Here is a 144,179-nt window from a genome sequence, read left to right on the forward strand (position 1 = left end):
CTGTAATGAGATCTGGCACCCTCTTCTGTATACATAATATAATAAAATAAAGAAAGAAACAAAGAAAGAAGGACAACAAAAAGAAAAGACAGCCTCTCACTCAAGTCTTAATCCAAAAGACACTTTTCCTATGAGTAATTTGTTAATGAGATTGCCTTGCTTAGGAAGGGCTGTGGAGAGAATCTTACCTTTCTCTTCTCACGTTCCTACTCGTCACGAAGTGAATGTCTCAATCAGAGGCCTATGGGCATCACTAGGAGCGCAACTCACAGAAACATGTGGTGTGTTCTGAAAGTTTTCAAATGACATCCAATGATTGACAGGCTGTCTTCTCCTAACTCAGTTTCAGTGTGCTCCTGACTGACTGTCTGTCTGCCTGCCTGTCCATCTGCCAGAAGTAATTTTGTTTATCTATCTATCTAATCTAGATTTATTTATTTATTGCTTAGAGCAGACAAGCACACAGTTTGGCTGGTCTCTAGAAAGAACATTGAGCTGTGCCAAGCTCTTTCCACAGGCTCAGAACATACATTGTAAACAATTCTCTATATCACGTTCTGAGTCAGACACTGAAAATCAGACCTCTCACTCATGGGAATAGCTACATTGATATGATTTTCAAATAAGCAAGGAGTTCATTCCTAAATCTCAAAGATGAACAGACCTCTAAGGCTATGCATTCATCTCTTGGGTCTGCTAGAATTTGAAAAAAAAAGTGCTGTGAGCTGACCCAGGTAAGATTCTCCTGGATGACCTGAGTAAACACGATTGTCCCAGTCAGTGCTCTACTGCTGGGAAGAGATACCATGACCATGGGAACTGTAGAGTCACTGGAAAAAAGATACCATGATGACTCTTTTTTGTTTGTTTGTTTGGATTTTTTATTTGTTTGTTTTGGTTTGGTTTGGTTTTTGGTTTTTGAGACAGACTTTCTCTGTGTAACAGCTCTGGCAGTCCTGGAACTTTCTTTTGTAGATCTGCCTGCCTTGGCTCCAGCTTGCTGGGATTAAAGGTGTGTACATGTTCATTTCTTAATATATCCTTCTCCTGTCCTCCTCCTTCTCCTACTCTTCCTCCTCCTCCTCCTTCTTCAGCTCAATTGGGTTCCAGCATGCATCAGTCCCTCTATCAGCCTTCGAAGAGCTGAGGTTACAGGCAGAAATCACCATATAGAGCTTTTCTTTCCACTCGATATACTGAACCACCACGCAGTTCACCATTCTTTCATCCCCTTCCCCCACACTCCCACCCAGGAAGGAAGGTGCTTTAACCAACTCCTAAACTAGCTGGACCACATGCCTCTGGCTGAGGACACACCATAGGAAAGCCATCTTCTCTCACTTTTATGGGGCAAGGGTTAAAACACATACAATGCTGCCAGTTGTGCTGAGTGGGGCATAAGTAAGCTTTGGCCCTTGCCTCCCAGGCCCTCCTAGGCTAATTCCTGGGGAGACAATAGCAGGTAATGGTGTTCATTTCCACAGGCATTGCATAGTTTTTCTTTAAAGAGTACATAATCACATTTCCAGCTTGGCAAGCCACTCCTTATCTGGCTCCACATCAAACACTCTTTCCCACCTTCAGTGTGAAAGCAGCTCAAGAGACTTAGGGGACAACAGGGGACCACATTTGGCCCCTGAACTAATCTTCTGACCCCAGGTTAGGTAGCATCCTGTATCCCAGTATTGGCAGTTTGGGGACATGAGCCCCAAGACCAGGGGAGAGAGAGACCCCACCCTCAGAAATAGGCAGTAGCCAGGGACACTTGGGCTGTTGATTGGCAGGAGAACTTGTCTTGAATCCCTTTGGCCTGTGAGAGGTGGAGTCAAGTCAGCTCCCTGAAGCTTACTTGAATGTTTTTACTTTACAAAAAGAGATACAAGTTTTAGATATATTAGCATCATCACTGTAATCTATTGAAATCCACATTGTAGAAAAAGCAGTCGACTCACACCTTGGAGGAAAAGCTTGGGTGGCCCAAAAATGATTCTGGCTTTAAAGCACAAACACTCTTTCCAGAGGGCTGGGTACATCAGTTAGACACAGATGTTTTTAGCATGATTGAGAAGCACTTAAGTATTTTCTTAGAAAAAAAAAAAAAACAGAGGAAATTTAAAATATTGAGCTTGTGACTATGATGTAGTCAATGCTTTACCAGGTCTAGATTAATAGCTTGTCAGAGTTCCACTGATTAACATTAAAACTCAGACTTTTAGGAATTTATAGTATAGACCTTAATTATCAAATATATGTTGGGGTTTTTTTTAATTTAAAAATTTTAGAAGCCTGGTGTTGAATACAGTTAGTAGACATAAGTAGTTAGAGAGGTATGAGGGGGAAATAGCCAGAGGCATCTGGAAGTCCAGACTGAACCAGGCCATGAGAGGAGAGAGAGAGAGAGAGAGAGAGAGAGAGAGAGAGAGAGAGAGAGAGAGAGAGAGAATGCAAAAAGAGTACCTGAGAACCCAGAGAAAAAGAGACCAAGAGACTGATTAGCCTATATGGCTGGGTTACTGACAGAGAAACTGTGCCTTGGTGGTTCAAGTTCAAAATAGCTAGCAGAATCTGACAGCTTTTCAATCCATATAAATAAGATGATGTCGGCTGTATTAGTCTAGATTTCCTAGAGGAAGAGAACTGATAGAATGAAGATAGATAGATAGATAGATAGATAGAAAGAAAGAATGATAGAAAGATAGTGTCTTAGTTAGAGATTCTATTGCTGTGAAGAGACATCATGACCAGGGTAACGCATGTAAAAAAAACATTTAATTGGGACTAGCTTACAGTTTCAGTGGTTTTGTCCATTATCATCATGGCAGGACATGGCAGCATGAAGGCAGACAGGACGCTGAAAAAGGAGCTGAGGGTTCTACGTCTTGATCTGTAGGCAGCAGAGAGTGAACTGAGACATATTTCCTCCAACAAGTCCACACCTCCTAATAGTGCCACTTCCTATGAGCTAACGATGGCCAAGGCACAGACAGACAGACAGACAGACAGAATACATATGTATGTATGCACATGTACATGGGATTGGTTAGAATGCCTTACAGGCTATGGTCTAACTAGTCCAACATTGACTATCTACCAAAACAAAGTCCAAGAATCCATTGGTTATTCAGTCCATGAGGCTGGATGTCTCAGATGACCTTTAATATATCCCATAATCCTGAAGAAGTGGCATCTAATGCCAATAAAAGAATGGATTTGTCAGTGAGAGGAAGGCAAGCAGGCAAAGAGCAAAGCTTCCATCTTCCATGTCCTTTATACAGGCTGCCAGCAGAAAGTGTGGCCCAGATTAGAGGTGGATCTTTTCACCTCTACCCCAATAGAACTGTATTAAAAGTGGATCTTCCCACCTCAAAGATCAGGATTAGTAGTGGGCTCTTCCCACATCAAATGATTTAAACAAGAAAGAAATCACTCACTGGTGTGCCTAGCCATTTGGGTTTTAGTTAATTCCAGATTTAGTCATGTTGGCAACCAAGAATAGCCATCACATCCACCAAGACATTTTCAGAAAGCCTTTAAATAGAAAAGGTAAAATGCCCAGGACTAAAGCACCCAAGATTAGGCATCTATTACTCCATGTGTCCTGCATCTCAGACATTGATGAAACACTGATGCTCTGAAAAAAAAAAAAAACCAGTAAGAAAACTGAGGAGGAGGATGCAGAAAATTCTAAACTTTTGACCAAGAAAAGGAAGGGAGAAAAAACCCTCCAGTAACATATTGCCAAGAGGTAAAGTTGTCCTCACTGAGAACTTCTATTTCAAATCTAAATCTAGTTGCAACGAGTAAGGTAATGCCATATTGTCCCAACTTTTTTGTGTCTACATAGACACTCCTCACCCTTTCTCCAACAGCGACATCTACCTTGGCAAAGCATTTGGCACTGTCCATGACCCCAACTATGGTCCAGATGTATTAACCAAAATATGTGGTGTCTATGCAAGATTAAACATAAAATTAAAAGAGCTAAAATAACACATAAATCAAAAACAACTATTGTGGAGTGTCTGGAAAATACTATGAGCTTTGCAAGGAAACAGATATTAGGCCACCCCAAATACCTCACTGGTGTATCCCCCACCTTGAGCACTGACATCATTGTGATTTTGTCTTTTTAAAACACAGTATGCCTCAGCTCCGCTCAATCTCCAAGAGACTTCTTCAGATGCACAGGCCCACTTTTACACTGGCCATTACTTTAAAAGACTCAAAACTTTTCACAGATTAATCAGCATCTTTGACAATGACTAGCTCACGTGGATCATTTCATTTGGAGGTCCCAGCTCCATCTCTATGGAACTTAGCCTTGTTCCCTGCCTTCCCTCCCAGGTAGAGTTATTGAGGGGTACCCTCTGATAAACCTTTCAGGGATGTACTCCTCTCACTGAGTCCAAAGAATTGTGGAAAGGCAGCAATTTTCCCAAACATGAAAACAGATAAAATCCTTCTGACCCTCCTAGGAAGTAAGTCTCTATACTGAATTCAGTTCTGGTTCTGATTAAAGAGGAAAAGGCCAAAGAAGCCTCACTGGGATTAGGAAAGAAAATTGTGAGGAGAACTTCTTCCTCAGTCCTCCCATGCTAAATTGGGGTGCAGTAGTGGGGGACCTGATATTCTACTTCTGTCTAATTTGAGAAACAAGATTTCAGTTTTGCTTGGATGAGTGGATGGCCAACTGTGTGAGCAATTGAATGTATGATGGAAAAATTTGGCCCAAGGAGTTGTTTGATTTCTTGATTTTGTTGCTTGTGTTTCTGTTTTGTCTGGCAGAGGACCTGGGCTGTACTCACAATGATTGACTGGTATTCTGACAGGTTTTCTGGATTAACTGGCCCTCCTATGATGTGATCCAGCCATTGCCAGGGCAGTTTGGCTCAATGTCACAGGACCCCAGGTACCTGGACCAATTCCCTTATATTGATCAACAACTGACAGCATTCAGACCGGCCCCTTGGAGACCTGCCCAGAGACCTGATAACATCATATTATGTAAAGTCCTCTTTAAAAGAGAACCCTCCCCTTTATCTCTTTCTCCCTTTCTTTTTCTTGCCAGAAGATCATGCACACCTCCGTGCTCTCTCTCTGTTTCTCCTTTGCCCTCTCACTTTCTCTTTCCCTCTCTTCTCTTCTCCTTTTCCCTTCAATAATAAAACTTTTCGCGTGAGCTCTATCACATGGTGAAAATGACACACTCGCCTCCCCCCACAGCTGCCACAGAACCATCTCACTCTGCTACATGAAGCCTAAAAGTTTCCCAGGAAAGCGTTTTCAGTCTTTCTGTTAAAAAAAATAAATAAAATCTATTTTGTATGTGTGGATGGAAACGTGTGACTGAGGTAGCCACATGACTGTATTTCTGACTGATTTTTGAATGCTTGAGATTACATGTTATGACGTCTTGGGGAAAAAAAAAACACAAAATAGGTTAAAATGCTGAGTCAAAAGGAAACTCCCTGCCATAGGAGAAAAAATGGCTACCTATAATGCCCATTGACATACTAGGTAACTGAGCCAAGAGTGGTCAATTTATAGATTTATTAACTGAAATGGTTCTGCAATAAGATAAGACATTTGACCTTCTTTATGCGGAAACAAGGGGGTAGTATATAGACTTAATAAATTACTATTTCTATATAAATCACTCAGGATTATAATATGGCTGTGCTCAAATATCAGAACTACAGGGCCTTAAAAATGGCAATAGATGCAGATGCAGCTATCACTGCCCTAGAAAAAACTGTAACATGCTTAGAGGAATTTCTCTCCTCTCTAGCTGAAATAATTCTCCAGAATAGAAGATGCCTTCACCAAGAATTTATTCAATTGGTCCCCCTGGTTATCATTCCTGCAACAAGGGGGCCAATGTAAGGCCTGAGGACAGCAATGCTGTTTTTATGTTAACTGCTCAGTGATCATTAGAAACTCCATGGCCCCACAGAAAAAGCAGATCCATGGCAGAGAAAGGCAGCAGCAACAAGGAAACCACCTTGGTGTCTGCTTTAGCTAGTCCCTTACTATATTGAAAGGTCAAAGCATTGGGAAAGTTGAGAACCAGGGGCTTAGAGAATGTCTCTCCTTATCGAAGGTCTATTCAGGATAACAAAGACCAATTTATGCCTAACCTCATTTTTACTTACATATTGGTAAGTTTTAAAGGGGCTGAGGAGGGTCCCCAGTCCCCTCACAAGAATTGGTGAAAATGGCTTTTTCTTTAACACCTGAAAAGAGGCAACTGAGTCTTCCTGATGGGCCCAGCTACAACAGAAGTCTATGTTCTTAGCTCATGCCTTGGCAACTACCCTGAGGCCACTGGGGAACTCACAAGGGGGACAAAGTAAGTCAACCATGATGCTCCCTTCCACCAGAGCTCAGCCCAAGTCAACTCTGCCAGGGGCCTCTGTCAATTGCAGTCTGGGGCCACTGGTCACAGTATCAACCTGACCCTTAGCCAGCTACAAGGACATGCCTCATCTGCCAACAGCCTAGACATTGGAGATCAGAATGCTTCACGTGGGCTCATCTTCTATGCCATGCTATGGAGATCCAGCCTCACTGACACTGGTATCTGACTCTTCCGGCCTTTGAACTCCTAAACCTGGCGGAGGACTAATGGCGCCTAGACTTAGTGACACCCATTCCCCTCTCCAAGCCTGGGGTGGCACTGTAGGTAGTGGGTAAGTCCATTGACCTTCTACTGGACTCAGAAGCTATTTAATCTGTTTCAACTTCTGCCTTAGGTCCCACAGTTCCCTCACCAATTCCTTTCACAGGGTTGGATGGGACCTTCTCCTTCCCATTTTAGAGAAACCTGGGAAAACTGTCTCATTTCTGTTCACTTACTCATCCTTCTCAGATCTGATGGTGTTTGCCAGTTTTACAGCTCTCTCCCAACCCCAAGCACCTTGGCAGCTAATTAATAAGTTTCCTGTTAAAAGTACAGACAGGTGTGCCTCATTCACAGACCCCATGGTACAGGATAAACTGGTTTCAGCTGTAACTTCAGTGGTTCAGAGTTTTCACATTGACAAATGCAGTTTTGATAAACTGATAGAGCATTGACTGCAGACAGTCTTTAAATTTCTGTGGACTTTACTGGTCCCAGCTTTTAGAGACAGGTTAGCATTAGAGAGGGTATGGAAGACTCCCTCCTCCTTCTTAACTCACCCAACCACTTCCATTCACTAAATTTCCTCTGGTTATAGATTTTTTTTGGGGGGGGGGTACCAAAATTATTTATTTGAAGAACTGGTACAAATTAAAGAACTTAAGCGGATGTTTTGGTGCGACTTATAGGAACGATAAAGGCAGCCCGACATGCATGCACGGCCTCAGTGACTGGTAAAGTCACTTGTGGCTTTGGGGAAGTTAGCTTAGCTCTCCTCACTGTGTCCCAGGGTGTGCTTGTCAAAGAGATATTCTGCCAGGCCAGCTTCAGGGCTCCCATCTGGCGGGGGTTGGTCACGTGGTCACCCAGCTCTTTGATGGATTTCACCTGCTCATTCAGGTAATGGGACTCAATGAAGTCACACAAGTGGGGTCATTTTTGTCGGTGGCCAGTTCGTGCAGTTCCAGTAGTGACTGGTTCACACTCTTCTCCAAGTGCAGTGCACACTCCATCGCATTCAGTCCGTTCTCCCAGTCATCACGGTCTGGTTTCTTGATATCCCCAGGAAGATTCGGCCGCCTCGTTTGGTTCTGTAGCTTCATCAGCTTCTCAGCATGCTCCCTCTCCTCATGAGATTGGTGGAGAAAGTACTTGGCAAAGTTCCTCAGAGCTACATCATCCCGATCAAAGTAGCAAGACATAGACAGATAGACATAGGAGGCACACAGTTCCAGGTTGATCTGACGGTTGATGGCAGCCTGAGGCCTGGTGGTAGTTCTGGCGCACTTGTGAGGGAGATGCAGTGGTCATGGCAGCGGAGGGGTGAGGCGTCGTGGCAACGCTGGAGCGACTGAGCGACAAGGTTGCAAAGGGTTCTGGATCAGAGCAGCCGGCTGGGGTCAGAGGGGTCCAGTGCTGGTTCCTTCCAGCACTGTTGAAGCAGGAAACCTCGGCTACTCTGGGCGAGAACGTCCCTCTGGTTATAGATTTAAAGATGTGTTTCAGTGGGCTAAAACCACGCCCTAGAAAACGTTCATAGCTTTTAACCCAACGCCACAGCTTTCGCTACGACACCAAGATGGAAATCTGTTCCAGTTGTTTTACAGACACTTGCAGGTTTCTGCAGATCCACCCCTCCTGCCAGACTTGTGCCAAGGACAAAGAGTCAGACGCCCTCCAGGTATACCATCAGCCACTGCATCAGCTGAGGACACCAACTGGGTGAATACTGGCAGGTTAACTTCACCACTTGCCCACTCATAAAAACTCCATAATTTCCTGATGTGTTAACTCTTTCACAGCATGGATTTACATCTCCAGAGAAACTGATGGCTCTTGTACTCCTGGAACACATCATCCCTCAACTTGGCATGCCATCCCCCAAGCTCCTGGAACATCAGTGCTGGTACGAGCACTCCAGACTCAAGGGCATCTGCTCTTTTGTCTGGCTCATTCACCCCTGCCTCTTCTGTGCAACCAGGACACTTCTCTGTTCCATTCTTTCTGGAAGTTATCACTTTTCCCATGGCTAGCCCCATTCACAAGCCCGACGATAACAACCTATTTTTCCCCCTGGAAACCTGCCTTCTCAGCTCCTTCAAGGGAACAGATGCCTGAGGTCTCCACCATGACAGCTAACTTAATGCTTCTTGACTCACATGTCTGGCTGTGAGTGACCCCAACTCCCAACTTCCCCTCCCCACCTTGTCTCAAATCAGCAAGAAGCAGTCTGGAGAATTCAACGCCCTCAACCATTCCCAACTTACTATCCACAACTCCCCTTTTTATAACAATCAAAAGGGAGGAATGCTAACATTCAAACACACCTCTTGGGGACCTGGCCCACCTGCCAAGCATCATGAGAAAGTCTGCTTACTTAAAGTCCTCTTTAAGAAACACACCCTTCTCTCTATCTTCCTTGTCTCTTGCCATGAGAGCACTCATACAACCTCTTTCTCTCTCCCTCTTTTCCTCTCTCTCTCTTTCCATGTTTAATAATAAACTTGTCATGTGAGTGCTATAGCAAGGTGTGAGTGACTTTCCACCATACCCCTGGGCTCCAACCAACCAAGGTCTCTCTCCTGTCATTTAAAAACAAGAATCTTCAGAGGAAGGGCAAGGTCCTTAGACTCAGGAAATAAGCACATTTCCTGTGTTTGAGAAAGAAAAACACAGATGCCTTAGAGGACACGCCCAGGCTGTGGAAGGACGAGAATGTGACTAGCCTAGCTTCAGAGAAGTTTCCAGACCTGTACAGAGGCATGCAAGCTGAACAACTTCAGCTATGCTGTTCGCTGAGTCACCACCTGTGTTGAGATTAGCTCTGCAGTGGTCCAGCTGCTGTGAATTCATCCCAGCTCCCATCAGTAACTCCTTAACTTATTACTGTTAGTAACCCCAAAGAAAACCACTGGTTCCCCAAGTTGGAGCTTTGTGCTGTTGGTGATTCGGTTTGTCACAGTTTCCATTTCTGGGGTGAGTGTGTGTGTGTGTGTGTGTGTGTGTGTGTGTGTGTGTGTGTGTGTGTGCCTCTCCCCACGTAAAGTCTCTTACAACACTAGTTTTCATGAGACCCAATCAGTTTGTGTGATCATGTCTTGGTTTGATATCAGAAGACAGAGTGGAACAGTGTGACAGACTTTACATGCAGAAGTATTGTCCTCCTGTGTATGGATGCTGTCTTTGTAAAGGACACTCTGTAGAAATGTAGGGAAGGATGATCTTTACAAATTCAACCACTGATCACGCCCCAGTCTGGAGAGGAGGTGCAGAACACAGGGAAATCTGAAGAAGTGGGCTTATGTGGTGTTTTGAAGAATGGTTTTCATGTATTTGAATGCTAAGTCATCAGGGACTGCCACTGCATAAAAGGATTAGGAGATGGGTCCTTGTTTTGGTACATACAGATTTGTTGGAGGAAGTGTGTCCCTGGGGGTGGGCTTTTGAAATTCAAGAGCCCAAGCCAGGTCCAGTGGCTCTCTGTCTTCTGGTGCCCTTGGATCCTTATGTAGGACTCTCAACTACAGTCTGCCTGCACATCGTTATGCTCCCACCATGATGATAATGGACTTAACATCTGAAACTGTAAGTGAGGAACCCCAATTAAATGTTTCCTTTACAAGAGTTGCTGTAGTCATGGTGTCTCTTCATAGTAATGAAAATCCAAACTAAGATAATGTGATTAAATTGCTACCAATCCACAGAAATAGCTTAATGACTATATGAATTTTTTTGGGAATTGATTCACAACACTGGAAACTTACAATATAGAAAATGGGGATTGAGGCGCGATCCAACACTGCTCTCCAGAGAGCTCTGCCCTGATCAGCACCAGCATCCAAGACTAGGAGGCAGCAAAGAGACTGAGCATGAATGTCATCTCAGATCTTAAGAGGTTCCCATGTGGACCTAGCAGTTACCTGCTGCCCCATTAGGGCTGGTGCTTCAGAGTAAGGCATAGACAACCACCCCTACAGTAAGATACCCTACATAGCACTTCCCAAGCAAGGCAACCTGATTTACAAATTACTCATAGGAAAAGTGTATTTTGTGCTAAGAGTTGAGTGGGAGGCTGTCTTAAAAACTAGGTTTCTGCACAATACACCTTACCTTGCAATCATTAACATTCTGCAGAGACAAAGAGGTTCTCAACCTGTAGGTCAAGACCCCTTTGGGTGTTACATATCAGATATCCTGCATTTCAGATGTTTAAAGCAAAATTATGATGCTATGAAGTAGCAATAAAAATAATATTATGGTTGTGGTCAATACAACATGAGAACTGTATTGAAGGGTCACCGTGTTAGGAGGTTGAGAGTCACTGGGCTAGAGCAGAGTGTGGTATGTATAGTATGCTCTTACCATCATATACTTGATTTCCAGTTTCAGAATTAAATGTATGAAGGTCTCTGTTTACTCAAGAGGAGACTACATGACTTCTGAGTCATACCAATGGTGATTGCTATTCATAGATTGGTATTTATAGTTAGTTTGATATTTATACACACAACATACTCTACTTTCTGTTTTTTTCCAGTGGTTGAAGACAGAAGTGTTTGTAAGGTGGTTTTGCTAAGCAAGAAATGCAATACATCTTTAAAAAGTATAAACAAGCAGTTTGCTGCTGCCACTTTGAACCCTAAGGAAGATCTCACTTACTATAAACCAAAAAGAACTGAAATTCCAGTAACCTGAGTCCTCTGCAGAGTTGGTCCTTGGGGCTTGTTTTGATACTTAATCTGTGTGTTGGGACAAAGTGCTCTGCCTTGATGGAACAGTCATGTGCTGCTTTTAGTCTTTCCTGGTACAGCAACACTGTCTTCAGAGGAGGGACAAGGATCCTTAGACTCAGGAAACAAGCAAACTTTCTGTGTCTGAGAAAGCTTAATTCCAGAGTTTTAGAGGATGAGCCAGGGTGTAGAAGAAGGAGAATGTGACTAGCCTAGCTTCAGAGAAGTTTCCAGACCTGTCCAGAAGCCTGCAAGCTGTACAGTTTCAGCTGTGCTGTTCCATGAGTCACAGCTGGTGTGGAGGTGGGCTCTGTTGTGATGCAGCTGCTGGAATTCATCTCAACTCCTGTAGGTAACTCCTCACCATACTCCTGTTAGTAACTCCAAAGAAAACCAGTTGGATCTCTGTGCTGTTGGTACGTTGGTCTGTCATAGGTTCCATTCTTTGGTGAGTGAGCGTGTGTGTGTGTGTGTGTGTGTGTGTGTGTGTGTTTGTGCCTCTCCCCAGGCAAAGTGTGTGGTACAACACCAGTTTTCATAAGACCCAATCGGTTTGTGTGATCATGTCTTGGTTTGATATCAGCAGACAGAGTGGAACAGTGTGACAGGCTTTGTCTGCACAGCTGTTGTCCTCCTGGGTGTGTGCAGATGCTGGCTTTGTAAAAGACACTGTAGAAATGTAGCAAGACACAAATTTTACAAAGCCAACAATTGAGTTGATCAGGCCCCAGTCTGGAGTGGAGGTGCAGAACACACGGAATCTGAAGAGGTGGGCTTATGTGGTGGTATGAAGAATGGCTCTCTTCTGCTTGAATGCTAAGACATCAGGGAGTGGTACTGCATAGAAGGATTAGGAGGTGTTTCCTTGTAGTAGTAGGTGCAGCCTTGTTGGAGGAAATGTGTCATTTGTGTGTGTGTTGAAATTTCAAGAGCCCAAGCCAGGCCCAGTGTCTCCCTCTCTTTCTGTGCCTGTGGATCCTGATGTAGAACTCTAAGGTACTTCTCCAGTATCATGTCTGCTGTGTGATGCCATACTCCTTGCTATGATGACAATGGGTTAAACCTGTGAAACCGGAGTTAAGCCCCAATCAAATGCTTGTTTTCCTCTATCAGAGTCGCCATAGTTACGTTTGTCTCTACATAGCAATGGAACACTAACTAAAGCAGCTTACATTTCTTTTTGGATGACATTTGCTTTTGCATCTCAAGTTGATCAGTTGGAATTTTTCTAATCCTTTCCTCTTCCTGCAAGTTCCTGCATTCTGCAGTTCCTTAGACTTTGGTTTTAATCCGGTCTTAAGGAGTCTGACTTAACCAAGAAGTCTTGATTGAAAACAGAATAGTGCAGTTACCAGGGAGTACTGATAGTGCAAACTTGGACACCAGGTCCAAATTTGAACTATGCACAACATACTATCAGCACTTGAGTTACTTCTCCAGCTTGACCTCTGTGGCACACAGCTTGTCTTCTAGTCTCTGGTAGACTCTACTCCACTACTGCTGCTATTCCTGGTAGTCATCCCACAGTTTGAGGATCTCCAAATGCTGGGGTCTTCTGCTCCAAATGCACTTTCAGTAGTAGCCTATCCTGAACTCTCTTCATGGACTCCAGTCCTACTACACAGTGCTTAGCCTCAGCTGATCTCCATGACCCCTTCACACCTTCAAAACTAGCACCACCTGGGTGGATATTACACTACCAAGTTTGACAGCTCCAGCTCTCCAACATAAAATAACCCAGCAAAGATTTCACTTTAGTAGTTCTGGTATCTTGTTCATCACAGCTGATTTTTCAGTCCCAGATACCCAGAACCATTGATTCTTCATTCAAATGTCCCAGTAGAGTCTGCTTTCCTAAAATTCACATGCCAGGCCTCCATTGTCTGCACTGCTCAACGTTCTTATCTTCCAAGTACCGAAAGAATGGCCCAGTTATCTCTCAACACTCGATGGCTTTTTTAACCCAAAGTTCTAAAGTCCTTTTACAAATCTCCTCAAAACCCATAGCCAGTCTGTCACAGCAATACCACACTGTCTTGGTACAAACTTGTCTTGCTTAGGGTTACTACTCCTGTGAGGAAACGTCATGACCAAAGGATCTTGGGGAGGAAAGAGTTTATTTGGCTTCCATTTCCAAATTACTGTTCATCAGTTGAAGGAAGTCAGGACAGAACTCAAACAGGACAGGAATCTGGAGGCAGGAGCTGATGCAGAGGCCATGGGTGGTTGCTGTTACTGGGTTGTTCCTCATGGCTTGTTCAACTTGCTTTCTTATAGAAAAGGACCACTACCATGGGCTGGGCCCTCTCCCATCAATCACATGTCTTACAAGGTGGCCTACAACCTAATTTTATGAAAACATTTCAAAATTGAGGTTATCTCCTCTCAGAGGGCTTTAGCTTATGTCAAGTTGACAAAAAACTACCCAGCACATACCTTATAACTACCAGTTTTTTTTCAATATTGCTATATTATCTGGCATCTTTGTTAGAATGACCTGTGAGTCCCTCTCATCAAGCTTCAATTTTATATCACTGTAAATGATGTCATAACTGGCCATTACAAGCTACAGTCATTAAAACAATATGTTTAGCTTTTTTAATATGAAATATTTAACTATATTATGAAGTTTGCTATAAGACATTTCCTGTGTTTAATAGTATTCAAGCATTTATATTCATTTTTAGAAATTTATTAGAAAGCTGGAGAGATGGCTCAGCAGTTAAGAGCACTTGCTGCTCTTGGAGAGGATCTGGGTTCAGTTCCCAGTACTAACAACCATCTCTAACTCCAGTTCCAGGGAATCCGATGTCTTCTTTTGGCCTTTGCAAGCACCAAGTACACATGTTACATACACAGGTACACACAGGCAAAATACTCATACATATTAAAAGTAAAAGTCAATCTTTAAACAATGTGGCATCCCATTAATGACACATAATAATTGGTTTCACGATGATGTTTTCAAATATGTGTAATATATTTTGGTGATATCTACCCTTCTATTTCCTCTCATGTCCCCTTCCCACTTCCTCCAATTGGCTTCCTCTTCCCAATCACTCTTCCTCTACTCTCATGTGAAGTTTATTTAAAAATTTTTTTGACCCAATGATTCCACTTAGGGTTATTCATGAAGTCAAGGTGAGGAGCTGTTTATAAGAACATGGGGTCCTTCCTAGTGGCCACACCACTGAACAAAATGTCTCTCCCCCTCCAGCATCATTAACTGCAGATAGATTCTAGGGAGCTCTGGAGCTACATGAGCCCCTCTCCCTCCGTGAAGGGAAGGTTGACATCCTGCTCTTGTGCAGTGATCAAGCAAGTACTCAGAGCATCTGAGTTCAACACTAGAACAGTCATGTCCTGGCTAGAAATCATTGTTCTTTCACATCCCTTCTCCACTCTGTGAGAGTTTCCTGATTCTTGGATGGGGTAATGGAGATGTCTTATTTCTTGAATGCTTTTACCTTCATGTCTTGGGCTCATCCTCCTGGGTCGACATTTTGGTGGCCTGGTTGGGGAACTCTCCACTTGCTTCCATGCGCCTCTCTTTCCTCTGTGGCTTGTGGCAGTTCATGGAACAGTTCATGGGAAGCTGATGATTTCCTTCTGGAAAGATTTTCCAGAGAGATCCAAAGCTCCAGACTTTGAGTCTGAAAGTAATTAGCCTTTTACACCAACAGACATGTCTGCAAAGTCACCACTTAGCTTGTACCCTGAAGTACCATGAACCCTGACAAATGAAGGTGGTTTAGAGTACAGGCCACCCAACAACTTCTCTGAAAGATCCATTTCTTAGGGCCAACAGCTACTCAATTGCATGTGGCACAGAGGGAAGCTAGACAGAAAGAATAAATGGGCAGTCCTAGTTGATTATATGAAAATACCTTTTGCAATGGTTTTTGGAATGAGTGTGTGCTAGGATCCCCTCTAAGGGCCAAGACAGGAATGCATGCAAGTGAGGAGTTTGGAAGCTTGTTACATTCAGTTCTCATTGTCTGAGAAGACAGTATATTGAACTGGCAGCAAGACTGTCAAAAGGTCAGTGTTGGGGGGATGGGAAGATGGCTCAGTGGGTAAAGCCTTTGATGATTACTCCCATGGTGAGGTTGTACCACTGACTGGCAGGTGGCAGATGTAATTTGGGTGATATCTTGGACCCTTGATGTTAATCCTTTAAAAAAATTCTAGAAAATTCTAGACAAAGCTAAAAACACACCTCTATCAACATATTCTCTCTCCAGGAAGCCTGATGAACTCATGTATAATAACTATTTTATAATTCCTGAGGAGAGAGGTGAGTAGAGTTGTATGTAAGATATCCTTGCAGGGTTTATTTCATTACCAAAGAAAGCAAATGTCTATAAACCATCAAACAATGTGACATATTTACTGTGGGTAGAATTTTCTGCATGTTGGCACAAATGGTTGAGTTTAATTGCACCAGAGAAAGATAGTGAAAACTTGCAAAGTGATATGGAGCTGGTAGAAGGACAGCTATAAGTGAGGAAGAAAAGGTTGGAAGTTTACAGTGATGCAAACAGGCTTGATTCCATGGAGTGCCTGGACCATTGGGAGGTGAGAAAGAGAAATTCTTGTGGTCATCACTGACTCCCCAGACAGGAAGACCATCAAGAAATCACCCACCCAGTCTATCAAATTTGGTGGAGTTGCCTTCTGTGGATCTAGGTAATACATACTTCTCCTTTCCCTGTGGTACTTTAAGAGTTCCTTGAGTCAGTGGCTCAAATTTGCCACGAAGATCTTCAGATTTTTGGTTAGATCCTCATCATCTGTCCATTCATTCATGATACCTCCAGCTTTAAGACTAATTCGTGTTCAGCTCATATTCACAGTGTTCAAGATGAAGGAGTGCTTTCCACTGATGTTAAATCACTAGGAGGCACCAAAAATTTGTCCTTGTTCATACTTAGAAAGCTTGATGATCTGTAAAGTGGGGTGACCTGCAAACCACATACAAAGTCATCTTTCTTCACTTTTGATAGATCCATAACCTCCCCAAAGATCAAGACTTTCCCCACTGGCTTATGATCCAGTATCATTCCCACATGACTTGGTTATCCATTGGGTACCATATGCTTCCCAGGTTGGGCCAATGCTCAGCTCTTTTACACAGATACATTCACTATCTCATGCCTACATGTGTTCTGCCCTTCCTCTCTCTTGCCTACTCTCTTTGCTTATGTACTCTGTCCTACACTTACCACAGATCTTGTTTGTCCCCAGATTGTTGCCAGCTATCATCTTCCTGAGCTCTTGCCCCAGGTATTCCAGCCTTTGAATCAAATCTTTCCACACTTGAGTGGCATGTGCTGCCTTTCCTAGGTCACCCAATGTTGTGGCTTTCTTGTCATTATCAAACAGAAGGAAAGACACCTCCATCCACTGAGCACTCTCCTTCACACCAGGGCTGTCGAGGTTTGGTATGAACCTTGTCAATGACATTACAACTAAGCGTGTGTGTATCTGTGAGAGAAACATGCAGGAGAGGTCCAAAGTGGGAGCAGAAAGCATCAGGACTCATGGCTCTGAGACACCCAGATGACACCGAGAATCCCTCTGAAGGACAAAAGGGCAGGAAAAGAAGCCCCTAGTCAAGATGTCCACCATCTTCTGGATCTTTATTTCTGTGCCATCTTTGACTGTCTTAAGGTGGTAGGACCCCTCAGATGCACACATTGGGCCAGGGGGATTTACCTCACAAGTTCTTTTAGTGACTTTTAGCAAGTGTTGAGGAATAAAATGTATCAGAATGAAATAAATCACATAGCATCTGTATTTCTGGGACTGAAAATCTACTGAACACACAGGAAATAGGAGGCATCACAGAACACTTGGTAAATTCAACATGGAACCTGGGAGTTCAGGAAAGGCCTCCTGGAGTAATGCTGCAACTTGGCCTGGGAAGGGGGAAATGTCACATGTGAGCACAGTGCTCACCCGTGTTCCCACTGGGTCCCTTCACACAACAACACTGGGCATAAGATGTCAGATTCTCCCATGTTAAACTACACCCCTAACACATTCCCAAGAAGAGATCTCTGTCTGTGACCTGCTTGAGGTCCCGATCCCTCTCCCCTTCCTTAGGCAGTGGTTCCCAGCATACTATGGCCCCTGGTCTCCCAGACTTTCCCAAACAGCAACAGAAGACACAATGTCCTAAAGCTGTTCTGTTCAGCAGACTGCACAAACAGGCAGGCACAACCTAATGAGGATGCACACATGCACTCTTCTGTGTGGGTGTGAGGCTGAAACCTAAAATGAATAATAATTTAAAAGGAACTTTTAACAAGTTTTCAATATAATGACACTAAAAAATGCAAAAGAGGTATTTAACAAAATCCTCTTTCCCTCCAACATACCCCCAAAAACTTCTGTTCGATGTGGACTTATGGAGGTTTGGAGACTTCCTTTCCTGTCCCTTCCAACCAGCTTCCTCTTCCCTTCTCCTCTCTGCCTCTTCTACCACCTGTTCTCTTCCTCTCTCACAGTCCCCACCCCCACTTTCCCCTTCTTGCCACTCCTAGGGCTTGAATTTGTCCTAGAATGTCTGAGATCCTTTCTCACTCAGTAAACCTCACTGGAAGATTTGCTGCACATGAACATGAGCCCTCCGGAGCAGAGCACGGGATTTGTGGTTGTGAACTAAAGTCACAAACACTACACTTTGCTAAATCAGATGAATAAGCATCAATTACCTGTAGAAAAAATCCACTCAGAAGTTTGAAAAAAGGAAACTTTTTTTATTTTTTCTAAAGCAGAAACAGGGAATCATTAAGGTGATTTCAAAGAAAACAACCCTGATATTACTTCAAAATATACATAAATAGATAATACTATAATAATGATAAAAGTCTTAGAAGGAAGTATTTATATACAGACCTCTGGATTTAGTAAGGAAAACATTTTTTTATAACCTCTTACAAAAGTGTCACCATACTATTGATTAGACAAGGTCTCTACGAGGCTTGGGACTCACCAAGTAGGCTAGACAGGGTTGCCTCTGACCCCAGGGTTCCCCTGCCTCCCCCTCTTAGTACTGACAATAAAAGCACACAGCACCATGCCTGGCTCTATTACAGGAGTTCTAGGGATCAATCCTAAGTCCTCCTGGTTGTAAAGCAGGCCCTCTCCCACTCAGCTATCGCCCCATGCTTTGGACGCACAGGACTTTTAGTAGTCAGCAAACATCCAGAATTTTCTGGAGATAAGGCCCATGTGCTCCAGGAATGACTTGCAGGAACCTGGACAGAGGCTGGTCCATACTGCATGAAAGAGAAAATCCAAAACTTCTAAAACTGGTAGTGAAGGACCATGCGTGTGAAGCATGGGAAGGATACCCAGGGAAAGGGGCACAGGCCTTGGCAGATGCCCAGGGATGAAAACTACACAAGGCCAGGGTTGTGATGTTTGAGTAAGAATGGCCCCCTTGCTGATAGATCTGAATGCTTGGTCCTCAGAGAATAGCACTAACTGGGAGGGATTAGGAATGTGGCTTTGTGTGAGTGGGTGTGACCTTATTGGAAGAAGTGGTGTGTCATTGAGGGTAGGCTTTGAGTTTTAAAAAGCCCATGGCAAGCCAAGAGTCTCTCTCTTCCTGCTCCCTTTGGATCTGGATGTAGAACTCTCAGCTACCATATCTACCTGTGTACCACCATGAGGATAATGGACCAAACCTGTGAAACTGTAAGCAAGTCTCAATTAAATGCTTTCCTTTATAAGAATTGCCATGGTCATGGTATCTCTTCACAGCAATAGAATACTGAGCAAGACAATGTTTCTCACATTAGTTCCATGGCACCTGAGAAGAAGTTGAGCTGCCTGGGCTCTGTGGCTCTGGTGTCCCTAGGCCCCCCACTCCATCTCGTCCCTCCCCGACACAAACTGGCTCCACCCTCAGACACCCTAGGCAGCTGAAGCAGGGCAGTAGGTCAAAGGATAAAGACGGTGCTTTTGGGCCTGTGTGGCAGTTAATGAGAGAAGCTCTCAAAATTAAGCATTGTCTCTACAAAGCCTGGTTCCCTCAATTTTCAGGGGAGATACAAAGAGGATTAATCTGTTTGCTCATTTTGGAGACTGTATTTCAATTACAAATTTCCCCCCTTCCCTATCCTCCCTCAAAACCTTCCCATATACCCCTCCCTTCTCTCTTTCAAATGCATGGTCTCCTTTCCATCAATTTATTTCACCATATATGTATTTGTATATATGTATATATTTATACATATATATCCCCAAATAGAAGCTGTTGAGTCGATACAAAGTTCCTTGCATGGATGTTTTCAGGGCTAATCATTTGGCACTGGACAACCAGCTGGTGTGCTCTTCTCTAGGGAAGGACACCTCCCCTGCTCCCAGCTTTACCCATTTGCCTGTAGGTCTCTGTCTAGGGTTGAGTCCTCCTGGGCTCCTCACACCCCAGCAGTTGGTATGGTCATTGCTATCCTCCTTGTTCAGCTAACAGTAGCTCATAGTCTGGTTGTTGAGACTTCACTGGTGTGACTTCTGATGTTACTCATAGCAGAGTCCCTGATCCTCTGGCTCTTCTACCCTGTAGTCTGAAATATTCTCTGAGCCTTAGGTGTATGTGTGGTTTTCAGATGTATCCATTGGGACTGAACTCCACATCACTGCATATTGATTGGTTGTGGATTTTTGTAGCAGGCTCTGTCATAAAGAAAAATTTTCTGGATGGGTGTTGAAGCCTACACTTAACTTGCAGTGCCCTGTGTTTCATTCCCATCACCTCACAGAAAAAATATTCAGGTCTAGATTGAATACTAAAGAGAGGAGCCATTTGGGGAAGAACAGGGGTTTAGGAAAGAATTGACAAGAATTTCCCATGTGCTCTGTGATGGTTCACGCTGTCAACCTTGAATTGTTTTTTCTCAAAATGACAAGCCCATGCAGGAATCTATAGGAACTGGTACTCAGTGGCACTGGTGAGCAGAAGGGGCTATGGCTCAGAGGAAGAGAATTTGAGTTGCAATCATTGGGATCTGGAAGGAGAGGAAAGAAAGGAAAATGAAAGCCCTTTCTTTCTCAAGCAGTAGACGACAACATTCTATGTAATAAATGACATTCTATGAGTTTATAGTCAGACATGTAAGTATTGTAAATTTTATATTTTTATTTAATCTATTTTGTTTGTTTCTTTCTTTGTTTATTTATTTTTGAGACAGGCCTGGCTGTCCTGGAACTCACACTATAGACCAGGCCTGGCTTCAAGTTAAGAATCCACCTGCCTCTGCTTCCCTGGTGCTGGGATTAAAGACATGCACAATTATCTCTTGACTGAAAACCATTTTCAAATTTACATATATTTTGACCAAATTCTTCCCCTCCCCCAAATTCATCCAGACACTCCTCTCCTCCCACCCACTCAACTTGAACTTCTTTCTCAAAACCACAAGCCAAAATGTCAATAAAAGTACAAATGTCCAAAATCTAGAAAGTAAAATACATTACCCAAAAAGAAATTACAAAAGCAAAAGACAACAAAAAAACCAACTGTAACTAATTAAAACACACACACACACACACACACACACACACACACACACACACACACAAACTGTGGCATCCATTATTTGTTGGTCAACTCCTCCTGAACAAGTGATCTTCCTTGGAGTGCTATTTATATCCAGTGTCATTTTCATTGGATAAAACTGATTTTCTCTGTCACAAAAGGTATAATTGACAGTTCAATTGTCAGCCTTAATCCTAGTGGGTAGATTTACATTCATTCATTCAACACTCATTCATTCTTCATTTTAAGAAACTATAACAAGAGAAAACCAACACTATCACATCATAGTAAGACAATACAGAGAAACAGAAGGAAAAGAGCCCAAGAGTCAGAGACAAACTTGTTCCTCTGGTCAGAAATCCCATAAAAACACTAAACAGGGTTCCCTGAGCTCTGAGCATGGATATGTTGGAGATATCCCATTTAGTACTGAGTGTTCCAAGGTCTCCCAATGACTAATGTCTGGCTGTGGGTCTCTATTAAACAAGGCATTTAAAAACAGATTGTCATGCATGCATACATGTATTTTGATCATATTTATGACCAACACTCTCTCTCCACTCCTTCCAGATCTACCCTCACCATCTCCTAAATTCGTAAAAAAATAAAAATAAAAATAAAAAATAAAAAAATACCTTTTTCTAGAGACTGGAGATATGGCTCAGTGGTTAAGAGCACAGCTGCTCTTCCAGAGGACCTGGGTTCAATTCTCAGCACCTACATGGTGGCTCACAACTCTCTTTAACTCCAGTTCTAGGGGATCCGATGCCTCTTCTGCCTTCTGACAGCAGTGCATGTATATGGCAGACATGCGTATGTGCAAGCAAAACACCCATAAATAGATGATAGAAGTAAACACTAGAGATGAATACATATAAAACAACAATAAGTATTTAAGTTAAAGAAAGAAGAACTTAATTCTGCTGACACTGAATAAGGCATCTTCATGATGGTTCCTGAGCCCTGGGGGGCAGGGAATAGTCCTATATGACCCATTTGTGGAGTCTTTATTGTCAATCTGAGACGTAATTGACTTTATCATTTGATTGGGGGTAGAGGGTTCAGTTAGGAGATGATATTCTTCTGACAGAGGGTAAGACACCAAAATTTTGCTGGGTGTCTATAAATCTGTGTCTCATCATCAGAGAAGGTGACGGTGGCTTTCAGTTTATGCAAAAGGTCTTGCCCCAATCCGTTCTCTGTTGTTAAACATGTTTGTGCTATCTCCAGGAACTGGGACCTACTTACACTTTTAATTTTTTTGGAACTTTTATAATTTTTCTAATATCTGGGACCTACTGGGTGACAAATCATATTAGCAGTTGTCTTTAAACTTTCTAAAATCACCTATTGAAAATTGTTTCAAGTCTCCTTGGTCAGTGTTGGACAGAAGGGAAAATCCATTGTGTCCAAGCTGTGTTGTTTGGCAGGGATCCCCCAGCCTGTCCTGGGGTGGATTTTTTTTTTTCATTTTTTTTTCAGAGGATGGTGGATGTTGAGTTTTCCAACTACTAGTTGAAAAGAAGACACAAATCATGAGAGAGAAAAGACTGGAACTTAATCTTTTCCTTCAGTTTCAGCTCAAGAAAACTTTTCCCCGTCTGAAGGGCTGTTTAGATCAGACACAGGGAGTGGAGGGAATGCTCACCTGGGAACTATTTCCCCCTCCCTGTGTGCATTCACTTAGATGGCAGAGGGCCCTGAATGAGAAGTCTGGCTCCTCCTCACCTCCTCACAGAGACCAACCCTGACCATGAGCAGGAGTCAAGCAATGAGCCAAGCAAGTGCTTCCACTCAGGGAGGACGGGGAGGGTCCTTGTTTCTGTTGTTTTGTTTGTGTTTGTCTCTGGGTGACTTGGCAGAACCAAAAAAGATTCAAGTCCCCAACAGAAATTCACGGGTCTTAATGCAGGGCATTCTCATATGAGAGAAAGCCACTGGCCAATACAGAGAACCAGAACTGGCAGAAACACACACACAGACCCATACCCAGACGCAGACACACACACACACACACACACACACACACACACACACACACACACATACCACACACATACACAGTGTAAAGACAGCCAGTGGTGACCAGCACACATTCATACACCTGAACAGACAGGGAGAATCCAGGACATACCAGAAGGTTCCCAACACTGGGTCAGTGGCCTTGTCAGACCTCTGCTGTATGTCCACAGAGAAGGAGCCTTAACCAAACTCACCTCCAGACGTGATAGAACAGACAACTTTCTAATTTGTTTCCTTTTGGGGTGGAGATGTCAGACTCTTCTGAAGCATTAGGCAGCAATTGATCAAAGGGAGTCCTGGGGACCAGGAACTCTGTTTGCACACTCCCTAGGACAGTAGCTCTCAACCCTCCTAATGCTGTGACCCTTTAACACAGTTCCCCATATTGTGGTGATCTCCAACTATAAAATTATTTTTGTTGCTCATTAATAACTCTAATTTTGCTACAGTTATGAATTGTAATATAAATATCCAATGTGCAGCATATCTGATGTGTGACTCCTTTCAAAGGGCACTTCAGCAGCCAAACGGGGTTGACCCACAGGTTGAGGACCATTGCCCTAGGATCTCCTTGACCACCACAGTCTTATCTATAATGAGGGACTCTGAGATCACCAGTGTCTTGAGGTCTTGCTCTGGGATGAACTTGGGACTTCTAGAAATGTGGGGTTTTCACCAGAGAAACATGCTCAGACAATGGAATTAAGTCAATAGAAACTCTTTATTAGTTGGTCAGCAACTACATTGAGTATTTGGGATCCCAGTGTAGCTCCCACCCTTTCTCAGGTAGAGCTTTTAAGCACCAGAACCATGTTCTGGGTTGACATACTTTAATTAACAATAATAGTTAGCTAGAAGTACAGAAGCTAAAAAGTCGGGTTAGTACGTTCAGAGACTTTCCCTTAACTCTGGGCTTGAATGGATCTGGCCTTTGCTTTAGTTTTGGCAGGTGATGCTGTCTATGTGCTGAGTTTTACAGCCTGAGTAGCAGTTCCATCATGGAGTCAGTTTTGCTAAGGTCTGGGGCCCTGTTCCAGTTACCAGTGAATTCTACTAAACAATTAGTTCTGGATTTCCATTTCCTGTGATTAGTTGTTACAGGTTTCCTTTAGTGTTACCTGAGGTATTTGAATATTGCCAGTCTACTTAATGCCACTAAATTTTACAAAGTAATTTGGGTGAAAAAGTCAGTTTTAAAGTTCTAATACTTTAAGAACACAACAGTATAGCATAAAATCCAAGGATCATTTAGGCGTGGTGGCACACACCTTTAACCTTGATGCTGGGGAAGTAGAGGCAGGTGGATGGATCTCTGAGTTCTAGGCCAGCCTGGTCTACACAGTGAGACTCTGCTTCAAAAGAACTTGTTTTCAACAGTACATTATAGATTTTATACCTTCCATATTTTATTTTACTTTTTACTGATATTCACTGTGTGTATGTGTTAGGTGTATGTATGAGTGCTAGTGTACCTGTGGAGTCAGAGGAAACTTGTGTTAGTTCATTCTCCTCCATCACAGGTTCTGGATGTGCAGAAGCAGCTTCTCTGCACACAGTGGAGAGCAGCCCTGACCCAGAACCTGCATCAGGAGGATGTGGACTCAGTAGCACCAGCTTTCCAGGACCTTCTGGCTCTCACTGCCAGATTGTCATGGCAGGGGCAGCCAGCCTGTGGGACTGAGCAGCCTCCGGGTTCTCTGTCTGCAGTGTGCATGAGGGCATTGCTGGACTGCCTGGTGCACGTCACAGAAACTAACCTGTAATAACAATAATATAAATATCACCTTTTCTGTTGTGAAATAGTCCTTTTCTATCATGTAAAGTCACAAATAAATAATAGACACATTCTTTCTTTTGTTGAAGAGAAGGCTGCCTAGTACATGGGTGGTTATAATAAATATCTATTATAAAATTAATATACTTAACAGAATTTAACTCCTAGCCGAATACAGTAGGGAAGGTTGGGTCTTCCTAGTGTGTCTCACACTGACCTAGATACTGATCAGTTATATATAGGAGTAAAATCTTCACACTCCCACTGAGGAGATCTGGTTATCTTGTGTTCTATTTTAGGGATGTGTCATAACCAGGTTCTTTTCCAAGAAGTTCTATGTTAAGGGCAAAAGAAAGCACCGAGGAAACACTACAGAGTGATAAGAAAGACCCAGGCGAGTAGCACAGTTTGAGAGAACATGAAATACTATGTCAGCAGCATCATGATTCATCTGGTTGAGACTGATGGAAAGGGAGATGCTGTGGATGTCTTTCTGGATGCTGTGAATATGTGTTGCTCTGATTGGTTGATAAATAAAGCTGTTTGGCCTATGGCAAGTCAGGTTATAGCTACGTGGGAAATTGAAGGGAGAGATAGGAAGAAGGAAGGCAGAGGTGAGAGAGATGCCAATCTGCTGCCCAAGGAGCAACATGCCAGCACATTGGTAAGCCACAAAACACATGGCAAATCACAGATTAATAGAAATGGGTTAATTTCAGATATAAGAGCTAGCTAGAAAGACACCTGTCACAGACCATACAGTTGTTAAATAATATAAGCCTCTGTGTGTTTAGTCCGGTATAAGCAGCTTCAGGACACTAGTGGGAGAGATTTGTCCCAACCACTGGCCAGGCAGGACACAAGAAAACATCTAACTACATTTGGCTGCCCAATGTGTTGGCTTGAGTTTCCACCTAAAACCTGAGAGAACTTAAGAGATTCTGAAATGGAGCCAAAACCAGCTTCTTATTCCATGTCTCATGTGGGCTGGTACAGACACAGTGCAGCATCTGGGCTTGAGCACAGCATGGCAGATTCCCAAATTGGTACACAGAGCTGTCTCCTAGCTATGCAGCATGCTATATGGTGGATTTAGCCTTTACTCATATAGACAAAAAGGGTTTATGCACCATCTGCATGCTCCCTGATGGCAGCATGGGCCCCAGAGTTGGTGGGGTAAGAGTGATTCTCCTGTGTACCCCTGCCATGTTGAAAAGCTGAGATGGGTGGAGTCAGCAGCCAAGGCTTCTGCTTTTTGTCCTGGCCATACAGTTTAACAGTTTAAAATCCCTCCTGGTCAGAGAAGTATTATAGATTCATAATAAGACAGATTCAGATGGAATAAAACTCTAAATGGTTTACAATGTGTGTAAAAATGTATGTAGGCTGCCTTTAATCTCAGCACTTGGGAGGCAGAGGCAGGCAGATCTCTGCGAGTTCGAGGCCAGCCTGGGCTACAGAGTGAGTTCCAGGAAAGGCACAAAACTACACAGAGAACCCCTGTCTCGAAAAGCAAAAACAAAAACAACAGCAACAAATGTATGTAGGCTTAGAAGAGAGAGGAAAAGGAGTATATGCGGTTATATAAAGAAAGAGATAGTTTTAAGAAAACAAAGTCTTTAAAGAGACAGTAAAGGTAATATAAAAAATAAGCCAAGTAAAGATGAAAATCATATAGAGTCTGGATTATATTGCCTTTGGGAATTTTAACTGCAGAAAGACATTTGGTTAAAAAGGCTGCTGGGTTAAACCAATATGTATATTTCAAAGGTATCTTGACTGCAAAATTTGGATCAAAGGATATGTTGCTTTGGAAAGGAGGCTCTGCTTTTGTTTCCACAGGAAGCAAGAGGCTATAGATTTGTTCCAGGTTAATATGGATCACATTTGATCAAGCCAGACCTCCTGAACTTTAATAGATGGTACCTATCAACAAAGGTTATAGCCGATCTTCCCAGGACTTGACCATTATCTCAGATTTTCTAGGATCCCTGTAAGATTGCCAGTGCCTCCAACCAGTAGGAAGTAGTATGAGAAGCTATGCCCAAATTTCCCAAAATATTGTTTATAAGTGTTTATTTTTATTTAAAGGGGGTTGATTATAAATGCAATCTCTTTCTGGGTATTATATATATGGTAGGATGAAAGAGTAGATTATTGAATCTACTTTAATAGAGCAACAACTTGTTTAAAACGATTTACATTGCTATAGATTTTAGTTTATTATAAATTTAAAGTTAATTTTGTTACATTGTATGTATATTTCTACTCTTGTTTAAGGTATGTTTTTGTAGCTCATTTAAAATTGTAATGAATAATTAAGATATACAGATTAATAATTAGTCATCCATGATAATCAAACTTATAGACATGTTAGTTAAGTTTTCTAGGTATACATAGCTATATTTCAATTGGGTAGGTAATCTTCAAACACTTCAAAGACTTACAGAATATGGCATTTAAAATGTTTTAAGAACCTAGACTTTTCTGGACAATGACACACGTCTGCTCCTGGCAGCACCAATTTACTTCAAAGAAGATGATGGGCATTGAAGAAACTCCATATAGAGTTTGCTTTCCTATAGCAAAAGTTAGCCATTTGGGTAAGAAACTGTTCTTATTTGGACTGCTTGACAAAATGTTGTATCGACTGGACATGCATGTATCGACCCATAGAAAAATGACCATTAAATTTTGCCAAAACAAGGTGTGATGGTTCTTCAGGTTCCTGCTTCACAGAGGAGACTGCCAGACATTCTAGAGGACACAGGGAAAAGTGACTGAGAGACTAGACCAATAGGCTGAAGATGAATGCCCCAATGTTGCAGAGGAACTTTGGGTGGTTGTCCAGGCCAGCTGTCTCTGTCATTCTAGAGTTTTGGAAGTTGCTTACAATACACATCCTGTTTACTTAGGTAATATTATATTCTTCTGCGGTCTTTGATGTAGGTAAAGACTAGATAGTTATAATTTTCCTTGTTTGTGATAAAAGATAAATTAGATATGAAGCCTTAGACTCACAAACATAGGTTAGATAGAATATTTTCTTTAATTTTGCTAAATACAAATAGACTACATATTATAACTGTAATTCCTGCTTGATAACTGCTCTATTATAGGTTATTTTACTATGTTAAATTAATAACCTTCTTTTTTGATTAGATAGAAAAGGGGACGTGCTGTGGGATTTCTTCCTGTATGCTGTGAATATGTGTTGCTCTGACTGGATGATAAATAAAGCTGTTTGACCTATGGCAAGTCAGGTTATAGCTAGGTAGGAAATTGAAGGGAGAGACAGGAAGAAGAAAAACAGAGATGAAAGGGATGCCAGCTGGCTACCGAGGAACAACGTGCCAGCAGACTGGTAAGCCACAAAACACATGTCAAAACATAGATTGATAGAAATGGGTTAATTTAAGATATAAGAGCTAGCTAAAAAGAGGCCTGCCATAGACCATACAGCTTGTATATAATATAAGCTTCTGTGTGTTTACTTGGTTGCAAGCGGCTGTGAGACTGGGTGGGAGAGGTTTGGCCTGATTGCAGGGATGGGCAGGGCTGGAGAAACCTTCTGACTACAGGGAGAGTGGCTGCACCAGATGAATTCTCATGACCTTCTCTGGAGCATCTTCAACCTACAGCAAGGACACAGATCTACTGCAGGGTCTGAGGACAGCCTGGGTCAGTTCTCCTGGGTGCCCAGCACCAGTCATCTCCACCCCACAGCCTCCCTCACAGAGGGACATCCAGTTCTCTCCTCCATCTCTCCTGGGCTCTGCATCCCTGGAGTCTCTACTGTCTTTCTCCCTTCTTTCCCATGCCCCAGAGTCAGCCCAGGCCCTGCTGCAGAACTGAAGTTCAGAATAAAGTGGTAATGGCTGGCTCTGCTTCCTGACTTGGGGCCTGATGGGAGGGGCTTGAGGAGCAGGGAGAAGCCCTATCCAAAAAGGGCACTGGATTCTAGCTATCCCAGCCATGAGTGGGGTTCAAGACGTAATTTCCCTCTCATTCTGAAAAATCTCAAAATCTGAGAGTAGTACACATAGGTGTATGTGTGTGTGTGTGTGTGTGTGTGTGTGTGTGTGTGTGTGTGTGTGTGTATGACTCTCCCTGCCCCACCTTCCCAGATGGGAGCAGTAGACTCCAGCAGCAGCTCAGTCTCACAGGCTCCAGTGTGGACTCTACTCCAGAGGTTTTGGAGGCAGCTGCTGCTGCTTGACTCATTTCTATTTGATGTGTGTGAGTGTGATCCTGCATGTCCGAAAGTGCACTGTGGGAATGCCTGGGGTCTGTGTAGTAGAAGGGGCTGGATCTCCTGGACCTGGAGCTGTGTGGTTGTGAGCTGCCATGTGGGTGATGGGAATGGAACCCGGGTCTGATGTACAAGCAGCAAATGGTCTTGCCCCAGGGTCATCTCTTTATATCTTCTTTATCATTGTCTGTGGGATGGAATCTTCTGCCCTTTACAAATTGAGTGGAGCTGCTATGTGGTGATACTGTTTTCCCCAATATATTTTGCCCCCTAATAAACTTGTCTGTGGTCAGAGAACAGAACAGCCACTAGATATTGATAGAGACCAGAAAATGGTGGCACACACACCTTTAATCCTAGCATTCTAGAGGCAGAGATCCATCCGGATCTCTGTGAGTGCAAAGCCACACAGGAAACAGCTAGGCATGTTGACACACACCTTTAATTACAGGAAGTGATGGTAGGAAGCAGAAAGGTATATAAGGCATGAGGACCAGGAACTAGAGCCTTGTTAAGCTTTTAGGCTTTTGAGCAGCAGTTCGGCTGAGATGCATTAGGATGAGGTCACAGAGGCTTCCAGTTTGAGGAAACAAGATCAACTCAGGAATTGGCAAGGTGAACTTAGCTGTGGTTTGTTCTGCTTCTCTGATCTTCCAGCATTCACCCCACTACCTGGCTCCAGCTTTGATTCTATTTAATAAGACCTTCTAAGATTCATGCTACACTACCAGGTTCTTCTTTTGTGTTCCTGCTGTCTCCATATCTGCATCATGGGACCCTCCTGACTATCTCAATAAGATGCTATAGATGAGGGACAAAGGCAGGACTCCTGGAATTCACTCTTTCTTCTTTACTCCTCACCCATCTGTCCTTTACTCCATGGCCAACACTGTCCTCAGTACCTTCATGGTCAAGGATTCTCCTCAGAAAGAAACCACAGAAAAATGGAGTAGGGGAGGATTATCAGCAGGACAGAGATGTTGGGCTTGATGGCCATGGTCAAAGGGTGGTCCACATCTATAGTAGCAATTGGTGAGGCTGAAGTGGAAACACACGTTGAGTCTTTGGCCAGACCTCAAATCTGAGGAAATCTCAGTTTAGTGTCTGGGGTCCTCAGATAATTCAGCAACACACAGAGCTCCACTCCTGTTGCTAAGTCACAACTGTTTAGTGGGTCCCTGAGTATGAAGGGAGAGAGAGCATGTTCCCAGACCTCAAAAGACTCCTGCAACTATGGAAGGGGAAGCAGGGTCATGATGAAACCTCATCTTCCCTCTATCAGGAGAGGAGCTGTGAGGATGATGACCTGTGTGGTTGGTGGCAGGGAAGAAGAAAGATCAGGTAAGATGAAAAGGAGCAGTGATTCTAGAATGAGGAAAAGGACAGGAAATAGAAGGATGCTCAGACAGTGACAGCCTGTGAGAACCACAGTGAGAGAACAATGTAAACACAATTAATGAGATAGGAGAGGATGAGAAATTAAATGATCAATGGAAAAAATGGTCATAAACCCAAGAACTCATGGTGATTAGATTTTCATGCACACACACACACACACACACACACACACACACACACACACACACACCCTCAGCAGAGAGCTTCATCTTCCTCTTGCCAGTTACCTGTAGGCTCCAGCTTTTCTTCCCAGTTTGATTTGAACTTCTCAAGCCAGGACCTGCAGTTTCCTTGGGAGGTCATTTCTAAGAAGGCAGTTAAATGCCTTAAAAAAGAAATGAAAGAAGACAGAAGGAAAGAAAGAAAAAAAGAAAGAAGAAAAGAAAGAAAGAAAGAATGAATAAAGGAAGGGAGGAATAAAGAAAGAAAGAAGAAAGAGAAAATAAAGACTTTTGGATGTCCTTGCTGGTTACCTTTAAATGTCAGTTTGATACAATCTAGAGTCACCTAAGAAGGGAGTGTCTGTTTTGGAACTGTTTTAACTGTGGATGATGTAGGCACTCCCAGCCACTGAGGGCATTAACCTTCCCTGGGCAGGTGGTCTCTTACTGGATAAGGAAATCTAGCTATGCAGGAGCTAGTGATCCAGACAGCAAGCAGCATCCTCTATGGCTCCTGCTATGCCTCTCTGACTGTGAATAAATTCCTTGGTCATAGATAATGCTGTGTGGAATGGTAATTAGGCCTGTGTCTAAGCACCTACCCTGACATCTTTCAATGACAAACTGGCTTAGAAGTAGAAGTCAAATCAGTTTCTCCCTTAAGTTGCTCTCAATAGTTTTATCATAGTAAAAGAATAACTCTAGAACAACACATGCCAGATCCCCTGGACATATTTCAGTGCTCTGGGGATGATTTCCTGGAACTGGACAGAGGATAGTTCACACTACAGGACAAAGATAATCTAGACTGGTTAAATCCAGTGATCAAAACTCTCAGAGAAGCGCATGTGCCCAAGTGGATGTAACAGCAAACATTTAAGGGGGAAGTGTGCACTTACATGTGTCTGTGCTGTCCTGTGGAATGCTGGAGTACCCCTGTTGAGTATAGTGAGAATAATCAGGGAGATGGGTTTCAGCATTGCTGGGAGCCTAGGGATGATGATGGATCAAGGCTGGGGTGGTGTTAGGAAACTGTATTCCTGAATCTTAGTAAATATTGTACAGAAAAATCCCATCAGCTGGAGTGGTCAGGAGGCAGTAACATCAAGGGCAGTGCTCCATTGATCAGTAAGGGGGACCCACCTTGAAGCCTAACTGCTTAAGGGGGTCATGGCTAACAGAACACAAAAATACTGAATAGAGGTAGATGGTTAGCCAACCCAGATGTAGCTGGATATTAATAATTAAAGACAAAACAGATGATCAAGAAGATGAAAACCCCAGGCTCCTGTGGTCACTGTTTAAAGTGAACCATTGGGGCTAGAGAGGTGGTGCAGTGGTTAAGGACACTTTTTGCTCTTGCAGAGGATCCAGGTTTGATCTCAGCAACCACACATGATGTCTCATCATTGTCTGTAACTCCAGTTACAGTAGATCCAATGCCCTCTTTTGACCTCTGAGGGCACCAGGGACATATGTGGTGCATATACATATATGCAGTCAAAACATAAATCTATAAAACAATTAAAACTGAACCACCTTAAAGACAGACTAAGATTTACTTCCTAGGGGAATAGATCAGATACCAACTAGAGGGACCACCCAGCCCTGCATCAAGTGCAGTCATTCTTTTGTATCACTTCATTACTGTCCTGTCACTCAGAGATGAACCTCTAGATGCTCCTGAGAATGTCTAGTGTGGTGGTTTGAATGAGCCTGTCCTCTATAGAATAGGATGTCTGAATACTTGGTCCCCAGTTGGTCCGCAGCTGTTTGGATAGGTTTAGGAGGTATGGCCTGGCTGAAGGAAGTATGTCACTGGGGGTGTGGATTTGAAACCCATTTCCATTTCTTCATCTCTGGACCTTGCTTGACATTTAAGATGTGGGCTCTTAGCTGGTCATGGTATCCCATAGCTTTCATCCAAGCACTTGAGAGGCAGAGGAAAGCAGATCTTTATGAGTCTGAGGCCAGCCTGTTTTCCATAGTGAGTTCTAGAACCCAGCCAGAACTATATAGTGACACCTTGTCTCAAAAACTCAACGCTAACTAAAAATAAGTGGGCTTTAACCTTGCTATGCCAGACACTATGCATGTCAGTTGCTGTGCCTGTCTGCTGTGAGGTGGTAGACTTTTGACCCTCTGAAATTATAAACTTCCTCAAAACTTTTCCTTATGTATGTTACCATGGCTTTGATATTTTATCACCACAACAGAAAAGTAACTAATACCACTATGATATAAATCATGAAGTCTTCACAGGACAGACCATCTCTGTTACACCTGCTCAGCTCTGCTGTTGGAGCTTGAAAGCAGACAGAGAAAACAGATCCATGATGAGCATGGCTGAACCAGCCTCTAGGGCCCTATGACCCAGGACAATTTGTCAGCCTGAGGTGTTAGTTCTAGGATTTGCTCCTGGGTAGAGTTCATGGCAGTGTCTAATAGGAGAATCAAATTGCTTGGGCAGAAGTCAGGCTGATTCACCTACAGCAGGGAAAATACACTCTGTTTCATTGTGGCTCCTGGCATGGTACTGGGCCCTGGGAGAGAGCAGCCCACGGTGCTGGGCTATCAGAAGGCCCATCAGGCTTCAGGAAGACATCATGAGGTGATTAGGTGGACAGGTCACAGTCAGACAAGATGTTCAGAAGTGAGACATTGCTGCAGGGACATGACAAGTCACTTAGGTGTTGAGAGCTGCCTAGCAGGGAGAGACAAGGGCTCTTGTCTGACAGAAATCTCCTTTCCCCAGATGGTTGTGGAGATCTTACCTCATCTAGAGGAGGTGACTGAGGCTAGTTCTCAAGTAAGCTGCCACCTCTCCCTCAGCAAGCTCCTCTGACTTCAAAGAGTGTGCTCTATGGCCATGGGATCCAAGTGATGCATTGGGCAGCAAAGGAGAGATCAAGATGCCCAAAACCCAGGACCTCTTCCTGTCATTTCCAGCTGACCCAGAAGTCATAGGCAGCATAGAACCCACTGCTGACTGGGAAACATGCAACACATTTGAAGACACTGTGGGGGACTGGCACCAAGACTGGAACATGGCATATACCCCAAATGGACAGAGGACACATCTGCTGTCCCCTTCACCAGCTTGTTGCCTTCTGCATCTGTCACACTGACTGCAGAACTGAGTATTGGATGCAGATAGATAGAGTGAGGTTTGACAAGTTGAAAATATTTACAGAAAAAACAAACCCCCTCCTTCCTAAATGAAGCCAAGTATCTGATGTCATCTCCCCACGAGGTAGACTCTATGGGCTTGGGAGCAAGGACAGAAGTTTTCAAACCCCTCTACCCAGGACCATCGCCAGAGTCCTCCATAGTGGACAAGGTGTGCTAGCCCCTGAAGGCTGAAGTGTCTTCAGACATGGGCACAGATTGACAACTGGTGGAAGAAGCCGTAAAATGCAGTTTATGGATGGAAAAGTGGGGAAGGCTGGATGGGCAGGGGAGGGAGGGGAGCAGGCTGATGAGTCACATGGGAATTGTGGCTGATCTTAGTGAGACCAATCTGTAATCCCAGAACTTGGAAGACTGAGAGAGAAGAGATTGTTGCAAATTCTATAGTATGAAATTCTGCCTTAAAACAAAACAACAAGAAAAAAAAAAGAAGGTAAAGAAAAAAAAGGAGAGAAAAGAGAAAGAAAGAAGGAATGCGTGTGTTTGTGACCACCTTGTTCCTGGAACCCTCTATGTGATCTTCTGGAGAATACCATGGGAAGGTGGGAAAGAAAGTTCAAGAACAAAGAGGTGTCAGCATGGTGGAGAGCTTGTGAGTAATTCCAGGAAGGCAGTCTTCAGAGCACAGCATGCCTTAGGTCCAGGGTAGCTGTCTGAGACCTCCTCCTGGAGGGGTCCCCACTGGTGACTCTGTTTAGGCTTCATTCAGCTCATCCCAGCAGTGCTGAGGGAGTCCCTAGCTACCCCCTCTGTTCCCCTGCCCTCCTCATTCATGCAGCCCCTTCCCGGCCCTCCTGCGGTGACTTTCCCCCTAACTTTGTCAATGCACTGAAGAGAATCTGGGAGGGACATGGTGAGGACCAGGGCGCCCAGACTTAAGTCCTGGTGATTGTGGGAAGCCCAGGAGCTTCCTGAGAGGAGACTATGATCTGCCAGACTCAGTAGCCCGGTGTCCCCCTCCCCCTCCCCAATTAAATCCCAGGAAGTCACTGGCTGGCAGCAGTGTTGGACTCCAGGCGGCTCAGTAGAACCAAAAGGCCCAGATTCTGGAAAAGATCGCGCCTCGAGGCTGCAGCCTTTGCCATGGTTCCTTCCTGAGACCCGGCTACTGACAGGTGTGACTGGAGCTGTGGAGAGAATTGGGGAGTCCTCAGTACAGCCTGGCAGAGGACCCTGTGCAGAGATTCGCTAAGTCCCTACTGAATAAAATCATTACTTTTCAGCAGGTTACACCGCACAAAGCAACCAGAATTAGCGTATTATGTATATATACACACATACATGCCCATGCTCTCTACTCACCACATACCAAGCCTTCTGGGTTTATGCAGGAGTTTCATTACTTCTTGTGTTCTGACCATTCAGAAGGAAGCTCAAAGTCTCCCCCATGTCACTTGTACATAGAGAAGTCGCCAGCAGGTTCCCCAGGGCACCCTACTAGAGGGCTAGAGGGCTGCTTGCCCTATTTGTCACAACTGACTCAGCTCATGAGTTCCAAGGAGTGGGGAGAATGGCTCCCCCATTGCCTGGGCCCTAGGACTAACCTACCCCAGCTTTAATTTTTGTCTTGTGGAAAAATTAAAACAGGCTCACCCAACATCCAGTACAAAAAAGAAAATTGTAACTGGGGGGGGGGGAGAACTTTCTGGTAGACCATTGAACTCCCCCATTTTTTTTTGTCCATGTACTCCTGGCTGTTCTGGAACTCACTCTAGACTTGGCTGCCCTCAAACTCAGAGATTTGCCTTCCTATGCCTCCGTAGTACTGGGATTAAAGGCATGCAGTGGTTTGAATTCCCCATTTTTACAATTCATAAAAGACAAAGAATAAATTTAGACTGTTACAGGACCTTTGGGGCATAAATGTGACTCTGGAAACAGTGGGGGCTCTCCAGCCAGGGCTCCCTGCCTTGGACACTGTCCTGAGCTTTGGGGTCAGGAGGCACAATTTCCAGGTTACATTTAAGGCCTTATTGACCAACTAAGGTATGGACAAAGTGAAGGTAGGTCTGTTATCTGATCCTATTGATAGGGGCAGTCTGAACCTAGAAATAATCTTATATAAAAGAGTTTTGGTCACTGTCAGAGTAATGTCCCCTCTGAGTAGAAAATGCTTTTATCCATTCTGAAAAAATATCAACACACACTAACAGATACATAAATTCTGTGAGGAGGCTTTGTCTCTGTGAATTCAAATTTCTATTTCTTATCAGGGGCTAGTTTCCTCAGACAAATAGGGGGGACCCATTTTTACACTTGCTTTAGGTGGACCTGTGTGCAGGAGAGACTTTGAGAGGCAGCCTGGGCAGTCACCTCTCAAGAGATGCAGAATTTGGTACGTAAAAGATCAGACCTCAGTCAGTCTGGTGGCACCCAGATGGGTGGTCTGGTGTAGTTGATGTACCAAAAATCATCCAATGACAGCAGAGAGGATGCTCTTGGGTATATCGAGATCCACTATTCAGTGAGATCTTGTGTTGCATTTTGAGAGAGGGCCTTGTCCCTTGTCCTCTTATTACTGGGAGTCAGTGGGTTAGGGACAGAGCTATGGACAAGGAAAGTCAATGGGAAAGACAGAGAGGGCTCCACAGGCCTCTCTACAGCTTGACAGTCTGATCTGCCCTCTGGTTTCCTTGTGCTTGCCTCCTTGTTGGCTGCTTGATATCTCTTGCAATGGATAACAGTCTCCTCTTTGGGGAGCCGAATCACAGCCATCATTTCCTCTCTTTTTAAAGTCTTCCCTTCAGCAGTCAATAGGCTGTGGGGGCCCAAAACAACTTGAGCACACAGCTGCCATGACAGGCTAAGAGGTCCAGACGCAGCTGCCATGACAGGCTTACCGGCAGGCCATGCCTGGATTCAGGAAAAGCCAGAAGCTGATACCACCCAGGGATTGGCCAGCATCTCAGGGGAAGAATCTGACATCCCAAGCATTTTAACTGTCAGGTAAGATTAGATAAGATTGCCAGATGTCCCTGAGCCTAGCACACACCTATTTCCCTTTTACAAATACCCCTAGACAAATGTTAGCCCATCAGGGCCCTGAAGCCTAGAAATCATCTCACCCTAACCTCTGTTATGATAAAAAAAAAATTCTACCCTGCCTGGGCTCAGGGCTTCTACTCTCACTGCTGTGTCAGACATAGAGACCAAGCTTGAACTTGAATAATTTTCTTTCCTTTTACATATGGGATTCAGTCTCCATGCTGGTCTTTTGGGAGTCCCCATGATCTGGGCATAACAAGGCCTCTCTCCTTGTGACTCGTGGCATGGACCTGAAGGGGGAAAGCATACCTGCTGTCCATATGGATGTCCAAGCGTTTGTCCCTTCACCAGTGTGGGGCTTGAGTGAGAACTCAGCTCTGCCTTTGGGGCCCATGTGCCCTGTGGTAAGGCCTGTGTCCATAGGGTAGCTCTCCTGACTCAGTTGACTAGGCTCCTTCCTCAGCTTCAGTCCCTTCAAAGGCTAGTCTCCCACAGTGGCAGGAGCCATTATGCTGTATTGTTACCAATGAGTTTCTATTTACTGAGTTGTTCTCTGTCCTGGAATTTGAGCTTCCCCAAGCTAAGACCCTGACTTGTTTTTGAGAATACCCTTACCCCCAGACCCCCTCTGAACCTTACCTAGTGACATGGTGATCACATAATGGCTTTTTTTTTGAGATTTTTTTTCTGTTTTTTCACACTGCCCCATTGTCTCTCTCTTCTGTAAAACTACTCCTGGTTTTACTCCTTAACAGGGGCCCAAGAAATGGATTTGGAGCTGCTCCCCTTAAACTCAACCTAGGAGGAGTCACTGGCCAGCTCTTGGGTGCACCCCAATAAAAATGTGTCACTGGCCAGCTCTTGGGTGTACCACAATAAAAATCAAGCTTGCTTCAAATTTGGCTCAACTCATGGCAGTGGTCATATTCTCACTGTTGGGATTAACATGAGTAGCTTTACACCATCTGTACCAATGACTGAGGAGAAAAGGCCTTCCTTGCCTCTCTCTGCTCTTCTGGCATTCTGGGTGGGGCTGTGGCTGGGAGGATGGACTCTAGGAGAACAGTTAGGGCTTGGGGCTTATTGGAAAAGGGGTGGGGTATGAGTCTTTCAGTTAAACAGACAGATCAAGAACAAGCAATCAGGTGGTGGTGGTGCATGCCTTCAATGCCAGCACTTGGGAGGCAGAGGAAGGTAGATCTCTCTGAGTTTGTGGCCAGCCTGGTCTACAAATGAGTTCCAGGATAGCCAGAACTATATGGAGAAACGCTGTCTTGAAAAACCAAAACCAAAAGAGAAAAAACAAAACAAAACATGAAAAAAAAAACCCAACCCCCCCAAAACCATATACAGGCAATGAAAGCCCTTCCTCTAAGTGGCTCCTGGACCAGGAAGGAGGGGCATCTACTGCAGCATATAAACAGGCAGGATCTGCTTGGGTCTAGACTGTGGAGGTTCTCATGGGAAGGTAAAGACAGCGAAGGATGTTTCTCATTCTTTGCAAAGTTTGAACCAACACTGGCCATTGAGTTGGGTTAAACTGGGCTTCCTTCTTGCTTCTCATGGTCTAACCCTCTGCTGGCTGTGGTCCATTTCTGCCTTAGACCCTGTCCTGAGCTCTGAGGTCAGTAGGCACAACTCCCAGGTTGCATTTAAGGGCCTTACTGACCTGTTAAACTATGGGCAAAGTGAAGGCAGGTCCATTATCTTACCTGATTGACAGAGGCAGTCTGAACCTAGAAATGATCTTATGTAACAGAGTATTGACCACTGTCAGAGAAGTGTCTCTCTGAGTAGCAAAGGCTTCTATCCATTCTGAGAAGGTGTTAACACACACTAACAGATACTGTGAGGGCGTTTGTCTCTATGAAGTCAAATTTCCCTTTCTTATCAGGGGTTAGTCCCCTCACATGAACAATCAGGGGCTACACAGAGAAACTTGTCCAGAAAAAATGTATACTGAATTTGACAGGTCTTTATACAGATTAAAAATGAACAAAGAGAAAATTACAACTATTTTCATAAAGGAAACAGGCATTGCTACAAGCTAGTGAAGTAAAATTATTACAGGAAAATATCTGAAAATTTTTATGTAAAAATATATAATATAGACATGCACACATTTGTAGAAATATGAACATCTGTAAAACAATCACAAGAAGAAAGTTTATAGACATTTGAATAGAAATATAGCATTTAAAGATGCCAAGTCAGCAATCATATGGCTTCCAGTAAGGAAAATGAAGGACAGACATTACCCGTGACTTCTACTAACTAAGTAGTCCTCAATTTCTGTTTCCTATGATTAGTTGTTACCGGTTTCCTTTAGCGATACCTGAGATATTTGAATATTGCCAGTCTACTTAATGCCACTATAGTTTACAAATTAATTTGGGTGAGATAGCAAATTATACATTAGTAATACTTTAGTAGCACACCATCAGAGCTTAAAATCCAAGGATCATTTCAGGCATGGTGGCATACACTTTTAAGCCTAATGCTGTGGAAGTAGAGGCAGGTGGATCTCTGAGTTTCAGTCTAGCCTGGTCTACATAGTGAGTTCCATTTCTGGTTGTGCTACATAGTTAGACCCTGCCTAATAAATAAGGTTGTTTTCAACAGTGAACTCTCAGAACTTTAGGGTCCTTATGTTGTCACTGTGTGTATGTGTGTGTGGTGTGTGTGTGTGTGTGTGTGTGTGTGTGTGTGTGTGTGTGTGAATGCTAGAGCACTTGTGCAAAAGTGCCCATGTGGAGTCAGAGGAAACTTGTGTGAGTTCACTCTCCTCCATCACAGGTTCTGGATGTGCAGAAGCAGCTTCTCTGCACACAGTGGAGAGCAGCCCTGACCCAGAACCTGCATCAGAAGGATGTGGACTCAGTAGCACCAGCTTTCCAGGACCTTCTGGCTCTCACTGCCAGATTGCCACATAGGGGCAGCCAGCATGTGGGACTGAGCAGCTTTCGGGTTCTCTGTCTGCAGTGTGCATGCGGGCATTGCTGGACTGCCTGGTGCACGTCACAGAAACTAACCTGTAGTAGCAAGAATATTATCAAATATCACCTTTTCTGTTGTGAAATAATCCCTTCCTATCATGTATAGTCACAAATAAATAATAACATTCCTTATTTTGTTCTAGAGAAGGCTGCCTAGTAAGGGGTGGCTATTATAAATATCTATTACAAAAACAATATTCTTAACTGAATTTAACTTCCGGGTGAATATCTTAGGGGGTGCAGTCTTCCTAGTGTGTCTCACACTGACCTATATACTGATAAGTTATACATAAAGGGGTAAAAACTTCACATTCCCACTAAGGAGATCTGGTTATCTTGTTTCCTATGCTAGAAATGGGTACATAACTATATTCTTTTCCAAATCTCTAGTTCAAATAGTTCCATGTTAAGGACAAATCCCACCAGGGAGCACCAAGAGAAACAGTACAAGGTATTAAGAAAGACCCAAGTGACGAGCACAGAGGGAAAAATCATCAAATACTATGTCAGCAGCATCATGATTCATATGGTTGACCATGAAACACTGTGTCTGCAGCATCATGATTCATATGGTTGATCATGAAACACTGTGTCTGCAGCATCAGGATTCATCTGGTTGACCATGAAACACTGTGTCTGCAGCATCAGGATTCATCTGGTTGATCATGAAAGACTGTGTCTGCAGCATCATGATTCATCTGGTTGACCATGAAAGACTGTGTCTGCAGCATCATGATTCATATGGTTGATCATGAAACACTGTGTCTGCAGCATCAGGATTCATCTGGTTGATCATGAAACACTGTGTCTGCAGCATCAGGATTCATCTGGTTGATCAGGAAACACTGTGTCTGCAGCATCAGGATTCATCTGGTTGATCAGGAAACACTGTGTCTGCAGCATCAGGATTCATCTGGTTGATCAGGAAACACTGTGTCTGCAGCATCAGGATTCATCTGATTGACCATGAAACACTGTGTCTGCAGCATCAGGATTCATCTGGTTGATCAGGAAACACTGTGTCTGCAGCATCATGATTCATCTTGTTGAGGCCGGTGAGAGGGAGAAGTGGCTGCATCAGATGAACTCTTCCGACCTTCTCCACAGCATCTTCAACCTACAGCAAGGAAACAGGTCTACTGCAGGGTCTGAGGACAGCCTGGGTCAGTTCTCCTAGGTGCCCAGCACCAGTCATCTCCACCCCACAGCCACACTCATTGAGGGACATCCAGTTCCCACCACCATCACCCCTGGGCTCTGCATCCCTGGAGCCTCTACTGTCTTCCTCCCTTCTTTACCATGTCCCAGCCCAGGCCCTGCTGCAGACCTGAAGTTCAGAATAAAGTGGTAATGGATGGCTCTGCTTCCTGACTCAGGGCTGATGGGAGGGGCTTTTCCAGATGAAAAAAAATTTATATACTGAATTTGACAGGTCTTTAACAGATTAACAAAGATTGCTTCCAATCAAAGATACACTTGGACTATATGGCAGATTTACAGCAATTATTTCACAAATAGGACATCTATATCACATTCCCTGCCCCTAAGTCTCAGGAACCATCATGACAAGGGAATGTCTGATTCAGTGTTTATAGTAGTAATTTATTGTTATTTTATATATATATTCATCTTTAATGCTGGATTTTATCATGTGTGTATGGCTGTTTTGCCTGCACATAGGCATGTACATCATGGACATGCATTGCTGGCAGAAGCCAGGATAGGCATCTGATCCACTAACCAGAGTTACATACAGTTGTGAGCTGTAGGTGCTGAGAATTGAACCCATGTCTTCTTGAAGAGCAGCCAGTGATCTTAAACACTGAGCCATATCTCCATCCCATAGAAAAGAATTTTCTTTTTATAAAGGTAGGAGATGGTGAGGGTAGACCTGGAAGGAGTGAGGGGAAATTGTTGGCCATAAATATGATCAAAATACATGTATGCAGGCATGACAATTGCAATGGATTAAAAATACTGTTTTTTTCCCAGTGCAATAATCTTTATTATAGGAATATCACTGCTTAGACATAAGCAGAAACTATGCTGCTTTATTCTTTTTCCCTTTATACCAGTGGGCTTCATTCTATCCCACTACATATCAAGACCCAGAGACATTCCTAGCCATGTCCTCTTTCCCAACAGGTTGAGAAGATGCTTTCTATTCTTTTTGTCTCTCTCTCTATATATATAGACATGCTAAAGCAAAGATTCAGGGCACCTACTGGATGAGGGCAGAAAAGACACATTGTGTTGCTGTAGGTGTGGGAACTTGCAGGAAACAGAGCGCCTGTGTAAATTCCGGTGCATTATGCAGAGAACCTAGTGAAGGCACCACTTTATTCTGTCCCTATTTGTTCTGATTCTGTTGCCGAAGGTTCCTGAGGGCGCAGGTGCTGGTGAGTGAGATGAGGGGACCCCAGGATGTGGGCATCCAGGATGACAGTGTCCACACCTCTCAGTTTACAGTTGTATGCTCCGTGGGCCCGAGGCATCAGAAAATCAGCAGTGAGCTGGGTGGGATGACTGGAGCCTCAAGGCTCCTAGGGACCCCCGCAGAGATGCAGGGAAAGATGGGAACTGAATTCTCAGCCCAGGTGTCCTGGACTTTGCAATTCCCTGCACAAGATCCTCTGCGGGGCTGTATTGAGGACTCCCCAATTCTCTCCACAGCTCCAGTCACACCTGTCGGTAGCCGGTTCTCAGGAAGGAATCATGGCAAAGGCTGCAGCCACCGGGCACGATCTTTCCCTAGTTCTGAGCCTTTTGGTTCTACTGAGCTGTCTGAGGACCACGCTGGCCGCCGGTGAGTTGCCAGGGTCTAAATGGAGGGTGCTGGACGATGGGGACAGACCTGCCTCTAAGTCAGTAGGTTTGATGTACCCTAGGCTAGCTGGAAACTCCCGGACCTCTCCTTCCCCTCTTCACCACCACAGCCCCTTGGCTCTCCCTGGCACTATGTCTCCCAAGCTTCAATTGATAAAAGAAATTAGGGGGAAAGTTATGTCAGGAGGAGCAGGGACTATGTAAATGAAGGACATGGGGTGGCCTAAGGGAATACCTGCCCTCAGCATCACTGGGGTCTGCAGGATGCCTAAAATCTTGTCACCAGGACAGGATGTGCTGGGCACAGTTCAAGACCTTTTTGGGAGGCAGTCTCAGACAGCTGCCCTGGACCTAAGGCATGCTGTGCTCAGCAGACTGCATTCCCAGGGATTCCTCACAAGCCCTCCACTATCCCGGGACCTCTTTGTCCTTGAACTTTCTTCCTGCCTTCCCATGGTATTCTCCAGAAGATCACACAGACACTTCCAGGGACAAGGCAGCCACCACCACAGACATTCTTGATTGTTTCCCCCTTTGTTTCTTTTTATTTATTGTTGTTGTTTTCCTTAAAGCAAAATTCCACATTACAGCCCACATTGCAGAATTTGCACCAATCCCTCCTCTTCCTCGGTTTACCAAATGCTGGGGTTATAGCTTTGTGTCACCAGGCACAAAGCGCCCAGTAGCCCCTCTTCCACCAGATGCCAATCCGTGCTCACGCTTCAAAACACCTCGGCCAATCAGGAGTTGAAACACCTTGTCCACTAAGGACAACCCTGATAACAGTACAGGGTGGGGACCTATGGAAGCTTCTGCCCTTGCTCCCAGGCCCATATAATCTACCTCCTGGGGAGATGGCATGAGATACTGGCATTCATTAGGCAGAGTGGATTCTCTTGTTCTGTAATGGCAGGCACTACATTTTTTTCAACCTGGCAGGCCTCACTATTATATCTCTCTGCATCAAATACTCTATATTTGGTGTAACAGTAGTAGAAGGCAACAAGCTGATGAATGGGACAGCAGATGTCCCATAAGCCAGATAGGGGTTTATGCCCATTCCCCCAGAGTGTCTTCAAAAGTAGAGCCAAAGCTGCATGTTTCCTAGTCAGCAGTGGGTTCTATGCTGCCTATGACTTCTGGGTCAGCTGGAAATGACAGGAGGAGGTCCTGGCTTTAGGGCATCTTGATCTCTCCACTGCTGTCCAGTGGATTCCTTGGATCCCATGGCCATAGAGCACACTCCTTGAAGTCTGAGGACCTTGCTGAGGGAGAGGTGGCAGCTTACTTGAGAACTAACCTCAGTTACCTCCTCTAGATGAGGTAAGATCTTCACAACCATCTGAGGAACAGCACCTGTTCTGTCAGACAAGAGTCCTTGTCCCTTTAAGTAGCACAAATCCTAATTAGTCTTGATAATAAAAACCCAGAGCCAGATATAGACGTAAATGCTGAAAGATCAGAAAAGTAAAGGAGCAATCCACTGCCTGGCCTCTATGGTTAACTAGTGGCTAACTCTGCCTTCTGATCACCAGGTAAGCTTTATTTGTTAGAATACAAACAAAATATCACCACATCTCCCTGCTAGGCAGCTCTTAACACACAAGTGACTTGTCATGTCCCTGCAGAGATGTCTCACTTCTGGACATCTTGTCTGACTGTGACCTGTCCATCTAATCACCTAGTGAGGAAGAGCACATCTCATGATGTCTGCCTAAGGCCTGATGGGTCTTTTGATAGCCTAGGACCAGAGGCCACTCTCTCCAAGGGCCAAGTACCATATCAGGAGCCATAATGAAATGGAGGGCATTTTCCCTGCTCCCAGTGACTCAGGCTGGCTCTTGTATAAGCAATGTGATTGGCCAATGAGACACTGCCATGAACTCTACCCAGAGCCATTTTCTAGAACTGACCCTGCAGGCTGACAGATTGTCCTGGGTCAGAGGTCCCTAGAGGCTGATCCAGACATGCTCTTCATGGATATATTATCTCTGGCTGCTTTCAAGCTCCAAGAGCAGAGATAAGCAGGTGTGAGTGAGACTGTCTGGCCTGCAAAGACTTCAATATTGACACCATAGCTGTGTTAATTACTTTCTACTGCTGTGATAAACACTACAACCAAGGTAACACAGAAGGAATGTGTTTTGTGGACTCATAGTTTCAAGGGGACAAGAGTCACCACCATCACATCAGGGGGGCATGGCAGCAGGCTGGCAAGGTGGCTGGAGCAGCAAGCTGGAAGACTACATTTTTAATCTCAAGTAGAGCTGGGGAAATGGGAATTGCACCAGGCTTTGAGGTTTCAAAGCCACACCCCTAGTGGTATACTTCCTCAAAGTTGGTCACACACACACACACACACACACACACACACACACACACACACACACACACACACCTAAACCTATCCAAACAGCTGCCACCAACTAGGGACCAAGTATTCAAACACTTGAGCCCATGGAGGACAGTGTCATTTAAACCACTACATCAGAAATTCACAGTAGCATCTAGGGCTTCTTCCCTGAGTGACAGGGCAGAATACAGTGACACAGAAAGAATCACTGCATGTGCTGTGGAGCTGAGTGGTCCCTCTTTGTTGGGACCTGCTCTGTCCGCCTAGGAAGGCAGTCTGTTTCTGTCTTTGAAGTTGTTCACTTTTCATGTTTTTAGATATGTCTTTATTTTATGTGCATAAGATCTTGACTGCATTGTGTATGTGTATCACGTGTGTGATTAGTGACCTTGGAAACCAAAGCAGGGCATAGGATCCCCTAAAATTAGAGTTATAGGAAGTTGTGAGCTACCATGTAGTTGCTGGGAATGAGCCCTGGATCTTCTGCTAGAGAAACAAGTGTCCTTAATGGCTGCACCACCTCTCTAGCCCCAAGGTTCAGTTTAAACAATGGGCATAGGAGCCTGGGGTTTTCATGGGACAGCAGTTCTCAGACTCCTGTTCATCTGTCTTCTTGTTAATATCCAACCATTTTGGGTTGGCTAACCATCTATCAATATTTGGAATCTTTTGTGTTCTGTTAGACCTGACCCTCTTAGGCAGTTAGGCTTCAAGGTGGGTCCTCCTTACTCATCAATGGACCACTGTCCTTGATGTTACTGCCTCCTGACCACTCCACCTAATGGGATTTTCTGTACCATGCAGCTGGGATTCTAAGTTAGAAACAGTTTCCTAACATGACCCAAGTCTTGAGCCATCGTCATCCCTGACCTTGCAGCAATGCTCATGCCCTTCTCCCAGGTCATGCTCACTATGCTCCTCAACATGAGTGTCCCAGCATCCCACAGAGCGGGATGGGCTCTTCAAACTTCCCCCAGAAATGTTTGCTGTTACATCCACTCTGGCACATGCAGTTCTCTGAGATTTTTGATCACCACTCTTCTACTACCAGATTCAACCAGCCTAGATGTTCTTGGTCCTGTAGTGGACTATCCCCTGACCAGTTCCAGGAAGCCATCCCTGGAGCACTGTAGTATGTCCAGGGCATCTGGCGTGTGTTGCTCTAGTTTCACTCTGTTGCTGTGATAAAAACCCTTGGACCAAAAGCAACTTAGCTGAGAAGCAGATTGTCTTGCTCAGTGTTCTTTTACACTGAAGAGACGTTATGACCATGGCAACTCGTATAAAAGAAAGCATTTAATTGAGCTGTGCTTACAGTTTCAGAGGTTTGGTCCATATTTCTCATGGTGGGAGCATGGTGATACACAGTAGATAGGGTAGCTAAGAGTTCTATATCCAGATCCAAAAACAGCAAGAAGAGAGAGACTCTGGGCTTGGAATGAGCTCTTTGAAGCCTCAAAGGCCACTCTCAGGGACACACTTCCTCCAATAAGGTCACACCTACTCAAAGAAGGCCACACTCCTAATGTCATATCACATCTCCTTTGACACATGTACTTCTCAGAGCCCTTTTACACATGCCCTTCACTACCAGCTTTAGAAGTTCTGGATTTTCTCTTTCATGCAGTATGGACCAGCTTCTGACCAGTTTCCTACAAGCCATTCCTGGAGCACATGGGCATTATCTCCTGAAAATTCCGGCTATTTGCTGACTACTAAGAGTCCTGTGTGTGCAAAGCATGGGGTGATAACTGAGTGGTAGAGGGCCTGCTTCACAATCATGAGGACTCGGGTTTGATCCCTAGAACTCCTGTAATAGAGCCAGGCATGTTGCTGTGTGCTTTTATTGTCAGTACTAAGAAAGCAGAGGCAGGGAAACCCTGGGGTCAGTGACAAGCCTGTCTAGCCTACTTGGTGAGTCCCAAGCCTCTTAGAGACTTTGTGTAATCAATATTACTGTGACATACTTGTAGGAAGTTATAAAAATATTTTTCTTACTAAAACCTGGAGGTCTGTGTGTAAATACTTCCTTCTAAGACATTTATCATTATTATTATTTACTGTTGTTTATTGTCGAATATTTAGAAGTCAGGGATGCTTTCTTTAAATCACCTTCATAATTCCCTTTCCTGTTTCAGTAAAATAGTTTCCTCTCATCAAACTTCTAAGAAGATTTTTCTTACAGATAACTGATCATCTTACATGCTGATCCATATTGGACCCATATCTGAAGAGCTCAGTTTGTGACTTTAGTTCACAACCACAAAGGCTGTTCTCTGCTCCAGAGGGCTTATGTTTATGTCCCACAAATCTTCCAGTGAGGTGTACTGAGTGAGAAAGGATATCAGCCATTCAAGGACAAATTCAAGCCTTAGGAGTGGCAAGAAGGGGAAAGTGTGTGTCAGGGGTTGGGGGGGGGCGGTGAGAGAGGAAGAGAATAGGTGGTACAAGAGGCAGAGAGAAGAAGGGAAGAGGAAACTTGTTGGAGGGGACAGGAAAGGAGGTCCCCAAACCTGCAGCAGTCCACCTCAGAGCAGTTTTGTGTTTGTGTGTGTGTGTGGGGGGGCATTGGAGGGAAAGAAGGTTTTTTAAACATCTCCTTTGCATTTTTTAGCATATTATATTGCAAACTTGTTAAAAGTTTCTTTAAAAATTATTTATTTTAGACTTTAGGGTCACATGCACACAGAAGAGAATATCTGTGCATCCTCAGTAGGTCTTCCCTGCTTGTTTGTACAGTCCACTGAACAGAACAGATCTAGGACATTATGTCTTCCATTGGTGTTAGTGAAAGTCTGGGAGACCAGGGGCCATAAGTGTGCTGGATCAATTGCCCGAGGAAGAAGAGAAAGATCAGGGCTTCAAGCAGGTCACAGACAGAGATCTCTGCATTCTAATGAGTTAGAGATGTAGTTTAACATGGGAGACTGATGCCCAATGTTGTTGTGTGAAGGACCCAGTGGGAACACGGGTGAGCACTGTGCTCACAGGTGACAGCCCCACTTCCCAGGCCAAGTTGCAGCATTACTCCAGGAGGCCTTTCCTGAACTCCCAGGCTCCATGTTGAATTTACCACGTGTTCTGTGATGCCTCCTATTTCCTGTGTGTTCAGTAGATTTTCAGTCCCAGAAATACAGATGCTGTGTATTTTATTCCTCAACACTTGATAAAGTCACTAAAAGTATTTGTGAGATAAATCCTCCTGGCGAAACTGTGCATCTGGGGGTTCGTACCAAGACAAGACAGTCAAAGATGGCCTGGAAATAAGGATCCAGAAGATGGTGCACATCTTCACTACAGGCTTCTCTTCCTGCCCCTTTGCCCTTGAGAGGGATTCTGGGTGTCATCTGGGTGTCTCAGAACCATGAGTCCTGTGGCTTTCTGCTCCCACTTTGATCCTCACCTGCATGTTTTTCTCACAGATACACACTCTCTTAGTTGCAATGTCATTGTCAGAGCTCGTACCACACCTCCACAGCCCTGGTGTGAAGGACAGTGCTCAGTGGATGGAGTGCCTTTCCTTCAGTATGATAATAACAACAAAGCCATGCCTTTGGGTGACCTGGGAAAGGAGGTAGATGCCACCAACACATGGACAGAGTTGACCGAAAGCCTGAAAGACATTTCCGAAGAGCTGAGGAAGCAGCTACTTAACATGCAACCAGTGGCAGACAAGACCAGTGGTAAGTATGGACAGGATGCAAAGACAGAGCCCAGGTGGGAAGGGGACTGTTGATGTATTTGCATGAAAGAGCTGAATATTGATCTAACCTGGAAGTACACAGTGCCTAATGGGTAAGATATTACAAGCCAGGAAGGAAAGAATAATGGTTTCTAAGCATGGAGGGGAAGACTTGACCATTGAGGGGGTGATGGTTCTATAAAGGGTGGAGATGATGGTTTTGTGTGTCATTTGCAGATCCTCACACCTTGCAGGTCATCACAGCATCTCAATATAAAAGAGAACAATTTGTTCATGCTTCCTGGAACTTTACCATCAGTGAAGAGTATTCCTTCCACTTTTATCCAATAAACAAGACTTGGGGAGTGACTCATGATAAAGCCAGAGGTACCATGAAGCAATGGAAGACAAACAGAGAACTAGTACGAGGTCTCAGAAAGTTTTCCATGGGAGATTCCAGACACAGCCTCAAGGAATTCTTAACTCACTGGAAGGAAATGCCAAGTAAGTAGTTAGGTAGATTATCATAAGGAAACCTCTCCAGGGTGGGAAAGGCATGACAGTTCACTTGAAAAGTCTGATGACTTCCCTAGACATCAGCATGTGTGCATAATGGAAGATTTGGTAGACTGATTTGATAGAGTGATTTCCTGGTGGTCTTCCTCTCAGAAAAGCCAGTGATAACTACAAGGATTTCTTTTACACCTCACCTGCCAATGTTTCTCATTCTCTAGTAACCAATAGCCCAGGCACTCCATGGCCTGCTAATGAGCCCCAAGGCTGTCTTCACCCCTGTAAACTTCCAGCCTTTTCTTCCTCACTTATAGCTGCCTTTCCCCCAACTCCATCACTTTGAAAGGTTTCATTATCTTTCTCTGGCATAATTAAATACTACCATTTGCCCCAACATCCAGAAAGTTCTACCCACGGTAAATATGTCATATTGTTTGATGGTTTGATAGACATTTGCTTTCTTTGGTAAGGAAATAAACTCTGCAAGGACGTTGTACACACAACTCTACTCCTCTCTCTACTCAGGACCTTACAAATAGTTATTAAACATGAGTCCCTTGGGTTGTCTAGGGAGAGAAAATGTTGAATGATGTGTGTTGTTAGCTTGAGTTTTAGTAATTTTCCTGATTTTTTTTTAAGGACCAACATCAAGGGCCCCAGATATCATCTATCTTCCACCTACCATAGATGCCACACCTCATCCATCTACCAGGCAGTTTCCCAATAACAGAGAAACTATCATCACAGCAGTAGTCATCTCCATCATCATCATCATCATCCTTATTGTTATTTGCATTTGCATGTGTGTGAAGAGGAAATGTTGTCCCCAAGGAGGTAAGGAGCAGGCTGGGGTGTCACTCTGGTTCTTGGTAGGGTTAGTCTGCTGAGGACTTGGAACCGGTGTCCCACTGGGTATGGAGGATGTGAATTCTGGTCCTCATGTTTGCATAGCAAAAACCTTACCCACTGAGCCATCCTCCCATCCCCTAACAATGACCTTTTGATACTCTAGCTGCCAGTTCCATAGACTATGTTCTGCTCAGACACCAGGAACTGAATGAAACAAGCTCCCGAATGCCTCACCTCCAAGTCCCACCACCAGGACACTTGCCTTGTGCTCACTCCAGGAACGTTTGTAAAGTTTTTGTCACACAGTCCACTGGGACTCCCCGTGTTACTCTTTCTGTCTCACTTCCCTCCCACAACATGCAGTTGAGTGCTGCTGAGATTTTCATTCAAAGGGGAAGTGAGCTAGGAATGTATTCATGATGGTTTAGTGGATGCAATGAGATATAATTGTAGACAAAAATGGAAAGTACTGACCGTAGCTCAGAACCACAACCTCCAGAGGCTACAGAGTTTCCAGCTACCACTCAGTTTCCATATAAGGAAAGATTTGTCATCTGAAGAGTCATTGACCAAGTCATTATTGGTGTCCCCACCACTGTAAAAAAAGTTAAACATTACAAGAGATGAGGGGCAGGCAGACCTGGTGAGGCCCATCACATCGCAGGCTCAGGAAGTGGCTCACATAGATGTGTGAAATCCTTTCCCAGTGTGTCCTGGGCTTTGCAATTGCTCCAGTAAACTTCTCGTGTTTTGAACATGTTCATGTCACAGCAGAAGAACAAGGATTTGTGGAGTCAGTTCTTCCAGAGACTCAGCTCGGTCATCATGTTTGTGACATAAGCTCAGAGCCATCTCCCTGAGCCTAGGACAAGGAGTGGACAGAAGTTGTGGTGTGTATGGCACAGCAGGCTGCTTACTAAAGTCTTTCTCAATGCGGTGTATCAGTTTTGTCCACGGGTGTTTAATGTTCAGGTTTTTATTTTTTTTTTTTTTTTTACCTAAAGTCATGGACATCTGAGTAAGATGAATGAGTATATAAGGGAGAATGCACATAAAAGCTCTTCAGAATTTTGTTTTGGGGGGCTGGAGTAATGGCTCATCTGTTAGGAACACTTACTGCTCTTGCAGAGGAGCCAGATTCAATTCCCAGCACCCACATGGCAGCTCACAACCACATGTAACTCCAGTTCCAGGGGATCAGATGCCATCTTAGGGCATCTATGTGTTCCTGTACACATGTTTTGCATGGATATACACCCAGGAGCACACACATGCATATAAAATAAAAACATAAGTAATTAAAAAAAACATTTAGTGTTTTGAACATTGGAATTCATGTCTGACAGTGGCCATTTTAAGACTTATACCAACTTTGTTTCTTGTGTTTTTTTTTAAATAGTAATATGTTTTATTTAAATAACTATCTCTTAAATGCGACTGTAACATGGAATCAATATAACACACAAATAAGGTATTTTCCATCCTTTTTTGCTGGGGCTGAAGAGATGGCTCAGAAGTTAACAGCCCTGTCTGCTCTTTCACAAGTCCTGAATTCAATTTCCAGCAACCACATGGTGGTGGCTCACAACCATCTATAATGAGACCTGGTGCTCATTTCTGGCATGCAGCTATACTCGCAGGCAGAACACCATATATGTAATAAATAAATGAATAATCAAATAAACAAACAAACAAATAAATTTTTAAAAGGGCCTTGATGAAAATTGCCAATGTCCTAAGTATTTCAATATGATCTAAAAACTTTCCCTGTAAAGCATAGGGTGGTAAAAAAGATTCAATTCTAATATTAGTTGGCAAGTTATATTTTTTAAGTCAATGTTATTATTATTTTAGAACCACTCTTATTGCATAAAGAACTTTAAATCCACCTGAATACTTGGTCCAACCTATAATTCCAGTACGTGGAAAGTGAGGCAGGAGGATTGCTGCAAGAGTTCAAGCCTGTTGTGGGTTGTATAGTAAGCTAAAGGCCAGCCTGGGCTATCAAGCAAATCCCTGTTCCCCACCCCCCCAAAAAAAAGAAAGAAGGTGAAGTTAAAAGGCCAGCAGAGAAAGAAATGTAGGCATTTTTTTTGCTGGTCTTCCATATTTCTTGTTTGTTGATCATTTTTATGCACCATCTCTTTTTCAATGCACATGCAACTTCAGAAACATCTGAAGTCTTATCATACCAGAACTCAGAGTGTCAGAAAGATCTACAAGAAACAAAGGAAATAGAGAAGGGTTGTGTGACTGAGTTCTGTGGTCTGTGAGTTGGGGGAGTATCTGAGGAATGAAGTGTGGGATGCTGTAACTGGTTACACAGGAGCCCACTGTAATCCACACCCTTGTTTGTCAATAGGTGCTCCCTGCCGCTCCTCTTCCTCATCATCAGCTGTGTCGGGTGACTCTAGAATATTGCCTGCAGCTTCTTCAGCAAAGCAAACAAATGTATTTCCAATGATATCTTGGAAACCTGGACCAGTGACTTCTGACCAAACTGTTAGGAAACTCTGAAAATGATGGTCCTCAGAGACTCACTCACCAGGGCATCTAAGTACAACAGGCTGTTGCCATCAGGGGCTTCTTCTCGATATGTTCCATTTCCTTTCTCATTCTTTTTTTTATTTAAGAAATTTTCTATTCATTTTATATACCAACCATAGATCCCTCTCTCCTCCCTCTTCCTGCCTCCCAACCTTCCCCACCCCCAGCAACCCACCCTCCATTCCCACCTCCTTCAAGGTAAAGTCTCCCATGGGGAGTTAGCAGAACCTGGTACATTTAGGTGGGGAAAGTCCTAGCTCCTCCCCCTGCCTCAAGGCTGTGTAAGGTGTCCCACCATAGGCATTGGACTCTAAAAAGCCCATTCATGCACCAGAGATGGATCCTGATCTCATTGCCAGGGGGGTCCTTAAGCAGGTCAAGCTAAACAACTGTCTCACCTATGTAGAGGGCCTACTCCAGTCCAATGGGGGCTCCACAGCTATTGGTCCACAATTCATGAGTTTCAATAGTTTGGTTTGGTTGTCTCTGTACATTTCTCCATCATGATCTTGATCTTGATGTCCCTTTCTCACAGAAGCCCTCCTCTCCCTCTTTGACTGGACTCCTGGAGCTCAGCCTGGTGTTTGGCTGTGGATCTCTGCATCTGCTTCCATCAGTTACTGAATGAAGACTCTATGATGACAGTTAGGATATTCAATCTGACTATTGAAGTAGGTCAGCTAGGGTACCCTCCCTACTATTGCTAGTAGTTTAAGGTGGGGTCATCCTTGTGAATTCCTGGGAACTTCCCTATCACCCAGTTTCTCCCGATCCCCATGATGTCTTCCTCTATCAATGTACATCTTTCATTGCTCTCCCACTCCATCTCTGTTCTAGCTCGACCATCCCATTCCCTTATGTTCTCATCCCCCATCCCCTATCCTCTATTGCCCACTCCCCCCATCTCCATTTTATTCATGGAGATCTCATCTATTTCCCCTTTACAGGGTGATCCATGCATCCCTCTTAGGGTCTTCCTTGTTAGCTAGCTTCTCTAGAGCTGTGGATTGTAGTCTGGTTATCCTTTGCTTTACATCTAGTATCCACTTATGAGTGAGTACATACCATGATTTGCCCACAAATTTTAAGATGTCTTTTTTTTTTTTTTTGTTAACTGCTGAGTAGTACTGCATTGTGGATATGTATCACATTTTCTTTATCCATTCTTTGGATGAGGGGCATCTAGGTTGTTTCCAGATTCTGGCTATTATGAGTAATGTTACTATGAACATAGTTGAGCATGCATCCTTGTGGTATGATTGAGCATTCCTTGGGTATATGCCCAAGAGTGGTATAGCTGGGTCTTGAGGTAGATTGATTCACAATTTTCTGAGAAACCACCATACTGATTTCCAAAATGGCTGTACAAGTTTTGCACTCCCACCAACAGTGGAGTGTTCCCCTTGATCCTCATCCTCTCCAACATAAGCTGTCATCAGTGTTTCTGATCATAGCCATTCTGTCAGGTGTAAGACTCTCAGAGTCGTTTTGATTTGCATTTCCCTGATGACTGAGGATGTTGAGCAATTCCTTAAATGTCTTTCAGCCATTTGAGATTCTTCTTTGTTAAACACTGTAGCCAATTTTAAAATTGGATTGTTTGGTATTTTGATGTCTAGTGTCTTTAATTCTTTATGTATTTTGGAGATCAGCCCTCTTACAGATGTGGGGTCGGTGAAGATCTTTTCCCATTCTATAGGCTGTCATTTTGTCTTATTGACTGTGTCCTTTGCCTTACAAAAGCTCCTCAGTTTCAGGAGGTCCCATTTATTAATTGTTGCTCTTAGTGTCTGTGCTACTGGTGTTATAGATAGGAAGTTGTCTCCTGTGCCAATGCATTCAAGACTACTTCCTACTGTCTCTTCTATCAAGTTCAGTGTAACTGGATTTATGTTGAGGTCTTTGATCTACTTGGACTTGAGTTTTGTGCATGGCTATAGATATGGATATATTTGCAATCTTCTACATGTTGACATCCAGTTATGCCAGCACTATTTGCTGAAGATGTTTTCTTTTTTCCAAGGTACAGTTTTGGCTTCTTCATCAAAAATCAGGTTTTCATAGGTGTGCGGATTAATGTCAGGGTCTTCAATTAGACTCCACTGGTCCACATGTCAGTTTTTATGTTTTATTACTATAGCTCTATAGTAGAGCTTGAGGTCAGGGATGGTGATGCCTGCAGAGGTTGCTTTATTGTACAGGATTGTTTTAGCTATCCTGTTTTTTTGTTTGTTTGTTTCTTTTTCCATATGAAGTTGAGTATTGTTCTTTCTAGGTCTATAAGGAATTGTGTTGGGATTTTGTTGGGGATTGCATTGAATCTGTAGATTGCTTTTGTTAAGATTGCCATTTTTACTATGTTAATCCTACTATGCATGAGCATGGGAGATCCTTCCATTTTTCTGATATCTTCTTCAGTTTCTTTCTTCATAGACTTAAAGGTCTTGTCATACAGGTCGTTCACTTGCATAGGGTTACCCCAAGGTATTTTATATTATTTGTGGCTATTGTAAAGGGTGATGTTTCTCTGATTTCTCTCTCAGCTCATTTATCATTTGCATATAGGACGGCTACTGATTTGTTTTTAGTTAGTCTTGTTTCCTTCCACATTACTGAAGGTGTTTATCAGCTGTAATGGTTCCCTGGTAGAATTTTGGGGGTCACTTATGTATACTATAATATCGTCTGCAAATAGTGAAAATTTGACTTCTTCCTTTCCAATTTGTATCCCCTTGATCTCCTTTTGTTATCTTATTGCTCTAGCTAGAACTTCAAGTACTATATTGAATAAATATGGAGAGAGCAGACAGCCTTATCTTGTTCTTGACTTTAATGGAATTGCTTTGAGTTTCTCTACATTTAATTTGGTGTTGGCTGTTGGCTTGCTGTAAATTGCCTTTATAATGTTTAGGTATGTGTTTTTGTATTCATGATCTCTCCAAGAACTTTATCATGAAGGGGTATTGGATTTTGTCAAAGGCTTTTTCAGAATCTAATGAGATGATCTTGTGTTTTTTTTTTCTTTCAGTTTGTTTATATGGTGTATTACATTGACAGATTTTTGTATGTTGAACCATCCTTGCATCTCTGGTATGAAGTTTGCTTGGTCATGGTGAATAATTCTTTTGATGTGTTCTTGGATTTGTTTTGCCAATATTTTATTGAGTATTTTTGCATCAATGTTAATGAGGGAGACTGGTCTGTAATTCTCTTTCTTTGTTGCATCGTTGTGTGGTTTGGGTATCAGGGTAACTGTAGACTCATAAAAAGAGTTTGATAATGTTCCTTCTGCGTCTATCGTGTGGAATAATTTGATGTGTATTGGTATTAGCTCTTCTTTGAAAATCTGGTAGAATTCTGCACTGAAGCCATCTGGTCATGGGCTTTTTTTTTGGTTGGGAGACTTTTAATGATTGTTTCTATTTCCTTAAGGGTTATAGGTCCATTTAAATTACTTATCTGGTCTTGATTTAACTTTATATGTGGTACCTATCCAGAAAATTGTCCATTTCTTTTAGATTTTCTAAGTTTGTGGAGTACAGGTTTTTGAAGTATAACCTGATGATTATCTGGATTTCCTCATTGTCTGTTGTTATGTCCCCCTTTTCATTTCTGATTTTGTTAATTTGGATGTTCTCTCTCTGTCTTTTGGTTAGTTTGGATAAGGGCTTGTCTATCTTGTTGATTTTCTCAAGAACCAACTCGTTGATTCATTGATTCTTTGTATTGATCTCTTTGTTTCTATTTCATTGATTTCAGCCCTCAATTTGATTATTTCCTGGCATCTATTCCTCCTTGGTGAGTTTGCTTCTTTTTGTTCTAGAGCTTTCAGGTGTGCTGTTAAGTCTTTAGTGTGAGATTTCTCCAACTTACATGGGCATTTAGTGCTGTGAATTTTCCTTTTAGCACTGCTTTCATAGTGTCTCACAAATTTGGGTATGCTGTACTTTCATTTTTTATTGAATTCTAAGAAATCTTTAATTTCTTTCTTTATTTCTTCCTTGACCCATTGGTGATTCAGTTGAGCATTATTCAGTTTCCATGACATTGTAGGCTTTCTATGATTTTTGTTGTTGTTGAAATCTAACTTTAAGCCATGTGGTCTGACAAAACGCAGGAGGTTATTACAATTTTTTTGTATCTGTTGAGATTTTTTTTTTGTGACCAAGTATGTGATTAATTTTAGAGAAGGTTCCATGGGGTATTGAGAAGAAGGTATATTCTTTTGTGTTAGGGTGGAATGTTCTGTAGGTATCTATTAAGTCTATTTGAGTCATAATATCTGCTCCCTCATTTCTAAGTTTCTGTCTGGCAGACCTGACGACTGGTGAGAATGGGGTGTTGAAGTCTCCCACTACTAGTGTGTGGGGTTTGATGTGCGATTTAAGCCTTAGTAATGTTTCTTTTACAACATGGGTGCCCTTGTATTTGGGACATAAATGCTTAGAATTGAGACTTCATCATGGTGAATTTTTCCTGTGATGAATATGTAATGACCTTCCCAATCTCTTTCAATTTATTTTAGTTTGAGGTCTATATCTTTGTTAGATATTAGGATAGCTACACCTGCTTGCTTCTTAAGTCCATTTGACTGGAAAGACTTTTCCCAGCCCTATACTCTGAGGTAGTGTCTGTCTTTGAAGTTGAGGTATTTTTCTTGTATTCTGCAGAAGGATGGATTCTGTTTTCATATCCATTCTGTTAGCCTGTGTCTTTTTATATGCAAATTGAGTCTATTGATATAAAGGAATATTAATGACCAGTGATTGTTAATTCCTGTTATTATTATTTTTTTGTGTGGTAGTGTTGCATTTTGCATCTTTGGTATTTGTGGATGTGGGATTATCTATTGCCTGAATTTTCATGGGTGTGTTTAGCTTCTTTAGGTTGAATTTTTCCTTCTAGTGCTTTCTGTAGGGCTGGATTTGTGGATAGGTATTGTTTAAATCTGGTTTTATCATGGAATATTTTGTTTACTCCTCTATGGCAATTGAGAGTTTTGCTGGGTATAATAGTCTGAGTTGGCATCCATGGTCTCTTAGTGTCTGCATAACATCTATCCAGAACCTTCTGGCTTTCAGAGTCTCCATTGAGAAGTCAGGTGTTATTCTGATGGGTCTGCCTATATATGTTACTTGGCCTTTTTCCTTTGCAGCTCTTAATATTTTTTCTTTATTCTGTATGCTTAGAGGTTTGATTATTATGTGGTGAGGGGAAATTTTTTTTGTGGGGTTGGTCCAGTCTATTTGGTGTTCTGTAAGCTTCTTGTATTTTCATTGGCATTTCTTTCTTTAGGTTGGGAAAGTTATCTTCTATGATTTTGTTGAGTATATTCTCTATGCCGTTGAGCTGGAATTTTTCTCCTTCTTCTCTCCCTATTATTCTTAGGTTTGGTCTTTACATGGTGTCCCAGATTTCCTGGATGTTTTGTGTTATGTCTTTGGTGGCTTTAATGTTTTCTTTGAATGAGCAATCTATTTCCTCTGTTGTATCTCCAACACCAGAGATTCTCTCTTCCAGTTCTTGCATTCTGTGGGTTATGCTTGCTTCTGTAGTTCCCGTTCTTTTACTCAGATTTTCCATTTCCAGCATTGCCATAGTTTGTGTCTCCTTTATTGCCTCTGTTTCAGTTTTCATGTCTTGAACTCTTTTCTTCACCTGCTTGATTGTGGTTTTCTTTAAAGGATTAATTTGTTTCTTCCAGGTTTTTGTTGGTCTTTTCCTCAATTTCTTTAAGTAAAATTTTCATTTCCTATTTAAAGGCCTATATAATCATCTAAAATCATTTTTAAGGTCAAGTTCTTCTGCTTCTTCTGTGTTGGGATATTCAGGTCTTGCTGATGTAGCTTCTGGTGGTGCCAGATTGCTCTTTATGTTGTTAAATGTATTTTTGCACTGGCATCTACCCATCTCTTCCTCTAATTGATGCAAATGGTGTCTGTGTCTGAGGGAGCCTCTTTTGGTCCAATGGGAACTCTTGGTCCAATCAGAGCTGGTGGAGTCTGTGTCTCAGTGAGCAGCTGTGATCTTGAAGGATGGGTGGATTTGGGGGGTGGAGTGGGGCTTGTAGGTTACAGGGTCTAGTGGGGGATGGTGGTAGTCTGGCCTCCCTGCAGGAGTCTTGCCTGCTGGCCTGCAACTGGGGCTGCAATGGGTGGGGCTATAGGGGCACAGATTATGCTCCTGAGCCTAAAGCCTAGAGGCTGGGATGATTGGCTAGGGAAACAAAGACTCACCTCTTGATCCAGTCAGAGCTGGAGGAGTCTGTGTCTCAGGGAACAGCTGCAGTCTCTGAGGATGGGTGGGTTTGGGCCCTTTCTCAGTCTTAGATGATAGCTTTGTGGAGAACAAGCTGGGCTGGACTCTAAATTACTCCTCACTGCGCAAAACAGTGGCTTGCCCTGGGTGACTCCATTTTTCATGTAGCAGTTGACTTGTTCTGAGTGCAATGTGGAGGCTGGATGATACCTCACTTTGTACACAGACACATGCCTGTCTAACACAATCCATAAGGCACAGGATAATGATTTATTTAATCCTAAAAGAGAAAACATTTCACTTATCAAAATAGGTTGGAAGCAGTGAGTCCATGTGCCTATCAAAACCGTATCAGGGGACCAGGCCTGGGAATTTATCTGACACCTCACCTGGACCCCTGAAGAGGAAGCCTAATACTGCCACAGTCAGGGCCCCTCACCAGCCTGCCATCACCACAGCACTTGCACTGAATCCTGAGGCCCAATGCAACCCTGCAACCCTACAGCTCTCCACTAGCTTCCTTATCAACCCGTCTAACCCCCTGCATTGAGTCTCTCTGAGTGTCTATGATCCCTCTGTCTCTGCCTCCAGTCTGGTCTCTGTAATCTATGGTGGTATCTCTTTCGCTCTCTTGAAGTCATTCTGTAATATAGAAATATATGCTAATGTGTGGTGTATAATGTGTGATCTGAGAGTTTATGTTAGTGATTAAGACTGGAGTGAAAGAGCCCATGTTGGCCAGGGACCAGTTATCAAAGGTCATTTGGCCTACTTGGCAATCACAGCCAGTGAAATGGACGGAGCTTGAAAATAGAGACACACATGTGAGCACCTGTCCTGCAGGCATAGCTCACTTGTTCAGGATTTCACTCATAATATTTATTATAGGGTTCCAGTGAGCAAACAGTCCATTAGTCAAAAAAAAAAAAAAACTGGAAATACACAAATTTTTCACAAACACAAAACTTGTGGTGCTATAAATAAAACTCAGCATCCCTACCAAACACTGGTCAACAGAGTCTACTAAGCTTGCTTCATTGACCCAGTGCCTGCCTCATATCACATTGTAATCTTCCATAGTTCAGGATGACATCAGAGCAAGATTTTAGAGACAGGAAAGATGCTCATCCAGCCTCTCAATGAGGAGTGGGCTAGCAAAAATAAACAGTAAAGCAGAAAAAGAAGAAGTGAGCAAACCTCAGATCACACATCTATGGTTATTTATATGTAAGATGGATATAGAATATAATATACTAAGAACTTCTACTATACTAAAGAAAACTCAGAAAACTGCTGGCTTGGGTAAGAAAGATGAGTAGCAGACTACAGAAGGTATAAACCTTAAAGCAGTGCTGCCTCCAGGGATCCACAGTACCAGAGAACTAAGGTTAGGAACACGGGAGAGTAATACTCCTGGAGGACACTGTCATGCCAGGAACTACAGGAGACCATGGCATAGCCATAGAAATGTTATATTCAGCAGACCAAAAATTATATAAACGTTTAATGAGCGACCAAGAGATAGCTCAGTCATAAAGTGCTTGACCCTCACAAGCACAAGAACCTGAGCACATATGTAAACTATGGTGACATACACTTATTGTCCCAGGTTAAGGGAAAGAGAGAGAGAGAAGTGTATCCCTGGGGCTTCCTCATCAGCCAGACTAGTTGAATTGATGAGTTCCAGTACAGACTGGCTCAAAACAGGGTGCTCAATTTACTTCCTGAAGAATGATAGCCAAAGTGAACGCTTAGTCTGCATAGGTATGAGTATATGAACGAGCATACACACATGTGTATATATACACACACAAGAAAGATAGACACTGTGGACCAAAACACAGTTAGTGAATTCTCTTAAGAGACAATACTCTTGAGAGAGAATGGGGGGTTTTAATACTAGTTACAAGGTATTATACGGCCTGCCTTCTGGGCCATTTTTATGTTCGTATTTGAATAGACAAGAGGGAGACAGCTCATGTCTACTTAGATAAGTTTCATAGGACCATTGTTCAACCAGTGGCCTAACTTGCCAGGGTTGGGTATGATTCATCTTCTAATTGTATAAGGGATCATGAGAAACTGAGTCAGACTCCAAGCATTAGAGTCTGGAAATTAAAATAGAATATTTTGATTTTATTTTCAAGGAAGAGCCTTTTCGAGTCTGGATGTGTTTGATGGTATGCTTCATGAAACATTAAAAGAATTTAAAAAAAATCCTCAAGAGGCTTACAGGAATGAGCTGTTTGAGCCTTTGCAAGAGGAGTGCTATTGCCTCTCATCAGATCAACCACAGAGACAGGCCTCATAACTTAACTACAGTTGGAGGGATGAGGAAGACCTGATAGGAGCTGGTCCAGACATCTCCCATGGCCTTGCATCCTGTGGAAGAAATTTAAAGATAAACTTGATCACCTGTTTATTACCTGGAGCTTATCCTGAAAACTTGGAGTCAGAGGTGGAATTGTCCTCATCCTAGTATTCAGTGATAGCCTTTGTCATCTGTCCCAAAGATTTAAGGAGATATAAGGGACTCTGCATCTAGTGAGAGAGCAGTGTGATGGAAAACCATAGTGTAAAGGCATCAAAGGGGATGATAGATGTAGAGTTGGGAATAATTCAGGTCATAAATGAGGATTAATTAGAATGTACAGTGTGTTGGAAACTTCAGTTCTCCTAGTAAAGACAAGTCATGATGAGAATCCTGGTTGCAGCTGGTAGATTTTTAATTTATATTATTTTTAGTTGTACTTTTTTGTCAAGTGTATAAGAGTGTGAACATGGCCAATAGCTTCTCTTTATTGTTGGCAGTTGTATCTCTTTAGGGATACTTTTAGGGGTGTTGGAGAGTTTTAGGAGCTCCTTGTCTCCACTCATTATAATCTACTGAACAAAGGCTATTTTTCTGTGAAATGACCCAAAGCTCAAACTCCGAGGTCTCCATAGCCTCTCTGAAACTATGAGACCCTTTTAGAGCTGTCCCATTGTCCTCCACCTTGGGACATGGTCAACCTGGAGGTGAAGATGAACATATTCACTGTCAGCCTAGCCCCTGATCCTCATTGCTTTAGGCTTCTAGTTGTGGTTACTGAAATCTCAGAAAGTCAGTTACGCCAGACTTGAGGAACAGATCTTGGTTTTAATCTGTTATGGAACTTTCAGGGATGACCAAATCACAGCCCAGGATACCCACAAATGTGGTCAAATCAAATTCAGAGACTTCATTAAATATTATGTGATATGTTTGCAAAGATTGTTAGGTTACTGGATTGTATGCTGAACTATATAGATTCTCAAGTATGAATTATGCAGATCACTTTGTGTCATACTATCAAAGATTAGACATTTCTGATGAATAAATATTGATAAATACAGATATTAAATCAATCTTGACTCTAATAAGAGCCCATTGTTGAAAAGTTAAGGTCCTGCCAAACACAGAAGAAATTACAAGCAGTTGTTTTGACAACCATGAATGTAATTAAGTAAGCTTTTCATTAACCTATATAATTTTAAATTAACTGTCACAAACGTCGTGACATATGGGAACTTCTGCATGATCTTTTAACAATCCTTTAGGTGGAAATTAATTTACCATATAAATCTTTCTCACTCATAACCATATGCTCTCCATCAGAAATGCATTTTATAGCTATATATAGCCATTTCCAGCTCTTTCTTGGCTGCTTCTGTTCTTTGTTAAATTCCTGCTGTAATTTATTCTTCTTTTTTTCCCTGAAGCCATGAAAACCTGAACACAGTAGACTTTGTCATGTTTTCTCTCTTTCAAACTAGGTTCAGAGGCACAATGTTATCAGGTGTTACATTGTCAGTGGCTAATGTGCTTTCTTTACACATGGTTTCAATAACCTGGTGACACTGTTTGCATAATGCTGCTATTTCCTTTATTCTTCATAAATTTAAAATAATCCACTGTGTTAGATTTGTTTGTATCTTCTGAATTAAAATAACTTTGAACTGAGCTTACATGTTCTCTTGCTTACTTATCTGCCAGTTTAAGTTATATTCTCTGAGGACTGGGCATTTTCATGTAAACATACCACATAGCATCTACCTGAAGGTGGAGAACAGATTCATCAAATCAAAGACATGGGGCAAACAGCTGGACCAGGCAACAAAATGACACAGAAACCATTGCATGTATAGACAGAAGTGCCCCAAAAGACATCCACCCACATAAACTAATTGACTGAATAGATCTTCAGTGATGTGAGATGTTAGAATGCCACAGTTCCAGAGATACCTTGTCTTGGGCCATCTTCAGCCCTGTTAGGAACAATTTATTGCCTATCTTTGTATGTAACCTAACATCCTTATGATTATTAGATAAGTCCTTAGAATATATGAAAAGACCCTCTAGATTCCCTGAACCCAAAAGCTAAGAATTTTCTCAGATAGAATCTAAGGCCTAGAGTGAAGATTTCCCACACTTGCTATAACCCAGCACCCTAATGTCTCCACCAATGTCTTTTAAAGATAATTGACTATGATTTCCCCTTTTTCATTACTATAAAAATGTCATAAAACTGCTGCCACATAAAATTATGGGTGATCTAGATCTGTGGTTATTCTGGTAGAAAGTGTCTCTTATCCCCCTGAGGGATATTTTCTTGTTTTACACAAGGAAGCAACTCTTGGCACTATAATAGGAAACTGTAAGAACATATAGCATGGTTAGTTTTCATCAGTGTGCACGCTTAGTATGAACAAGATGGAACATGGATGTCTCAAGCACAGAGCTCAGGCAGAACCTTGAGAGAGGTCAAGCAAAGGGAAGCTGGTGGCAAAGAAGCCAGAGTTTGAGCAGCGTTTAGTGTGAGGGGATCTGCTGGTTCACAGGGCAGCACTCTCACAGCCGAGGGTCCTGTCACAAGGCCATGAAGGCTTAGGCGTAAGTATCACAGAATCCTTGCCCAAATCATGACAGGAGAGGTCTAAGTGCAGGATATGGTTGATGTTTCAACAGCAAGCCAGCACTCTCAGTTTGAGACTAGGTCTAAAGGAAAATATGTGTTAGAAAATAAATATATTTTCTTTATGATAGTCTGAACATCAAATCTGGCCAGGTTTTGAGAATATATCCTGGGGTGGTTAGAATACAGCATGGCCAAATGCTATAGTGGGTCCTACCCAAGATACAACACTGAGCCTGAAAGTACCCTTCAGGGGGGTCAGACCTGAGCTCTCCTCTCTGACTCACAAAACACAAGTCCTTTCTGGGCATTCTTTGAGAAGAACCCTCCTGGACCATGGTGCTGAAGCCCAGTTCACTCCAGAGCTAAACTGTGCATGTGGTTTGGCAGATGACACCAAGAGATACTTAGGACACTTGCAACCTGAAACTGACTACATGTCACCTCTGAGGGTGTTATGGCTAGTTATATGTCAACTTCACATGAGATAAAGATATCAGAGTGAGGGAGTCTCAGTTGAGAAAATGCCTTCATAAGACTGGTCTGTAGGCAGGTGTATTGGCATTTACTTATTTAATGATTGATGTAGTTGGGCACAGTCCATTGTCAGTGAGGCCATCACTGGGGTGGTAGTCCTGGGTTCTATAAGACGGTTGACTGAGCAACCCATGGGAGCAAGCAAGTAAGTAGCACCCTTCCATGGCCTCTGTTTCAATTCCTGCTTGAGGTCCTGCCCTGAATTTCTTCAATGATAGACTAAGTTATGGAAGCATAAACCAAATAAAACTTTTCATCTCCAACTTGCCTTTGGTCATGCTGTTTCATCACAGCAATAGTAACCCTGACTATGGTACAGGAATGTGAGATATTGCTGTCACAACCCTCACGATGTGTTTGGGGGAAGATTGTGAAGGAACTTTGAAACTTTGAGCTAGAAAATCACTGAGGATTCAGAGATCTATGAGCTGTTCTGAAAGAACTTGAAAGAGAAGAATGTTGAGTCAGTGCAGACAATGGACATGTGGCTTATAAAGTTTCAGAGGGAGGCAAAGACTCTACCGAGGCATATGTGTGAAGAATCTGTGGTGTCTGGCCAGCTGGAGCTGAAGAATCAGCCATGATTAACATGAGAACAGAAGAAGTAAAGTAAAACTTGGCTTTGCTGGGACAAGGGATGCTTGTCAGCTGAGGCTGAAGCAATACCTTGTACTGGAAGCTGGACTTGGTACTGTGAGAGTCTTCCAGGTGGTATGGTTTTGATGGCTTGAAGGGGTCATGCCAGCTGAAACTTGGCACTATTAGCACCGTGTGAGGACAAGATAGGCCACTGGTGAAAGTGCAGCTTCAGTAGCAGTCAAAACCCCAAGACTGAAGGAATCACAGAAAAACTGAGATGATCCCAGGAGAGGCTATAGAAGAAAATGCAGTCCAGGTACATCAAGAGACCCCAGCATTTTGGAGATGTCAGTACTGTTGTTGATTATTCGTTTGCACTGTGTGAAGATGTGTCATTTTGATTGGTTTAATAAAGAGTTGAATGGTCAATAGTAGGCAGGAGTGATAGGCAGGATTTCTGGAGGTAGAGAGAAAGAGGAGGAAGAATCTATGCATGAATTACACCAGGAGGACACAAACAAGACATGGAGGGTGTCAGACATACAGAATGAAATCAAGGCAAAAAGCCACATGGTAAAACATAGATTTATAGAAACTGACTATATTATAAGAGCTAGTCAGACAGGCCGAAGACAAGGCTGAACATTCCTAATTAATAATAATTAATAACGAATCTCTATGTTGTTATTAGTGAGCTGGCAGCCAAAAGCAAAGTCTGACTACATATGGAGTCCAATATGGAGCTCAAATATCCAAACATAGGGCCCAAGAAAGCTAAGGAAAGTTCTGGACTAGAAACCAGACATGGTGGCTTTTTAGTCCTGCACTCTCCGCCAGGCCAATGCTTACAGGGCTCATTACTGGCCACTGGCTGTGCCAACATGTACAATAGAAGGACTAGCCCTTTAAGACTTTGTTCCTGTGGTCAGAAAATGCTGCAAACACACAAAAAATCAGGTCCAGATCAATAAATCCCCTGAATAGATATAGTATGCTTAAAAATGTGGTTAGATGCTTGAAAAATAAGTAAGTAGATTAAAAATGATAGCAAAGTCTTTAATGAAAGAGTAAAGTAGTATAAAAATAATAAGCCATGTAAGAATGGGATACAGAAGGCATCTAGATCCTGTATGGTGGTTTTTTGATATTTTAAATGCTAATGAACAAAAATTACACCTGCTGAGAAATATTGGATTGTAGAAAAAAAACCGCTGAATTAAACCAGCCTATACATTTTAAAGATGTCTTAACTTTACAATGTTAGGCAGGAAATATGTTGTGTTGGAGGAGAGGTTATGCCTTTGTTTCCCCAGGAAACAAAAAACAATGAATCTCCCCTAAATTAATAAAGATCAGATTTGAACAGGGTAGATCTCCTGAGGATCTTTGCTATAGACACAAGGGAAAAAGCCAAGAAATAGTACAGAAGAGCTGACATATATGCTGTTCTCTCAACATGGGAAGAGCTCTCAACATGGATAAGACATGATTAATCTTGTTGGCTACAGAGTCCTCATGACTTATTATTACATGCTATCCTTTCATATGGCATGGATAGAGATTTATATTACAATTTAGTTATGCAGTCCAAGACAGACTTACAAAATTGACAGATGCTGCCCTTTTCCTGCTCAAACATAGAACAAAAAAACCCAAAAACATTTTTAGCTGATTTGTGCATACAGTAAATTCCACTAGTGTTAATGCAGATATATATGTATGTCCTTTGAATGTTTGTGTGTTTTCAGAAATAAAAGGACCAGACACCAATAAAGACAAATAACTCAGGTGATCCAACCTCTCAGAATGCCTCTGTTATGGTTTCTTTAAAATACGGCAACCAGATCAACTTCAAAGCTGCTAGCTGAGATGGTCCAGCCTTACAAACTTCTCCAGCCAGGACTTCACATAAGCCGTACGTTTTCCTATCACAAGACATTAAAAAAAAATACAGCTAGCTCCTCCAGGACTTGACCATTATCCCAATTTCTCAGGATCCCCTAAAGATGCCATTGTTCCCAGACAACAGAAAACAGTTTAGAAAATATAATGCCCACATTCTCAAGAAGTGGGATGGGTGGTTTTTGGCCATTCAGTGGATTATGGATGTGTGCCATTGTTTATGGGAGTTGGTTCCAAGTTGTTATTTGTCATCATCAGGGAGCAAAGGAATATAGATTCAGGAATCTTTTCATTCTGAAAAGAAAGAGGAGGAAATAGAAATGACAGGATAAAGGGGTAGATTATTAAATCACTTTTAACTAAAAAGCAACTATTACTCTAAAATATTTTACATTGTTATGGTTTTTTGCGTATCAATACAAATTTAAGATTATTTTTCTTAGGACATAAACTCTATATATTTCTAATCTTGGTTAAGATATTTTTTGTATATTGATATACTTTAAGTTTTTTTTAATAAAAACTGTATATATGTTTCTATTGTTAAGGTATTGTACCTATACAGTTAATTTAAAAATGTAAAGTTCTAGTCCTTAAAATCTATTTAGGGTAATTAAGAAATAAAGGTTAATAGTTAGTCATCTATAATAATCAAATTTGTAGGAATGTTAGATATGTCTTCAAGGTTAAACAGAGATGCATTTTAAGTAGATAGATGGTCTTCAAACACTTCAGAGACCTACAGAATATGGCATTTAAAATGTTTTAATGACATAAGACTTTTCATGACAGTGAGACATGTCTGTTCCTGGCAGCACCAATTTACTTCAAAAAAGGATGGTGGGCATCAAAGAACCTTCACATGGAGTTTGTGTTTACTGTGGCAACATTAGTCAATGTACAAGAAATTGCCCTTGTCTTGACTAATAACACTATGTTGTTCAAATTTAGCAAGCAGGACACAAAAGAAGGCAACTGCCAAACTTAGCCAAAACAAGGTAGGACAGTCCTTCAAAATTCCTGGTTCACAGAAAATTCTGTCATATATTCTAGACCTGTAGGCTGAAGATGGATGCCCACATGATGCAGCAGAACATTGGTCTGACTGTGAAAGAAGACAGATGTCTCTGTCATTTCTTAGTTTTGGAAGTTGCTTGCTCTGCACTTCCTGTCTAATCAGGTAATATTTCATCCTTCTCACATCTCAGATGGTTTTGAAGTTTGGATAGTAATAGTTACAGTTTTCTGTAGTTTGATAGAAAGTAAATCAGGTACAAAAGTTTGCACTCACCAAGATAGGATTGATAATAGAGTATATTCTTAGAATTTGAAAAATACTAACGGAACTGGACATTGTGAGTGTATTTCTTACTTGATAATTGTTTTTATTGTATATAGTTTTACTATGTTGAGTTAAAAATTTCCTATTTATTTAGACAAAAAGGAGGAAATGTTGCAGAATAATTGTTTGCACTATGTAAAGATGTATCACTGTGATTGATTTAATAAAGAGCTGAATGGCCAATAGCTACAAGAGAGATGGGTGGGATTTCTGGGAAGAGAGAAGAAGAAGAGGAGGAATCTAGATGTATGACATACAGAGTGAAAAATAAAAGGTTAAAAGCCACAAGGTAAAATGTAGATTAATAGAAGCAGGCTAATTTAAGTTATAAGAGCTAGCAGGACAAGCCTAAGCTAAGGCTGAGCCTTCATAGTTAATAATAACTATCTGAATCATTATTTGTGAGCTGGTGGCCCAAAGGAAATTCTGACTGCTCAGTACTGTGGGATGACCACCAAGAATTGCAGAAGTAGAATAAAGAAGTCAGCTGAAGTCTAGAGGACAAGCTGTGTATCCTGTAGGGGTAAGAGCTGATGAAGTGACTTGAACCATGTGGAAGATTCTAGAAGATCATGAGTAGACTCCATATATTAGATACCGAGTTATTTACAATTAGAGTTTGGTTTTGCTTTGTTCAGATTGTGATAGTGTCCTGGTTCTTCCCTTTTGAAATAAAAAAAAAAGCATTTAACTTAATTTTTTTATTTAGAGACACCCACAGTTAGGAACTTAGAATTTTTAAAAGACAATTTCAACTTTTAAAAAGATTTTAGATTTTTGCAGAGACAGAACTTTTAAAGTGTTTGAATTGATAAAGCCTGTGGGGTGCTTTAAGTCATTTTTTTTATATAGTGATATTAATATTAACATGCCATCTTGGGAATATGGGAAAGGTAAAATTCTGATTGACAAGTGTTTCATTGCCAGGCAGTGGTAACGCACAACTTTAATCCCAGCAGTTGGGTGGCAGAGCCAGGTGGATCTCTGTGAGTTCAAGGCCAGCTTGGTCTACAGAGTGAGATCCAGGACAGGCACCATAACTACACAGAGAAACCCTGTCTTGAAAAACAAAAACAAAAAACAAAACAAAACAAAAAAAGAAAAACACACAAAAAAGTATCATCAAAAGAGAAAGAAAGATAAAAGAGAAAGAAGGAAGGAAGGAAGGAAGGAAGTGTTGTGTTTATGTGTCAGGTTGACAATGGTTCAGTGTAGTGGTATTTGCTCCATCCATGACCTTGGGCTATAGGGCCTGAAGGAGGCGGAGCTTCTTGCCTTTGTACCACTACAGTTCAGTTGTGCTGGCTAGTTTTATTTCAACTTGACAAAGCTAGAGTTTCATCCCTAATTTGCTTTCTTCATAGTAATAATAACCCTAACTAGAGGGAAAGGGGACTCATCATCCTGCAGAGAGCAAAAACCTGATTACCCACAGGCCTATATATCAGGATGTCTTTCCAGAAATGAAAATGGCAGACACAAATGCTATCAGCCAGGCATTCTCTCCCTCCCATGCTGAAGAACAGCAACAACTGTAAACAGGGAGAAGGGAGAGAGGATTGGGAGATTCTCACAGTGTGTTCAGGCCTCCTGAAATGAGCTGTCACTCTTCCTTCCCCACAAGAGGGCACATAGTAAAGAGAAATGAGCCCTTAACCCTTGCAGACGAGTCTGAGAGTCTCCTTAGCTTATATCCTGATTTGCCCTGACACCTGATAAAGGGAGGTGGTCCAGATTCCAACTTGTGGGCCTTTGGATCTCCCTGCAAAGTCTCCCCAGACAGAAATCAGACTATTCCAACAACCACCACAATCAACAGAGGAAAGAGGAAAGAGTTCCCCCCAAAGCATGGGGCAAAAGCATTTACTAGACCAAACACGTATATCACAGCATCCAAGAGCGAGGAACCACCACCCAGAAGGAGGAAGAAAGGATGTAAGAACAAGATGGGGTGGAATGCTGTGAAATGCTCTTTTCCAGCTATGATGGAGCTGTTGAACTATTTAACTCAGCAGTTCTGAGTACTTGCATGATCCCTGCATAAGAGCAGGCATGCCATCCTTCCCTTCATGGAGGAAGAGGGACTCATGAGACTTCAGAGCTCCCTGGGGGTATAAATACATTTAATGGTCCTATAAGGGGAGAGATGGTTTTAACAATGATTTAGCCACTCTTAAGATGCCACATTCCTGTACTTAACCCCTGACCCACACTTCTATAATCCTAATGAAATTAATTGAGACACACATAAGCATGTGCGCGTGCACACACACACACACACACACACACACACACACACACACACACACACACACACACACACATACACGGATGAAGCAGAAGCAATAGTACCTTAAAGAGAAGGGGTCTTTTGGGTTACACATTTCCTGTTGTGACGGCTGTTCTTGGTTCTCAACTTGACTACTTCTGGAATTAACTAAAACCAAAAAATGGCTGGGCATATCTGTGATGGATTCTTTGATTAATTGGATCCTTTGAAGTTGTAAGATCCACTTCTAATCTGGTTCTTTGGGGGTGGAAAGCCACATGTTTAATCCAGATCTTTTGAAGTGGGGAGACCTGCTGCTATTGTGGGCCACACCTTCTCCTGGAAGCCTATATAATGACATGCAGGAAGGAAGCTTTAGCTCTTTCCCTTCTTGCTCTGGCCTCACTAGCAAGTCCATTCCTTCACTGGCATTAGAGCCTACCCCTTCAGGATTTCAACATATACTGAAGATCAACTATGATATCCAGCCTTGTGGACTGAGCATCTTCTGGATTCTTCGGCTTATTGTTCATAGACAACCATTATTAGAATAGCTAGAACATAGATTGTAAGTCATTCTAATAAATTCCCTTCATATTGATATGATTGAATATATATATATATATATATATATATATATATATATATATATATATATATATATTATTCTATAAGTTCTGTTACTCTAGAGAACCCTGACAAATACAACTGTCATATGTTTCAGATCATGTAGGTGACACAAGTTAACCCTTTTGTGACATGATAAGTTGAGCTTCCTTAGGGTTATTTAGGGAGACTTAGGAGAACACCATGGCCTCCATTAATTTTCCTCACTTGAGAATGTTCTCTGCTGGAATGGGTTAGGGCATAACTATAGTGTGGCTTCCTTGCAAGCACTGAAGACATTTCCCTTGGTGAATCATCCTCCTCTTTACAGAATGCATACTGGTTCATGCCCAACCTCTGTCATCTCCATGATCTCTCTGATCAGGAGGACAGATGGCTTATCAGTACCATAGGAGCTTTTAGAGGTGCCCCATTGTTCCATGGTCTACCTGGGACCCAGACGACCAGGGAGCAAGGGGACAAAATGGTGACATTATTCTCAGCCCCACTATCCTTACCCACATCAGCTTCCAAGTGTGGACTGAAGGAACAGAAAGTCAGTTACACCAGTCTTGTAGAATAGATAATACTTTAAAATTCAGCCATTGTAGAACACTTAAACCTTGACCAAAAGTAACTTGACTCTGATTGAGCCAGGCTCTCACCTTGTAGCTCTGGTTGGCCTGTAATTCTCTAAGTAGACTAGGTTGGTTTCAAACTCAAAAAGTTCTTGTCTGCCTTTGCCTCCCAAGTACTGGGATTAAAAGAAGAAGCGACCACACCCATTCCCATGCCCTACGAAAAGCAAAGATTCGTGCATATTTGTTGTGAGGTATCCACTAGAGAAGACTGCTCAGACGTGGGTTGAAACCAATACTAAGTTTTTATAGCCAGCCAACAGCTCCACTGGGTGTTTGAGATCCTAGGGTAGCACTGAGCCTTTCTCAGGGTGAGATTTGAAGCCCAAAGACCATGTTCTGAGTTGACACACCTAACAAGAACAGTTAGCCAGAAGCAGAACTACAGTAGCCAAAAAGAAAAGTTAGTACATTTAGAGACTTTCCCAGAACTACAGATTTGATGGGTTAGGTCTTTGTTTTAGTTTTGGCAGCTGGTGCTTCCCGTGTGTTGAGATTTACAGCCTGAATGGTACTTCCACCATGGAGTCAGTTCTGCTAAGGTCTGGGTGCATACTAAGATCTGGGGACTTGTTACCACATTCTTGTGCCCTATTTGAATGTGCCTTTTCCTTGACCTCTTTCTCTTATTTTCTGTAATCTTTATTTTTGGACAAAATTCATTCAAAATCCTTTCTTGCCACACAGCATTTTTTTTTGTCAATAATCTGTTTTATAAACACACACACACACACACACACACACACACACACACACCTCTTCTGTTTGTGTTTCTCCAGTTATTAGCTTTACTTTTTTCTTTCATTCATTTCGGTTTTTTTGAGACAGAGTTTCTCTGTGTAGTTTTGGAGCCTGTCTTGGATCTCACTCTGTAGAACAGTCTGGCCTCTTACTCACAGAGGTCTACCTGGCTCTGTCTCCTGAGTGCTGGGATTAAAGGCGTGCACCACTGCTGCCTGGCTAGTTTTACTGTTTTATAGAATTATAGAATGTGATTTAGTACTTTCGCCTGAAGTCACAAAGCCCTTGACACAGGCCACACCTGATCCTTTTTTTTTGTCCTGTAATAATAGATGTCAGTTTGCTAAAACTTTATTATAAAGAACTGCAAATAGCTGGGCTTGGTTGTGCATACCTTTAACCCCAACTCCTGGGAGGAGAGGCTGGCAGATCTCTGAGTTCAAGGCCAGCCTGGTCTACAGCACTAATTCCAGGAGAGCCCAGGGATACATGGAGAGACTCTATCTTGAATTTTTTTAATTTTTAAAGGAACTTGCATATTTAAAAGAAATCACACATCAAAATTAATCAGCCCTAAAAAAAATTTATCTTCCCTAAAGTCTACAAACACTCTAACAGAAAACTCAAAAGGCATCTGGCTTTGTCTTAGTTCTATACAAATAGAATAGTAATTCTAGTTAGTTTTGGAGCTCATTTGAGTTTCCTAGTGGCTTTGCCCAGCAGGTCTGCTTAAAGAGGATGAATGGACCATGGGCCTGAGTATCAGGTATTTGGAAGGGTCTGCACTTGGCTGTATTGAGCAAGGGGGAGGTCTTTGCTCCTCCCCTTGTCATGGTCATAAAAAGCCCTTTGCCATAAAGTTCAGGGCCGGTGGCTTCAGACCCAGGCCCTCCCGAGGCTATCCTGTGTTTCTGTCTGTGCCACCACTGCCTGACTTCTATGTTTAACTCTGTGGCTGACTCTGTCCTAAGATCTCCAGGTTAAGCTTTATTTCTTAGATTACAAATATATCACGACATTTCCCCTTTTTATCTAAAATAATAAAAGAAAGTTATAACTAATATTAAAAAACTATACACAATAAGTACAATTTATACAATATTACTTTATGTGTATGGGTGTTTTGTCTAAGTGTATGTATACATGCACCATGTACATGCTAGTTGCCCATGGAGGTCAAAAGAGCAGTTCAGAGCCCCTGGAACTGGAGTTACAGGTGATTGTGAGCTTCATGTGGGTATTTGTTATTGAACATTAGCCCTCTGGGAGAGTATTCAGTGCCATTCACCACTGAGCGATCTCTCCAGCCTACCAATAGTTTGATTACTATTTATACAATAAATCTCAATATATCATGATTACTCAGGTCATTCGGGAGAATCTTACCTGGGTCAGTCCATGACACTTTTTGTTTTCAAATTCTAGCAGACCCAAGAGATGAATGCACAGACTCTGATCCCATTCATCTTTGAGATTTAGGAATGAAATCCTTGCTGATTTGAAAATTATATCAATGTAGCTATTCCCATGAGTGAGAGGTCTGATTTTCAGTGTCTGACTCAGTTTGTGATATAGAGAAATATTTACAATGTATGTTCTGAGCATGTGGAAAGAGTTTGGCACAGCTCATTGCTCTAGAGGGGGTGCTGCTCCATCTGTCTGCTCTATGCAAAAAAAAAAAAAAATCACCTGTGGCAGATGGACAGACAGGCAGATAGATAGGAGTGCATTGAAACTGAAAAGATAATTTCACTTTTCCTCTTTTGAATCATGAGAAGAAAGCCCATCAATTGTTGTATGTCATGTGACTCCTTTCCAGGGTCTCTCATTTGAAAATTCTCAGAACATCGCCCATGTTTCTATGAGTTGTGCTGTCCAGCAATGCTCCTAGGCCTCTGAGACAGTTTGTAACAAGGAGGAATGTGGGAAGAGAATGAGCCCCATCCTTTTCAGAAGTCTCACATTTGAAACAAAATATCATACAACATTATAGTCTTTGGTACATGTGCACAAGTGTCTTTTTTCATGTTCACCTTCATCTGAGTGGTATCATATTTAATTAATGAAGTAATTTTTCATATTTATTGCTATTGTGGTCAGATAGCATTTTTAGTTTACTTTTTGTAGCATGGTTTTTAGACTATTTACTGTAGTTCATCTTTTTTACTCTTTGCTCTTGGGGGCCCACCACCCAGCTCCCAAATAAATACACGGAGATTTATTCTCTCTTATGTATGCTCTGTCTTGGCTTGTTTCTTGCCAGATTTTCTAATCTTAAATTACCCCATCTACCTTTTGCCTCTGGGCTTTTACCTTCTCTATGTTCCTTTCTTTACTTCTTACTCCAGTGCTGGCTGTGTGGCTGGGTGGCTGAACCCTGGAGTCCTCTCTCCTTCTCTTCTTCTCTCCTCCTCCTCCTCCTTTTCTCTCTCATTTATGTCTCTACCTGCCAGCCCCACCTATTTCTCTCTCCTGCCTAGCTATTGGCCATTCAGCTCTTTATTAAACCAATTAGGCAGGTGAAGTAACACAGCTTCACTTCATAAAGTTAAACAATTGCAACATGAAAGAATGCAACACATCTTTGCATCATTAAAAAATATTCCAAAACATAAATAATGTAACACATCTCTAACAAGTATTGTATAACTATCTACCCCTTTTATATTTTAAACTCTATTTGGTGGCTCAAACATGACCTTTCAGAGTGTCACACCCCTTAATCCCAGAACTTGTGAGGCAGAGGCAGGTGGACCTCTGTGAGTTCACGGCCAGTCTGTTCTACATAGTGAGTTCTAGGACAGCCAGGGTTATGTAGTGAGTCCCTAGCTCAAAAACAAAACAAAACAACAACAAAACTCAGAAAAATAATGATCTTTTTTGGTGGCTGTCCCACATGAATGGAAATGGAATATGTATGTTGCACTTCCAAGATGGAGTGTTCTCGAAATGTTAGCAAAAATACCTATTGGGTCTCCTGTACCAATCCTGAGTTTGTCTTTGTTGTTGTGAACTTCTCTCAACAACTGAGATTGGAGTAATGAGTTACCCAGCTGTAGTGACACATTGGCATATTGTGTCATCCCTTTGGTCTATGCATCTTGAAAATTTATGGCTTCTGATTTTATGTAGGGTGGCCACCTCTTTCTTCTGTTCTCATAACAAAAAGTGGAGCAGTGGTCCTGCCCTTCCTCAGAGGAGTTTATCATTCTTTCTGGTTCAGTTCACCAAGCTGGCTGACTTGTGGTCTCCACTTTCTTCACAGTTCAAGAAAAGGAGTTTTCTGTGGCTGGAATGAACTTTAATCATTGTTCAAGGGGATGGAATTTTCTTGTAGCTTTTTATAAGCTTAGCAGAAGTGTAATGCCTCCAGGAAGTTATGTAGCCCTGGCTGGCCTGGGTTAGTAGTCCAGGTTAGCCTTCAACTCACAGAGATATACTTGCCTCTGCCTCCTGAGGAGTGGAATTAAGTATGCCACCACACCCAGTAGTACTTGCTTTTAAGAACTGTCTTTCACTACATTATTTTTAAAAAAAAATTTCTCATGTTGGTCTTCATAATAGCCTTGGCCCAGTACTTAGAAACAGAAGCCCCCCATAGCCCTTCCCAAGCAAAGCAACTCTGAAGAAAGTGTCTTTTGTGTTAAGATTCAGGTGAGAGGCAATATATCTGAAAAACTAATTTTTGTACAACATACCTCATCTTGCAGTGATAAATTAACCCTCTGCATGGTTGCAGTGGTTCTCAGCCTGTGGGTCATGACCCATTTGGGGATTGCACATCACTTATCCTGCCTGTCATATATTTACATTACAATTCATAACAGTAACAAAATTACAGTTATGAATTAGCAATGAAAATAACTTTATGGTAGGGGTCACCACAACATGAAGACCTGTATTAAAACTGTATTAAGGGGTCACAGCATTCACAAGGTTGAGAGCCACTGGTCTAGATCAGAGTGTGGTGTATGTAGTGTGCTCTTACCATCAGGGAGCAGAACTTGATTTTGATTCTTAGATTTGAATGTCTAAAGCTCTTAGGTTACTCAGGAGAACACCACATGACTTCTGAGTGACACCAGAGATGATTGAAATTGATTCTTTACAGACACTCCCTGCTCTACATCCTGCTCTATTTCAATGGTTGTACACAGACGTGTTAAACTGTGAAGTGATTTTTTTTTCTGAAGAAGGCCTTCCTAAGGAAATGGAAGACAGTTTACCTGGAAATCAAAAGAACTGAGTCCTCTGTAGAGTTGACCCTTTGGGTTTGTTTTAATATTTAATCTGTCTGTGGGACAAAGTGCTCTGCGTAGATGGAAAGGCACATGTTGCTTTTAGTCTTTCCTCCTACAGTAACACTCTTGTCAGAGGAAGGGAGAGGCTCTTTAGATTCAAAAATAAGCAACATCCTGTATTTGAGAAAGTGAAACTCAGAAACTTTAGAGAACCCACCCAGACTGTAGAAGAAGACTCTGATCAGCTTCAGAGAACATCCCAGACCTGTCCAGAAGCCTGCAAACTGTCCAATTACAGCTATGGTGTTCCCTGAGTCACCACCTGTGCTGAGGTCACCTCTGCAGTGATGCAGCTCCTGCAATTCATCCCAGTTCCTGTAAGTAACTCCTTACCACACTCCTGTTAGTAACCCCAAAGCAAACCAGTGGTTCCCCAAGTTGGACCTCTGTGCTGTTGGTACTTTGGTCTGTCATAGGTTCCCTTTATATGGTGAGTGTGTGTGTGTGTGTGTGTGTGTGTGTGTGTGTGTGTGTGTGTGTGTGTATCTCCCCAGGTGAAGTCTCTTACAACACCAGCTTTCATAAGATCCAATCAGTTTGTGTGATCATGTCTTGGTTTGATATCAGCAGACAGAGTAGAACAATGTGACAGGCTTTGTCTGCACAGCTGTTGTCCTCCTGGGTGTGTGGATGCTGGCTTTGTGAAAGACACTGTAGAAATGTGGGGAATGATGAACTTTATAACCACTGATCAGGCCCCAGTCTGCAGTGGAGGTGAGGACACAGGGAATCTGAAGAGGTGGGCTTATGTGGTGGTTTGAAGAATGGTTCTCATGTATTTGGATGCTAAGCCATCAGGGAGTGGCATTACTTACAAGAATTAGGTGTATCCATGTTGGGGTAGGTGTGGCCTTGTTGGAGGAAGTGTGTCATTGGGGGTGCTATAATGACAGTGGACCAAACCTGTGAAGCTCTAAGCAAGCCCCAATCAAATGCTTTCCTTTATGAGAGTTGCTATGGTTATATTGCCTCTACACAGCAATAGAACACTAAGACAGCTTACATCTCTGCTATTCGTTTGCTGGAGGACTTCTGCCTTTGTGTCCCAGGATGTTCATCTAGGACTTTCCTAACACTTCCCTTTTCCTGCAAGCTCTTACATTCTGAAGTTCCTTAGTCATTGCTTTAATTTGGTCTTTAGGAGTCTGGCTTCACCAGAAACCCTTGATTGAGAAGAGGCCCAGTGGTGGAGTCCCCTGTAAGAACCCGGACACGGGGTCCACGGTTGAACTGTGGGTTGCACACAATCAGCTCTTGAGTCACTTCTCCAGCTCCCCCTCTGTGACACACACACCTTGTTTTCTAGTCTCTGGCTGGCTGCATTCCACTGCTGCTGCTGTTCTTGGTGGTCATCCCATGGTTCAAGCATCTCCAAAATTCTGGGGTCTCCTCTACAACTGCACTTTCAGTAGTAGCCTGTCCTGGGCTCTCTTCATGGACTCCAGTCCTGCTACACAGTGACTAGCCTCCATGACCCCTTCACTCCCTCAAACCCAGCACCATCTAAGTGGATCTTAAACTACTAAGTTCAACTGCCAGCACAAGGTACAACCTTATCCATGTCTGGAACACAGCTTCTGTGTGCTGATTCTCAGGGAGTCCTTTCCAAAAGACTTCACCTCTAAGATGCTGGTCTCTTGGTAATCACCACTAATTTCTCAACTACAGCTGACCAGCATAGAGTAATCTAGCAAAGCAAAGGTTTCACTTTAGTAGTTCTGGTATCTTATTAATCACAGCTGATTCTTCAGCCCCAGCTACCCAGAACCATTGATTCTTCATTCAAATGCCCCAGTAGAGTCTGCTTTCCTAAAGTTCACAAGCCAGGCCTCCATTGCTTGCACTGCTCAACATTCTTATCCTCCAAGTTCCTAAAGAATGGCCCAATTGGCCGGTGTTGGTGGCTCATGCCTTTAATCAAAGCACTCAGGAGGCAGAGGCAGGGGTATCTCCATGGGTTCAAGGCTAGCCTGGTCTATATAATGAGTCCCAGGACAGGCTCCAAAGCTACACAAAGAAACCTTGTCAAAGAAAAAGAAAGAAAGAAAGAAAGAAAGAAAGAAAAGAAAAAGAAAAAAAAGAATGGCCCAATTAGCTTTTCTAGCCCAAAGTCCTTCTACAAACCTCCCCAAAACCCATGGCCAGGTCTGTCACAGCACTACCACACTATCATGGTAGCGACTTGTCTTAGTTAGGGTTACTACTGCTGTGAGGAAACATCACGACCAAAGGAACTTGGGGAGGAAAGGGTTTATTTAGCTTCCATTTCCAAATCCCTGTTCATCAGTTGAAGGAAGTCAGTACAGAACTCAAACAGGGCAGGTATCTGGAGGCAGGAGCTGCTTCAGAGGCCATGGGCGGGTGCTGCTTACTGGATTTTTCCTCATGGCATGCTCAGCTTGCTTTCTTATAGAAAAGGACCACCACCATGTGGCTACATGGGCCTCTCTTTCCTCTGTAGCTTGTGGCAGTTGATGGAACAGTTCCTGGGCAGCTGATGATTTCTGTCTGGAGAGGATTTGCAGTGAGATCCAAAGCTCCAGGCTCTGAGTCTGAAAGTAATTAGCCCTTTACCCCAAAAGAGAAGTCTGCAAGTCACCCCTTAGCTTATACCCTGATGGACCATGACCCCCGACAAATGAAGGTGGTTTCCAGTGCAGGCTACCCAACCACTTCTGCAACAGACCCATTTCTAGGGTCAACAGCCTCTCAATTGCATGTGGCACAGAGAGAAGTGAGACAGAAAAAAGTAAGTGAACAGTCCTAGTTGACTGTGTGAAAACACTTTTGTAATGAGTACATTGTAAGGGTCCCTCTAAGGGCCATGGCAGGAGTGCATGCAAGTGAGGTGTTCTGAGGCTTGTCACATTCAGTTCTCATTGTCTGAGATGAAGATTATATATTGAACTGGTAACCAGACTGTCTAGTGGTCAGTTTGGGAAGATGGGAAGATGGCTCAGTGGGTAAGGTCTTTGCTATGCTAGCATGAGGAGCAGAATTCCCACCCCTGATTCCCAGTGGGACACCTGTTCCCAGTCCTCAGCAGACTAACCCTACCAAGAACCAGAATGACACCCTAGCCTGCTCATTACCTCCTTGGGGACAACATTTCCTCTTCACACATGTGCAAATGCAAATAACAATAAAGATGATGATGATGATGATGATGATGATGATGATGATGATGATGGAGATGACCTCCGCTGTGAAGATAGTTTCTTTGTTATTGGGAAACGGCCTGGTAGATGGATGAGATGTGGCATCTATGGTAGGTGGAAGATAGATGATATCTGGGGCCCTTGATGTTGGTCCTTAAAAAAAAAAAATCAGGAAAATTACTAAAACTCAAGCTAACAACACACATCATTCAACACTTTCTCTCTGTAGACAACCCGAGGGACTCATGTTTAATAACTATTTGTAAGGTCCTGAGTAGAGAGAGGAGTAGAGTTGTGTGTACAACGTTCTTGCAGAGTTTATTTCCTTACCAAAGAAAGCAAATGTCTATCAAACCATTAAACAATGTGACATATTTACTGTGGGTAGAACTTTCTGGATGTTGGTGCAAATGGTAGTATTTAATTGTGCCAGAGAAAGATAATGAAACCTTTCAAAGTGATGTGGAGCTGGTGCAAGGGCAGCTATAAGTGAGGAAGAAAAGGCTGGAAGTTTACAGGAATGCAGACAGACTTGGGGCCCATTAGCAGGCCCTGAGTGCCTGAATCATTGGTATTTAGGGAATGAGAAACACTGGGAGGTGAGGTGGAAAAGAACTCTTTGTGGTCATCACTGACTCCTGGATAGGAAGACCAGCAAGTAATCACCTAACCAGTCTATCAGATTTGATGGAGTTGCCTTCTGTTAATCTAGGTAATACCCACTTGGCTTTTCCTTCTGGTGTTTTAAGAGTTCCTTGAGCCAGTGACTGCCGTCTGCTGTGGAGATTATCTTGAGATCTTTTATGAATGGCTCATCATTCATGATACCTCTGGCTTCAAGACTAATCGGTGTCCAGCTCATATTCATTGTGTTCAAGGTAAAGGAGTACTTTCCACTGACATTAAATCGCCAGGAGGCACCAGTGATTTGTCCTTGTTCATACTTAGAAAGCATGATGGCCTGTAAAGTGGGGTGACCTGCAAACCATATACAAAGCCATCATTCTTTACTTTTGATAGATCCATCACCTCCTTAAAGGTCAAGACTTTTCCCACTGGCTTATGAGCCAGGATCATTTCCACATGACTTGGTTGCCCATTGGGTACCATATGCTTCCCAGGTTGGGCCAGTGCTCAGCTCTTCACAGATACATTCACCATCTCCTTCCCACATGTGTTCTTCCCTTCCTCTCTTGCCACCTGTCTCTGCCTCTGTACTTCATCCCACACTTACCATTGAGCTCAGCTGTCTCTTGTTTGGTGTCAGCCAGCATCTTCCTGAGCTCTTGTCCCAGGTATTCCAGCCTTTGGCTCAAACCTGTCCACACTTGAGTGTCAAGTGCCGCCTTTCCCAGGTCACCCAAAGGTGTAGCTTTGTTGTCATTATCATACTGAAGGAAAGGCTCTCCATCCACTGAGCACTGTCCTTCACACCAGGGCTGTGGAGGTGTGGTATGAGCTCTGACAATGATGTTGCAACTAAGGGAGTGTGTATCTGTGAGAGAAACATGCAGGTGAGGTCAAAAGTAGGAGCAGAAAACCACAAGACTCATGGTTCTGTGACACCCAGATGATACCCAGAATCCCTCTTAACGACAAAAAGGGAGAAAAAGAAGCCTCTAATCAAGATGTCCACCAGCTTCTGGATCCTTATTTCTGTGTCATCTTTGACTGTCTTCTGCTGGTAGCACCCCTCAGATGTACAGTGTCACCAGGGGGATTTACCTCACAAGTACTTTTAGTGACTTTTACCAAGTGTTGAGGAACAAAATGTATCAGATAGTGTCTGTTCCTAGGGCTGAAAATCTACTGAACACACAGGAAACAGGAGGCATCACAGAACACATGGTAAATTCAACATGGAGCCTGGGAGTTCAGGAAAGTCCTTCTGGAGTAATGCTGCAACATGGCATGGGAAGGGGAGCTGTCACCTGTGAGCACAGTGCTCACCTGTGTTCCCACTGGGTCCTTCACACAACAACATTGGGCATCAGATCTCAGATTCTCCCATGTTAAACCACACCCCTAACTCATTCTCAAGAAGAGATCTCTGTCTGTGACCTTCTTGAAGCCCCGATCCCTCTCCCCTTCCTTAGGCAGTTGTTCCCAGCACACTTTTCTTCCCTGGTCTCCCAGACTTTCCCTAACAGCAACAAAAGACACAATGTCCTAGAGCTCTTCTGTTCAGCATACTGCACAAACGAACAGGTAGTCCTAGTGAGGACGCACACATACACTCTCCTGTGTGGGTGTGAGTCTGAAACCTAAAATGAGTAATAATTTTTAAAGGTACCTTTAACAAGTTTGTAATATAATTACACTACAAAAATGCAAAAGAGATGTTAAAAAAAAACTCTTTCTCTCTGATCACCCCAAAACTTCTGCTCTGAGGTGGACTGCTGCAGGTTTGGGGACCTCCTTTCCTGTCCCCTTCAACCAGCTTCCTCTTCCCTTCTTCTCTCCGCCTCTTCTACCACCCATTCTCTTCCTCTCTCCACACACCCCACACCCCCCCCCAGCCCAGTTTCCCCTTCCTGCCACTCCTAAGGCTTGGATTTGTCCTTGAATGGCTGAGATTCTTCCTCACTCAGTACACCTCCCTGGAAGATTTGCTGGACATGAACATGAGCCCTCTGGAGCAGAGAACAGGCTTTGTGGTGGTGAATATAGTCACAAACTTGGCACTTTAAGATAGATCACACCGGGCGGTGGTGGCGCACGCCTTTAATCCCAGCACTCGGGAGGCAGAGGCAGGCGGACTTCTGTGAGTTCGAGGCCAGCCTGGTCTCCAAAGCAAGTTCCAGGAAAGGCGCAAAGCTACACAGAGAAACCCTGTCTCAAAAAACAAACAAAACAAAACAACAACAAAAAGAGAGATCACAATGAAATATGCATTAGGTATTTCTAAGAAAAATCCAGTAGGAAAGTTGATGAAAGGGAATAAAAGGGAAGTGGTTTTTGCAGAAGCAAGAACAGTGAATTCTGGTGATTTAAAGAAAGCATATCTGACTTCAAAGTATGTGCCACTTAATAATAATAATAATAAAGTTGCTTTTGGTCCAAGGGTTTTTATCACAGCAACAGAATGAAACCAGAACATCACGAGCCAGATCCCCTGGACATACTGCAGTGCCCCAGGGATGGTCAGAGGATAGTCCACACCACAGGACCAAGAACATCTAGGCTGGTTGAATCTGGTGGTAGAAGAGTGGTGATCAAGATCTCAGAGAATTGCACGTGCCAGACTGGATGTAGTAGAAGCATTTCAGAGGGCAAATGTGCAGCTCTGTGGGACGGTGGCACATCCCTGTTGAGAAGCATAGCGAGGATTGTCAGGGATGAGGAGGGCTCAGGTCTGGGGTGGGAAACTATCCCTGAATCCCAGCAGCATGGTATAGAAAAATCCCATCAGGTGGAGTGGTCAGGAGGCGGTAACATCAAGGGCAGTGGTCCATTGATGAGTAAGGAAGATACAACCTGAGTCCTAACTGCTGAAGGGGTCCTGGCTAACAGAACACAAAAATCCTAACTATAGATAGATGGATAGCCAACCCAGATGTGGTTGGATTTTAATAACTAGACAAAACAAATTAACAGGAGTCTTAAAGGCCATCCCAGGGCTCCTGTGCTCATTGCATAAACTGAACCACTAGACTAGAGAGATGGCACAGCAGTTAAGGGCATTTGCTGTTCTTGCAGAAGATCCAGATTCATTCCCAGCAACCACATGGCAGCTCACAACAGCCTATAACTCCAGTCATAGGGGACTGTACTCTGTTTTGATTTCCAAGAGTACCAAGCACACACATGGTACACATACATAATGCAGTTAAGATCTTATGCACATAAGATAAAATAAAGGCATATCGAAAAACATGAAAAGTGAACGACTTCAAAGACAGAAACAGACTGCCTTCCTAGGCGGACAGATCAGCTGTCAATAAGGGACCACTAAGCTCCACAGCACATGCAGTGATTCTTTCTGTGTCACTGTATTCTCTCCTGTCACTCCGGGAGGAAGCCCTAGATGCTACTGTGAATGTCTGATGTAGCGGTTTAAATGAGACTGTCCTCCATGGGCTCAAGTGTTTGAATACTTGGTCCTCAGTTGGTGGCAGCTGTTTGGATAGGTTTAGGTGTGTGTGTGTGTGTGTGTGTGTGTGTGTGTGTGTGTGTGTGTGTGTGACCAACCTTGAGGAAGTATACCACTGGGGTTGTGGCTTTGAAACCTCAAAGCCTGGTGCAATTCCCATTTTTCCAGCTCTACTTGAGGTTAAAGATGTGGTCTCTCATCTTGCTGCTCCAGCCACCATGCCTACCTGCTGCCATGTCCCCTGCTGGGATGGTGATGACTCTTGTCCCCTTGAAACTATGAGTCCACAAAACACATTCCTTCTGTGTTACCTCGGTTGTGATGTTTATCACAGCAGTAGAAAGTAATTAACACAGGTGTCAATATTGAAGTCTTTGCACGCCAGACAATCTCACTCAAGTCTGCTCATCTCTGCTTTTGTAGCTGGAAAGCAGCCAGAAAATACTTCCTTGCAGAACCTGGCTGACCTCCCTCTAGTGCCCTCTGACTCAGGACAATCTGTCAGACTGGGGCATCAGTTCTAGAAAATGGCCCTGGATGGAGTTCATGGCAGTGTCTAATTGGAGAATCATCTTACTGGGGTTAGAAAGCAGGTGACACATCCGCACCAGTTAGTTTCTATTAAATTGTGGCTCCTGGCAGGTACTGGGACCAGACAGAGTGGTCTGTGGTCCTGGGCTATCAGAACGCCCATCAGCCCTCACGCAGACATCATGAGGTGTGCTCTTTCCCACTAAGTGATTAGGTGGACAGGTCACAGTCAGAAAGATGTCCAGAAGTGAGACATTGCTGCAGGGACATGACAAGTCACTTGTGTGTTGAGAGCTGCCTAGCAGGGAGAGATGAGGACGCTTGTCTGACAGAAATCTCCTTTCCCCAGATGGTTGTGGAGATCTTACCTCATATAGAGGAGGTGACTGAGGCTAGTTCTCAAGTAAGCTGCTACTTCTCCCTCAGCAATCACCTCAGGCTTCAAGGAGTGTGCTCTATGGCCATAGCATCCAAAGAATCCACTGGACAGCAGTGGAGAGATCAAGATGCACTAAAGCCAGGACCTCCTCCTGTCATTTCCAGCTGACCCAGAAGTCTGGGAAACATGCAGCTTTGGCTGTACTTTTGAAGACACATTTTGGGGATGGGTACCAGTACTGGTAGATGAGAATATACCCTAGTCCCCTAATGGACAGAGGACACATCTGCTGTCCCCTTCACCAGCTTGTTGCCTTCTGCATCTGTCACACTGACTGCAGAACTGAGTATTGGATGCAGGACAGACATAGTGAGTCTTTACAATTTGAAAATATTTACAACTCCCACTTCCTAAACAAACCCCATCTAATGCCATCTCCCCACGAGGTAGACTCTATGGGCTTGGGAGCAAGGGGAGAAGCTTCCAATCCCCCAACCCTGGACAATTGCCAGAGTCCTCCACAGTGGACAAGGTGTGCTAGCCTCTGAAGGCTGAGGTCTCTTCAGGCATGAGCATAGAGTTCCCCCTGGTGGAAGACAGAGGTAAAATGCACTTTAAGAATGGGAAAGTGGAGAGGGCTGGCTGGGCAGGGGAGGGAGCTGAGCTTGGTGGGACAAGCCTGGAATGCTGGGACTTGGAAGACTGGGGGACAGAAGGAATTATTGTAGATTCTATAGTGAGTGCAGTAGTGTGAAATCCTGTCCTAAAACAGAACAACAGACAGAAAGAAGGGTGTGGGGGAGGTGAGAGAGAGAGAGAGAGAGAGAGAGAGAGAGAGAGAGAGAGAGAGAATATCAAAGTAGGAACCTATGTGGTTGTGGCCGCCTTCTCCCTGTATCTCTATGTGATCTTCTGGAGAATACCATGGGAAGGTGGGAAAGAAAGTTCGAGAACAAAGAGGTCCCAGATGGTGGAGAGCTTGTGAGGAATCCCGGGGAAGACAGTCTTCAGAGCACAGACGCCTTAGGTCCAGGGGAGCTGTCTGAGTCCTCCTCCTGGAGGGGTCCGCACTGGTGACTCGGTTTAGGTTCCAGCTGATCCCAGTGGTGCTGAGGGCATCACTAGCTTCCCCCTCTGCTCCCCTGCCCTCCTCATCACGCAGCCCCTTCCCGGCCCTCCCGCGGTGACTTTGCCCCTAACTTTGTCCTGATGATACTGAAGAGAGGCCCGGGAGTTTCCTGTGAGGACTGTGACCTTCCTGACTCAGTAGTCCGAGCTCCCCTCCCCCACCTCCCCCCCCCACCCAGTTATATCCCGGAACTCACCGGTGGGCTGTGAGAATCCCAGGCAGATCACTGGAAGGATAAGGAACAGAACTAGGGAAAGATCGCACCCGGTGGCTGCAGCCCTTGCCATGGTTCCTTCCTGACACCCGACAGGTGTCACTGGCACTGTGGAGAGAATCGCGGAGTGCTCAGCACAGCCCCGCTGAGGACCCTGTGCTGGGATTCGCGAAGTTCTGGGCACCTGGACTGTGAATTCAGTCCTTCCCCTGCTGCAGCTCTGCGGGTTCCTGGTTCCCATCTTTTCAAGCAACTTTTCGGGGATCCCTCAGGTCCCCGCGGCTCTGATCCTCCCTCCCAGCCCACCGCGATTTCATCATGTTCAGGCGCCCGGAGCGCGATGTGAACTGAGAGGCCAGGACACTGCTGCCCTGCGGTCCTACACCCCGGGGCCCCTTCACCTCACTCACCTGCAGCTGAGCCCTCAGGGACCCTGGGCAACAGAATCAGAAAGAGAGAGACCGAATAACTGTGTACCTTCACGTGGGTCTCTGCAGAAGGCGCTGGATTTACCCGCCCTTGTCCTGGCGCGGTTTCCACGCCCACAGCGTCATCCCTGCCTGATCACTAGGGGCGCTGAAGCTTTGCTTTAGCAGTTTCCCCTGCTTCTCTAGATTTCTACACAAGCCCAGTCTCCTAGACCATCTCTGGGTTGCCTGAGACCTCCAGCCTGCTCTTCCTCACTTCCCCTTCCTCTTTCTCCAGTTTTTCTCCATTCCACACTCCTTTGCCCATCCAGGTCCCTTCCGCATCATCCCCAAGGTCTTTGCACCCTCCAGTTCCTGTCCCTTTGCTTGCCACTGTCTCCCCTCCCCGCCCTCCCTAGTCACCCCCCCACCTCCATTTCCTCCCTTTCACTCCCTATTGAAGATGAAATTGTCTTGTGGGGAAGGAAGTCTGTGCTTTTCTACTTACCTCCGTGACACTGGAACCTGAGAACTTCCGGAAAGTTCTCCAAGTAAAAAATTTCTTCCAAGGAAAAGCAGCTTCTGGGTTCCTCATTTGGAGGAATCAGGTTGGATCCTCACAACCCTCTGTTACTGAAGTTCCAGGGGATTCCAGGAAGGCTCCCGGCCTCCATGGGCACTACACACACATGGTGCAGAGAAGCACACACAGGCATAAATCACTCATACACACCAGATAAAAGTCAATCTTTGTATTTTTTTATGTTTTAAGAGTCTTTTACATAGGAAAAGTCAAGATCCTTGCTAGAAAATTTTTTAATTTGCTATTAATTTTTAAAAGAGTGTTTTTGTAGTTGAACTGTATGTTTGTGAAGGGGTGTGTGTGTGTGTGTGTGTGTGTGTGTGTGTGTGTGTGTGTGTGTGTGTACACTTATAGGACAGATGTTAATCTTGGTGTGGACCAACAGGTTCCATCCACCTTGCTTTAGGACACAAGTTCTTTCACTGACCTCAGCTCTATGAACTGGCAATGGTTCTGCCTAGGGAGTCCCAGAAACTCCAGCTCTCCCAAGATCTGTATCTGAAAGGACCTTGATCTCATTCTGGAGCCATTTCCCAAGAGGTTTCTCTTCCCTGAGGAGCTCACTTTGGTGACTTAGAAATCACTTGCAAACATTTTGTTCACCTCTGTCACGTCCGGGCCTTGGGAGTGGATTGTGAATCTGCTGTCACTATTTTTCCCCCTTTTTTGATGTGGTTTTGCAGGTCATTGTATGCTGGTTAAGGTGCTGGTGTGTGTGTGTGTGGGGGGGGGGGGGTGATAGGGCAAGTTCACCTATAGGACAGAGTTAACTTTAGTGTAGCTTCACAGTGCCATCAACTTGTGGGTCATTCCACATGAGTAACTGGAGATGTCAGTGCTAGCCTGTGTGGGACTGAGCCACAGGTAAATGGTACCTACTGTTGAGTCTGACAGATCCCCTGTGCAGTGCACTTTCCTCACACACTGGCGTGGGGACTTCCTGCGGGGATTTAGAACAGCTGTCTCCCCTAGGTGCTTAGGTTGATCTTCCTGGTGGATAGGAATGCCTCTACTGTGAAAACACTGAGGAAACAGCCATCATCTATGTCCTTTGAGTTTCTTGCTGAGTGCTCACAGCTGTTTTCAAGGAATTGCTTAGGTGCCATGTGGCCTGTGGGTCCAGCTCTAACTGCGCCTGTGGTTTCTTTCTTTCTCACTTTTATGTGTATGTTAGGTAACATTTTTATATGCTAAAGTCCCTCAAAGGGTGTCAGCTAAACTGGCTTCTGAGTAAATAAAAGTGCATGTAACTATAGTCTTGATTCCTTTTAACTAATTACATGTAAACTATTGTTAAACATGACTTTAAAATTGATTTTGCGCAAGTGTGAATATATAGGACCTTGCACAACATTACTAAATATTTCAAGTTGATGCTGCAATGTTTTAGCTGATAGCAGTTTAATCTTAAATACGATGCTCTAGGTGGATCTTCTCTGTAGAGGACAACAGTGGTCAGATACGGACACCCAGGCTTGTGAGGCTTTAAGAGAAAGGCCTAACTGTGTCAAGAATTTTGTAACGGAAACACTGAAACAGGAAGGACCCACCAAGAGTGAGAAAGACAGAAAGTTTCAGGTTTCGAGACAGATTTCTGATATGAAAGGGAATACCTAGAGATACAAGTGGATTTCTATGGTAAGGGTTTGTTTAACTAAAAGTGGTGGGTAGTTTCATGTCAACTTGACACAGCTGAAGACATCTGAGAGGCGCTAACCTCAGGGAGGAAAGTGCCTCAGTAAGATCTGGCTGTAGGCAAGCCTGAAAGGCATATTTCTAATCAGTGATTGATGGGAAAGGGTCCAGTTGTAGGTGGTGCCATCGCTGGGCTGGTGGTCCCTGGTTCTATGAGAAAGCAAGCTAAGCATGCCATGTGGAGCAAGCCAGAAAGCAGTTCCCATCTATGGCCTCTGCATCAGCTCTTCCCTCCAGGTTGCTGTCCTGACTTCCTTCAGTGACAAACAATGATGTGCAAGGGTAAGCCAAATGAACCCTTTCCTTCCCAAGCTGCTTTGGTCATAGTGTCTGATCACATGGCCTGTCTCAGGGAGAGTATCTGAGCCTCCAAGAGCCTGTCCTGGAAACTGATGTAACCACAAAACCTCCAAGAAAAAAATTGAAGAGAATGACAGACAAATCTCAAACACAAATGCATATATAATGAGCCTAGCTAGGATAATTATATATGTATTTAAAGTTTTTTATATATTTTATTTTATAGAAAATCACATATGAGATATATTTAAACTTTGTCACAAGAATACATGTAAAAATAACTTAAAAACAGTGAGGAGGCAGGGCATGGTGGTGCACACCTTAATCCCAGAACCCAAGAGGCAAAAGCAGACAGATCTCTGTGAGTTTGAGGCCAGCCTGGTTTACAAAAAGGTCCAGGAATAAGTGGGAAGGCTCTGTCCCAAACAAAGAACATGGTTGATTGGTTGTGATTTTCTGTAATGTTCTCCCTCACTGAACATCAGTATCTGATGCCATCTCCCTAGGAGGTAGACTCTATGGACTGGGAAGCAAGGACAGAAGATTCCATAGGTCTCCACCTCAGGACCACTTTTTGAGTCATCCATAGTGGACAAGTTGTGTCAGCCGCAGATTGCCACATGGTTGAAGAGGGCTTGAATGCACTTTATGAATTGTAACAGGGAAAGGCTAGAAAAGAGAGATGGAGTGATTAGGGGGTGGGTGATGAGACACATGGGAATTGGAGCTGGACTTGGTGGGACAAATCTGTAATCCCAGAACTTGGAAGAGTGAGGGACAGAAGGAATTAATACAGATTCTACAGAAATCCTGTCCTAAAACAAAACAACAGACAAAAGACAGACGAGAGAGAGACAGAGAGACAGAGAGAGAGAGACACAGAGAGAGTGAGAGAGAGAGAGACAGAGAGAGAGAGAGAAGAGAGAGACAGAGATAGAGACAGAGAGAGAGAGAAGAGAGAGAGAGAGGAGGAGAGAGAGAGAGAGAGAGAGAGAGAGAGAGAGAGAGAGAGAGAGAGAGATCAGAAGAACTAATGACTAATGCATGTGGTTGTGGCTGCCTTCTCCCTGGAAGTCTCTGTGTGATCTTCTGGAGAATACCCTGGGAAGGTGGGAAAGAAAGGTCAAGGACAAAGAGGTCCCTGGATAATGGAGGGCTTGTGAGGAATCCCTGGAAGGCAGTCTTCAGAGCACAGCATGCCTTAGGTCTCAGCTGTCTGAGACTGGTGACTACTTTTAGGCTTCAGCTGATCACAGTGGTGCTGAGGGCATCACTAGCTACCCCCTCTGCTACCCTGCCCTCCTCATTCAGGCAGCCCCTTCCTGGCCCTCCTGCAGTGACTTTACCCCCAGAGTTATTGGCCCAGCACTCTTTGTGATTCTGCCTTGCATTCTCCTGGTGATCCTGATGCAAAGCCTCTTTTTATTTACTTGTTGGCTATCCATGTGTTATTTTGGAGAAATGCCTAGCCTATTAATATCCATTGTCCATTTAAAGAAACCAGTTTATTGGTGTTGAAGTGCATATTTTACTAGAGACCACTGTTGGTAACAAAGCATTGCATAGTAATCAGCTATTAGTTTCTGTCCCTAAGATACAACACCTGATCTTTCATCCATGGGCCCATTGCTCTGGCAAACATCATGGGAAGTATGTGATGGAACATGGTGACTGGATAGTAAAGAGAGAGGAGCAGTGGGGTCCCAGTTTATCCTCAAGTGCACACCCCAATAGTATAATTTCCTTGCACTCTGCCCCACCCCTCGCTGGTTCTCAAACCTCCCTAAAGCACCATTACCAGGGGATCAACTCTTCTGCACCTGGGTGTTTGAGAAACACTTCAGTTTCAAAGTACAAGGTATGCCCTGGAATGTCTTTGGGATGCCTAGTCACCATTTGTTTGTTTGTTTGTTTATGGAGACAGCATTTTCATTATGTAATCCTGGCTTTGCGGGAACTCACTATATAGACCAGGATAGCCTCAAACTTAGAGATCTGCCTTCCTCTGCCTCCTGAGTGCTGACATTAAATGTATGAAACACCATGCCTGGACTTCTGTTGATATTTACTCCTTTACCTCCCTCTGTCTAATTTGATGTTTTTACTTTTGCTGTTGTTATCTGTGAATTTTGTTTTAAGATTGAAATGTCATTACAAAGATAAATATCAAAAAGTTTCCTTTATAGTTTCACAGTAATGTCATATTTTACACTTAAATCTCAGGCCGTTTTGAGGATAATTTTGTATGACGTGTACTGTAAGGTTCAGGTTTAGTCCTTTGCGTGCTGTCTCCCAGTTTTCCCAGCAGTGTTTATTGAAGAGATTTTCCTTCCCCCATTGCTGGCGTCTTTGTTAAAGGTCTTTGTGAGGCTTGCTTCTGGGCTCCCTGTTCTGTTCCATCATTGGTCAGTGTTTGTTTTCTGTCATGCTGACTCGATTACTGTACCTTGTAGTTTCAAATCTAAAAATGTGGCATGTGCTGTGGTGTTCATTCTCAAAATAATTTGAATGCAGCTGGAGAGATGCTCAGCAGTTAGTAACTCTCTTGTTCTGGCAGAGCATCAGAGTTCAGTTCCAGCACCCACATGGTGGCTCTCAACCAACCTCAACACCAAGGTGCACAGACATACATATGCACAAAACACCCTGTGTACATAAGAGAGAATACATAAATCTGAACATTCAGAAGTATGTTTACTATTTGAAGGCTTCTATATTTCTGTATGAACTTGTTCACGCCCCCACTCCTATGGAGAACACACAGGATTTCAATAGAGTTCACAGAGAGTCTGTAGGTCACTCTGATTAGTATGAACATTGTAATGATATTTCTTCCAGTCAGTGAACACAGGGTGGGTCACCAATTGGTTGAGTCTTCTTTCACTTTTATTTTGTTTTTCTGTCTGCAGTTTTCTATCCTCAGATCTTTTAGCACATTAGCTGAGTTTATTTGTAAATTAATTCTTTTTGATGGTACAGGCAATGAAGAAATTCTCTTAATTTGTGCAATCATATGTTGTTTGTGTATGTGAATACAACTGATTCCCTCCCCCCCTTTTTTTTCTGAGATAGGGTTTCTCTGTATAACAGCCCTGTCTGTCCAGGAACTTGCATTGTAGACAAGCCTGGCCTGGAACACTCAGAGGTCCACCTGCCTGTGCCTTTGAGTGCTGAGATGGAACTCATACTTCACCATGACTGGCTATATTTGCTAATTTTTTTACCCATATAAATTTTTACTCGCTTTATTACTCTTAACCTTATTTTGATAGACTCTTCAGGGTTCTCTAAGTACACTATTGTCACATGGAAGCAGAGACCCCTTAACCTTGTTTTGATAGACTCTTCAGGGTTCTCTAAGTACACTATTGTCACATGGAAGCAGAGACCCCTTCACCTCCGCATTTCCAGTCTAGATGCATTTTGTTTCTTCTTCTTGCACATTTCCTCTAGCTAGCACTTCTAGAGCTGTTCTGAGTACAAGTTGTGACAGCAGGTACCTTCCTGAGTTTGACTTCTCACTGTCAACTGTGTTGTTAGCTGTGTTGGGGTGTAAGTCTGTGTGTGTGTGTGTGTGTGTGTGTGTGTGTGTGTGTGTAAGAACATTCTTCCTATACCTACATTATTGACAGATTTTATCAGGAAATGTGTTTTTTTTAATGTTTACATTTTTCTTCAACATAATTTTTTTATTGATGCTTTGGGAATTTCACATCATGTACTCCTCCTCATTTCTCAGTCCCTTCACATCTGCCTTCCACCCTTGTAACATCCCACCCCAAGAAAATTTGAAAAGAAAGAAAAATAAAATAAAAATACCAAATAAAAAACAAACAAAACAACAACAAATAACAACCAACCAAACAAACCCCCACTTCCCTCCTCTGTCTTTCCTGCCTCTCCATCACCTCTTGACTTGTCTTAGTGGCATTGGGAGTAAACGCCTTTATCCAAACAGTTTATTTGCAAATGTTCATAGAATAATGAGCTGTTCATCAGGTTCAAAGACTGGCTTCTGGTACACCATCAGTACTGGACACTCACATAAACTCCTCTCAGAAATCCTGTTGTTTTCCCTGAGTCATGGGAATCCTGCGGCTATGGTTCATCAGGACTAGACCCTTCATGCCCTCTGGCAGGTCATAGATGGGGTAGATGTTGGGGAGGACCAACTCAGACTCCTGGATGTGTGCCTGGGTGGTAGCTGAGTTGGTCAGTCTGGGTGACTGAGACGACCTGCCTCAGGTAAGTGGTGGAGCCAGCTCTCCTAAGCCCCTATTGAGGGGTGGGGCCAGCTTTTGCAAGTACAGGGGCTAACTCTACTATGAGGTTCAGGCCAGTTCTCCAGTGCCAGGTCATTGGGACCAGCTCTCCCAGAGCCGTGGAGAGACAGGGCCAGCTCAGCCTTGGCCCTCAGACTTCAGCACTCATGGTTCGCATGAGCTCCTGTGTTAACACTGGCAATGGACATCAACAGAGACCTCATGTGCAGGAGGACCATGAACCCAGATGGGGCCCTCAGCAACAGCTTGGGTTTGGATATCATCATGGCCCCAAGTTGCAATGCAGGCCACTCAGATCTTTATGGGACCAGCAACAGAGTGGTCCCCAGACTCCAAATTATCCCCAGCCCCAGGTGGAGGCCCAGACCACAGGCATCACATGGACTTTGATGGTAACAGGAGACATGGACATTAGCAGAGATTCTTGCTGCAGTCAGACCATGGATGCAGACATGGCCCTTGGCTGCAGCTTGGACACAGATATCAGCATGGCCTGGATTGGCAGGCAACACAGGCCACTCAGATCTGTATGGCCCTGATAGTGGCATGACCTTTAGAAAACAACATGGCCCCAGGTGGTAGCTCAGATCCTAAGTAGCTATAGAACCTTTGGTAGTAACAGATTCATGGACATCCACACAGAACACAACTCAGTAGGGGCATGGACCCTGACATGATCCTTGACTGCAGTTTACCCATAATGTCACAATGGCCCCACATGTCAAGCAGGCCACCCCCATCAGCTCATTCATTACCACTTTGACTCTTCAGATCTGCCTCTTTCCACAGTACATGAACCATTCTGCCTCTCTCTCTACCATTTCCCCACCATATATTGACTTACCATTATGGCACAGAATCACCTGGAGTCTGATGGTGCCAGGCTGGCCTGTGGTTGTCTCCTACCTACCCAGGCCAAGCAGCATTTGGTGGGCCTGTGGGTTTTCTCTACCCTCCTGGGTCTGGTGGTACCAGGCAGGCCCTTGGTTGTCTTCTACCTACCCAGGCCAAGTAGCCATATGGAGAGTTTTCACACGCTTCTCTGCATTTGTTGGTCTTGAAACCTTTGCCCTTCATTCTCTTCATTAGGTGCACTGCATTTACTGACTTGGGGATCACTGAATACTCCTTGTTCTTCAATGTCAGAGTGAGGGCAGGGAGCTCAGGGGAAAGGAACCAGTGTCCTCATTGTGTTGTTTTCTACTTCACTGATTTTCTTCTAGTGTGTCTATGTTTTCTATTTTTGCAGATTCTTGTCTTATCCTTCTTGTTTTCTGTCTTCTGATTTCCAGAGGTTACTTTGATTGGCATTTATTTTTACGGTATAAATTAAGATTGTTGATTGTAAGCCTTACTTGCTTTTCATGTAAGTGTTTATGACTTTACATTTTCCCTTAAACATCCTTTCACCTGTGTGTGGTAGAATCTTTCCCAGAAAGTTATTTTTAATGTCTGTCTCTAATAAATAATATTATACACAAGAAAATAACAACTCAGAAGAGTATATAGTTTTTAAATATTTTTATTACTTTCTGTGTATGGGTGTTTCGTCTAAGGGTATGTATGTGTGCACCATATACATGCTAGTTTCCCATGGAGATCAAAAGTGGGTGTCAGACCCCCTAGAACTGGAGTTACAGGTGATTGTGAGCACCATGTGGTTGTTTGCTATTGAACTTGGATCCTCTGGAAGAGTATCCAGTGCCCTTCACCACTGAGCCATCTCTCCAGCCTACCCATAGTTTGTTTATTATTTACACAACAAATCTCAATATATGGTGATTACTCAGGTCATTCAGGACAATCTTACATGGGTCAACTCAGCACTTTCTGTTTTCAAATTCTAGCAGACCCAAGAGATAAGTGCCCAGCCTCTGATGCCCATTCATCTTTGAGATTTAGGAATGAACTCCTTGCTGATTTGAAAATTACATCAATGTAGCTATTCCCATGAGTGAGAGGTCTGATTTTTAGTGCCTGACTCAGTACATGATATAGAGAAATGTTTAAAATGTATGTGCTGAGCATACAGAAAGAGCATGGCACAGCTCATTTGTCTAGATGGAGTGCTGCTCCATCAAGAGTGGCCACTACGTGTGTCTGTCTGCTCTATATCAAGAAAAAGCAAACAAACAAAAAAACCTCTCACAGATGGACTAACAGGCAGACAGACAGGAGTGCAATGAAACTGACAAAATGACGTCACTTTTCCTCTTTTGAGTCACGAGAGGAAAGCCTGTCAATCATTGTATGAAACCTGACTCCTTTCTAGAATCTGTCATTTGAAAACTTTCAGAACACCTCACATGTTTCTATGAGTTGTGCTGTCTAGGAATGCTCCTAGGCCTCTGTTTGAGACATTCACTTTGTAACAAGGAGGAATGGGGGAAGAGAATGGGCCTCTTTCCAGTAGCCCAACACTTCAATCAATGCCTTTCAGTCATGCCTCATGCTCCCAGAACTGACTTCTCAGTTTCTGCATGGGGACCACTACTGCATCAGTCCACCACGGGGGAATTCTGCTTGCATTATAGTCTTTGGAATTTGTGCACAACTGTCTTTTTTCATGTTGATCTTGATCTGAGTGGCATAATATTTTACAGTTGCTTCTCTATCAGCAATTTCAGTTTGATGAGCTGAGAAAATGATTTTTCCATCTTTCCCTACTTCTGCTGAAACTTTAAAAAGGTAAAATGTATTGGAGTTGTAATATATTATTACATGTAATAATATATTATGTACTTACATAAATATATTATATATTGATATAATAATATACAATTATATCGAGTGGTATAAAATATTACAGTTTGTTTGTATCAGAAAAATTCAGTTTGTTCAGCTGAGATTATGATCTCTCTATCTTACTGTACAGCATAGTGTTCATACAACTGTTTCCTGAGTCTCTCACTATCAAACCTTTAGTTTCAAATACATTTGTCTCTGGGCTGTCATCTCTATGTTTTCTTTAACTTTACCTTTTCCACATTTGTAATGACTACATAAACACAACTTTCAGATTTAGAAAATGCTCTGAGTTTCCACTAATGTGTCTCTGTGGTCACATTATTGTCACCCTAACCTGGAAGCCTCCTGTCAATTTGCTCCTCTGCCTGTTGACACATAGAAAGGGGTGAGTTCTCATGATGTATCAGGTAAATTTTTTTCAGATTATCAGATTCCAAAGAACATTCAACCTGAAAACTTTCCACCATTGCAGACATTTCCTGATCATCTATTTATTGGAAGCCAGTGTTATCAGAGCTGATCCAAGACACCTGCTAAAATGGTCTGCCCAGTTGCTATAGGATTAAGCTTTTCACTATGTTTTTAAATCTGGTGTTTGTTTTTTCTCATGTTAAAATATTTTCTAGTTTTCCTATTAAATTTTTATTTACTACATACATTTATAGAAGCATGCTGTTCAACCCCGAAATGTTTGAGGATTTCCCACTTATCTTCCCATTATTGATTTCACATTTCCTGCTGTTATGGACATATAGCATGATTTTTATGATGTTTACCCTGTATACTATTTTTTAATTGATTTGATAGCTCAAAAATGATCCTTCTTGCCGGGCACGCTAGATCATGCCTTTAAAACTAGCATTTGGGAGGCAGTGACAAGTGGATCTCTGTGAGTTGAAGGCAATAACCTGTTATATCTTGATGCCCCAGTGAGTGAATGCAAACCTGAGGTGGTATTGTGTTCCCCAAATTATTGTGCAATCTAATAAACTTATCTGGGGTTAGAAAACAGAACAGCCACAATGTTAAACATAGAGGTTAGACAGTGGTAGCACACACCTTTAATCCTAGCATTCTAGAGGCAGAGATCCGCCTAGATCTCTGAGTTCAAGGCCACACTGGAAACAGCCAGGCATGGTGACTCACTCCTTTAATCCCAGGAAGTGAGCCTTTAATCCCAGGAAATGATGACAAAAATCAGAAAGGTGATGTATAAGTCGTGAAAACCAGGAACTAGACTGGTCAAGCCTTTAGGCTTTTGAGCAGCAGTTCAGCTGAGAGGCATCCAGTGTAAGGAAACATGATCAGCTGAGGAATTGGCAAGGTGAGGTGGCTGTGGCTTGTTCTGCTTCTCTGACCTTCCAGCATTTACCCCAATACCTGACACCCAGGTTGGATTTTATTAATAAGAAAGACCTGTTAAGATTCCTGCTATACAAGCCCAGAGGAAAAAACATCCATGTCACAATTTCATGCCATACTTGGTCTTACAGTAAATGACACAAATTTCCAAAACACCATCTGAAGTATTTTTTCTTGCTTTGAAGAAGCTATAGTCACTGTTCAGGAGAGTTCAGGGAGGCAGCTGGTAAGGATCATGGGAGATCATATTACAGACAAGGAATTCATGGAGCAGCATGGGGAAGCTACTAGGGACAAATTTTCAGTGTTAATTTTAGTGGCCTCCTGCATATCCAGTTACATCATCCTACTCTACTTCATAGATCACATTCTCAGTGGATTTTTGTTTTTGAGCTGAGGATCGAATCCAGGGCCTTGCACTTGCTAGGCAAGTGCTCTACGACTGAGCTAAATCCCCAACCCAAACTTTTTTTAAAAATGTTTCCTTTTTTTGTATTTATTTCAAGCCATTCTGCTAATTTGAATTGGTATAACTTCCAATGGGAATGAAATTGTGAAGGATCCTGAGAAAGAGACCATGAATAAATGCCAGCTATTGTGCAAGGCCAGCCAATACTCCTGTAGTTCTGGCTTCACTGGTGTTAACTACTTTTGTCTTCCTTTGGGACAGGGCTTCACTCTATAACCCAAGCTTGCCTAGAACTCACTATGTATCCCAAACTGTCCTCCAATTTGGAGCAATCCTCCTGCCTCAGCCTCCAAGGGGAGGTTGTGAGTCACTACACAAGCAGCCTCAAAAATTTTATGTCACAAAACTAATTACACTGACTTGTGGTGATATTTCATTTGTACTCTTAGCAAATAAAGTTTACCTGAATATCACAGGACAGAGCCAGCCACAGAGTCAGCCATAGAGGTGAGGCAGTGGTGGCATACACCTTTAATTCTAGCACTTGGGACCACACACCTTTGATTCCAGCATGAGAAAGGTTGAAACAGGAAGTGATATGTCTGGACAGAGAAAAGAACGTAAGACAGGAGGAGGCAGAAACTCTGGCTCTTTCGGGCTGAGGTTTGTAAGGTAAGAGGTGGTGGCTGTAGCTTGTTCTGCTTCTCTGATCTTTCAGCTTTTGACCCTGCTAGCTGGCTCTGGGATTTTAACTAAGACCAATTAGGACTCAGGGTACACTGACTCAAAATATTGTAAAAGAAAGCAGAACTTTATGTTCACTGATGATGAATGCCTAAATGAAAATTCTAAAGCCCATAATTAAATCTGTATCTTCATCATAATTCTATGTTGTTACTCTAGATTATATATGGGAAAAAGCTAACAATGACAGTCACCCTTGGGTAACCTGATTTGACAAACCAGGTGGCCTTAATCCTAAAGGTCAAACCATCTGAATAGTAGTCCTAAATGCACCAACCCTAGCAAAGTGATTGATCAAGTTAAGTCAGAGAACTTTTTGTTGCTGTATTTGACAGGCTCTCACTATGTCCCTCACGTTTTCTTTGATCTTGGTGATCCTACAGGCTCAGGCTCTTGTGTGCCAGGATTGTATGTCTATACTGGGATGACAGCCTCTCCAATAGTCTTTGAGTATTCCACTGTTGAGTTTTAATGTCTATATTAAAGTATTCAGGCTATGGCTACACAGAGGTGGCCACATGTATAATAGTTTATTCCTTAAACATGTTCTGCTGAAGTTGTTTTTCTTGTTAAAGTCTTATGTCACCCAGAGTGGTGCCACATCCATTATGTCATGAAGGATGACCTTGAACTTCTGGTCCTTCCACTCCTAATTCCAAACACTGGATTACAGGTATGTGCCCCCTAACCACCTGAGGCAAGTGCCGTGGAAGCCTTGTGGAGGGGAATGGTCGCCATGGGAACTCAGTCCTCCCTTTTCACTGTGAGTCCCTGGGCTCTAGCCCAGGTCATCTGGACTGCATGGCAGTCTTTGCCTCCAGGACATTATGTTTTGTACTTTTGTTATTCAAAACCATTATTCTATCTATCATTTATATTTATTTACTTTTTGAATATTTATTATTTTTGTACAGCCCTGGCTGTCCTGGAGCTCACTCTGTAACCAGGCTGGCCTCAAACTAAGAGACCCACCTGCCTCTGCCTCCTGAGTGCTGGGATCACAGATGTGCACCATCATCACCAGGCTGAAAACTATTTTCAAATTACATATAATTTGATCATATTCATCCCCTCCCCCAAGTTTGTCCAGACTCTCCCCTCCTCCCCACCCACCCAATTATATGTTCTTTCTCAAAACACAGTCTGAAATGCCAACACAACTACAAATGTCCAAAAACCTAGAAAACCAAATACATCACCCCAAAGGAAGATACCAAGATGAAAACAAACAAACCACCCAACTGTAACCAAACAAAAGGGTGCACACACACACACACACACACACACACACACACACACACACACACACTGTGATATCCATAATATGTTGGTCAACTACTTCTTCACAGGTGATGTGCCCTGGAGTGCTTGTTATGTCCAGGGTAATTTCCATTAGAAAAACTATTTATTCCTCTCCCAGAAACTATACAAGACATTTCCATTCTTAACATATATCCTAGTGGGTAGGTTTACATTCATTCATTTATTCATTCATTCATACATTCATTAATTCATTTTTAAAAACCTTAACAACATAATACAAAAACTATCACATTGAAGTGAGACAATACAGACAAACAGAAGGAAAAGACCCTGACAGAGGGCTCAAAAATCAGAGATAAACTTATACACATGGTCAGGAATCCCATCAAAGCAGGAATCTGAAAGCCATGGGGATTGTGGTACAGACCTTTGCAGGCTGCTTCAGTCCTGTGAGTTCCTGTGAGCTTTGCTCATGCTGATGTAGAGAGCCTTGTTTTGTTGGTGTCCTCCATCTCCCAGCCCCCCAGCCCCTCTCATCCCCTCCACCCCCTGGCTCTTACACTGTTAGACTCTGTCTGCCTCCTCTTTCCACAGGGTTCCTTGTGCTCTGAGGAGGGATTTGTTGAAGATATCCCATTTTGCTCAGGGATCCAAGGTCTCTCATTCTCTTCAATGTCTGGTTGTGGGTCTCTATATGTGAACAAAGCATTTTAAACACAGTATTTTTATTCTTTGTGACTGTCGTGCCTGCATACATGAATTTTCATCATATTTATGGCCAACACTTTCCCCTCACTCCTTCCAGACCCATTCTCATCACTTCCCAACTTTGTGTCTTTGTAAGAACATTAAAAAATTTTTTAGTGGCTGGAGAGATGGCTCAGTGGTTAAGATCACTGGCTGCTCTTCCAGAGGACCTGAGTTCAATTCTCAGCACCTACAGCTCACAACTGTCTCTAACTCCAGTTCTAGTGGACCAGATGCCTCTTCTGTCTTCTGCCAGTAATGCATGTCCATGGTGCACAAGCCTATGTGCAGGGAAAACACCCATACACACATGATAAAAGTCAACATTAAAGATGGATGCATATAAAATGACAATATATCTTTAAACTGAAGGAAGAAAACTTACTACTATAAACACTGAATCAGACATTCCCTTGTCATGATGGTTCCTGAGACTTTGGGGCAGGGCATATGACATAGATGTCCCATCTGTGGAATACTTGTTGTAAATCTGTGATATAGTCCTATTGTATCTTTTGATTGGAGGCAGTACTTTCAGCTAGGATATATTCTCATGACAGAGGGAAAGACATCTAAATTTTTGCAGGGTGTCTGTAAATCTGTGTCTCATCATCAGAGAAGGTGATGGTGCCTTCCAGTTCTTGCAAAAGGTCTTGATCGGATCAGTTCTCTGTAGTTAAACACCTTTGAGCTATTTCCAGCAACTGGGACTTATTTATACTTTTATTTCTTTTAAATTTTATACTTTTTTCTAAGATCTGGGGCCAACTGGTTGACAAAGGAAATCATTTTAGCACTTGTCCATAATCTTTCTAAAATTATGTTTTGAAAATTGTTTAAGTTCTCTTGTTCAGTGTTTGAAAGAAGGGAAAATCCATTTTGATCAAGCTGTGTTATCTGGTAGGGATCCCCCTGATCCACATTTGGTGGTTTCTCCTTCCTTCCTTCCTTCCTTCCTTCCTTCCTTCCTTCCTTCCTTCCTTCCTTCTTTCCTTCCTTCCTTCCTTCCTTGCTTCCTTTCTTTTTCATCAAAAAATGTTGGGTTTTGAGTTTTCCAATCATATGGACCATTAGGTGACAAGAAGACATAAATCATGAAGGAGAAAGGAGTGGAAATTTCTCTTTTCCTTCGTGTTCAGCTCAGGGGACATTTCCCCTTCCCCAGGACTGCTTAGATCAGACATAGTTGGAGCCCATTTTAGGTTTCCTGGTGGGTGGCTTTACCTGGCAGGTCTGCATAAAGAAGGTGATTGGATCACTGGCCTGAGTACAGGTGTCTGAGATGTCTGCACTTCCTGTGCTGGGGAGGTTTTTGCTCCACCCCTTGGCATTCTTTTAAAAACCCTTTGACGGAGAGAGTCAGGGCCCAATGGATCAGGACCCAGGCCCTCTTGAGATTATCCTCTATTTTCTATCTTTTCCTCTCTCCTCCATCCTTCTAACTAATATTTCCTACTGCTTCCACTCAAGAGTACTCTGGGGAAATGTCAGGGTGGGGAATGACCCCCCACAAGACATGGAGTGGAGGGAATGCTCACCTGGTAATATTTCCCGTGTGCAGTAACTTAGATAGCAGAGGGCCCTGAATGAGCAGCCTGACCTCTCCTCACCTCCTCAGAGACCAACCCTGACCATGAGCAGGAGTCAAGCAAAGAGCCAAGCAAGTGCTCCCACTCAGGGAGGACGGAGAGGGTCTTTGTTTCTGTGGTTTTGTTTGTGTTTGTCTCTGGGTGACTTGGCAGAACCAAAAAAGATTCGGATCCCCAACAGGAAGGACACATGTCTTAAACCAGGGGGTTCTCATATCAGAGAAAGCCACTGGCCAATACAATGAAACAGATGGACAGAAACATACAGACAGAGAGGCAGACACACACACACACACACACACACACACACACACACACACATACACACACACACATACACACACACAGATACACAGGCACAGACAGACACACAGAGAGACAAAACACAGAGATATACACACGCACACACACACACACACATACACAGGCACAGACAGACAGACACACATACACACAGACAAAACACACACAGATGCAAACAGATACACAGGCACAGACAGACAGAGAGAGAGAGAGACAAAACTCACACACAGAGATACACACACACACACACACACACACACACACACACACACACACTGTGATATCCACAAACAACAGCAGAAAGACACAGAGAGAGAGACAGACAGACAGAGATAGAGAGGAGAGAAGAAGGAGGAGGAGGAGGAGGAGGAGGAGGAGGGGGGGGGAGGAGGAGGAGAAGGAGAAGAAGAGGAAGAAGAAAAGTAGGAAGACATGTAGTTGTGACCACCTTCTCCCTGGACACTTCTGTTTTGATCTTCTGGAGAATACCTTGGGAAGGTGGGAAAGCAAGTTCAAGAACAAAGAGATCCTGGATGGTGGAAGGCTTGTGAGGAATCATGGGAAGACAGTCTTCAGAGCACAGACGCCTTAGGTCCAGGGGAGCTGTCTGAGTCCTCCTCCTGGAGGGGTCCGCAATGGTGACTAGGTTTAGGCTCCTGCTGATCTCAGTGGTGCTGAGGGCATCACTAGCTACCCCCTCTGCTCCCCTGCCCTCCTCATTCACTCAGCCCCTTCCCGGCCCTCCCGCGGTGACTTTCCCCCTAACTTTGTCAGTGCAATGAAGAGAATCCAGGAGGGACAGGGTGAGTTCCAGGGTGACTGGACATAAGTCCTGATGATACTGAAGAGAAGCCCGGGAGTTTCCTGTGAGGACTGTGATCTTCCTGACTCAGTAGTCCAGTGTCCCCCTCCCCCTCCACCAGTTATTTCCCTGTCTCCAGACAGCCCATTAGAACTAAATGCCTCCAAACTAGGGAAAGCTTTCCCCAGGTGGCTGCAGCCTTTGCCATGGTTCCTCCTGAGACCAGGCTACTGATACCTGTGACTGGAGCTGTGGAGAGAATTGGGGAGTCCTCAGTACAGCCATGCAGAGGAGCCTGTGCTGGGTTTCTCAAAGTCCTGGGCACCTGGGCTGTGAATTCAGTCCTTCACGAGCTCAGGGCTTGTGGGTTCCTAGTTTCCATCTTTTCCTAATCTCTTCTAATCTCTTTGGGGTCCTTGCAGAGCCCCGTGGTTCCGGACCTCCCTCCTAGTGATCCAAGGTCCAGGTCACACTCCTTGGTCTGGGTCACACTGGGGCGCAATGTGAACTGAGAGGCGAGGACACCTTTGTCCTGGCCCCCCACACCCCGTGGTCCTGCATCTCACTCAGCCGCAGCTGTGCCCTCAGGGACCCTGGGCAGCAGAATCAGAAAAGATAGAGAAGGAGTACAGTCTGTGCCTGCAACTGGTGTCAGGGCGGCCAGCAGCCTGAATGTGCACAGTGCTTGTATATATATCAGGGCGGTGACCACTGTCCTAAGAAGCAAAAAACCACAAGGGTGTACCGCTTACCGGAAATGTTTCTCTGTTTCTTCAGATCAGAGGGAGCTCAAATTCCCCTCAACAACCTTCAACCCAAGAATTGGAGAAGTCACCATCAGGCTCCCCAAAGCACCCAGAAGAGCCTGCTTGCCTTATTTGCCACACTTGACTTAGCTCATGAGTTCCAAGGAGTGGGGAGAATGGCTCCCCATTGCCTGAGCCCTAGGACTAGCCTACCCCAGCGCTTAATTTTTGTCCCCCACCTCCCTGGTTACGGACCTCATCTTGTGGAAAAATTAAAACGTGCCCAAATTCTAGTACAATAAATAATAAATAAATAGCAACTAGGGGTTTAAAAAAACTTTTGTGTAGACGTTTGAACTCCCCCACTTTTCCCCCAGAGACAGGGTTTCTCCATTTACCCCACTTTAGACCAGGCTGGAACTCACTTTAGACCAGGCTGGCCTTGAACTCAGAGGATTTGCCTTCCTTTACCTCCAGAGTGCTGGGATTAAAGGAATGCACTACCACTGCCTGGCTTGACTCCTGAACTTTTACAATTCATAAAAGACAAAGAATGAATTTAGACTGTTGCAGGATCTTCGGGGCATAAACGTGAGAAACAGTAGAGACTCTCCAGCTAGGGCTTCCTGTTCCTACTAGAAATCCTCAAGGACATTACATTATTACCCTTGACTCCAAAGACTGCTTTCTCTCTCTTCCTTTACAACCCCATAAGGAACATTCTTTTTTTTTTTCTTCTCAAATTCTTTGTTCCTACTTTAAACAGTCAACAACAACCAATATCCTGGTAACTGCAAAATTAGGGGATGAAAACTAGCCTTATTATATGTCAATATTCTGCACATAAGCACTTGAGCCGATGTTGATTAAATTTCCCAAGGTATTGGTCATTTGTTCTATGGATGACATTTCTCCTCTCCTGCTCCTAAATCAATACTTAAGTGAGTGCTTAACTTTCATGGTAAATAAACTTAAACGAGAAAATTTTAACATAGCTCCCAGATAAAATAGGTAAAACATTGCAATTACTTAGAATATATTATAACTTCACAACAAATTGGCCATCATCCCCTCAGCTTAAAACTTTAAACCTAGCTACATACATATTGTTTGTTTTTTACTTTTGTGCTTACTCTTGGTCTGACACAAATGATCAGACACTCTGAGTTTGAGACCAGCCTGGTCTACAGAGCTGGTAGTGGGACAGCCAGGCAACAGAAAGAACCCTGTCTTGATAACCCAAAGAAAAGAAATAAACTAAATAAAAATATCAATATAGAAGGGACTCAGATATTTAGACAATATGGGGCAACTGCATGGAGTCTGTCTGATGGTCAAAAGGTGTTTATTTTAAGTTAACTTACAATAAGCAAAGGCTAGTTGGTACGGGATCCAGGAGAGATGAGGTCCGTCCAAGGCTGTTCTCTGGAGAACTCTGCTTTGGCTCAAAGTATCAGCATCCAGCATCCAAGACAACAAGGTAGCAAAGAGAGCAAGTGTGTAGGCATTTCAGGTCTGAAGGGGTCCCCCTGGGCCACACCCCAGGGGGGCGCCATACCTAGGAGCTACCTGCTACCTAGTGGGTGGCGCTGCTTCAGGGGTAAAGCACAGACAACCACCCCTACACCCAGCAGTGGTGGCACACGCCTTTAATCTCAGCACTTGGGAGGCAGAGGCAGGCAGATCTCTTTGAGTTTGAGGCCAGCCTGGTCTACAGATCCAGTTCCAGGACAGTCAGGACTTCACAGAGAAACCATGTCTGGGGAAGGTTGGGGAGAGGGATACAGGAGGCATATAGGTCCTTGTGTTCACAGATAAGCTCTGGGTAAAGCAGGAGTATTAACCTCACAGGGTTATCTCTTAAAAGAGGAAGATGTACAACCTGTTTTCTGTCCAGAAAGCTGGGTACAGATGTGGTTAGTAGCCTGGTGACCTCTGTCCTATCTGCATGGCCAGGCCACAGCAGCTTCCCCAAACCCTTATCTTGAGGTTTTTATCTCGGTCAATCCACAGCACTATCTTCCCCCAGACCCTGTTGTGAGCTGGTGTCCTCAGTTAATGTGTAGAACTGTCTTTATGGAAGATGTCACTTGTACTTGAAAGAGTTTGGATGTGGTCATGTCTCAAGCTTTGCTGTGCACAGGAGATTGAGTTAATATTTACCAGGAAACATTTTTTTTCCAAATTGTATTGTGTTTAAATATGCCTAAACTACCTGTGGTCAGACTATCAATGTTTGACTCAACCCTGGCCACTGAGTCAGGTTAAACTGAACTTCCTTCTTGCTTCTTGGGGACCAACTCTCTGCTGGCTGTGGTGTTTGCAGAGACCCTGACAGGTGGCCTCCCATATGCAATCTCATAGGGGATGAATGCTGCCTTGTAAGTGGTACATCTTACCCGAGGAAAGGCCATGATTAAAAGGTTGGACCAATTTTCACTAGTTTCCAAAATTAATTTAGAGAAGGCTGACTTAATAGTCCAGTTCTGCCTTGGACCCTGTCCTGAGCTCTGAGGTCAGTAGGCACAATTTCCAGGTTACATCTAAGGCCTTACTGACCAGTTACGCTATGGCAGAGTGAAGGCAGGCCCATTGACTGATCCTATCGACGGGGCAGTCCAAACCTAGAAAGGATCTTATGTGGAGGAGTCTTGACCACTGCCAAGTAGCAAAGGCTTCTATCCATTCTGAGACGGTGTTAACATACACTAATGGATACTTAAACTCCTGTGAGAAGTATCTGTCTCTGTGAAGTCAAATTTCCATTCCTTATCAGGAGTTAGTCCCCTCAGGTGAACACACAGCTAGGACTACGCAAAAAATCCTGTCTCAGCCCCACGCAACCTCAGACCCCCCAAAAAATATGTGTATACTGAATTTAACAGGTCTTTATTCAGATTGACAAAGAACATAGCAACCATTTGATCACAAATGAAATAGGCATTTCCACAAACTTCTTGAAGTAAGATAATTATAAGAGAATAGCTGAAAAATTTTATGTAAAAGTCATATAATATAGATATGCATACATCTGTAGAAACATGAATATCTATAAAGCAACCACAAGAAGAAAGTTTACAGACATCTGAAGAGAAAGAAATATGCATTTTAAAGATGCCAGGTGAGCAGTCAGATGGCTTCCAGTAAGGAAAAAGAAAGACAGACATTACCAGTGACTTCTACTAAACAACCAGTCAGGGATTTCTGTTTCCTATGATTAGATGTTACAGGTTTCCTTGAGTGATACCTGAGAAGTTTGAATATTGCCAGTCTACTGTTACTATAGTTTCCAAATTAATTTGTGTGAAATAGTAAATTATACATTAGTAATAATTTAGTAGCACACTATCAGAGCTCAAAATCCAAGAATCAGTCAGGCATGGTGGCACATACCTTTAATCCCAATGCTAGCAAGGTAGAGGCAGGTGGATCTCTGAGTTCCAAACCAGCTGGTCTACATAGTGAGTTCCATTCCAAGTTGTGCTACATAGTTAGACTCTTTCCCAAAAATAGAACTGTTTTCAACAGTAAACTCTCCATACTTTAGATCCTTATGTTATCAATGTTTATATGCATCGTGTGTGTGTGTGTGTGTGTGTGTGTGTGTGTGTGTGTGTGTGTGTGAATGCTAGAGCACTTGTGCAAAAGTGCCCATGTGGAGTCAGAGGAAACTAGTGTGAGTTCACTCTCCTCCATCACAGGTTCTGGATGTGCAGAAGCAGCTTCTCTGCACACAGTGGAGAGCAGCCCTGACCCAGAACCTGCATCAGGAGGAGGTGCACTCAGTAGCACCAGCTAGGCACACCTGAAGAGAAGCACAATGAGAATGACCAGAGAGAAGGGGTATCAGCATTTTTTGGAAGCTCATAGATGATGATGGCCCTAGGCTGGTGTGGTGTTTGAAAACAAAAACTGTATTTCTAACTTGGAATCCCAGCAGCATGGTACAGAAAATCCCATCAGGTGGAGTGGTCAGGAGGCAGTAACATCAAGGGCAGTGCTCCATTGATGAGTAAGGGGGACCCACCTTGAAGCCTAACTGCTTAAGGGGGTCATGGCTAACAGAACACAAAATAGAGATAGATGACTGGCCACATTAGATGTGGATGGATTTTAATAATTAAAGACAAAACAGATGATCAAGAAGCTGAGAGCTGTTGTCCCATGAAAACCCCAGGTTCCTGTGCCCATTGTCTAAACTGAACCATTGAGGCTAGGGAAGTGGTGCAGCGGTTAATTACAAATAAACCTGAACCACCTCAAAGTGCCCCAGATTGCCTTCCTAGGAGGACCCATCAGGTCCCAACAAGAGTGACCATTCAGCCCAGCAGCAAGTGCAGTCACTGTTTCTGTATTACTTTATCACTGTCCTGTCACTCAGAGATGAACCCTGAGATGCTCCTGGGAATGTCTAGTGTGGTTTTTGAATGAGCCTGTCCTCAGTTGAGTAAGATATCTGAACACTTGGTCCCCAGTTGATTGCAGCTGTTGGGATAGGTTTAGGAGGTATGGCTTGGCTGAAGAAGTATGTCACTGGGCCTGTGGCTTTAAAACCCATTCCCATTCCCATTTCTTCATCTTTGGAGGAGGAGGAGGAGGAGGAGGAGGAGGAGGAGGAGGAGGAGGAGGAGGAGGAAAACTTGTGTGGTTGTGGCTGCCTTGTCTCTGGAAGCCTCTATGTGATCTTCTGGAGAATACCATGGGAAAGTAGAAAGAAAGTTCAAGGACAAAGGTCAGGGGGATTGTGGAGGGTTTGTGAGGAATCCCGGGGAAGACAGTCTTCAGAGCACAGATGCCTTAGGTCCAGGGGAGCTGTCTGAGTCTGCCTCCTGATGGGATCTTCAACTGTGCACAACACAACCAATTCAGGTGACTGGATTTTAGGCTTCCTGGGACCCCAGTGGTGCTGAGGGCACCACCAGGCAGTCCCTTCTGCCACCTAGCACTTTTCATTAGTGTATCTCCTGCCCAGCCACTGGACTTAACTTTTCCCCTAACTTCTTGTATCAACTGAAGCCTGGCTGGAGTAGAGCCAGGAAGAGCCAGAGGCTTCGTCAACATTGAGGTGAAGGGGAGAAGGAGAAGCCCAGGAGTTTCTAGCTACCCTCTGGGGTACTGGGCACTTCCTGAATTAGAGCCAGGTCCTTCCCCATGCCCCAGCACCCTCCATTTAGACCTTGGGAGCTCACCAGCCAGCAGAGTAGACCCCAGACAGCTCTGTAGAATCAAGACTCAGATTCTGGGTAATATTGCCCCAGGTGTCTTCAGCCTTTGCCATGGTTCCTTCCTGAGACCAAGCTACCAACATATGTGAGTGGAGCCGTGGAGAGAATCAGGAAGTCCTCAGTACAGCTCTGCAGAGGACTCTGTGCAGAGATTGGTAAATTCCCGGGCACCTGGGCTATGGAATGAGTCCTCCTGTGCTCCAGCCTTGCGGAACATGAGTTGTCCACCCCCACTGCATGTTCTGCACTGTGACATTCCTAGACTTCCTGAACAAGCAGGTGCCTCTGAATCATTTTTTCCTCTGCTGCTCTTGCTTCACACAATGTTAATCTCCTCCAGACCTCCAGCCTGCCCTTCTTCACTTCCTCTTTCTCAAGATTCTCCTCCATTCCTCACTCATTAGCCTCTCTGGGTTGCTTCCCTATCCCCCACCTGAGCCCTCAAGGTTTTGTGTTCCACTGTTTGCCTCTGTTGCCCCCTCTCCAGCCCTCCCTGATCACCCCACCTCCTTCCCACCTTCATTTCCTTCCTTCTGAAGACAACTGCTATCTTGTCAGCAAGGCTGTGCTTTTCTCCTTAACTCTGGGACACCGGAAGCTTCCTTATGCTCCACTCAGCACACATGTTGTATCCTACATGTTTTAAACTGTGCCCCATATCTCCTGCTTTAGATTCTGTGGATGAGAGTGGATGGATTTCCTGGGGTGTGTTCTCAGGCAGGGGAATGTAGTGATAAAACACCTTCCTGGGAGGGAGAGTTGGGGAAGGGATGTAAGGATGGAGAACTGGGTGCTGTACACAAAGTAGATAGTGAAGCTGTGTGCTGACCTCTGCCAGTAATCTCAGCTACAGGAAGGCTGATGAAGGGGATGTTGGAAGCTGGCAACCTGGCTTATACAGTGAGGGGAAAAGAAATGAGGAGAAGGACGAGGATAAATGAGGAAATGGAAACGGAATTGGGATGGAGTCTCTTCTTGTTCCTGGGGCCATCTGCTGTGATCTTCAGACAAAGTGCACTTAGAGGTGGAAGGTTGAAGAGCAAAGAGCTGTAGGAGAGATGGAGGCACAGGGCATGATGGGAAGACAGTCTGTGGAGGTGAGTGGGCCTGGAGTGCCAGGTGGAGATCACCTCATGTGCTCATGGCATTTGGCCTCAGCGACTCTGGTTATGTTCCTGAGGCAGTTTTAGAGCTTCAGTGGGGAGTTTGCTTAGCCACATTGAACTATGTCACCTCCTGCTGTCATTTTTTTCTTCCCAGAACCCTCAGGTTTTGTGCAAGGCTCTGAGGGAAAGAGGGTGGGGTAAGGGACAGAGCAAACTGCAGAGCTCTGACTGTGCAGTTATCTAGAAGGAGCCTGAAGGGTGGGGTAGTGGGGGCTGAGGAGGGCCTAGGATCATCAGCTCAGCTAGGAAGGCTCCTCCTCCCTGGTGCTGTGGCCCTCTGTCCCCTGCAGTCCTCTTGTTGAATCCCCTAGACTCATGGGCTCCCCTGGAGCACAGTGGGGGCAGAGCCAGGGTGTAATTAATGAACTTGATAACTGTGGCTGAGGCCATGAATCCTCTAAACCCAGACCTGTGAATAGATGTGAATAGACGGTAACTTCCTGCTGATGACATTCATGAAAATTCCACAATCAGGGCTGTGACTTCAGACAGTTCCAGTTTTGTGACATATCCATTCACTTCTTTTCTTAGAGGTTTTGTGATACATCAGCTTCCAGGAGAAGCTCTGGGAGGCTCAGGTCCTCTCCCTGAGACAGGCCATGGCACCTGGACAGAAGCTGAACAGCCTGGTCTCTGTGGCTCTGGTGTCCCCAGGACCCCTACTCCATGTGGTTCTTCCCCCACACAAACTGGCTGCACCCTCGGGGACCCGAGGCAGCTGAAGCAGAGCAGAAATTCAAGGCATAAAGTCGGTGCTTTGGACCTGTGTAGCAGTCACTTGCCTGCAGTCAGAGAGGAAGTATAAGGGGCTGTTGGTGGGGTTTCTTCACTTCCTCCCAGTCCATGCCACAACTCCCCAAGCTTGGCTGGTCTCACCTTCCACTCTCCCCCACTGCTGACCCCCTCTTTCCACTCCATCCTGTCCTACCCTACTGTCTAGAGCCCCCCAGGTCCTTGTCTTCTTTTTAGACCCAGCTCTAGGGCCCTCTCTGCTCTGCTGGCAGCCCTCAGCCTGTCCCTCCTTTCCCATTTATGTGTCCATCCGACCTCTAACCCCCAATGCCTTCGTGTCCCCCAACCCATCCTCACCCCCTCTTGACCTTGGTTGGGCTGAGGTACTTCCTCCTGGCCTATTCTTTACTTCACCCCTTTCTTTCCTGTCTTGATCCTCTGTCTAACCTTGGGGCCTTACTTACACTCTTAGCTCTCTCCTCCCTCTGAAACCTCAGCCCCACCACACCCCCACTGCCTGACATTCTTTCTCCCACCTGCCCATTCCCTTGTGACTCTCTCTTCCCCAACCCCAACAACACCTTTCCAGCATCTACTGAGATGATTGAGTGTTTTCTTTCTTTCTGTTTGTTTATATGGTGCATTACATTGATAGATTTCCATATGTTGAACCATCCCTGAATCTCTGGGATGAAGCCTAATCCATCATGGTGGATTATATTATTATGTGTCCCTGGATTCGGTTTGCCAGTATTTTATCCACTATTTTTGCACCAATGTTCATGAGGGAGATTGGTCTGTAATTCTCTTTCTTTGTTGCATCTTTGTGTGGTTTGGGTATCAGGGTAACTGTGGCCTAATAAAAAAAATTTGCCATGCCCCTTCTGTTTCTATTGTGTGGAACAATTTGAGGAGTATTGGTATTAGATCTTCTTTGAAAGTCTGGTAGAACTCTTCACTGAAACCATCTGGCCTTGGGCTTTTTTTAGGTTGGGAGTCTTTTAATGACTGTTTCTACTAGCTTAGGGGTTATAGGTCTATTTAAATTGTTTATTGAATTAATTATGGTATGTGGTAACTATCAAGAAAATTGTCAATTTCTTTTGCAAACTGTTTTTGTCAAATCACCAATAAATAATGATAATAGTAACAATAAATAAGGATAATGACAAATGTCTTAGAAAACCTTTTATACCCTCATACAAGTATGTCACCATAGCATTGATAAGACAAGGTCTCTAAGAGGCTTGGGACTCACCAAGTAGGCTAGACAGGCTTGCCACAGACTCCAGGGTTTCCCTGCCTCTGATTTCTTAGCACTGACAATAAAAGAACACAGGACCATACCTAGCTCTATTACAGGAGTTCTAGGGATCAACCCAAGCCCTCTTGGTTGTGAAGCAGGCCTTCTACCACTCAGTTATCATTCCATGCTTTGGACACACAGGAATTTTAGTAGTCAGCAAACAGCCAGAATTTTCTGGAGATAATGCCCATGTGCTCCAGGAATGACTCGCAGGAACCTGGTCAGAAGCTGGTCCATTCTGCATGAAATAGAAAATCCAGAATTTCCAAAAAAAGGTGGTGAAAAACATATATAAAAGGCCCAGAGAAATACATGGGTCAAAGTGGATGTGATAAGAAATATGTCCACTCTGTTCCATGGAAAAGCATGGAGGAATATTGCATGTCAAGCATGGAAAGAATGCCCATGGGAAAGGGCATGAGCCTCTTGAGAAGTCCAGTGATGAAAAGTATTCAAGGCTAGGGCTGGGAATGGCAGATGGTGTTCATGAAATGAGATGTAGGTAACCATGGGCAGAAAAATCCTGGTGTAATAGACAGAAGTAGAATGGTCAGGGGGCAATATCATGGAGGGACAATTGGGTCATTGGTAAGGTGTATGTAACCCAGGCTGTGACCTCAGGGTGGAATGTGTGAACCCAAAGTGACAGAATACACAGATTCTTCAGGTAAATAGATGGACACCCACTTACATGTTGCCAGATCTTGATGACCAGCCATAGGAATGCATGATCAGAAGACAGAGAACTGCCATCCAGGACAAAACTGGGCTCCTGTGCCCAGTGTCCACAACATTACTACTTCTCAGAGAGACCAGACTCCATTTTTAGAAGGAGAGACAAGATGTGAATAAGAAGGACTCCTCACCACACAGCAGGTGCAGCTCTTCTCTGGGGTTTATTTTCCACCTAGACAGACATATGCCCCTAGATTCTGCTGTGAAGGGCTAAAGGGTCAGTAGGCAGACAGTCTCTGTGAAACGGCTCAGCTCTGCTCTTGTAAGTTAAAGCTCTTATGGATAATATATGAATTGTGAATGTGAACTGATGTCCTCTATGTCATCAATCTGTGACACTGAGGCATGTGTGCCAGGCAAAGGTGCTATGTGGAGTTCTTGATGGGAACTAATTGAAGAACCACAAGAGATCCTAGAGTTTGAAAGCAAGTCTGTACAGCCACAACAGAGGAAGTCACATAATTTCAATGTGACTTCTGGCATGCTATTGGGCTCTGGGAGAGGGAGAGAGTAGCCCTCTGGTCCCGTGACACCAGTGACAATGCAGCCCCAGGCGACCACCATGAGCTGGGTCCCACCTCTACTGTGACATGAGGTAGACAGGCCCGGAAGTCAGAGAAGATCCCAGAAGTAAATGGTAACTGTGACATCGTGGATCCTTGTAGATCATAGCTATTCTACACAGAAAGATGTCTGTGTGACAAAGCTATTCTCCTCCAGATCACTTATTTAGAACTATACCTTATCATGAAGAATGACTCAGATTAATCATCCCCTAAACTGTCACCTCAGCCTCAAATCCCATGTCACTTGAATGAGGGAATGCACTGCACAGCAAAGCAGAGGGCAGTGGACCACAACACCAGTACCTTCTCCTGTCACCCAGAAGCCACAGGGAGCACAGGGCCTACTGTTGACTGTGAAATAGGCAGCTTTGATCTCACATGATGAAGGTGGTCTGGGGAGCAGACCCTAAGGTTGGGATACAGGCTATACTCTGATCTGGGGTCAGAAGACTGAGAGAAAGGCCACATCTTGTCCCCTGTCCACTTGTATGTTATCATATCTGCCATCACACCCAAGGCAGAATTGGGCTTTTGATGTGGAGATAGAAATGGTGTGACTTGTCGAGATGCAAATATTTAGTGCCCATCCTTTACAGAAAACTTGACTCCTGCCAAATGAACAGCACTATCTGATGTTTCTGCCCCAGATGGTAGACCAGATGGACTTGGGGTACAAGGGCAGGAGCTTCCCTGTGGCCCACTGGGTACCACTACAAAGCCCCATTCTCCTGCTTTGGGTTCTGTGGATGAGAGGGCACAGGATTGGTGGGATGTGGCCTCAGGTCCCAGAAATCAAGAGTTAAAGCCCTTTCCTGGTAAAATTGTGTAGATGTTCTTTAGGGGTAGAGCCTGGAGGTGACCTGGATGCTTGTTCCAGAAATAAGGTGGGAAATGAAGCTTGGCTTGGTGACAAGCCTATAGTCCCAGTCCTCAGGAGCATGAAGAAGGAGATCGCTGCAAATCAAAGACAGCCTGGGTTACACAGAATGTGATTCTGCCAAAAAAGCAAACATTAAATAAATACGCGAACAATGACTGGCTATGAAATAAATAAGCGAACAATGACTGGCTATGAACAGCCAAGAATATGGACGATGCTCAGTGCACAAGACTGGATGTGTCAGCTGACCTTCACTATCTGCTGGAATCCCTAAGAGGAAGGCTCTAATTCCAATGAAAGAATGGGCTTTCTAGTGAGGCCAGACCAAGCAGGGAAATAGCTAAAGCTTCTTCTCACATGTCTTTACATAGGATTCCTGTGTGTGGCCCAGATTAGAGGTGTGGTTTCCCACCCCAAAAGGTCTAGATTAGAGGTGTGGTTTCCCACCTCAAAGAACCAGATTAGAAGTGGATCCTCCAGCTTCCAAGGATCCAATTAATCAAATAATCCCTGACAGGTGTGCCAGCCACTTTTGGATGTTAGTTAATTGCAGATGTAGTCAAGTTGACCACCAAGAACAGACATCACAACAGGCAAACCATAACCACATATACATACAATATTATGATAATGTTTCAAAAATTCTGCCAGCCACCAACCAGGATGCTCATATGACCTGGGTCACCTGGGGGACATAAGGCTTTATACCCAGAGAAGGTCAGTTTTTTCAAATTAAAAGCATTAGTTAGTGTCAAAACCCTCCAGGTCCTTAAATATTTCAAGACAACGGCCTTCCAGTGGCTCTAAGATGACAAAATCACCAAGTCCCAGACTCTTCTCTTCCACACTACAGAGATTACTATAGACCTTGTTAGATGTTGCATCGGGGGCCTGACTGTCAGATCTCAACCCTCGAAATCATTTTACGGTGTCAGGACACAAGCCTTTGTGGTATGTGATCTGAGCCTCTCAGATGTTATAAAATTGGGCTCCTTCTGGGTAATTCCATGTTAGACAATATGCACACCTAGCTGCCTGCCTGAGGAATCTCCAAGTACAGGGGTTTCATTATGACATTTTCATAGATAAATATATATTTATATAAATATATATAAATAAAATATATTTCAGCCATACTAATCCTTACCTTATTACCCTCTTCTTCCCTCTTCCACAAGACCCCCTTCTCTTTAAGGTACTATTGCTTCTGCTTCACCCTTGTGTGTGTGTGTGTGTGTGTGTGTGTGTGTGTGTGTGTGTGTGTGTGTTTATGTGTGTCTCAACTTAATTAGGATTTTAGAAGTGTGGGTGAGTGGTTAAGTACAGGAACATGGGTATCTAAAAGTGGGCTACACCATTGTTAAAAATGTCTCTCCTGCTCCAGGACCATTTATTGTATTTATAACCCCAGGGAATTTCAATGCTTCATGAGCCCCTCTTCCTCCATTAAGAGAAGTTTGACAGACCTGATCTTGTACAGGGATCATGCAATTACTCAAAGCTGCTGAGAGTTCAGCAGAGCACAGCTCCATTATAGCAGGAAAACAGCATTTCACATCATTCCACACCTTCTTGTTCTTACATCCTTTCTTCCTCCTTCTGTGAGATGGTTCTTGACTCTTGGATGGGGTGATATAGGTGTTTGGTTTAGTAAATGGGTTTGCCCCATGCTTTGGGCTCATCCTCCTGGAACCACATTTTGGTGGCCCAGTTGAGGAACTCTCATCTCTTTCCTCTCTTGCTTGTGGTAGTTGTTGGAGCAGTCCATAGGCAGCAGAAGATTTCTGTCTGAGGAGACTTTGCAGTGAGCTCCAAAGGCCTGCAGGCTGGCGTCTGGAACACCTCCAATTCTCAGAGGTCAGGACAAACCAGGATAGAAGCTAAACAGTGTTTCTCAGACTTCTCTTGGTAGGGTTCAGGGCAAATTTCTTTGTAGTATGTGCCCTCTTATGGAGAAGGGAGAGTGACAGCCAATTTCAGGAGGCCTGAACATACTGTGAGAATGTTCTCCTCGTTCCCTATTTACAGTTGTTGCTGCTCTTCAGCATAGGAGGGAGAGAATGCCTGGATGACAGCATTTGTGTCTGCCATTTTCATTTCTGGACGGACATCCTGATGTACATACTGTGGGTAATTGGCTTTTGGCTCTCCTCAGGATGGTGAGTTCCTTTCCCTGTAGTTCCCTGAAGAAACACAGAACAAAAAAACAAATTAGGGATGGACTGTAGCTTTGTCAAGGCGAGAAAAAAAAACAATATGGGAAAGCAGGTGTAGTTTTCATTCATAAGAATAAAGGCTTTGGCTTTATTCGCTTGGAAACACGACCCTAGCAGAAATTGCCAAAGTGGAGTTGGATAATATGCCACTCCTTGGAAAGCAGCTAAGTGTCGTGTGCGCTCTGCCTCTCACAGTGCATCCCTTACAGTCCTCAATCTTCCTCAGTATGTGTCCAGCGAACTGCTGGAAGAAGCCTTTTCTGTGTTTGGCCAGGTGGAGAGGGCTGTGGTTATTGTGGATGATGGAGGAAGGCCCTCAGAGAAAGGCATTGTTGAGTTCTCAGGGAAGCCCGCTGCTCTGAAAGCTCTGGATAGATGCAGTGAAGTTTCCCTTTTGCTAAGCATATATCCTCGGCCTGTAACTGTGGAGCCTATGGACCAGTTAGATGAAGAGAAGGGACTTCCAGAGAAGCTCATCATGAAAAAGCAACAATTTCACAAGGAACGGGAGCAGCCACCCAGATTTGCACAGCCTGGATCCTTTGAGTATGAGTATGCCATGAACTGAAAGTCACTCAATGAGATGGAGAAGCAACAGCAGGATCAAGTGAACCACAACATCTAGGAGGCTCGTGAAAAGCTGGAGATGGAGATGGAGGCAGCACGCCATGAGCACCAGGTTATGCTAATAAGGCAGGATTTGATGAGGCATCAAGAAGAGCTTCAGAGAATGGAGGAGCTGCATAACCAAGAGGTTCAGAAAGGAAAGCAGCTAGAGCTCAGGCAGGAAGAGGAGCACAGGCGCCGTGAGGAAGAAATGCAGTGGCAACAAGAAGAAATGATGCATCAACAGCAAGAAGGATTCAAGGGAACCTTCCCTGATGCAAGAGAACAAGAGACACGGATGGGCCAAATGGCTATGGGAGGTGCTATGGGCATAAACAATAGAGGCGCCATGCCCCCTGCTCCTGGGCCAACTAGTACCCCAGCTCCTCCAGGACCTGCCACTATGATGCCAGATGGAACCTTGGGATTGACCCCACCAACAACTGAACGTTCCGCCAAGCTGACACAATGGAAGGAATTGGAGCAATTGGTGGAACTCCTCCTGCATTCAACCACCCAGCTCCTGGAGCTGATTTTGCTCCAAATACACGCTGCCAATACTAAATAAAGTCGCAGTGTCTAGTTTCCCACAACCCTTAAAAGAAAGGCCCTTTTTGGACTAGCAAGAATTCTACCCTGGAAAAGTGTTAGGGGTTTTCCCAATAGATAGGTCTTCCCTGCCTGTACTACTCTAGGGAGTATGCTTGGAGTCAGAGGGCAAGGGAGGGATGGTAGTTAACAAATCAAAGTCTGGTGTATATTGTTTTATCAAGTCTGTCTGGCGCATTCCTGAACTGTGTTGATTGTAGAGGGACTGGAGAACCTTAGCAAAATGAACTCAGAGAGCTCCATTAATCTTGATCATTCCTGTTGTCTTCTTCTTTCATCCATCATGTTTTATCTTTATTCCACTCAACCCCAGAGACACTGCCATATATACCACAAAAGCTAAACAACCTCCAATGACCCCAGAGATTGAGCTTTGGGTCATTTCACAGAAAAATACCCCATGTCCAGCAGATGACAATGAGTGGAGATAAGGGGCTCCTAAAACTCTCCAACACCCCAAAAAGTATCCCTAAAGAGATACAACTGCCAACAATAAAGAGAAGCTATTGGCCATCTTCAGGCTCTTAAACACTTGACAAAAAAGAACAACTAAAAATAATATAAATTAAAACGTTCCAGATGCAACCAGGATTCTCATCACAACTTTTCTCTACTAGAAGAAATGAAGTTCCCCACACTCTCTACATACTAATTAATCCTCATTCATGACCTGAATTATTACCAACACTACATCTATCAACCCCTTTGATGCCTTTACACTAGACTTTTCCTTCACACTGCTCTCTCACTAGATGCAGAGTCCCTTGTGTTTCCTTAAATCTTTGGGACAGTTGGTCAAGGCTGTCCCTGAATGCTAGGATAAGGACAGCTCCACCTCTGACTCCACATTTTCAGGATAAGCTCCAAGTACTAAACAGATGATCAAGTTTATTTTAAACTCTTCCACAGGATGCAAGGCCATGGGAGATGTCTGGACCAGCTCCTATCAAGTCTTTCTCATCCCTCCAATGGTAGTTAAGTTATGAGGCCTGTCTCTGTGGTTGATCTGATGAGAGGCAATAGCACTCCTCCTGCAGAGGCACAAACAGCTCATTCCTGTAAGCCTCTTGGAGAATTTTGTTAATTCTTTCAGTGAATGTTTGATGCAGCATACCATCTAACACATCTAGACTCTAATGGGTGACCATGATCAGAGGTCCCTCTGTCGTTATGAACACCTTATTTCTATGTTTCAGGGATTTCTTTTCAGCCCCAGCCACTATTGTCACATGACCTGCCTATCCTGAAACCATCCTTTGGTGTTTCTCACGTTAACCTCTGTGACTTACAGTTCTTTATTCTGGTTCACTGTCTATTTCTTGGTTCAATTCTGTGGTGTCTTTGGCCCATCTCAATCTTCCAGTATGATTTTTATCTTCAGATTAGAAGCCATTAAGATGGAGATAATATTGTGGCAAGGCTATTCATCACTACCATCTACACCAACTATCTGTCAGCACCAAGGACCTCTTGACCTCGGAGCGATGTCACAATCTCGTCCTCAAACTCATGCAATAACTACCTTTGCCTCTCCAAAATGTAGCTCAATCCCTTCTTAAGTTTTATGGTCTTATGACCCTCAGCAATCCCAACCAGAGATCCCAATGCCTGATTCTCAGCAATGAAGCACTTCTAAAAGGAATCCATCTCAATCATTTTTCCATGATTTGGTCTGCTGATCTGTCAGGCACAAATGTAGATTCAAAAAGGCCCTCCCTTGGAAATAAAATCAAAACATGCTATTTTAATTCCCAGGCTCTAATGCCTGGAGTCTGAATCAGTTTCTCCTGATCCCTTATACAATTAGAGGATGAATCCTACCCAACCTGGCACCTTAGGCCAGTGGTTGAGCAATGGTGCTATGAAACTTACCTAGGACGACATGAGCTGTCCCCTCCTGTCTATTCAAATATGTCATAAAAATGGCCCAGAAGACGAGGCCAGCACTATCTTGTAACTAGTATTAAAGCCTCCCATTCTCTCTCAGGAGTATCGCCTCTTTAGAATTCACTGAATATATTTTGGTCGGCAGTGTCTTTCTTGTGTGTGTGTACACATGTGTGTATGCTTGTTCATATACACACACCTATGGAATCTAAGTGTTAACTTTGGGTGTCGTTCCTCAGGAAGCCATAAACACTGTGTTTTGAGCCGGTCTGTACTGGAACTCACAAATTCAACTAGTCTGGCTGATGAGGAAATCACAGGGTTGCATCTCCCTCTCTCTCTCTCTCTCTCCTACACTAGGATTATAAATGTGTGCCACCACAGTATACAGAGGTTCTGAGGATTGAACTCAGGACCTAATGATGCAATAGCCCATCACAATTTCTCCTGCTTCTGCTGCGACACTAACAAGCTCAAAATTTGAAACCTTTACCAGAGAAACAGAATTTAGAGTCTGGATTGTAGGAAATAGGATGACATGGCATTCTTGAAGCTTAACTGAAGTTGTGGATGACAGACAGGCCCTATGTGAGGGGTGTGATACATGCAGGAGGTGCTAGAAATGAACTTGAGGCCATCTTTTACATTTCCATCTACAGAGATTATGATAGCTTCATCCTTTCTGCTGTGAAAGGACCCAGGGCATGCTAATTCATCTGTCACTCCAATCTCACTCTCGTGCTATTTAGTTACCACAGTTGGCTGTGGTTTCTGCCCATCAGGGACTACACAGAAAAAGGAATATGGTCACATCGATAATTAAATCCCACTAAACTGCAATAAATACATGCCCCTCAAATAAAAATGTCACCAGCCACTCCAATTACATCTAACATGGCAGGAACCATGAGACTGAGTGCAGTGGGCAGTCCTAACTGATTGTGAGCAAATATCTCTTGCAAATTATTCAGAAGCACCAAGTAGACACAAGGCAAGTGTCTGTGCAAGGAGCAGGGCAGGAGGTCACACAAGTGAGGAATTAGGAAGCTTATTTCATTCAGATATTGGCCACTCTTGGTAGCCCAAAAAATTTTCCTTTCTTTCCTTTTTTCCCCCAAATTGTCTGTACTAGCAGAAGCTATAGCCACCACAGTCTATGCTGCACAGCTTGCAGACACCACTGTGTACAGTGGCAGGAATCTGCCATGCTGCACTCAAGCCTATATGCCCTGAACCTGCCTAACTCGACCCGCATGAAACATGAAGGAGAAAGCTGCTTGGGGCTCCATTATTGTGTGTTTAGAAGACTTTTTAAAACTCTTTTAGGCCTTATGAAAATTCCAGAGCCCCACATTGGTACACCAAATGTAGGTGAATGTTTCTCTGGTCTGCCCAGCACCCACAGTCCCATGGTTCACTTATAAAATAATCACTCAGAAGCTTATATAAATTATAACTGCTCGGCCATTAGCTCAGGCTTATTACTGACTAGCTCTTACACTTAAATTAGTCCATAAGTCTTATTTTTGTTTAGCCATGTGGCTTGGCACCTTTTCTCAGGTCTGCCTTGTCATCTTGTTTCCTCTGTGTCTGGCTGGTGACTCCTGACTCAACCTTCCTCTAATCAGAATTCTCCTTGTCTGCGTACCCCACCTACACTTCCAATTGGCTACTGGCCAATTAGCGTTTCCTTTATCAACCAATCAGAGCAACACATATTCACAGCATACAGAATGATATTCCACAGCACATATTCATGAACCCTCTGCAGGCCCAGGCCTCTCTCATTTTAATTGTGAGCTAAAAGCTGACAAAACCCACACATTGATGTATATAATGATGAAGTGAACATCATCTATGTCTAAGATAAATACATTTAGGAGCTGGGTCAATGAATGAACTAACATGGCTGAAGAAGGAGCAGTGGATCATAGAAGGTGTTGGTACTCGGCTTGCAGGAAGATAGATTCACAGAACTACAAGAGAGTGAAACTCTCCAGAGCATTTGGAGAGTGATTTGTCCACAGATATGGTGGCAGCTTCCACCAGAAGGTGATGAAGGAAGTAAAGAGCAGAGCTCCAGTGAGGACATCTACAGGGAACACTACAACCTCAAAGGCCAGAACTCAAACCAGCACAGGAAAGACTCAGCTATCAAGACCAACTTCAAATAAACAAAACTGGTCTGAAAGCAGAAAATCAAACATAACTAACCAAAAGGACCTGATTCTTTAGAAGACATCAGTGAAAATTGGAAGCAATGAAGGTAGCAGTGACTACAAAGCCTCAGGGGCTTACTTCGAACTGGGCTTCTCTCCTTCTAGGTAGGTAGTTAGGACATTGGGCAGACAGGCCCAGGATGCAGAGAAGAGGCTCAGAAAGAAGTCTCCATAGTGGCATAGCATGTCACTTGCATGGCCAGGCCTTCCATAGCAGGAAGAGACCTTTGTCTGACACACCCTCCCTTGTTCCCCTGTACAGTACACTTGGAAGATGTGTCAGAGCTTAGGACCTCCCTAATCTGCCACCTCAGCCTAACTGATGTCCCTGTGGGTTGTGTGGACAAAGAACCCATTGGACAGCAGCGGAGTGGTCAGTGGGTCACAAACTTTAGTCCTTCTCATGTCACCTCCAGGTCACCAAGTCACAGGCAGCTCAGGACTCACTGTTGGCATGGAAACAGAAATCTCTGACATCACTTGGGGAAGGTGATGAGGGATGGGCACCAATACTGTGATACTGCATGTACCTTAATCTGGGTAAATGACTAGGTCAGAGGACAAATCTGGTCTCCTCTTCACTGATTAAATATTTGATGAAGTGGCAGGAGAGTATGGCTTGCCAATTTGGAACTATTTAGTACCTGATTTTTACAGAAAAACTGATTTCTGACTAAATGAATACGATTATCTGATGCTGCCTGCCCAGGGAGTAAACTAGATGGACCTGGGGTGCAAGAGCAGAAGCATCAGATCCTACTCTGCACAATTGAACTCTCCTAGATAGTAGAAATGGTGCCCATCCCTCTGCTTTGGGTTGTGTGGTGGGAAGGGGTGGGTTTGATGGAGAGTACCTTCAGTCAGGTTTGTATGTGTTGGCAGCTCATGAAGGAGGGGCTTAAAGCCCTGTTCTAGTGAGACAAGGCAGGGAAGGGAGATGAGCTGGGTGTGGTTCAACAGTAAACCTAGTGAGTGGGGTGTAATCTTGGTGTGGTGTCACAGGCTGTCAATTCATGCATTTGAGTGCATGTTTATAGTTCAAGGCCAGCTTGGGCTACAGAGTGAAGTCAAGGCTAGCCTGGGCTACAGAGCGAACTCCTCCATCACAGGACCCAGACATTGGGGCGGGGGGGGGGGGAGATGAGTGGAGAGGCTGCTGGTTGCATGTGCTGTCATCTTCTATTAAAACACACTGAGATGTTCAAAGCTAAGAGCACAGAGAATGGCCTAGAGCTTGTCTGGGTACAGAGAGAAGGGCTGGGATGAGGGCTAGAAGGAACTTGAGACCTGGGCTCTTCTGGAATGAGTCTAGAGAAGCTGAGTTCCCAGGCTGCCTTCCACACTGTTTCTTCACACACACTGTTTCTTCACACACACTCCACCGCCCTCCCCGACCCCCAGTCTGATTCTGGGAAATCATCAGCTAGCCTGAAACACATGCTGCCCAACAGCAGGGACAGAAACAGGTGGCAATGAATGAGCTTGGTGGCTACTCTGGGCGCCATGGTTTCTGCTCCAGACTTGGGCTGCAATAGGAACAACTGGAGCTGTTGAAAATGGAGGGAAAGCCTCAGTTGCTCCCTGCAGATTTCACCACCCACAGAAAGTTTTCGAAATGTGGGCTGTGAATTTCAGGCAGTTCCTCCATGATCTAGCAAAAACTAGTTCCTAGTTCACATTTGTTTGCTCAGATGCTTTCAAGCAGCTCCAGGTCCCTAAAGCCTGCTCCCAATTCCCTGAGGATGGCTGTAGGAAGGAACCTAGAAGCAGAGGTTCCAGGCTTCTGCATCCACAGTGCCCAGGAGCCTTGGATAACTTTCAACAGTGATTCACAGTCCTGTCGTGGAGACTTTGGGGCAGCAAACCTGGGCAGAAGAGAAAGAAATTGGCCACAGGGAGCTGCAAGGAGAGAGGCAAGTATTCCACGCTGCAGTGTGCATGCTTTTGTGGTGGCAGCTACACCACCACCCTCAACCCCACATCTGCTGCTTACAGCTTCCAATGCCCTTCTAGGGAGCCTTGCTGCACCTCTCTGGCCATGGCTATCCATCTTCACACCCCCAACCCCTCTCTCTTCCCATCTGCATCTCCACCTTCAGACTGCTCTTGTCTTCTTTCTTTATGTCTTAAAAACCTAAGAAGTTTGGCCTCACCCAAGAGTTGTTTGTTGTCTGTCTCAAAGCTGTGTTTTTCCAGTCAGTTCCATGGCCCTTGCCTCACATGTGGAAGCGAGCAGTAATCACTGGGTGTGCACAGGCCTTGAAGAAAGTGAACTTAGGTTTGTGAGGCAGGGTCTCCATCTGAAGTTGTGAGCTCATGGCTTTGGCGAGACTGGACAGCTTTCAAAACCAGGGAATATTCCTGGGTCCAGGATTACAGGCACAAACCGTCACTTCTAGAGATTATGTGTTTGTTCTGAAGAAGGAAATGCAAATCCTCTTGCTTACATGGCTGGAGTTTTCAAAATGAAAGCAACTTCTTAGCTGCTCATAGTAGAATCTGCTTTACATCCCAGGCCTTGGGAGGCAGAGGCAGGGAGCAGGTCTCTGTTGAGTTAAAGACCAGGCAGAGTTACAAGGGGAGATACTGTCTCAAAATAAATAAATAAATAAATGAAACAGACAACAGCTGCAGAAATCAGTTTCATAGAAAGCATTAGCACTGGTAGGCAGGAATCGTGTGATCCAGCTGACATTTGGTAATTCTGTTTCTTTTCCCATTTGTGTGGTGAAGGGCAGGGGTGGGTGCTCATGGACCAGGGTAGTGCCCACATACTCTGTGCTCATGCCTGTGTGGGGATGCTGGAGAACTAGCAAGGCTGTAGTTCTCTACTTGTTTCCCATCTTTTGTTTGAGACAGAGGGGTTCACTGACTGGGATTAGCAAGTAGGCAGGTTAGGCTGGCTGACCACTGAGTCCCCAGAATCCACTTGTCTCTACCTCAGCACTTCTGAGATGGCCAGCATGCTCTACCATCCCTGCCTCTAAAACTTGGGTCCTAGGCTCAAGCTTGGGCCTTTATGTATGCAGGGCAAACACTGTTTGACTCAATGGACTCTCCACCCTGAGGACAAACACTGTACAGCTCAATGTTCTCTCCACTCTGTGCTTCTTTTCACTTAGAGAGTTCCCTTTTCTGGCCTTTAGTGATGTACTCCCCCCCCCCTTTTTTTTGAAACCAGGTTTTGTTTTGTAGCTCCTGGGCATCCTGGAACTCACTCTGTAGACCAGGCTTTCCTCAGACTCAGAGAGATCCACCTGCCTCTGCTTCTAGAGTGCTTGGATGAAAGGCGTGCACCACCAGCTTTGGTGAGCTTCTCAATTGTAGCATTGCACACTGCCCACTCATATAATAACTCAACTAGTCAATACTATTTATACACCTCAAGTGAATGCCTGAGGCCGTTGTGGAGCCAGAATGACATGGAGTCTGAGACACTCCCTACTCAGTGCTCTCTCAGAACACATTGGCTTGGGAACTCCCTGCAGGGGACTCAGAGAAGAGTTAAAGCTGTGTCTCCATGGTGCTTAGGGTAAGATCTCTGTGATGGAGATTTGAATGTCCACTATGGAAGCACTCTGATGAAACACAGTCATATGTCCTTTGAATTTTATAGAAAGTTTCTGGAATTGTTGTAAGTGATTGTTTAGGTGACATTTGCTCTTTGGGTCCAGCTGCAAGCTGGGCCTGTGATCTGAAGTAGTTGTTATCTACCTTTACACCTTTTGTGACATATGTGACATAAATATGTACATGCTCCCATGATGTTTCCTCCCTAAGAAGTTAAAACAAATTGGCCTCTACATAAAAGTGAACATGTAAATTTACTGATAATTTTTTTAATTCACTGGATGTAAGCAAGTGTAACTAATTAGTTACTCTCATTTGGACCTTAGACAAACTTGACCTATACACACCATACAATGTCACCAGATGATTGACATTAGGTGCTGAAAAAAATTAATCAATAGCACTCCAACCTCAGATGCCACCCTCTAGCCACATCTGTACGTGACAGAAGATGGTCAGATGTGCCCTATGTCCTGGCCCATGAGACTGTAAGCAAAGAGCCCCCCAGAATGTGAAGCATTTTAGAAGAGAAAGTAAAACAGAAAGGACCCAGTAAATGTGAGAAGAGATATGAAATATTATACATGTGAAAACATAGTCACAATAAAAGAGAAATGCTTTTGAATAAGAAAAGATATCTGTGGTAAGGGAATTCACTTGATCAACAAAACCCATAAGGTTAATTTTTGTGACAGAAGATATGTTAACTTTAAAAAACACTATTTTATTTAAACTTCTTAAAGAACAAAAATATTATGTTTGGTCAAGGTGAGGGAATCCAGTTTTTACCATGTTTTTCACAGTCTGAACCACTTTCAAAACTGACTCTTCGAAGAGCCAAGAAGTTCTTAGACATCTATGTCAAAGATCCAGTGATACACATGGACTAGATTTGAAGTGATGTCAGGTCTTTGAGAAATCTTCAAGAAGGTATAACTGACATTCTGGGTACTTAGTCATCACACTTGGAGGCCAAACCTAAGCAGGATCATATAGCTGAGCTAGCAATTGGTATTTTGGCTTTTGCCTCAAGGTCAGCTAGGTTCTAAGGGTACCAGAGGAGGAGATATGTCAGAAAGGGACCTACCTGGTAAGTCACCTGTCCTCTTGATCACATAAACTGCCTTAGTTACTGTGGTGGTTTGAAAGAAAATGGCCCTCAAAGTGAGTGGCACTATTTGGAGGTGTAGCCTTGTTGGAGGAAGTGTATCACTATTTTGGGGTTGGGGAGGCTTTGAGGTATCTCTTTCTCAAGCATCCCTCAGTGTGACATTAAGTCAACTTTCTACTGCCTGCAAGATGTAATATTCTGCCTGCACATTGCCATGTACCTCTTCATGATAATAATGCACTGAACCTCTGAATATGTAAGCAAGCCACCCTCAATTAAATGTTTTCTTTACAAGAGTTGCTGTGGTCATGGTGTCTCTTCATAGTAATGAAAATCCTACCTAAGACTGAAGTTGGTACCAGGGACTGGAATACTGCTGTGATAGGCCTGACCATGTGTTTGTTTGGGAGAATTTAGACTTTGGTACTTTGGTTTATGAAAACAGTGGATTGCTTTAATGGTTAATGGGCCATACTAGTAGGAGCATAGAAGATAGTGGTGCTGAGTGTGATTTGGTGAACTGTGGGGGGCTCACTCAAAAGGTTGGAGGAGGAGAATTTTAGCATGTTGCCTAGAGAACGTTCTTGTGATATTTTGGTAAAGAAAGAAGCTGTCTTTGCCATTGTGGGAAGAGCCTGCTTGAGGCTAAAGTGAAGAGTTTTGGATTAATGCCATTAGCAGAAGAAATCTCAAAAGAGTGTTGTATAGATTTTGTTGTGTGGATATTAGTGGTAACTCTAATGAAGATTTATAATGAAAAGGAGCAAGCTGAGCAGGGTAAATTACAAAACATAAACTTTGAGGAGAAAAACATCACCAGGAAGTGGAATGGAACTAAGTCCTAAATTCCAGGAGATAAATGGATCAAGAATAAAGGGAACAGTGACCTCAGGGTGATATCCCACCAGCTAAATTTCCAACCTGTGGAATGAAACTAAAGAAAAGCTTGGAGCCAGTTCTGGTGGTGTGGTGGTGCAAGCATTTAATCCCAGCACTGGAAAGGCAGAGGCTGCCAGATTTCTGAGTTTGAGGCCATCATGGTGTACAGAGCAAGTTCAAGACAGTCAGATTTAGGCAGTGAAAGACAAAAAGCTGGTGAAGGTTGATAAGTCTTTTCATCCTGAAGGCCTCTTCGTCGATGCAGCAAACTGAATCAGACCGAATTAGAAAAGCCCAAGTTTAATGGATAAAGTGTTCCTGGGTGACTCCTGGCCCCTCAGAGAGGAGAAGGGGCCTAAAGACCAGAAGAACCATGTGTCTGTATTCTGGGATGCAGCTTATATACCCTGTGGGAGTGGTCTTGAGCCTCTCTCTGGGAGGAGCTGTGTTTGGCAGGGTTGGAAGGGGCGGGTTTGGGGAAAGAGATAGGGGAGGGGAGTTGAGGTGGATCTTCCACCAGAACATTCCAGACTCTTTGGGTATAGGGATTCCTGGGCACCAGGGGTTGAGGTGGATCCCCCACCTGAACAAAGATTTAATTGCATGAGGGGGCTGTTGTCCCCAGAGACCACCAAAGACCACCAAGAGAACAAATCCAATGCAAAAGCAAAGAGTCTTTTTATTGATTGAGTCTGACACAACAGCAGAGCAGGAGAGACTCCAAGTAGCAGTGGGGCAGAGTTTTTTATATGGATAAAGCAGGAGAGGGAGTCTTGAGGTCTGTAGACTATATAGGAAAAGACTCAGGGTTGGTTTATTCAAATTCAATCATGTTAGTAACGTTTAATTGGCTAGCGTTAGTTGGCGGTTACAGTTATCCATTTTGGGGCAGACCTGGACAAATCCCTAGACCTTGGCCTTGAGCTGCTGTGAAGGCAGGCAGATCTAGCATGTATAGACTGTGGGAGCTAGCTCAGTGGCCCAAGCTTGGTGAGGCCTATCTCCCTGTCCCTGCTAACAGGGGCATCAGTGATTAATTGTCTTTTGTTTATGGCCCTCTCAGAAAGTGCTTGCTCAGTCTCAGGAAACTGAAATTGAGGCCTGATATATGAGAGAAGACTGGGCAGCCTGTTATGGTCTGTTTGGTCTTTCGGGACAATGTTCCAGCTCCAGCAAACATCAGAACTTGGCAGCTTCAGTCATGTGATTCTGAGTTTAGAGTTAAGGACAAAAGAAAGGAGTTATGGAATAAAAACGCTGAGGCCAGGCATGTGTCAGGAATGTCCCTGAATGGAGGCTTAGTAGAGATGCCACTGCTTGAAGCTATTGAGTTGTAGCCTGGATTGCCTTGGAGAACCTAAGATGTTATAGATGCCACAGTTGTGGAATACCTGCCAAGCAGAGCTGCTAACAGGGAGTGGAAGCAGCCCAAGAGAAAAAGTATGTGGAAGTCAACAAATGTGAATGGAATTGGAGACCTGAAGAGCATTTTAATATCAGATGTGGAGATGCAGAGTTTGGAGTTTGTCCAGCTGGTTTTTGGTCTTGCTTTGGTCCAGTATTTCATTACTATGCTCCTTTTCCTGTGTTTTGGAACAGTCATGTATATCCTGTGCATTACATGTTGGAAGTGTGTGATCTGCTTTTTAATTTTGATTTTTACAGGTGATTACACTTAAGTGATTGTCATGCATCTCAGAGGAGACTCTGAAATAAGTTTGCAACTGTTATAGACTATGGGGACTTTGGAAGTTGGACTGAATACATTTTTACATTGTGATGTGGCCAAAAGACTTTGGGGGCCAGGGAGCAGAATGTGATGCTTTGAAAGAAATGCCCCCCTAGGGAGTGACACTGTTAGCAGGTGTGGCCTTCTTGGAGGAAGTGTGTCACAGTGGGGGTGGGCTTTGAGGTCTTTTTCTCAAGCTTCATGCAATGAGACAGTCCACTTCCTGTTGCCTGCAGGATGTATCACTCTCAGCTCTAGCACCACATCTGCATGCCTACTGCTGTGCTCCCCACCGTGATGATAAGGCACTGAACCTCTGAAACTGTAAGCAAGCTACCCTGAAATTAAATGTTTTCTTTGTAAGAGTTGCCATGGTCATGATGTCACTTCACAACAATAAAAACCCTAAGACAGTTGCTTTCCAACTTTGTTACTTGTTTACTGCCTTAATTACATTTGCTGTGAAAAAATACCACGACCAAGATAATTTTAAAAACAGCATTTGATTGGGCTTCTGGTTTCAGATGGTTATAGTCCATAATGGCAGAGTAAAGCATGGCAGCAGAAACAGCAGAGAGATCACATCCTGATCCTTGAATAAGAGCCACAGAGAGAATAGCCTGGGAATGATGGAGTCCTTTGAAATCTCAAAGTCCAGCTCCAGTGACACACCTCCTCCAGCAAGGCCACATCTCCTACTCCTTCCCAAATAGTTTCCCAAACTGGGGACCAAGTATTCTAACATCTGAGCCTATGGGTGTCATTTTCATCTAAACAGGTATAGAGGTGGGGACCCTGGGGGTTGGACTCTAAGCAGAACGCTTAGTAGCATCTTAAGAGGAGGGTCCTCTGTGCTTCCAAGGGAAGTCCCATGGACAGCAAGAGCATTGCCCATCCCAGCAGATGGCATAACTAATAGTGGAAAGTACATAGAATCTTCTCAAGGCCCTAAAAGTAACTATTGGGACATTTATCTGATCATAACAAAACAAAGTTTGTTTGTTGCACTTTTATGCTCTTAAGCATGCAACCAGAAAAGGATTACACAACAACAAGAAGAACAAAATAACAACATCACAAAATAATACCCCATGGTCTACCACTAGGATTCTCACTTCTCCTGGTTAATTTGGAAACATGGTGTTTTAATCCCTACAAAGAGTCATTTAAATCACCAGCTTTAAGCCCATGTAAATCCTCCAGCAGCAACCTGAGGCTCTAAGTGAAGGCCTTCTCCTGGGTGTCAGCAAACAGGATCAGTGAGTACCAGACACCTCTCTTCCAGAGACTAGACCTCATCCATCTTCACATCCTGCTGCCCAACTGCCAGGTCCCGATGTTGCAGGTGATTGTATGGTAGCATGACACAGGTTCTTGTGGTATGTGGATGTGCCCCTCACAGAGATTACAGAATCTGGGCCTCATCTTCATAACTCAAGCATAGCTCCCAAAGCTAAACCATTTGCCTTCTGTAAGGCTCTCTGCTGGTGTGTGTGTGTGTGTGTGTGTGTGTGTGTGTGTGTGTGTGTGTGTGTGTGTGTGTGTGTCTCGGGGTGAGGATCAGCATTTATATGTGTTTTGTCCTTGCTATCCACGTGACCCATGTCCATGCAGTCATCTGCAGAGAAAGGGCTTCCTCACTGCCCATGATACACCTATTAAACATGTTCCTGAGATTTGAACCCACCAATCTGACTTGCCGTTCAGTCAAGCGGCTCTTACCCATTATTCTGATATTTCTCTGAGTAAAAATGAAACCCATCCACAGTTGAAACAGAGATGTTGTCTTTCACCATAGGCAGCCTGACTTCCCAGTGCCCTCCTCTCTTTTCTCAATACACCTGCCCTCCAAAGGACTCCACAGGCTTTAGCATAGGACTTTAAGGTGTCACAGAGGGGCTTGTGGAGCTCTTACAAAATAGCTCCTGGTCTGGCTGACATCATTCTTGCCAGCAGCCTACAGTGGAGTTGCAGAATACAGGGTGTGAATCAGGAGAGGAGGGCTAACATGGTGCTGTTCTTTGAGATGACTTCCCCTTTTGGGTCTCAGGTTGCTCAGCTGTGACATTCCTAACCCTTCCCTCTTTCTGAAAGCTCTTAATTCTGGGTTCCTTAGACTTTCCTCTTTCTCAGGTCTTTAGGAGTCTGACTTCCCCTGAAACTCTTGGTCGAGAACAGGTCCACTGGAGTCATCAGTGAGGACTGTGGGTACAAACCTGGACATGGGGTCCAAGGTTGAACTGCACATGGCACATCACAACGTTCAGGACTGTCAAGTTCTTAGAGACCTTGAAGGTCACTTCTAACACATGTTGGTGCTATATCTAGCTGAGTAGGACAGGGTGAGGCTCCAGGTAGCCACCCAGAGACACTCAAATTACTGTCTTCCAAGCATAGTGCCTGCCACTGAAAAGAGACAGTTTAAGATCTCATGCCACCTAGAGGTGAAAAGATGAAAGCAAACAAACATCTTTTCTATGGGCAGCTGTTATTTTTACTCTTTGGCTTTTGGGGGCCTGCCACCTAGCTCTCAAATAAATCACAGGGAAGCTTATTCTTATTCATTAATTCATGGCTTTAGCTTGGCTAATTTCTAGCCAATTTTTCTTTCCTTAAATGATTCTCATCTACCTTTTTCCTCTGGGTTTTATCTTTCTCTGTTCTATATACCTTTCTTTACTTCTTACTCCATTGCTGGTTGTGTGGATGGTTGGCTGGCCCCTGGTGTCCTCTCTCCTTCTCCTTCTCCTTCTCCTCCTTCTCTCTCCTCCTCACTCTTATTTTCTCTCTCATATATGTCTCTACCTGCCTGCCCTGCCTATTTCTCCCTCCTGGCTAGCTATTGGCCATTCAACTCTTCATTAGATCAATCGGGTGTTTTAGGCAGGCAAAGTAACACAGCTTCCCAATGTTAAACAAATGTAATATAAAAAGAATGCAACACATTTTTGCATCACTAAACAAATATTCCATAGCATAAACAAATGTAACACATCTTAAAATAAATATTTCACAACATTCCCCCTTTTCATATAAGTAAAAATGTAAGGTTTTCCTGCCTTGAGAAACAAAACAAAACAAAACAAAAAATAAACCAGTTACAAACTTTAAGCAAATACTACTAAGTCACAGTCAAAGACAGTTTAAGGAAGACATCAGTTCACCAGGTGTTTTAATATCAAATAGTCTGTATCATTTGATTTCAAGTCTCCCGATTTGAAGTGTGTGATGTAATATTACAACCCAGTACAGGTGGGTTTCAAAAGCTATTTATAAAAAACTCAGGACTATTTAACCCTGTTAATTACATCCCAGGAAAGGAGACAGTAATGTGTTTGCCCGCCTTGTGAGGCTTACCCCTGGCCATCCTGCTTCCTGCATCACACTTGTGTTTCCTCAGTCCTTGCTCCAGACTCTGTGAAATTCACTCTTCCTTCTTCTTTCCTGCTCTCTTGCCCTAATCAGTTACAGGTTTAAACTCTGTTCCAGACCAGTCAAGACAGTATGGTGTCTTTCCATCTCCCTTTACTCCAGTAGAGGTACAGCTGAGAGCAAAGAAAGGCTGCAGGGATTCCGGGGTAAGAAGTGTGGGTGTTCTCAAGTGAAGGACCAATAGGAAAGAGAAGCCAGGCTTATGCTCCCAAACCTTCAGGACCTTGAGTAGTCCCCAGGGGACCTTAAAGGACCCATATCTGAGTAGTCTCCTTGTCAGCCTGCTGGAGAGGAATTCAGAATGGGCGCCATGCTGAAAGTCAATGGCTAGTTTGTATTGGGGAAAGCAATTTTCTACTTTCTACCTTGCTTACTAGAAAGGTTTTGCTCCATGGGTCCCTTAATCTGAGAATGGATAGACAGGAGGAAGACATTAGGGACTGTCAGGTCCATTTAAAGAGGAAACCACACTGTTCCTCTTGATCCAAAGTCAGGCCATATAGGCCTAAGTATTGCTCTCCATCTGATTCTACTAAGTAACACCCAGCTAATTTGCATTCTGCTCTTCCAAAAGCAGAACTTGCCAGCTAGGTCCACTGCCTCAGACTTGACAAAAGAATTTTTTTCATAGACTGAAAATATATTAAATATGAATATTTAAATGGTTTGTTTTAAAACACGGTTCCAGATAGAAGAGGAACATCCATCTTATAAAGGAACAGAAAAGAAAAATTTGTCTGGCCCTTTAAGTTGAATTTGGTACTAGAGTACCTGTTAACACATTTTGTCATCATAACTCATAAATCATATCATATCAATATCATTAATTATTTTACCTTAAAATTAACACTGAAGCCAGGCGGGTGGTGCATGCCTTTAATGCCAGCACTTGGGAGCAGAGGCAGGCGGATCTCTGTGAGTTCGAGGCCAGCTTAGGCTACCAAGTGAGTCCCAGGAAAGGCAAAAAGCTACACGGAGAAACCCTGTCTCAAAAAACCAAAAAATAAAATAAAATAATAAGAGTCAAAAAAAGAAAAAAAAAAAAAAGCCAGGCGGTGGTGGCTCATGCCTGTAATCCCAGCATTCGGGAGGCAGAGGCAGGTGGATCTGTGAGTTCGAGGCCAGCCTGTTCTACAAAGTGAGTTCCAGGACAGCCTCCAAAGCTACAGAAAAACCTTGTCTTGAAAAACCAAAAAAATGAAAATAAAAAAAATAAAATAATTAACACTGAAATGGTTCAATAAGTGTTAAGCTTATCCTTTGGACTTTAGGTGGCAATTTCCAATGAAGTTTTAAGTATCATACCAGATACACATGCCAGTGTGCCCCCTTTCAGCCTTCAGGTAACCACTTGTGCAAGTCACCTTTGGCAGAGTATTTGTGACATGTCATCTCAGGGTCAATTCAGTGTTCTCAGCCGCCTAAGTAGAACACTCCCTGAATCATAAAGGACTTTTTTTAATAATCAGAAAATCTTTATCCTATTAATTTAAGAGCAGAACACAGATAACCTGGAGTTGTTTGCCCTTCTTCAGTTCCTTAACCCCTGTGCTCAAGACACTGAAGCTGTCTCTGATGTTCTGTGTAGCATTTGTTAAGAGTGAGAGCTGGCAAATGAGAGCTTTTCTTGGGGTGGGAAGGCTGCACTTCCTGAGTGTAGAGATGTGGATATTTGAGACCCTGTCTCTAATGTAGATTAACAGCCAAAGGAAGACCTCACTGCCTTCTAGGTGAAGGTAAGATGTCCTGCATAGAACAGGCACATCAGTTACCATTCTGGTTGCTCCAATCTACTTTCCTAAGCTCTTCGATTAAGAGATTTGTTTAGAATGAGGGACTTCCTTTGGTTGTTATACTGCATTGTTTTAGAGTTCATTGTTAATGAGCAGCAGCAGTTTTTCCCTCTGACTTCACGTAACAAGAAGGAAGCATCCCATTGCATTACAACAATGTGTGCAAGTGGGAAGCTTGGCCACGGGTAGTTTGCAGCTCCATTTATAGAACAGTCCAAAGAGACTTTGTGAAATATGATGGCAGGCAGGGACTTTTCCTATGTGTTTCAGAACCTACAAACCTATTGATCAGAACAGTAGGTAGATATTTCCTAAAGCTGAAGCAATAGCGTCATAGAGTCTTGGTTACTTTATTTTTTTTAATGCTTTACACTTGATATGACTAGCAAAGATCGATTTTAAATTAATTTTCCAGTAATATATTTTAAGTAATGTCTATTTTAATATCTATGTAAAAAGTGACGGTGGAAGACTGAGTTTCTCATGTATGGTATGTTTAATGTAGGACCTCACTGTTAAGGCACAAATTAATTTCAAAGAAGTTACTCTAAAAACACTCAGATTATTTCCCAAAAGAAAAGAAAAATGTAATAAAGGGAATTGTCGCGCACGCCTCGACCAGCAAGGATGACGCAACACCGGGATCCTTCTTAAAACAGTTTAATCAGGCCCTTGATTAATTGCATTGTCTTTCTCTCTCTCTCGGGGCAAGCCTCTCCCAGCACCTAAGTAGGGCTGGGCTGCCAACCCCAAGCAGCCACGTGGGCACTGTCCACAGGTTCACGCATATGCCAGCAGCACATGAATCCAGCCATAGCCAAATAAGGAGCTGTTTACCATAAAGAGTGTTTGCCATCGGGAAGGCAGAGGGTAGAAGCCAGCACCATCTTTAGGGTGCGGCTACACGCAGCTCTCTACAGGGAATGATTTGGGGGGTTTATTTTTTTATTTTAAAAGAAAATTGACTTATTTACCACAAGCTATTTTTCCCTCTCTGGTGATATGGTTTGTACAGACTGGTTTTGTAAATGCTAAATTTCTGTGTCTTTTGGCTTTTTAAAGGAGTTGTTAACATTGGAATTGAGGGTATGTACTGAGAAGTTGGTGTCGACACCATTTAATAAGTCATATTTCTTCACAAATAAGGAAAATTATTTTAATAAGAATTTTAAGTATATATATAAATAAATAAATAAATACATATATATATATATATATATATATATATATATATATATATATATATATTGTGTACCCATATATTATTTTTCATTTTATTATTAAGTAAAAGATAATTAAAAGTGAAATTTAAAACCTAAAAAAATGAAAGGTTTTAAATTTAACATAGTAAAATTACATACAACAAAAACAATTATCAAGTAAGAATTACATTTATAATATTCAGTCCATTTGTATTTAGGAAATTTAGAGAAAACACTCCACCATTCATCCCATCTTAATGACTCCAAAGTTTTATTCCTAATTTAATTTCTATCATAACTAAGGAAAACTGAAACCTTAATTATTTAGTCTTTAATTCCATCAAAGATCCCAGAAACATGTAAAATTATCTGAGTAAACAAAAAGTACATTGCAAGCTACTTCCAAAACTCTAGAAATGACAGAGACAGCTACCTGCCTAGACAGACATCCAAAATTCCTCTGCAATGTCGGGGCATCCATCTTTGGTTTACAGGCCCAGAATATTTGGCAGACTTTTCAGTGAAGCAGGAAACTTGAAGGATTATCCTGCCTTCTATTAGCAAAGTTTGTCAGTCACTTTCCTCTGTATCCTGCAGAATGTTTGGCAAACTCTCCCATGAAGCAGGAACCCTAAAGGACAGTCCCACCTTGTTTCAGCAAAGTTCAGCATTCACGTTTCTGTGAGTCCTGCATGTCCAGTTCATACAGCACAAAGTCAAGTCTTGCACAATGAAAGCAAACTTCTGTGGAGTTTCTTTGATGCCCATCATACTTTTGTGAAGGAAATTGGTACTGCCAGGAGCAGTCATGTCTCATTGTCATGAAAAACCTAAGGTTAACAAAACATTTTAAATGCTGTTTTCGATGGGTCTTTGGAGTGTTTGAAAACCATATTTCTATCTAAATATGTCTATTTAACTTTGAAAACATACCTACTATGACTACACGTTTGATTATTATAGACTAACTACTAACTTCATTTCTTAATTATACATTGCATTTTTGAAAAGAAAATCACTTTATTGTAATGAAATAAAATAAATAATATAATATAAAAATAAAAGGAAAATAATGCAGAGGGTTTAAAGTAAACATTCAAACAATCACTCGGCCAATCCCAAATTCTATTTATCTCAGTGAGCTACTTTGCAGTTAGTGGCACCATTCTAACGCCATCAAGATTTATATAGGGTTTTTTCTTTCACTATAAATTACTTTTAGTTCCCTTATCTACCATGTGCAAACACACACACACACACACACACACACACACACACACACACACACAAAGAAAAACAAATACTGACAGAGTGGAAAGAAGAAAAATCACCATCTTTCTACCATATTTCATGCCACAATTGTCTCATTGCCTGAATTTTGTGCTACCTCATCACTGAGACTGTTCTTGGATACTTTCAAGTTTAACATTGCGCCTACACTCACATGTTAACATGTGTACATTATCAACTAGGATCTGCATGTGAGTAGGAAAATCCAGGGTTGTTTCATTTTGAGTTTGGATGACATTACTGACTAATCTACACTCTTTAAATACATCATATTGTGGCAGACTTTGATTTCCTTTTAATTAAACTAAATAGCATTCCATTTTATATCTGAGCCCAGTTTTAAATATTGATTCATCTGTTTATGCATATGTATATGGGTTCCATTTCCTTGTTATAAGGAGTAGGGCAGCAGTAAATACAGATTTGAAAATATCTCTATTGTAGGATAGAGGATTTTCTAGGTATACGTCAAGAAATGGAACAGATGGGTCATATAGTAGTTCTTTTCATTTTACAGAAAGTCTCAATACTGATTTTTGGTGATATTTTATTTGTACTGAAATGTGCTGATATTTTATTTGTGTTTTAATAAATAAAGCTTGCCTGGCGATCAGAGGACAAAGCAAGCCATTTTAAATAAACAAAGAAGTCAGGCAATGGTAGGACACACCCTTAATCCTATTACTTGGCAGGCAGGGGTCTGTCTGGATCTATGTAAGTTCAAGGCCACACTGGAAGCAGAGCCAGGTTTGGTGGCACACACATCAATTCCAACACTAGTTAACCATGAAGGTCTGGAGGTCTGAACAAACAGACATTAAGTGACAGAGCTGGGCAGGAAGAGGAAGTGATGTAGCTGGACAGTGAGAATAAATCAGATAGTAAAACAGCAAGGCATATAGATGTAGGTAGACAGGAAGTGACTCACATTAAGAAGCTGCTGAGTTGGTAAGTTAAGGTTAGCTGTGGCTTTCCCCATTTCCCTGATCTCTCTAAGGCTTTCACCTCTAGTAAAACAGGAAGTGCAACTTCCAAAAAACCTGACAAAATGTTTATGACAAAAACAGCCAGCTTTCTTGACAGTTGCCGGAGGTTTCTCTACACTTGGGGGCATCATCTTCAGCCTACAGGATTAGCATATCTGACAGACTCATTTGTGAAGTAGGATGTACACAAGGCCTACAGCTCGACCTCATTTATGGTGCAAGTATTCCATGTATCAGATAAACTTGAATTCCATCGGTGTGATGTCATGATTTAGGATTTTACATTCTGGAAATTTCTGGTGATTTTGGAATTCAGTTTTCTATTCTTCTTGGCTTGTGGGTGGCTTCATCTCCTTTATTAAATGCCAGTCTACCCCTGAGAGGCCAGACTCCATCAGCCTAATTACTCCTCCAAGAATAACTTAACTGTTCCAGTTACTGTTCCACTGCACACCAGGAGGCATTGGCCCACTGCCTGTTCAGCTGCCTTCGAAGGAAGGGGCACTGTACCTTTTCCAGATTGCAGAGCCACTTCAGCAATGGTGTCATATTGTCCTGGTCTCAGAGGATGCCTGTTGCCAAAGCTGCAAACACACTTGTCTTGGTAAGGATCAGTAGTCCTTTATTTTGTGTCCTGCTTGTCCATTTTTGTACAGCATACTGTCAACAGTTGATGCGAGGGCAACATTGCATTTTTAAATGAGCAGCATATGCACAATACTCCAAACAAGAGTAGAAACACATATACAGTATGACAATAATTCAATTTGTATCAATATACTATATTCCCCAAAATGATAACAAAGATCCATAACCCACCAAATAACAATAGGCACCCACACCATTTATTGGGAATATGGACATCATTTTCTCTAGACTGCTTTCTGTGGTCTGTGGGCAAAGCATCTTTAGAGGTCCCTGAGAAAATGTGAAATAATGGCCAAGTCCTGGGAAGACCAGCTAGAACCTTTGTTAATAGATATCACCTGTCAAGTTTCACGAGGTCTGCCTGGATCAAACCTGGTCCACATTAACATGAAACAAATCCACAGCTTTTTTGTTCCCTGTGGAAACAAAAGCAAAACCTCTTCCCCAAAGCATTGCATCTTTTTTTTTTTAAGCTGAGGATTGAACCCAGGGTGTTGTGCTTACTATCAAGCGCTCTACCACTGAGCTAAATCCCCAACCCAGCATAGCATCTTTTAAGGTCCATTTTACAAATACATTTTTTGACTTCTATTTTAAAGTTAAGGAATTCCTAATGTATCTAGGATGATTTATTTTATCCTTCCCGCTTTCAATCCCATGTCTCTTAGCAACTGTCATTTGCTTCTCAACAATCAAAAAATTCAAAAATCAATACAGGAACATACAACATCCAGATTCCTGTATATTTCCCATCTCCATGCGGCTTATTACTTTTTCTTTTATATTTCTTTTGCTCTCTCTTTAAAGATTTTACTTTTATTATTTTCAAACTATTTATTTCAATGACTGTCTATACCCATATTCTTTCTTTCTTAAGCCTATACACATTATAAAACACACTGGAACCTGTTTAGAGGTTTTCCCATCGGGACCTCTTTTACTGTGTATCTTTTAGCTTTTTTTTTTTTTTTTTTACCATGTGAGCAGACTTTAAACTGCTAAGCTACAGTTGGGCCCTCTGCATTGTTCTACTTCTGGCTCCACCTGCTTTTAGGTAGATCAGGGCCAAATCTAAAGTTCACAGTCCTTTGGAGTTGTGTTTGACCAGGAACTGCATAAAATTAAAAACAGTCTAGCCTTGGAAGTGGTATTTCAGCCTCTCTAGTGTATCTAAAGGCTACACGTGTCATCCCAGTTTAGTGCAACTAAAGACCACACAAGGACATGGGCCCCAGAAGGGAAGAGCCACTGCTGATTAATTTTCAAGCATTCCTTACTTTGGACTGTTAATATTAGTGTCCTGTCTTCACAGTACTGGTTCTGTGGGAGAGGGAAGACTAGCTACAAGAGAAAGAGAAGCTAGAACTCAGGGGTTAGTTATTTTGTAGGAGTCCCCCTAACACATATGCAGGCCCATTCTCACTGTGATCTCCAGTTACATTTTCTAGTGCTAAATACTGTTGAATGTTTTTGTAGGTTTGTTGGTCGTTTGCATATCATCTTAAGGTAGATGTCCTTCCAAGTCCTTTTCTCAGGTTGTAGTTGTATTGTTTGCTCTATGTTGTTAATTTGGGGTCTCAAGAGATCAAGGCATTACATAAAGGCAAAATGATGCATTCGACAGCAGCATAGCACAGTCATAAGTATCTATTCATTTAACATCAGAGCTTCCCAATAAATCAAATATTCATAGATGAAGTGAGAATCCATAGCAACATGGCAATTGAGGTTTTAATTCCTTTCTTTGTTTTTATTTATTTAGTTTTGTTCCTTGAGACAGTTCAAGGCTGGCCTTGAACTCTCAGAGATCCACCGGTCTCTGCCTCCACAGTGCTACAATTAAAGAGGTGTGCTCCAACCCCTGGCTCAATTTTTCACTTTCAGTGATGGAAATAACAACCAGATATCAATACAGAAACAGAGCTTGGACCTCTACAGTAGACCATTCAGACCCCAAACTATGCATAGAACAATGCAATGTCTATTGTTTTCCAAGTGTACTTAGAATATTTCCCAAGATAGACCTTGCTAAAGTAAGTAATTCTTAAATAAAGTTAAGATTAATACAATATAAATTTTCTTCTCCAGTGAGAAGGGACCAATCCAGAAATTAGTAAACAGTAAGAAATTAGAGAAATCAACACGAATATCAAAATTAAACATCACTTTTTTGTGTGTTACTTCTGACACTCAGCAGCTTTATTGGAATAGGTTGGTTTGTCTCAAAGTGACAAGCCCTTCCAGGAAGCTACAAGTACTCACTGGCACTGGTGAGGAGAAGGGCTATGGCTCAGAGGAAGAGCATTTGAGTAGCACTCTTGGGGATCTGGAAGGAGAGAGAAGGAAAGCCGTTTCTTTATCAAGCAGTAGATGTAATAAATTTTGTCCTATGAGTTTATAAATAGCATTTGTAAGTAGTTTTTAATTTTTTAAAACTTTTAAAGTTTTAAATTTAACACAATTTTTAAATTTAAATATAATTTGGTCACATTCTTCCCCTCCCCCAAGTGAAATGAAATGAAATGAAATGAAAGCAAGCACACACACACACACACACACACACACACACACACACACACACACACACTTTGGTAGCCATTATTTATGGCCGACTACTCTTGATCTGCCCTGAAGAGCTATTTATATCCAGTGTCATTTCCTTTGGAGAAAACTGATTTTCCCTGTCCCAGCAGGTATAAATGGCAGTTCCATTGTTAACCTTTATCCTCGTGGCTAAATTTACACTCATTCATTCATAAATTCACTCACTAATATTAAAATTATATAACAAAATAAAACCAAAACTATTATGTCAAAGTAAGACAATGCAGATAAACAGAAGGGCAAGAACCCACGTGAGGGCTCAAGAGCAGAGACAAATTTGTTCACATGGTCAGGAATCCCATACAAAACACTAAACCTGGAGTCATAATATAAGCACAGGGACTTGATGAAGCCCCGTGGAGGACCTGTACATGCTGCTTCAGTCCCAGTGAGTCCTTATGAGCGTGGCTCCTGCTGATGTAAAACAAGGGGTCTTGTTTTGTTGGTGTCCTCCACCCTGAGGCACTTACAATCTTTCTACCTCCTCTTCCCAAAGGGTTCCGGGCTCTAAGCAGGGATTTGTTAGAGACATCACATTTAAAGCTCAGTGTTCCAAGGTTCCAATTTTCTGCATAATGTCTGGCTGTGGGATCTGAAAACAAGACTTTTTAACATGGTGTTTTCATTCTTTGAGAGTGTCATGCCTGCACACATGTATTTGGATCATATTTATGGCACACACTTACCCCTCACTCCTTCCAGATCCATCCTTACCACACCCCAACTTGTATCTTTGTAAACACATTTATTTTAAGGACTAGAGAGATGGCTCAGTGGTTAAGAGCACTGGCTGCTCTGCCAGAGGAGCTGGGTTCAGTTCTCAGCACCTACAGCTCACAACTGTCTGTAACTCCAGTTCTAGGGGACCAGATGCCTCTTCTGGCTTCTGCCAGCAACACCTGTACATGGGGCACATGCCTATGTGCAGGAAAAATACCCATACACGGATGATAAAAGTAAACACAAGAGATGAATACATATAAAATAACAATAGATCTTTAGAGAAAGAAAAATTTACTATTAAATAAGGCATTACTTCTGCATGGTGGTTCCTGAGACTTAGGGGCAGGGAATATAATATAGATATCTCAATTGTGGAATCTTTGTTGTCAATGTGAGATATGTTCCGACTGTTTCTTTTGAATGGAGGCAGGACTTTGAGCTAGGAGATAGGATTCTGACAGAGTGTAAGACATCAACATTTTGCTAGATTTCTGTAAACCGATGTGTCATCATCAGAGCAGGTGATTACGGCTTTCATTCAGGCAGAAGGTCTTGTCCCAGTGAGTTCTCTGTTGTTGAACACCTTTGAGATATCTCCAGCAACTGGGACTTATTCATACTTCTAATTTTTTAACTTTTACAATTTGTCCTAATATATGGTCTACAAGAAGTGGCTGGCCAAGTTGTAATATTAGTATGTGCTTTTAAATCAAAACTCTTCAATGCCTGCTGAAACAAACACCATTGCCTGCTACTGTCTCCCCAGGAGGTATCCTAGCAGGGCCTGGAGGCAAGGGCAGAAGCTTCGCTCTGGCCACTCAGCACCACGGGCGGTATCCTGCATGATTTAAACTTTGCCACATGTCCCCTGCTTTAGGTTTTATGGGTGGAAGAGGATGGACTTCCAAGGGGGCAGAGGCATGAGGTCCAGCTGGTTGAGGAGTTGGTTAAAGCACCTTCCTTCCTGGGTGGGAGGGTGCAGGGAGGGGATGTGAGGATTGTGAACTGCCTTAGATTCCTCCGTCCCTGCCTCCTTTCCATGCTGTCCTCTCTGTCCCGACAACACCTCTGTACTCTTCATGCTCTTGACGCTTCCGGCCTGGCTCACCATTTCCTCTCTCTTACTGTTGTTTCCGCTCACACATGTCAGCATTGGATTCCCCCCCCCCACAGCCCTCACCCCAGCCTCTCCATTCACCCACCCAGCTACCCCCTCCCTTTGGCCCACCTCATCTTCCTTATAACTCCCATCCCCTTCCCTGAGTCTTCACTGCCTCCACTCCACACCTTTCCCCACTCCCCATCCTAACACCCCTTCCCTTTCCCCTCAGAACTCATGCTGCTCTTCTCCCTTACATACTCCTCTCTCACCCTTCCCATCACATCCCTTTTCACATCCCTCTTGCCCCTGCCGTCCCCGATCCCCAAGTCCCCTGAGAAATGTGGACATTCTTGACTTTAAACCCAGCACTGAAGAGACAGAGGCAGGAGGATATCTGTGAGGTCAAGGACAGACTTGTCTACACATTGAATATCAGGTCACCCAGGGCTACACTATGGGACACTGTCTCAAAAACTTAAAACCACGAACTAAACACAAAACAAAGAAAATGAAAGAAACAGAGAACGGAAAGAAAGAAATGTAGATATAATAAAGAGAGTCTTGTGTCTCTCAGTTTATAAGAGTATGGAAACAATGAACCCAAAAGACACCAGAATTTCCCCCTAGTGATCTCATGCTGGGGGAAGGAGAAAGCTCCAGCCACAGGGCAACTTGTGTCCTGGGAAGAGATGTCACCCAGTTCTAGCAACCTATCAGACACTTCACAGACTGAAGGTGGGACAGAGACTAGGTCACAGGTGGGCAGGACCACAGCTTGACTGGACTACTCAGATGTACAAATCCCTGGTTTTCTATCTGAACTGTATCTTACTGCAAAACCACAAGACAGACTTGGGCATTCACTTCATCTGTCTGTCCCTCCTCCCAAAGTGTGCACATTGACAAACTGATCTCATTCACATGC

The 144,179-nt window shown here is 43.4% G+C and overlaps 2 pseudogenes; one reads left to right on the plus strand and one right to left on the minus strand.

The window, feature by feature from the left end:
- Positions 1 to 7,385: 7,385 nt before the first annotated feature.
- Positions 7,386 to 7,930, minus strand: LOC118570580 (annotated as a pseudogene).
- A 29,034-nt stretch (positions 7,931 to 36,964) lies between these two features.
- On the plus strand, positions 36,965 to 118,034 carry LOC118570305 (annotated as a pseudogene).
- Positions 118,035 to 144,179: the final 26,145 nt, after the last annotated feature.

This window comes from Onychomys torridus, chromosome 19 (assembly GCF_903995425.1).
Source record: "Onychomys torridus chromosome 19, mOncTor1.1, whole genome shotgun sequence".
In the NCBI taxonomy this organism is placed as follows: domain Eukaryota; kingdom Metazoa; phylum Chordata; class Mammalia; order Rodentia; family Cricetidae; genus Onychomys; species Onychomys torridus.